General features: G+C 49.2%; 1 protein-coding gene, 2 long non-coding RNA genes and 2 pseudogenes across 8 annotated transcripts; all 5 read left to right on the top strand.

The window, feature by feature from the left end:
* Window positions 1–2,581: 2,581 nt before the first annotated feature.
* Window positions 2,582–26,238, top strand: LOC123349335. The gene is made up of 6 exons (XM_044987313.1): window positions 2,582–2,638; window positions 7,115–7,447; window positions 13,256–13,379; window positions 15,605–15,825; window positions 16,102–16,431; window positions 25,057–26,238. The coding sequence occupies exons 1-6, from the start codon at window positions 2,632–2,634 to the stop codon at window positions 25,077–25,079; spliced, it is 1,038 nt and encodes a 345-aa protein (XP_044843248.1). The 5' UTR covers window positions 2,582–2,631; the 3' UTR covers window positions 25,080–26,238.
* A 10,662-nt stretch (window positions 26,239–36,900) lies between these two features.
* On the top strand, window positions 36,901–40,961 carry LOC123349343. Of its 6 annotated transcripts, none has more exons than XR_006573477.1 (8): window positions 36,984–37,501; window positions 37,857–38,223; window positions 38,324–38,403; window positions 38,792–39,328; window positions 39,539–39,612; window positions 39,848–39,963; window positions 40,252–40,394; window positions 40,618–40,961. It is a non-coding gene; the product is annotated as an uncharacterized LOC123349343 (long non-coding RNA). The 6 variants fall into 6 exon arrangements; XR_006573476.1 differs by having other exon boundaries at window positions 36,985–37,501; window positions 38,324–38,967; window positions 39,239–39,328; XR_006573479.1 differs by lacking the exon at window positions 36,984–37,501 and adding an exon at window positions 36,901–36,956 and having other exon boundaries at window positions 38,324–39,328.
* Window positions 40,962–49,854: 8,893 nt separating this feature from the next.
* Window positions 49,855–67,316, top strand: LOC123349338 (annotated as a pseudogene).
* A 21,728-nt stretch (window positions 67,317–89,044) lies between these two features.
* Window positions 89,045–137,452, top strand: LOC123349517 (annotated as a pseudogene).
* LOC123349353 lies at window positions 121,951–129,528 on the top strand. The gene is made up of 3 exons (XR_006573496.1): window positions 121,951–122,211; window positions 122,324–122,414; window positions 129,508–129,528. It is a non-coding gene; the product is annotated as an uncharacterized LOC123349353 (long non-coding RNA).
* Window positions 137,453–143,139: the final 5,687 nt, after the last annotated feature.

Genomic DNA, 143,139 nt, shown 5'->3' with positions numbered 1-143,139 from the left:
GGGACCCCCCCCCCACTGCCCAGCTCTGAGCTGTCAGGGGACCCCCCCGCACACTGCCCAGCCCTGAGGTGTCAGGGGAGCCCCCCCCACCACCCAGCCCTGAGCTGCCCAGGGAGAGAACCCCTCCCCACCCCCCAGCCCAGCCCTGAGCGGATAAGGGGAGCCCCCACTCCCACTGCTGTGCAATTGGGCTTTCACCCAGTCCCCTGGGCTGGGAGGCTCTCTCCCCCAGGCACCCATGAATATCCCCTGCACATCAGCTCCAGAGCCTGACCTGGGAAGCAGAGCTAAAGGTAAAAAACTGCATGGGGGGGGGCCTCTTCCCCGCTTTCCCCTTCCCTTTCTGCCGTCCCTCCAGAGCTCCTACACTAATGACTTTACTGAATGCTGCCAATGGCTCCCTGGGCCCCCCAATTCCAGCCAGGTGGCTGGGACAGCCGGGCTTTGTGGGGTCACTGGGAAGAGAAGAGCAGCAACCCCAGCATGAGGACTGGTTGGGAAAGTGGAGATGGGCTACCAGAGATGGCCTCACTCAAAGCCTCCCTGCCAGTCAAAAGACAGCATGGAGCCTCTCCAGCCTGGGAGGCTGCCTGGGGAGCCAGCCAGCCACCCCCGGGAAGCTGAGACCCGGCTGAGAGGAGCAGCCAGCACTGCAGCCCTTGCCACACCACCACCCTAGCGTAACCGGTTCAGAGCCCCCCTCCGTTCCCCCAGATCTCTGGGCAAGGCTGGGCTCAGCCCCTGTTGGGAAGATGCCAGAGGGTTCTGCACTGTGTTTTACACCCACGCGCTGCGTCTTACAGCCCCAGTCTATAGACTCAGGTACAGGAACTAATCAGAGATCGTGTCTGTGTCAGCCGGGTGTGTCCAACAGTGTCTGGTTCCGCTCAGTGTGTCCAATATACCTGGAGCTGGCTGCTGGGAAGCACAGAGGGGTTTATGGACATGTTTTTCTGACCCCCAGGGCAGTGCCGGAGGACTCTGCTCCAGTCCAAGGGCTTGGGGATGTGTCTGGAATGGCGTCCGACTCCTGTGCTTTGCCGCCATTAACTGGGGTAAGCCTTCCTGCAGCTCTTTGGTGGCCTGCCGCTGACCCTGCCAGGGGAGAATTCACAGACTATCCCTGGGAAAGCCCTGGGAGGGGAGTGGTGTTGTGGCACCATCAGTTACTCCTGCTCCGCCCAGGCCAGGGGCCGATGAACTCCTCTGCACAGGCATGGTCCAGGCCAGGTCTCTCCTCTGCAAGTGCCTCCCTGGGCCTGCTGACTGCACTGGGAATGTCTGGATCTAGGGGTGAAAGTAACTTAAAGGATTTACCGGTACGCCAGAGTCCTCAGCTGGGGGTGTGGCCTCAACCGGAAGAGGCGGGGCCTTTAAATACCGGGGCCCTTTAAATCAAAATTTAAAGGCCCCGGGGCTCAAGCTGTGGCTGGGAGCCCTGAGTCCTTTATATCACCCCCAGAGCTACCAGCTGCAGAGGCAGTTTCTCTCAAAGTGTTTTGGCTTCAGGGGTTTTAAAGAAAACATTGCACTGAATTTTTGTTTTATCCTGGGAAAAGTGTGTTTCTTCACATTTCTCATCATCAAAACTTAGTTTTGGCTTAATCTTTCCCCAAAATTTCCCCTTTGCACAGATAAGCAATAGCCCAATAAGCAAAAATGTTGGAAAATTCTGAGCAACTGAAAAACCAAGGTTTAGAATGGAAACCTTTCGGCATCCTTAACTGTAGGTGTCCCTGCTCTGACTATTATCAATTTGCCTCCCAGTCGGGCCTAAAGGTTCCAGTTGGGACTCTGTCTAACTGGACAGTCTGGGAAGACCAGGTTAGTGGAATGTGAGTATCCCTGTACCTTACCTGTTACCAGTGTGGAGAACTGTGACAGTGAAGGAAATGTTCCTGTGACTGTTAGAGGTAATGACTTGCCTGTGAAGGGAGCTACCCCAATCTCCAAGCAATGGTCCCTGAACAGCCATGTGTGCTGGGACAAGGGAAAGGCTATCCCAAGCCGTTTGTCTGTTAAAGGGGACTGTTTCTCCAGCTCTTTTCTGTTTGTAGAGCAGACAGAAGAAGTCTTTGAAGTCTGTAAAAAGTCAGTAGTTTGTCTAGTAAGGGCAAAAAGGAATTGTTTCCATGGACTCTTAATGGGCCATTGTTAATAGTAAACAGTCTCTCTTCTGAGGAATGTGTGTTGGTGCCTAGTGGCCAAAGTGTTTCAAATGAAGATAGTATCAGAGGGGTAGCCGTGTTAGTCTGGATCTGTAAAAGCAGCAACGGCGAAGTGGGTATTCACCCACGAAAGCTCATGCTGCAAAACGTCTGTTAGTCCATAAGGTGCCACAGAATTCTTTGCTGCTTTTACGAATGAAGATGAATCCACTGAATTTGCTTTGAAAAAATCCATGGTGGGGTGCTTTGAGGAGATTTCAGGTGGAATAAAAATTGTTAGAGAGTTTAAACAGCCCTATAAGCTTAACCAGCTTGTCGGGGAGACAATGGTGTTGGGACAGGAGTGTCTCCAGGTTGATTCTTTGAGTAGACAGTCTGTATCTCTGGTTCAGAGGGAAGACTGCACAGCTGAATCTGCAGAGCAGGAGGACAATTGTGCAGTGAATCTCTCGAGAATATAGGGATGGCAGGTAAACTCTGAACTCTAGATATTTTGGATATGACTTATAGTCTCTTAGTGGACTTGATATTGATTCCCTGTAGAAGCAGAGGCTGGTAATGGAAGGAGAAAAGAACCTTGAGTCTAACATGCTAGTGAAAATGGATGGTCTCTCTTTAAGACTGTGCACCTGACCGCCCCTTCCCTCCTCCGCCTGCATCTTCTGTCATCACTTGCACCTGTGCAAAGGAAACAAAGCAGAATTGCTGTATTTTACAGACATTTTGCACAGTATAATTGACTGCACAAGGTGCAGCAGAATAATGGCCTGTGTTTCTGGCTTTCATAGATTTTAAGGCCTTGCAGGGATCATTATGAACATCTACACTGACCTTCTGCATAACACAGGACACAGAATCTCGCTTAGTAATTCCTGCATCAAGCCCAGAACTTCTTTGAGCTAAATCACATTAGAAGCAAGAAGATGATCAAGGACAGGGTAGGCCCGTTATTCAATGGGGCCGGTGGGGGGGGGGGGAGGGAGCAGTAACAGAAAGTGTGGAAATGGCAGAAGTGAAATGACTTTTTTGTTTCAGTTTTCACCAAAAAGGTTAGTGTTGATTGGACATCTCACAAAGTGAATGCCAGTGAAAATGAGGAAGGATCTGAGGCTAAAATAGGGAAAGAACAAGTTAAAAATTACTTAGATAAGTTGGATGTCTTCAAGTCACCAGGGTCTGATGAAATACATCCTAGAATACTCAAGGACCTGACTGGGGAGGTACCTGAGCTATTGGTGATTATCTTCAAAAAGTCATGGAAGAGGGGAGGGATTCCAGAGGACTGGAAAAGAGCAAATCTAGTGCCCATCTATAAAAAGGGAAATAAGGACAACTTGGGGAATTACAGGCCAGTCAGCTTAACTTCAGTTCCCAGAAAGATAATGGAGCAAATAATTAAGCAATCAATTTGCAAATACCTAGAAGATAATAAGGTGATAAGTAACAGTCAGTGTGGATTTGTCAAGAACAAATCATGTCAAACCAACCTAATAGCTTTCTTTGACAGGTTAGCAAGACTTGTGAATAGGGGAGAAGCAGTAGATGTGGTATATCTGGGCTTTAGTAAGGCTTTTGATATTGTTTCGCATGACCTTCTCGTAAACAAACTAGGGAAATACAACCTAGATGAAGCTACTAGAAGGCGGGTGCATAACTGATTGGAAATCCATTCCCAGAGAGTAGTTATTATCAGTGGTTCATAGTCAAGGTGCCAGGGCATATCGAGTGGGGTCCCACAGGGATCAGTTCTGTTCAATATCTTCAACAATAATTTAAATAATGGCATAGAGAGTACACTTATACAGTTTGCAGATGATACCAAGCTCGGAAGGGTGGCACATGCTTTGGAGAATAGGATCAAAATTCAAACTGATGTGGACAAACTGGAGAAATAGGATGAAATTCAGTAAGGACATGTAGGAAGGAACAATCAGTTTCACACTTACAAAATGGGAAATGACTGTCTAGGAAGGAGCACTGCAGAAAGGGATCTGGGGGTCATAGTGGACCACAAGCTAAATATGAGTCAACAGAGCAACACTGTTGCAAAAAAAAAAAAGCGCAAATATTCCGGGATGTATTTGCAGGTGTGTTGTAAGCAAGACATGAGAAGTAATTCTTCCGCTCTACTCTGCACTGATTAGGCCTCAACTGGAGTATTGTATCCAGTTCTGAGTGCCACATTTCAGGAAAGATGTGGACAAATTGGAGAAAGTCCAGAGAAGAGCAACAAAAAATGATTAAAGGTTTAGAAAACATGACCTATGAGGGAAGATTGAAAAATATTGGGTTTGTTTAGTTTGGACAAGAGAAGACTGAGGGGGGACATGATAACAGTTTTCAAGTACATACAAGATTGTTACAAGGAGGAGGAAGAAAAATTGTTCTCCTTAACCTCCAAGGGTAGAACAAAAAGCAATGGGCTTAAATTGCAGCAAGGGCAGTTTAGGTTGGATATTAGGAAAAAGTTCCTGTCAGGGTGGTTAAGCACTGGGATAAATTGCCTAGGGAGGTGGTGGAATCTCCATCACTGGGGATTTTTAAGAGCAGGTTGGACAAGCACCTGTCAGAGCTGGTCTGGTTATTACTTAGTCCTGCCTTGAGGGCAGAGCACTGGAGTAGGTGACCTATTCTATTGAAGTCCCTTCCAGTCCTTTGCTTCGATGATTCTATACCATTCAATACAGATGTACTTAGCCCTGCCATGAGGACTGGACTGGGTCCTTTCCAATCCTACAAGTCTATATTCTATGTTGATTAAAAACCAGCACCATACAAAATCAGAATATCAGAGGCCTTACAGAAGTCTAAGGGTTAGTCTACACTAGACATTGCTGCACCAGTGTCGCGTGTGTGGTGAAGATGCTCTATGCCGATGGGAGAGCGCCCTCCCATTGGCACAATAAATACACCTCCATGAGAGGCAGCAGCTGTGTCTGTGGGAGAAGCTCTTCCCCCAACATAGCGCTGTCCACATTGGTGCTTAGGTCGGTGTAACTTGCATCGCTCCAGGGGGTGGCTTAGTCACCTCGAGCAACATAAGTTATACCAATATAAGTGGTAGTGTGTACAAGCCCTAAGTGTATCATGTCAGTTACCTTCATCAACCAAATTCATCATCAAAAATATATCAGGTTTGTTTGTCTGGGATTAAAGTCAGATTTACCAGCTGATAGTTTTCCAGGTCACCCGTTTACCCTTTTAAAATACTGGCACAACATTAGCTTTTGTTCCTGTTCTCTGGAACATCCCCATTGTGCCAAGAGTTATTAAAAACTAAATGGTTCATCAAGCTCCTCAGCCAATTCGTTTATATGCTTTTGGGTGCAACTTATCCTGTCCCGCAGAATAAAAAAAGGTTACCTGTAACATTGCTACTTTACATCCTGCCTATACTGATGGAATAGAAAGTATTTCATCCCCTGCACTCATGGAATAAGATAGGAATACATCGTCCTGCTATTTCTTCTGTAGAGTGTTGTGTTTGTTAGCAGCACTGCTTAATTATAAATAATAATAATATTGGGGGCAGGCAGTGTGGCCTAGTGCACAGGCGGGGGCAGCACTTGCAGGGGCTATAACCATCCCAAAATTTGCCTTACTCCTGTTGTAGCAGCTGCCACTCTCCAGCTGCCCAGCTCTGAAGGCAGAGTGGAGAGAGCAGAGGCTGCTGACTGGGTGCCCAGCTCCAGCAGCTGCAGAGAAATACACCTGGGCAGAGGACTGGGGTGCCCGAGAACAGCCCCTGATCCCTATCCCCACACCCCAGGGCGCAGCACCCAGGGCAGGTGGTAGATCCAGGGCTCCCCAAAGCAGCCCAGATTGACCCACTCCAGCCCAGTCTCCTGGGCCCCACCCCTGTGGTTGCTGCTTCCCGAGGGATCTGCCGGCCCTGGAGCCAGGTTCCCCTGCCAGGGCAGCTCTTACTGGCTGTCAGCAGCCAACACCTTCACTGCCCAGTCCCGGCCTACGGCTTGGCCATGGAGAGGGGCTACAAAGAGGGTTGGAGCCTTGTGGCAATGGGGGGCTCAGCCCCCCAATTTTCTGTCTGGCCCATCTCAGCCCCCCCTAATGGGAAGAGACTGGTGGGGCCCCTGTGCCTAGGGAATAAGGAAACTCCCCCTCTACAGCATCTCTTGTTCTCCTCCCACTCTGAGCCAGTGAGCTCCTCAGGGCAGGGACTGGCTCTGACAGTACGTACCGGGCCTGACACATGGGACTGGACTAGTTGCTGAGGACTGGAGGTGCAATGGGAATAAGTATAAATAACAACAACGATGATCATTGCCTTCCTTTCATCTCAGACTTTCATCACATCTTTTTCATTGTCTATTTTACTTCCCCTTCCTTAGGCCCCTACATCTTTCTATCCCTCTCCCCTGCTCTGCACACAGTCACTTTCTCTCTCCCGGTCTCTCTTTTCCACTCCCAGCTCTCTCTTTCCCTCAGTCTTCTCCCCCCTCCATCTTCCTTTTGTCTCCTGTCTCCCATCTCTGTCTCCCTTCTTTGACCCCCATCCCCAAGTCTTTGGTTGGCCCATTGCTGTTGAGATTTGCCTCCCTGGAGCAGACACTCCACCGTGGGGCCTGCAGGCCCAATTCCCTGCATCTGGGCTTCTCTCTAGCCCCCTAGGAGCCACCCAGTGCTCTCAGGCTGGCACTTAGGGAGAGGCCCCATGGAGCCCGTATGGCAGGCTGGAGCCAGTGGGGCAGGCCGGCTAACAGGGCCAGCAGGGCCTGTGCAAACCGCCTAGTCTGAGCCCTCCCCACTCACCGCTCTGAACTTCATGCCGTGACCTTCAGCAGGGAGTTCCTGCTCGTGCACTTGGCTTCCTTGTAGAGAAATGGAAACATTCTGCAGTGGATCATTTGCAAACAATTTTGTTTGATTTAATTATTCCTCTTTTGCAGTAATGTCAAATACTGACACTGAACTTTGTGTTTCAGGAGCTGCAGAAAATACTGCTGCTGTCATTGTGGTGAATCAGACACCCCCTTCTATCCGTGCAATGGAAGGGTCAGAGTTCACCATCGAGTGTACATTCAACACAAGCAATAATTCAACCAAGTGGTTTGCTGAATGGTATAAAACCAGAAACTATGTAACAGCCAAGGTGAACAATGGAACAGATCGAATCATATTATCAGCAGATAAAGAAAAGAGGTCTCTTTCCCTCACTGTGAAGAAAGCCGACGTCACTGATTCTGGAACCTACGTATGTTGGGTTGGGAGCAAAGATGTGATATATCCTGGGAATGGAACCCAAGTGACCATCAATGGTAAATACCAGCATTTCCTTCTCTGTTCTACAAAACCCTCCGGGGGAGCTCAGGACACTGGCCTGATTCCAGGGAGCTGGGGCAGGTGGTGCTGGGGGAGGTGGAGCAGCACAAAGCGTAAAGGGCAGAGCTGTGGGCAAAACTGGGGGACATTCTGGGGTACGTACAATGGTCCTGATCCTGCATTGCACTGATTTCTGTGGGGGGTTTGGCTGCACAAGGAATGCAGGGTCAAGCCCCAGATATTCTAAAACTGTTTTGAGATGGGGGGAGAGGGGAGGTTTCTAACTGGCTGATCCTGTGAGACCTTCACTCAAATTGATGGCATCTCTCTTTGTCTGTAATGCAATAACTTTTGCATACGACTTGCAATCACTTCCAGAATTTCAGGAAATATCATAGTCATCAGTGGGCAGAACTCTACTGATATTGGGGAAATCTGAAAACCCAAAGGGAAGTAGTGGGGGACACATGGAACCCCTGCTCTCCATTTACCAGACCAACAGCTTCCAGCAAAGCCACCTCTGTAACTGTCTAGATCAAAGAACCAGTTGATGTAGAGTGACCAGATAGCAAGTGTGAAAAATCGGGATGGGAGATAATAGGCACCTGTATAAAAACAAAGCCTGGAAAATTGGGACTGTCCCTATAAAGTCCAGACAACTGGTCACCCTAAATTGATGGTACCAATTAACTCTTTCCAGTAGAAGAACATTCCTGTCTCATCTCTGTTCATCCCCCCCACCCCCATGGAGTATCCTGAATGATTTATCTCCCAGTCAGAAAGAGGAGAAATAATAATGGTGGAGGAAGGTCCGAAGGGCAGTCACAGAGCCCCTGTCATTGGGGTTGGGAATGGGTGACTCTGGAATGGGGGTACGGATGGAATGGGGGTGCACACAAAACTCCTGGCATGGGGGGGGAGAAAGGGGGAACCTGGGAAGGAGGTAAGGGGGGGTGGGGGTGCACACAGAGCACAGTGAACATTTAGTTGAATTGGTAATAGATTCGGTGAAACCTTTTGCTTCAGAGCCTTGGCTTTTCCCAACAAATCTAAGTTGTCCCAGAAAATTTGCCAGCAGCTCCGCTGTACGTAGTGAGAGTCCATGTGCCAAAGAATTTACCATCGAAATAGACAACAGACAAAGGGTGGGAGACATGGGCAGAGGTACTAACAGTAGATTGGGAAGTGAGAGAGATTAAAGGCTACATCCACAAAGGGATTTAGGCCCTAGTCCATCCGTTAGGTGCCACTGTGATCCTCAAAGCTCCTGCTCAGCTGCCAACTAGCCTGGGGGTACTTAGGTTTCCACTGGTAAAATTTGTGCTAAAGAATTGTTGAAACACTCTCACTATCCCAGGGGTTCTCAAACTGGGGGATGGGACCCCTCAGAGGGTCATGAGGTCATTATATGGGGGGGTCACAAGCTGTCAGCCTCCAACCCAAACCCTGCTTGCCTCCAGCATTTATAATGGTGTTTAATATATTAAACAGTCTGTTTAACTTATTGTGGGGGGTTCACACTCAGAGGCTTGTGATGTGAAAGGGGTCACCAGAAAAAAGTTTGAGACCCAATGAGCTATCCTATTAGCAGAGCCCTGCCCAAAACAGCCATTGCGTCGTGATCCTCACCCAGTGTTTCCTACCTGATTTCCATGGACAGACCAGCAGGGTGGGGAAGGACAGAGACTTTGACCTTTAAAATATTAATATAATCAGTGCAGAAACACAGTAAAAACAGGAAAATAAATTACAGATTCAAAACTAACTGCCTATCCCAGACAGTACAAAGTGCATTTCCAATAGCCCGCCAATTAATAAATTGGTCCAAATTGCTAAGAAGTGTATATTATCTAACCTCCCAATAAAGGTATAAAACCACTAAAAATCTAAAAACCCGAAGAATATTGGCAACCCCAGTATCATCATCTACTTTTTAAAATGGCCATCTTTGCTTGACCCAAAATAAAGTTTGCAAGGCATATCACCGATCTACTTGTGAACCTGAACTTAACAGTAAAAATAAATATCGTAGGAGAAAAAAAAATCAATGGCCAATAACTGAAAAATACCCTAATACAGATAATGGCTGCAACCTGGAACAAGAAAGATACATGAGAAACAGTTTCCTCCGTGATACAATAAGGACGTGACACGGATGCCTACAAAGTCTAATGATGCATAAACACATGTATGACAATAGCCCTGTGAGGAATTCTCCATTGGAGGTCACTCATCCTCTTTGCAATTGGAGGCTTGTGGCCAGTTCACCAGGCTGGATGGATACAGTATACAACTAGAAGTTGTCTTCTCCATACCATATTGGGATAAATCAACAAGCATTCGAAAATGACGAATCTTTACCATGGTCATATACGATGACTTATGTCCCGAGCTATTAAAACTAAATTCAGAAGACTTGCTGAAGGTAAGAAAACTCCCAGGCTTGTCAATCCCAACCCACAGCAGGAGCAACACACAAGAAAAGAGGAACATTAGTGTAATGAGGAACGGCTCACTCAAGGAGGCACCTAACAGATGGGCAGTCCCACCCCTAGGAAGGGCTGATTCCACCTCTGACAAAAACTGAGAAACCCAGTGAACTGAATGAAAACTGAGCTCGGCAGCCAAGGTATCCATGAGACCCATCTCAAATTAGCTGCCTGATTGCGTACTTCCGGTTCCAAAGGAGGTATGTGGTTGATGGTCAGTTCATAACTCAGGTGTCCATAACCCTGAGGTTCTACTGTACCTGAATGCAGGAGACAAACGTGGGCCCAAAACCAAAAGCACAAAGGATAGGAAACAAATATCTATGATCTACACGATCAAAAGCCTTCTCTCGATCAAGGGAAATCAACCCAATATGCAAATCATACATTTGAGGCTGAAATTACATCCGGCAATAGGAAAAGGCTATCAAAAATGGACTTGCTGGGGATGCAATAGGTCTGATAAGGGTGCATGACCAAACCAATCATAGTTTTCATTTATTTGTCAAGGGCTTTGAAAAAAGTTTATGGTCTAAGCAAAGCAGGGTCACAGATCCACAATTATTCCACCTCCACAAGGTCCCCCTTCCTAGGCAACAGGGTAAGAACCACGCGATGACAACTGAGTGGCAGTATCTTCTCTTTGATGCTCTCCTGAAACACCTGGAGTAAGTCAGGCCCAAGAAGGGTTCAAAAGGCCTTATAAAATTAAACAAGCAAACCATCAATACAAGGGGTCTTCCCTGGGGCAAAGCCATTTAGGGAAGAAGTCAATTGTGAGAGTGTCAGATTGTGCTCAAGTCTGTCCACATCCAAGATTGAGATCCTAGGAAGAGCCTTAAGGAACCATCAAGTCTCCGATGGACACTGGTTCTGCTGCATATAGGTCTGAGAAAAAATTCACAGCAAAGTCCCTAATCCCCACAGGATCTGAAAGCTCTCTGCCCGTTGATGTCTTGAGGCAGCCAATCATCTTCTGCGCCACATGTTCCTTTTCCAGACTGAAGAAAAACTGAGTAGGTGCATCCACTTGAGAAAGGCCCTGAAATCGGGCTCCTTACCAGTGCGCCCTGAACTTTGCTATCAAACAGGTCCCACAAGAGCTGGTTTTTATGTTTCAAGCTCTCTTGTGACCCAGCATCATTACTGCCACAAAAGACTTTTTTCAATTCCATGATCCCCAACTCAAACTCCTCCATACGCCGGCAAAGGCCCAGGGTTGTCTGCTGCATGTTTTGCTGACAAAAATATTTAAATATTAATTTTACCCACCTCCCGCCATTGTCACAAGGAGGGGAAACATTCTGAGAGGCAAGAGAGAGAGTTTATTGGCTGCGGTTGTTGAAGTTGGGGTGGAAATCTGTGCAGGAGTTTAAGCGTTGCAGTTTGCTGTGATGTTGGAAGTACCTCTCCCAGACCCGAGGACGAGCTCTATAGAGCTCAAATTCTCATCTCTCTCACCAACAGAAGTTGGTCCAATAATAGATATTATCTCACCCCTCTTGTCTCTAATATCCTGGGACTGACATAGCTACAGTGCACTGAACTTGATGGCATTTCTCTTTGTCTGTGACACAATAATTTGGAACACCACAGCCCATCAATTCCAAAATTTCAGGGAGTATTGAAGGCATCACTGGGCAGAACTCTGTTGATATTGGGGAAATCAGAAAACCCAAAGGGGAAAAGTGGGGGAGACATGGAGTGCCTGCTCCCTGTTTAGCAGAGTAACAGCTCGGAGCAAAGCCAGCTCTGCAACTGTCTAAGTCAAAGAACCAGTTTATGGCACCAACTAACGCTTTCCAGTAGGAAAACATTCCTCTCTCATCACTGCTCCTTCCCCCAGTAGAGTGTAACATGCTGACACTCTGGCTGTCCCGGCAGAAAGAGGAGAACTAATAACAGTGGGGAAGGGAGGAGGGGAAGGCTCACAGAGCCCCTGACATGGGGAGGATGGGGGACCTGGTCTGGGGACAATGCTGGAATGAGGGTACAGCCAAAGCCCTGAGCATGCAGGGAGAATGGGGGACCCTGGAATGGTGGAAAGGGAGAGTATTAGGGCACAGAGAACTCCTGGCTTGTGGCAGAATTGGAGACTGAAGCATGGGGTGAGGAGAAATGGGACACACACAGCGCTCCTGGCAGAAGGATTGGGGCTAGAGAGTCCCTGAAATAGAGGGGGGTGGGAGGGTGGCACTCAGGGACCTTGTTGGTGACAGAGGGATGCAAAGAGTCCCTAGGGCATGCAATGTGCTTGGCCTACAGAAGCAAAATAAAGTGGGCATCCCTCTAGTTTAGCCCCCGAAGAGTCCAACCCAAACTCACAACGGGTTGAGCAGAGTCAGGATGAAGTTGTTTGCTCAGTAATAGGTTATTATTGAGTGTTTGCTTTGCAATGCTGCTCAGAGGCCTCAACCAACATGTCAGGCCCACTGCGCTAGGCCCTGTACACTAGAGCTGGTGGTTTCAGCTTGTGAGACGTTTCATTATTTCAGAACTGGCTTCATTCCAAGCCAAGACAGATAAGAACTGCACCAGGGCCAAGGACCCGAGGGCTTCCAGATTCCCAGAGGCCAGTTACCAGTGGCCTGCTCAGGAGCAGAGCAGCCTGGGGAGTCACTGGCCCAGGCCTCTAGGAGCCATGGGATCTCCAGCCTGGGGCAGTCTGCATGGTGGAGCTACCCCAGAGCTGCACCCCCTGGGAGCTGGTCCTGGAACTTCCAGGCTTTCAGCTCCATGGCAGGGACACTGGAAGCGCCGGGAGCCCTGGCTCAGACAGGGAGCCTAGCAGACAGCAAGAGCCCCTAGAGACCTGGCTCTGCCCCGAGACTCGACTCCCGACTCCCCGAGCTGGGGCTCGCGGGACATAAGAACGGCCGCACTGGGTCAGACCAAGGGTCCAGCTAGCCCAGTATCCTGTCTTCTGACAGTGGCCAATGCCAGGTGTCCCAGAGGGAATGAACAGAACAGGCAATCATCCAGTGATCCATCCCAAGTCACCCATTCCCAGCTTCTGGCATCCCCATCCCCGCCCATCCTGGCTAATAGCCATTGATGGACCCATCCTCCAGGCACTTTAGTTCTTTTTTTAACCCTGTGGCTCTTGGAACACCAACAGAAACCTGTGTGTGTTTTGATGAAAGTGGAGTCAAATCTGTAGCAGATTTGGTGAATCAGTTCTCTTCAGCGCATTGGCATTTTCAGTCTAAGCTAAGTTTTGCCAGAACATTTGCAATCAGCTCTGGTGCAGCTTTCATTGCATCCAGAGCACGAACTGATACTTACGTTTAATTTTTAATTTTTTTTTTGCCTTAGGACAACCCAAAGCACCTGTGAAGTGCAAAAAATTATGCACTGAATTTTCACGAAAAGAAATACCCCAGAAACTGTTGAAGACCTATAGGAAGACAGAACCATCATGTCCCAAAGCCGCTATCATGTAAGTGCTTTTCTACCACGTGGTCCTCTTTTCAGAATCGATTAATTTAATTTGCAACTCTGAGAATAAATGGGCCAAAATCCTGCACAGATCCTCGTTTTGGTGCAAAACGCATTCTGGAACCTGCCCACAGGCCCCAGCTGAACTCAGGTCTCCATTGTTCTAGGTGATGTACACACACATAGTGAGCCAGGCCCTGCCCTGAAACAGTTCACAAGCTAAATACACAAGACAGACAATGGGCAGAAGAAAGGAAAGATTATGAGGACTGTTTTACAGATGGGGGACCAACGGAGATGAAGGCCTTGTCCACACGTACAGTGCTGCTGCAACACCACTGGAGCGCTTCGTGAAGATGCTACCTACGCTACGTCGACAGGAGAGCTTCTCCCCGTCCTGGAGAGGTGGTAGCTATGTCGGCGGGAGAAGCCCTCCCATCGACAGTGCTGTCTACACCAGGAGTTAACGTCCGTATCACTGAGTCGCTCAGGGCTGTGGATTTTCCCTGAGCGATGTAGTTATAGTGAGATGAATGGGTAGCGCGTAGACCAAGCCTAAGTGTTTTGGCCAAGGTTCTACAGGAAGCCTGAGGCAGAATCAGGACCTGAAGAATAGGCCTCTGCCGTAAGCACAAGTCCAGCCTTCCACTCTGGGAGCCCCTGGGAACTCATTAATTCATTTTAAACAAACCTGACAATTGCTACATGTGGTTTCAATTTATAAACACTTTACACAGTTACCAGAAATTCAGCCCCGGAGAAAAGGCTGGGGAAATATTTCAACCTTTTTAATAGTTTACTTAGCGTGGGCCAAATTCAGCCCTGGTTTTAAGTGGGTGCAACTCTCCAAATTTGTTACAGATTTGGGGCCAGATCCTCAGCTGATGTGAACTGGCATAGCTCTACTAACATGGGCGAGACCAGAGCATGATTGAGTGGCTCGGGTTCCAGGCTGGGAGTCATGAGTTGAGCTGCTTAGAAAGTATTTTTGCTCTCAGCCCTGATCCCCAGGGAAAATGTGGATTTTTGGATGAAAAATTGAAAATCAGAAATTTTTGGCAAAAACTTTTCAGCTGAAAATATGAAATTCTTGATTTAAAAATGATACCTTGGTGCCTCATGGTAACTGTAGTTTGGGTGCTTCAAGCTCCCATTTTTCTCAATAGCCTGGGCTCCCTGGATGGACTACATCTCCCATGTTGCACTATGGTCTCCCCCTCTTGATGCAACACATCATAGAAGTCCCTGGTAGTAGTGCCTCATGGGAGATGTAGTCTAGCTGGGGAACCCAGTCCCAAAGGGTGGAGAGAGGGGGAATGAGGCAGTCAGGATACAACTCCCATGAGGCACCAAGGCAGAATTTCCAGATCACAGCTTTTCCATTTCGGTTTCCAGCTGAAAAATTTGGGCATTCGTTTTTTTGTTTGATTGTTTTTGTTTTGTTTTTACTGGACAAAAAGTCAAACATTTCCTGGGAATGCAGACACTTTTTCTTAAAAATTGCATTGAGTCAAAAACCTACCAGCTCTAGTCAGGAAAGCTGAGTTCTGTTCCCCGTCTGGCAGTGACCTGTCTCTTTCCCCTCCCACTGTTGATCTCTGTCTATTTAGACTGTAAACGTTTTGGCCAGGGACTTGTCTCTAGTTATGTTCACGTTGCACAACAGAGCCCTGAGCTCAGTAGGGGCCTGTAGGTGCTAAATAATAAATAACAATCTGGCGTCAGAGAGGCACAAACATGGAACCCCATGATGCCATATTTGCAGCCACTTTACAGAGCAGAATTGTACTTTCAGTGTTAGTCTGGCCCTGCTCCCATTGCAGTGGGTGGAAAAATTCCCTTCAGTTTCAGTGGGAACAGGATCCGACCCTATATGTGAGTACACAGTCGGCCCCTCTTAACTTCATTACAGCATCCTCAGGTGAAAATCGGGTCAACTGCCCCATTTCAAAATAGTTACTTTACCAATGAACAGGAAAAAGAAAGTCAGGAAATTATTCATCACATCAGATCCTGACTCAAACACCAGCTGATTATATCTCTATCTCCTGCACACGAAAACATGGCTATATTTAACTTTCAAAAGTCATTGGGAAAATGGAATGTCTCGAGCTTCTGCCAAGGTAGCATGAGCTTCCTTATGGCTGCTTTTATCCAGGCTTTGCATATTTATCAGCTCTTCCGTTCTGTTTCTTGTAATTGTTGCTGTTTCTGGTCTCTCTTCAGATTTGTCACTAAGAAGAATAGAGAGTTCTGTGCAGACCCAGAGGCGAGCTGGGTGAAGGAAGCAGTCCGACAGCTAAACCAAGCAAGTGCCCCTCTGAATCCGCCACTTTCAAGCACCATCACTTCTGCAGTTGTGCAAGAAGGGGCAGGCGTTTTTCACAGAGTAGTTGGCGATGCTGGCTCTAAATGTTTGCTTGCCCATGTTGCATGCACACCCATTGGTACGTTCAATGCCTGCCCGCATGCCCAGACTCAACATTTGTGGTGGGGTGGGGATGGTTTGCTGGTCTTGCCAGGCATCATAAAGCTATGAGTGGAACTAAGTGAAAGCATCACTTTAACCTCTGATAAGCAGGGGATGTTAAATGGCCAGGCTGGGAAAAGAACACAAAATACTGGAGGGGGAGACATTTCTTTTAATACATCCCCAGTCACCAGCCATTGCCACTGAAATTGTCCTGCGTCAAGGTGCAATCGTCTCTGTTTCTCTCCTGCAGAAATTCCCAAGTTGATGGTGAATCAGACCCCAGCCAATATCCAGGAGTCAGAAGGGTCAAATCTCACCATGGAGTGTAGATTCACGGAATTGAAAAACCACAGGACCTTGGATGTGAAATGGTATAAACATAACGGAACTGGGGGAACGAAGAAGGAGCTGATGAGCGAAAGAGGCGGGGGCTCCGCAGCCCTGGATTTGGAAAAGGGTTTTGCTTCGTTCACTCTGAAGAACGTGAATGTAACCGATACAGGAACCTACGTGTGTGAGGTGGGGAGCACAGCTGGGAACTTGTCTGTGTCAGGAGCCGGAACCCAAGTGACCATCACTCGTAAGTACCAGTATTTTCCTATCTGATCTTCATGCTGTGAGAGACAGCGAATGGCAGCCTAAAGGACAGAGAATGAATGACTGTTGCTGGCAAAAGCGAGTCTGAATTCTCAGGTGTGTACAGTATAGAACCCATAGAAATATGGGCTCCAGCCTGTGAGCAACTGAAGGTAACATAGTTCAAAGTACCCACGTGATTTAGGAGCTTTCAAGTTTCAGAGGGGACTTAGGCCCTCAGAGGCAGATTTTTAAAGGCATTTTGGCACCAAAAGTTGTAATTGGGATTTTCAAAGGCATCTCAGCACCTAACTACCATTGAAATCAGTCACTTTTGCCAAGAGGACTTAGGCTCCTAAGTCACACAGCAAGGGCTGGGTATGTGTAGTTTGGAAAAGAGAAGATTAAGATGGGAGACATGACAGTGCTCTTCAAATCCTTGAAAGGCTGCCATAAAAACGATGGAGAAAAGTTGTTCTCTCTTGCCACAGGGGGCAGGACAAGAGGCAATGGGTTCAAACTACAGCACAGCAGATTTAGATTAAATCTGAGGAAAAACTTCTTAACTGTGAGAATGGAACAGACACCTCGGGAGGTTGTGGAAGCTCCTTCACTGGAGGTTTTCCAAAGGAGGCTGGAGAGCATCTGTCTTGGATGGTTTAGTGGTTCTCAAACTGTGGGACGGGACCCCAAAGTGAGTCACAACCCCATTTTAATGGGGTCGCTAGGGCTGGCTAAGACTTGCTGGGATCACCATTCTCCCTACTGGCAATGGGGTAAGCACGTGCTGCTGGGAAAGCGGAGCGGTGATACATATTGCGTGTGTTGTTCTGATGATTTTTGTTGCAAGTGGCAGATGCTCAATTGACACCCTGAGAGTGAGAACAGGAGAGTGTAACATGAGCGGTTCTCAAGCACCAACTTGTGGCCAGAGGTCGCTTTTCAGCACCTTGCCCGTTTCCCCCTCTTCAGGGCCCTTTAACAACTCACTCAGTTTAAAGGTCGTTCAAACCATCACCTCCTGCAGTCCAGTAAATCCAGTCCCCAGGGGCATCTTGGCCCTCCAGGCCCCAGTGCAGCATCTCGCTCCAGATAATCCAAAACAACACGGCCCTACCTCCCCGAGGGTCTGTCTTCCTGCTTCCCAGCACCTCCTACCTGGTGTTTGTCCTCCACAGGCCTTTCCCACTGGGCTTGGCAGTCACTCCCCTGCTTGGCCAGGGCCTCTCCCAGGCCTCCCTGCCTGGAGAGCTTTCCTCACTTTCTCCAGCTTCTTGAGCTTCTCCCCTGCTGGCTCAGAACCCTGCAGGACCCGTCTCACTCTCTGCAGTGTCCACACACACGGCCACAATTTCCTGGGCTTGCCCCCTTCTCAGCAGCTTCCTGCTTCTTTTGTACTGGAAGCACCTGACTCCTCTCCGGTGGGACTTATCCTGTAATCAGGGCAGGAGCGCCGCCAGCTTTTTTACTGCCCTAGGCGACGGAAGGTCCGGCCACCGCGGTTGCTGACCCCCAAATGTTAGCGGCCTAGGCGACCGCCTAGGTCACCTAATGGGTTGCGCCAGCCCTGAATCAGGGTTAGCTTAGCCCAGGCTCTCCAGCCCATGGGGCAGGCACCCTGTGCAGATGGGTACAGCAGAGGCAGTATATGGTAGTGGCTAGAGCAGGAGACTAGGAATTAGGAGGTTTTCATTTTATTTCTGTCTGTCACAGACTGCCTGTATGACCTGAGGCAAGTCATTTAGTCTCCCTGTGCCTCCATCTGTAAAATGGAGATACTATTTCCTCTCCTAGCTTCTGTCTGTCTTATTAGACTTTAAACTCCTCGGGGCAGGGACTGGCTCTCTACGTGTATGTACAGCACCTAGCACAAGATCAGTGTGTGCCTGGTGAATGCTATGATGCCCGGCATGCCAGTATTCACCCATGATAGTTCTGAGTCACAACTGGAAATGCCAGCATAGGGCAGGTTTAATGCATGAACAGAAACGAGATGATTTGTTTGTACATGCAAATTCGAGTTTGTTTCCAGACACATCGGTCTGAGGACAATTTGCCTGCAACTCTAAAACAAGAGAAATGGAGTTGGGGTCTCAATGCGTAGTTCCTTTGTCTCCTCTGTTCTACTGGAGCAGCTGACAGAGTGCGCAAACCTCAAAGATCCAAGGACCCGAATCCCATCCCGCACTCCGGGCTCAGTAACTGTCCTCGAGCATCTTTCCAACGTCAGCCAGTTTTGATTTCCTCATTGCCATCAGGGGCGGCTCTAGGATTTGCGCCGCCCCAAGCAGGGTGGCACACCGCGGGGGGCGCTCTGCCGGTCACCAGTCCCGCGGCTCCGGTGGTCCTCCTGCAGACGTGCCTGCGGAGGGTCCGCTGGTCCCGCAGCTCTGGTGGACCTCCCGCAGGCACCGCGGGACCAGCGGACCCTCCGCAGGCACATCTGCGGGAGGTCCACCGGAGCTGCAGGACCAGCGGACCGTCCGTAGGCACGTCTGCAGGAGGACCACCGGAGCCGCCTGCCGCCCTCCCGCGGGACGCTGCCCCAAGCGCGCGCTTGGCGCGCTGGGGTCTGGAGCCGGCCCTGATTGCCATTCACCCCCTTGTGCTCTAACGCTCCTCAGTGACTATATTGAGCTCAAGTTTCCCTCTCACCCACATCTAAGTGTCTAATGCAGGAATCCACAAATTTATCTGAGCGTCACCATAACCATAGATAACACCATTAATATTATGGTAGGTTTTTCTCTTTTTGAGAGCACGTGAGATGCGAGCTCAGGAGAGAGGGACAAAGCTTGAAAGATTTGGCATATTCCTTCACACTCTGGATGCTCATCTGAGTATTATCCAAACTGATCTGAACTTTTATGAGGTTGCCTTCAGTCTCTGCGGCTTATAGTTCCCCCTCACTGCCCCCCCAACCCCTGCAGGGCCCTAGAGCCTGGACCACAGCTCGAGCCCGAAAGTCTATACAGCAATGAAACCGCCCCGCAGCCGCAGCCCTGAGAGCCCGAGTCGGCTGTCATGGGCCTGCTGCGGGTTTTTCTTTGCTGTGTCACCATACCCTTAGTCCTTTTCCTTCTTCCCTTTCTCCAAGTACACTCAGCTCCCTTGGCTAATCTCTTGGGATGGGTTTGGTGACAGCCCCCCCCCCTTTCTAAATCTCTCCTCCCATCTGGATCCTCACATACACACCTGTCTTTTCCCTCTCTTTCCTCCACATCCCTCCTTTCCCTGCCCTGCCCATGTTCTCATGCTCTGAGGGGCTTTGCCATATCAGTTTGCCATGGGGCACATTACACACCTCTAACTCCAGAAAAATCATGGCGATCGGGGGAGGTCCCGGATGACTGGAAAAAAGCTAATGTAGTGCCCATCTTTAAAAAAGGGAAGAAGGAAGATCCAGGGAACTACAGGCCAGTCAGTCTCACCTCAGTCCCTGGAAAAATCATGGAACAGGTCCTCAAGGAATCAATTCTGAACCACTTAAAGGAGGGGAAAGTGATCAGGAACAGTCAGCATGGATTCACCAAGGGCAAGTCATGCCTGACTAACCTCATTGCCTTCTATGATGAGATAACCGGCTCTGTGGATGAGGGGAAAGCAGTGGATGTGCTATTTCTGGACTTTAGCAAAGCTTTTGATACAGTCTCCCACAGTATTCTTGCCAGCAAGTTAAAGAAGTCTGGGCTGGATGAATGGATGGTAAGGTGGATAGAAAACTGGCTAGATGGTCGGCCTCAACGGGTAGTGATCAATGGTTCCATGTCTAGTTGGCAGCCGGTATCAAGTGGAGTGCCCCAAGGGTCGGTGCTGGGGCCGGTTTTGTTCAATATCTTCATTAACGATCTGGAGGATGGTGTGGACTGCACCCTTAGCAAGTTTGCAGATGACACTAAACTGGGAGGAGTGGTTGATACGCTGGAGGGTAGGGATAGGATACAGAGGGACCTAGACAAATTAGAGGATTGGGCCAAAAGAAATATGATGAGGTTCAACAAGGACAAGTGCAGAGTCCTGCATTTAGGACGGAAGAATCCCATGCACTGCTACAGACTAGGGACCGAATGGCTGGGCAGCAGTTCTGCAGAAAGGGACCTAGGGGTTACGGTGGACGAAAAGCTGAATATGAGTCAACGGTGTGCCCTTGTTGCCAAGAAGGCTAATGGCATTTTGGGTTGTATAAGTAGGGGCATTTCCAGCAGATCGAGGGATGTGATCATTCCCCTCTACTCAGCATTGGTGAGGCCTCTTTTGGAGTACTGTGTCCAGTTTTGGGCCCCACACTACAAGAAGGATGTGGATAAATTGGGGAGAGTCCAGCGGAGGGCCACAAAAATGATTAGGGGGCTGGAGCACATGACTTATGAGGAGAGGCTGAGGGAACTGGGATTGTTTTGTCTGCAGAAGAGAAGAATGAGGGGGGATTTGATAGCTGCTTTCAACTACCTGAAAGGGGGTTCCAAAGGGGATGGATCTAGACTGTTCTCAGTGGTAGAAGATGACAGAACAAGTAGTAATGGTCTCAAGTTGCAGAGGGGGAGGTTTAGGTTGGCTATTAGGAAACACTATTTCACTAGGAGGGTGGTGAAGCACTGGAAGGGGTTACCTAGGGAAGTGGTGGAATCTCCTTCCTTAGAGGTTTTTAAGGTCAGGCTTGACAAAGCCCTGGCTGGGATGATTTAGTTGGGGATTGGTCCTGCTTTGAACAGGGGGTTGGACTAGATGACCTCCTGAGGTCCCTTCCAACCCTGAGATTCTATGATTCTATGATTCAGAGAAACCCCAAGTCAGCAGCTGATCCCAAGACACCAGCAGAGACTGTCAAACTGAATGATGGATTTTGTTGGGTAGCAGGAAAAGTGGGAAGGGCTTCTCAGGAAGAACAGGCCTTAGATCAAGTGTGAAGGTTTCTTGTCTGAACTGATCCAATCCTCCCAAAGGTTCAGGGTAAGCAACTAGAACCAGTTTAGGTCAGGTCTGTTCAGTGCTATGAAGGAGAGACATCATCAGAAGCCTCATCCCAGCAGATGGCTGGAAGAATTCTACAGCACATACAGAGCCTGCTATGGCACTTTGCCTCATCTTCTGTGGGGTCCTGCCTACGGCTCTGTATCAAAAGGCTTCATACGAAGAGATGTTTGAAGATGATGTTTAGGAAGCTGTAATGTTCCTGCTTTTAGTCAATGGCCAGAATTATTTCTGGGAAACACAGAAACCAGAGAGCATCAGTTAACTTCTTAACACCCACTTGGGGATATTTTAATGGCCAAGCTTTACAAAGGGGCCTGAAATGCTGGAAAAAAACCAACTGTTTCTTTAAATACTTCACCTTGCTGCAGAAACATGTCAATCAGCTGAAGTCACTTGTGTTTCTCTCTCTCTCCAGCTGTTGACCTGTTGGTGACTCAGAGCCCTGCCTTTGTCAATGAAGAGGAAGGGAAACAGCTGACCATAGAATGTAGATTCAGGGCCCTGGAGAAACTCAGCACCACATACTCTGTTAAATGGTATAAAAACGGGTCTGATGGACATGAGCAGGAGCTGAAAAATAAAGCAGGCTCAGTCACAACAATTCTAGATTTCTCAGTGGGCCTGGCTTCTCTGACCTTGACTAAAACCAGCATGAATGATTCTGGGTTCTACAGATGTGACTTTGGTAAAAATGGCCGCGGGAATGGAATGAGAGTGACGATCCATGGTAAACAGCAGCATTATCTTTGATCTGCATTGTCAGGATAAAAAGAACAGGAGCACTTGTGGCACCTTAGAGACTAACAAATTTATTTGAGCATAAGCTTTCGTGAGCTACAGCCCACTTCTTCGGATGCATGGAATGGAACATATATTGAGGAGATATATATATATATATATACACATACAGAGAGCACAAAAAGGTGGGAGTTGTCTTACCAATGCTGAGAGGCCAATTAAGTAAGGAAAAAAACTTTTGAAGTGATAATCAAGATAGCCCAGTACAGACAGTTTGATAAGAAGTCTGACAATACTTACAAGGGGAGATAGATTCAATGTTTGTAATGGCTCAGCTATGCCCAGTCCCTATTTAAACCTAAGGTGATTGTATCTAGTTTGCATATCAATTCCAGCTCAGCAGTTTCTCCTTGGAGTCTGTTTTTGAAGCTTTTCTGTGGCAAAATTGCCACCCGCAGGTCTGTCATTGAATGACCAGAAAGGTTAAAGTGTTCTCCTACAGGTTCTTGAATGTTATGATTCCTGATGTCAGACTTGTGTCCATTCATTCTTTTGCGTAGAGACTGTCCAGTTTGGCCAATGTACATGGCAAAGGGGCATTGCTGGCACATGATGGCATATATCACATTGGTAGATGTGCAGGTGAATGAGCCCCTGATGGTATGGCCGATGTGATTAGGTCCTATGATGATGTCACTTGAATAGATATGTGGACAGAGTTGGCATTGGGCTTTGTTGCAATGGTAGGTTTCTGGGTTAGTGTTTTTGTTCAGTGATGTGTGGTTGCTGGTGAGTATTTGCTTCAGGTTGGGGGGTTGTCTGTAAGCGAGGACAGGTCTGCCCCCCAAGATCTGTGAGAGTGAGGGATCATCTTTCAGGATAGGTTGTAGATCTTTGAGGATGCGCTGGAGAGGTTTTAGTTGGGGGCTGAAGGTGACAGCTAGTGGTGTTCTGTTATTTTCTTTGTTGGGCCTGTCTTGTAGGAGGTGACTTCTGGGTACCCTTCTGGCTCTGTCAATCTGTTTTTTCACTTCAGCAGGTGGGTACTGTAGTTTTAAGAATGCTTGATAGATGCTTTATTAATGCTTTATTACCTATCTTGTAGGTGCTTGTCTCTGTCTGAGGGATTGGAGCAAATGCGGTTGTATCTTAGAGCTTGGCTGTAGACAATGGATCGTGTGGTGTGTCCTGGATGGAAGTTGGAGGCATGTAGGTAAGTATAGCGGTCATGGTCACCACTGACTCACACTTCCCACATGGTAACTGAAACCCCACAGCTATTTCCTAGTCTAGGACAGGGAGACGCAGTGTTATCTCAGAGATAGGCTGGCTGTAAATTACGGACTGTTGTTGTAGCCATGTGGGTCCCTGGATATTAGAGAAACAAGGTGGGTGAGTGTGTGTTCCAGGTCACATAAAAGGAGTGGTGAAGGTGGGTCCTTCAAGCTGCCTAGAAAGGCTGCAGGGAAGCAGCCAATCACAGCCCAGCAGGCTCAGTTAAAAGGAACTGCTGGGCCTGAGCAGGTCTTTTCCTGGCAGGGACCAGAGGAGTAAGTAACTTCAGCCCAGAGATAAGCGTGAAGAGGAAGGGACTACCTGGGAAGCAGCCCAGGGAACAGCAGCAGTCAACAGAATTACTGTTTTGTGGAGGAGGTGAAGGTTCTAGTTAGTGCTGCAATCTGGTGCCAGTTCCAAGCATCGGGAAGCAGTGTGGCATCTCAACACTGCTGTATGCTGAGTGAGGTAAATGCTGATTTTATAATGGCGACCACTGGCAAGGAGCTTTAGATCATTTGTACATTCAGAATCCTCCTGTTATTCTATTGTTATGTTAAGAGATACAAACCTTGTAGGGGTTCTGGTTTCCTTCATCCCCTACTGAGCCAGTCCCTGCCCAGTGACAGATCCATCCCCCTAGGCTAAGTATAGAGTCACATTTATCCTTTTGGATTGGCAGGCGCAGGAAACCATAGATAGGGTTGGTTAGGGGAGCGTTACTCTTGGTAAGGGCTCTATCCAGGTCTCTAGTGTCTTGCTCTGCTAGGGATTCCCTACTCCTGGGGCAGAGTCAGCGGGCTGGCTGGCCTCATGGGAAGGTTCCCCTAGGCAGAGGGCTGAACCCAGCCCGATGACCCCACAGCTCCCAGCAGCTGGCATAGGAAGAGGAACCTGCTGGGGAAAAAGGGAGGCCAAGGAAACGGCCTGTGACACAGAAGCGGGTGGAATATTAAGGGGGGGGAAGAAACAGTTTTTCATCTTTAAACTGTCCCTGCCACCTCTTTATTTATCCATCAGTCTCTGTCCCTCCTTTAGAGGCAAATCTGTCCCTCTCGATCCCTGCATCCCACACTGACAGGTTTTTCTTGATTTCATATAAAAGGAGAAATGCCTCCCACGTTGTTTTTTGTCATCCGGATGCTTCTCGGGGCCCTTGTTATAATCTTGGCTGTGATTATTATTACAGAGTGCGTGATTTCAGAAAAGAGGGGTGAGTGAAATGTCTGCAATGCAGTAACTGTGCAGGGTCAGCCACAGAGCTTGAGTTACACACGAGGTCCTTCTGCCTTTTCCTTCTGGGCAACTTCCCAGTCCCAGTGCATTGAAATTGAGAAGCTGCTTCAGACCCGGCTGGGACTGTTTTCTTGGCCTGTCCATTCTAGTTTGTGTCGAACATTAAATCCGGGCATCTCAGAATTAGAAGCACAGAGTTTCAGTTCCTGAAGGCCTTTACCTCTCAGGTCTCCCTTTCACAGCACCAATGATCATTTCCTATCACTGCGTCTGTCCAACGTGCCCTGTTTATTTCTGGCTGGCTGGCATGCACGGAGCTAGTGCAGCACTTGGACAAGTGTGATGCACGTACTGCAGGAGTATTCTTTAGGTTCTAACTTACTGAGTCTGATTTTTTTCCCCACAGCTGCTGTCAGTCGGACAATATGAGGATCAGCTGTTACAGCGTACACCTGGAGATGGAGCTCTCAGACACCTGGTACCCAGGCATCCCCCCAACACCGTGTTGACCATCCTGCCTGCCAGATTCTGCACCTGCAAATAAACCTTGAACTGAATGGAAGGGAGGGGAGGGGATGCTGGATAACTGGAAAGGGAGTTCACGGGTGTTCATATTAAAAAGACTCCTCCCTGACACCCCTCTTTGAGGCAGCAGAACCTGGTGATCGGTGGTGGCTTAGGCAGTCTCAGTGGCATCCGAGCCATAGGAAAATATGAGATGAACATTTCTGTCACCTACAGATTCCCCATTGTGCTACCTAGCAATCACTTTAGAGCAGGGGTGGGCAAACTGGCCTGCGGGCCAGATCCGGCCCATCCGGGCTTTCAATCCAGCCTGCAGGATTGCCAGCCCCATGGCACAGTGGGGCTAAGGCAGGCTTCCTGCCTGCCCTGGCCCCACACCACTCCCAGAAGCAGCCGACACCACATCCCTGTGGCCTTTGGGTGAAGGGGGCATGCGCTGCCCTCGCCTGCAGGCACCACCCTCCCAGCTTCCATTGGCCATGGTTCCCCCATTCCCAGCCAATGGGACCTTTGGGGGTGGTACCCACAGGTGAGAGCAGCGTGTGGCAGAGCTGCCTGCCCCCACCCCACCCCCAGGAGCCAGTGCTGGACATGTTGGCCACTTCTGGGAGCGGCACGGGGCCAGGGCAGGCAGGGAGCCTGCCTTAGCCCTGCTGTGCGCTGCTGCCACACCGGAGCCACTTGAAGTAAGCAGCCAGGCCAGAGCCTGCATCTTGGACCCCTCCTGCACCCCAAATCCCTGCTCTGAGCCTCCTGCTGCACCCTACACTCTTTCCTGCATCCCAACCCCATACCCCAATCCTACATTTATGGCTCTGCATACAATTTCCCCACCCAGATGTGGCCCTTGGGACAAAAAGTTTTCCTACCCCTGCTTTAGAGGCTCGTGGAACCCTTAAAGTTGAAGATGCTCAGAAGACGAGCCAAAACCTCTTCCCTATTGTCATAAATAAACAGATCAGGGTTAAGGTCTCTTTTACCTGGAAAGGGTTAACAAGCTCAGTAACCTGAGAAACACTTGACCAGAGGACCAATCAAGGGACAGGATAATTTCAAATCTCTGTGGAGGGAAGCCTTTGTCTGTGTTCCTTGTCGGCTCTGCGTTCTCTTTTTGGATCTAAGAGAGGCCAGACATGTCTCCAAGTTCTCCTGGAGTAGTTCCTACTATCCAATAGTGAGTATTAATTAGAAAGGCGGATTAGTCTTATAATTTGATTTCTACATTTGCAATTGTGTGTTTGCTATAGAATTTCTTTAATTCTGTACTGTTATTGCTTTTACTGAGAAAGAAAGGAGGGGGGATTCTCTCCAGAGATGGATAAGTTTAGACCCTGTATTTTTGCATCCTGGTAATACAGAGACAGTTACTTTCTTTTTGTTCTTTTAATAAAATCTTTTCTGTTAAGGACTTGGTTGATCTTTCCTTGGGTGAATTCTCAGGGAAAGGGGAGGAGGACGGCATCCCTCTGTAGTGGATCCCGGTGTCTCTCCTAGGAAAAGGGAGGGGGGAGGAAGAAGGGGGGAATGGTTTATTTCTCCTGGGTGTAAGAACTCCATGGATTTGGGGCTCTTGGGATCCCCAAGGATTTTGGGGAAGGACTGTGTCCCAATACACGTACATTATTGGGTGGTGGCAGCTTTTACCAGATCTAAACTAGGATTTTTAGTTTAGAGGAGTCCATGCAGGTCCCCATTTTGGAACCCAACAGCTCTAAGTGGGGGTGAGACCTATGACACCTATAATTGGTTCAGCTGCTTGTCAGTCAAAGAGGAAATGGAAACATCTGCTGGAAATTGCTGTTCCGTGGGTTCAGATGGCCCCCTTGCTGAAGTCAACCAGCGCACAGTTAACCACATGCTTAAGCGTTTGCAGGATTGAAGCCTTTATAAAGGACCATGTTTTTATAACTGGTTTTGTTACTTGTTTTACACATGCTGCTCTAGTAGTTAGATTGTCTTATATCCGAGGCTAAGGCTATGCACTTCCAAAGTGTCTTAATACAGTTCTGATAACTCGGGCTATTTGTGATGTCCCTATAAATACACAGTCCTTTTTTAAATCTTTATGCTCTTGCCTGCACTGATTTCTTGTGACAGTGAGTTCCACCGTTTAATCACACATTAGGTTCCACTGTTTAGAGTGTTTCCTTTTATCAGTTTGAATTTCCCACCTTCTAATTTAGTTGAATCTCCTCTTGTTCTTGTTGCATGACAGGGAGAACAGAACTTTCCAATCTACTTTCTCTAGACCGGTTAGTATTTTACACATCCCCTCCTGTTCAATCACCTTTCTAAGGTGAACAATCCCAGTCTTCTCCATTTCTTTTCCTAGTAGAGTTTAATGACCTTGATCTCCCTCATCGCTATTCTCTGAACCCCACAATATCCTTTTTGAGAACAGATGATCCAGACTGAAAATGATATTCCAGATGAGACTGCACCATGGATGTACATAAAGGCTATATATATATATATATATATAGGTATTATTCACCATCCCATTCTTTCTGCATCCTAACCAGAAAGATTTCTGCTGGTTCAGTGTTTGAACAGTGGCTTCACAGATGTCAGGTCCCATGGCACAAGGATTGTATTAACTTGTACTCTGTACAAATATTGGGCTAGATCCTGCTCCCATTAATCTCAACCCCTCCTGCACCCAGACAAAAAAAAAATCTCCAAGGTTACCACGGCTACGACCAGGTCCCTGTGTATCCCCTGCTTCTATAGTCACAGACTCCAGCTCCTACCCTCGTCTTGCTGCAGAACTGTGCTCCAGCCTCTACATTTCCACTAGAAAGCATCACCCCATTCTCCCTTTCACCCTGAATTCAGTAAAACATGACTGAAGCAGCTGAGGGATTTCCAACCTGCTACCCCTGAGCACTGCAGAATCCAGGGACCCTGTCACAGCGTTTAGATGCATCAGGCCATGGGGTAACAAGGGTCCTGGGTTAGCCTGAGGCTGCTGATCACTTGAGAATATAACCAAATATTTTTCTCCTTTCCCAAGTTTGACTCCTTGCATTCCAGGGGCACTGCCCATCTACCCACGGGGATGCAGTGCTGTGCTTGTTAAATAGAGCAAACTCTTTCCTTTATCCTGAAGGACAATCCCTCACTCTCACAGACCTTGGGAGACAGGCCAGTTCTCACTTACAGACAGCCCCTGAACCTGAAGCAACTACTCACCAGCAACTACACACCACACAGCAAAAACACTAACCCAGAAACTAAACCCTGCAATAAACCCTGGTGCCAACTCTGTCCACATATCTATTCAAGGGATACAATCATAGGACCTAACCACATCAGCCATAGCATCAGGGGCTCATTCACCTGCACATCTACTAACGTGATATATGCCATCATGTGCCAGCAATGCCCCTCTGCCATGTACATTGGCCAAACCGGACAGTCTCTACGCAAAAGAATAAATGGACACAAATCTGACATCAAGCATTATAGCATTCAAAAACCAGTTGGAGAACACTTCAACCTCTCTGGACACTCAGACGTAAGTGGCAATTCTTTAACAAAAAAACTTCAAAAACTGACTCCAACAGGAAACTACAGAACTGGACTTAATTGGCAAACTGGACACCATCAAATGAGACCTGAATAAAGACTGGGAGTGGATGGGTCACTACAAAAACTAATTTCCCCCTGCTGCTACTCACACCTTGTCAACTGTTTGAAATGTGCCACCTTGATTCCATTGAATTCATTATCACTACAAAAGTGATTTTCCTCTCTTCTTGTCAGCTGTTGAGAATAGCCCACTTCCACCTTAATTGAATTCGCTCGTTAGCACTGACCCCTCCCATGGTAAGGCAACTCCCGTCTTTTCATGGGCTGTGTATTTATACCTGCCTCTGTATGTTCCACTCCATGCATCTGATGAAGTGGGTTTTAGCCTACAAAAGCTTATGCCCAAATAAATTGGTTAGTATAAGGCAGGGGTGGGCAAACTTTTTGGCCGAGGGCCACATTGGGGTTGCAAAACTATGTGGAGGGCTGTGTAGGGAAGGCTGTGCCTCTCCGAACAGCCTGCCCCCTGCCCCCTAACTGCCCCCAACCCATCCAATCCCTCGCTCCTTGTCCCCTGACTGCCCCCCCACTCCAACCACCTCCCTGGGACCCCAACCCCTATGCAAACCCTCTGGTCCCTGTCCCCTGACTGCCCCGAACCTTATCCACACACCCCCCGTCCCCTGACAGGCCCTCCAGTACTCCCACACTTATCCAATCCCCTGTCCCCTGACTGCCCCCTGGGCCCCTCTGCCCCTTATCCAACCCCCTGGCCCTGGGCCCCCACTCGGCCGGAGCCAGACACGCTGCCCTGCTAATCCACATGAGCGCTGCCCGCGCAGCAGGCTGAGGCTCCGGGGGCGAGGGGGGGAAGGCAGGGGAGGGGCTGGGGGTTAGCCTCCCCAGACGGGAGCTCAGGGGCTGCTCAGGACGGGCCCGCGGGTCGCAGGTTACCCACCCCTGGTCTGAGGTGCCAGAAGGACTCCTCATTGTCTTTCCTTTACGGGTCAGTCAGCGAATATACAAAACTTAGTCTGTCTGAGGGGGACCAGCTTTGTCTGGGCACCTGTCACTTATTGCCTGGACATCCGGCGGCAGGCAGCTCACTTCAGGGGATCTGTGATCATAACTGCAGATTTCATACTGCTGCGGCCAGCTCCTTCTGGAGAGTGCAGGCAGCACGTCAGCACTGGGGACAGAGAGACCAAACCCAGAGCCAGCACATCCAGCCCCAGCCCCCACGAGCTTTGGGTGGGCAGATAAAATGGGACGAAGAGCCCAGCCAATGCTGAGTTTACAAAACAGACACTAAACTGATGAGAAACTGGAAGTGGGCGCAGGATGCTGTAAAAGGCAACAGGAAACCAAGCTGCAGAAAACAGAATCAGCCTGTAGAAATCCCCAAAGAGAAGAATTAGCAAGACACAGCCCTGCTGGGGGAGTGCGCAGAGAGCGGGGCTCAGTCTGGGGTTACTTTACTCCTGAGAACAACCAACAACATCTGCACAGTCACAGTTTGGGCAACTGCACCTAGACTTCAGTGGCCAGCAAGGGCACCTGTTCCCAGGCTGCCAGCTCCCCAGTGTCACCTCTTGGGTGGAGACTGCAGCCCTCTCCCCTCTGACCAGGGTAGTTCCAGGCTGTGCAATTTCCTGCCTTCGCTATATTTCCCACCACAGACAGGCTGGCCAAGGAGACCTGCTCGCCTCCTTTCCGGGCCGGCTTCAGGCCCCAGCTCAGCAAGCAGGTGCTTGGGGCGGCCAAGGGGAAGGGGCGGCACGTCGGGCTCTTCGGCAGCGGGTCCCTCGGTCCCTCTCCGAGGGAAGGACCTGCCGCCAAATTGCCGCCAAAGAAGAAAGCAGCGCGACTGAGCTGCCGAAGTGCCACTGATTGTGATCGCGGCTTCCCCCACCCCCGCCCCACACACCCCCGCCCCCGCCGCTTGGGGCAGCAAAAAGCCCTGCTCCTTTCAGAGGACGTTAGTAGGTGTAATTGCTGCACTTATAAGGTACCATGCAGCACTGCCTGTGGGTGAGACCCTACACCGCATGTTCACCACTTTTATAGGGTTCTGATATATTTTGTACAAAGTGTGCCTTGTGAGGGATCAGTTGAAAACTCATAATGTGCTGAGCATAATTGTCCTGTTAAAATGTGTGCGTCGGTATTGGCTACGGCATTGTACAACTTGTGCTACATGTTTGTTACTGAAACATGTTGTAATTCTGGGGAACACCCACAGACTAGCTCCCCAGTGTCAACAAAGGGCTGACCATAGATGTTAGAAAATGATGAGCTATTGAAGCAACCATTTGCCAGCAGTAGGGCCTGTAAACAAAAGATTTGCCAATCATCCATCACGTAGAAAGACAGTGTGAACAAAAGATTTACAGTTCACCTGGAAGAGGCTTCAAATCTTCCATAAAGCACAGGCTGATTGCCTTCTCCCCTTGCTGGGGTGCAGGTCATCCTCACCGAAAGGAGGAGGGTATAAAATAAGAAGCAATGGCTTCCCCACATCCTGGCCAACCCATCTCAACACATGGTGGCAAGAGTGTGTGAAAGACAGAACCATCACTGAAGTGTGCGTGGGAGGCTGCGGCGGGAGGAAGGGGTCTTGGCTGCAAAGCCTCCCAGTCAGTACGGCCTGCGGAAAGTTTTGGGGGGAGGAGAGACCTTTTTGCTTTCAAATCTTATTCAGCTTGGTAACGTTTAGGAGTTAGGATACAACCACAATCTTATCTTTTCTAACCAGTGCTGACTTTTATGCCTCTCTCACTTAAAATCTCTCACTGGTTAATAAGCTTGTTTCATTGTTTATCTAGGCCAGTTTGCTTTGGGCTGGTGTGTTCGAGGGATCTGTACTCACGTTAAAGGCTGGGGCATGTTCATCACCCCTTGGTGGAACGACGGATGTTTAATGAGTTGACACCCTTCGGGGGTGTTGGGGTCCTGAGCCGTACACGATGCACAGCTCTGGGGTGCAAGGCTGGGACTGAGGGATATGCGGGTGCCGCCCTGTGTCTATTCATGACTAGCTGGGCGTAGCATTTGTGGATTCAGCTGGGCCTCACGTTGGATGCTGGTGGCTGAGCGTGAACCGAGCCTGGAGGGGTTCACTGTTCACTAGCAAAGCGCTGTCAAAGGTCTCCCGGCTAGTGAGCGACGGGGACACCGCTTGTGCCCTAGGGGGTGTCACACTAGGGGAGTCTATTTCTTCTTACATAAAAACACTCCAGGGAAAAACCCATTAAAAACAAGGAAAGAACCGACACACGTGGTAATGAGCTTCCCAGCGATCCCCCAACCCTACCATGGGCTCTGGCCCCACCCCAGGGATCTCCTTGTTCATCACAGCTTCAGGTCTGGACAAGCCCCCGTCCTTCCAACCCTTCCCCCGGGGCTGGGGCCCTCTGTGGATCCGGGGTCCTGCCCATGGGCTGGAAGAAGGCCCTGAGCCAGTTTAAAACCAGGCTATTTCTCCAAAACCCCTTTGGCTATTAGCCCCTGGAGAATCCAGTTTGAAGTAGTATCTGTGCAGCTCTGCGAGGGGGGAGAGTTCCAAGGGCTGATGACAGAGGGATACATTAACATCCCCTGTCCCTACTGCAGAAGGTACCTGCAATGCCCCAGTAACACACAGAGGGAGAGGGGAGAGTGTGAGGGAGATTGTCACAGAAACAATGGTTTGTCTGCAAGTTTCTAGCACATACCCAGGCTCTCTGAGCCACTCCAGTTCCTGCTCTGGGTCCTGCACAGTGGACTGTGTCACTTTTTCAAAACGCAGAGAGTGTTTCAGTCTGAATGATCCATTTTAGTGTGAGGAAACCAACAACGAACAAAGGTAAAGCATCCCGGAGGGAATCACAAGGTGTGAATCAGTAACTACAGGCATTTGAACTAACGCCCAGGGAAGGCAGCGGCAGAGAGATCAAGGGGGCCACTGCTTTTCTTTTAAGGTGCAAAGGACGGATGACAGCCTTGCAGGTACGTACACCTCAGGCTGCAAGTGACACTGACTAAAACCATTGTTTGAGTTCATCCTGCAGCCAGCTGGGACGGGATGCAGCTCACGGGAGCTAGTGCTGGTCCTCCCCATGAATGGGAAGGAGCTCAAACAGGATGAAGTGAGAGGCCCAGTCCCTAGAGTCACAGGATTACATGCAAATCTCTGCTTTTGTTTACAAAAAATGGTTTCTAGCCCTCATGGTTGCAGAGGAAAGCTTGAAAATGTGACCTCCCCCGCAAAGGGTCAAAAACATGAAGACAAATCTCATGATTTTGGGGAGGTGGATTCGTCATTTTTTTTTAAATCAAGGGTTGGCAATAGTGTGCTTCCCTGTAATGCTCAGATTTCAACCTCTCCTCCTTGAATGGATAGCTCACCTGACCCCACCACCCCACCTTTGGAGAGGGTCTGGTACTTCCCCTCCATCCCAAGGAAGCCTGTTCACCCTTTCCTCTCCTTGCTGTCTCCGTCAGGATTCAGACATTACAGACCTCATGTTAAATCAGAGCCCAGCCAAGGTCAGGGATTCGGAAGGGTCAGATCTCAGCAGGGAGTGGAGATTCAGGACCCTGGAAAACCCAAACACCAGAGACATGGAATGGCACAAACATAATGGAACTGGAGGAAAAGGAGCTGCTCAGTATTTGGAAGAGGGTTTCACATCTCTGAAGAAAGCAAACAACTGACCCAGGAACCTACCTAAAAAAAACAGGAGTACTTGTGGCACCTTAAAGACTAACAAATTTATTTTAGCATGAGCTTTCGTGAGCTAAAGCTCACTTCTTCGGATGCATAGAATGGAACACACAGACAGGAGATATTTATACATACAGAGAACATGAAAAGGTGGAAGTATGCATACCAACAGGCAGAGTCTAATCAATTGAGATGAGCTATCGTTAGCAGGAGGAAAAAAAACTTTTTGAAGTGATAATTAAGATGGCCCATAGAAGGTGTGAGGAGAACTTAACATAGGGAAATAGATTCAATTGGTGTAATGACCCAACCATTCCCAGTCTTTGTTTAGACCACAGTTAATAGTATCTAGTTTGCATATTAATTCAAGTTCAGCAGTCTCTCTTTGGAGTCTGTTTTTGAAGTTTTTTTGTTGCAAAATTGCCACCTTCAAGTCTGTCACAGAGTGGTTAGAAAGATTGAAGTGTTCTCCCACTGGTTTTTGAATGTTATGATTCTTGATGTCAGATTTGTGTCCATTTATTCTTTTGCGTAGAGACTGTCCGGTTTGGCCAATGTACATGGCAGAGGGGCATTGCTGGCACATGATGGCATATATCACGTTGGTAGATGTGCAGGTGTACGAGCCCCTGATGGTGTGTCTGATGTGATTAGGTCCTGTGATGGTGTCACTTGAATGGATATGTGGACAGAGCTGGCATCGGGCTTTATTGCAAGGATAGGTTCCTGGGTTAGTGTTTATGTTGTATGGTGTGCGGTTGCTGGTGAGTATTTGCTTCAGGTTGGGAGGCTGTCTATAAGCGAGGACTGGCCTGTCTCCCAAGATCTGTGAGAGTGAGGGATCATCTTTAAGGATAGGTTGTAAATCTTTGATGATGCGCTGGAGAGGTTTTAGTTGGGGGCTGTAGGTGATGGCTAGTGGTGTTCTGTTATTTTCTTTTTTAGGCCTGTCCTGTAGTAGGTGGCTTCTGGGTACTCTTCTGGCCCTGTCAATCTGTTTTTTCACTTCAGCAGGTGGGTATTGTAGGTTTAAAAATGCTTGATAGAGATCATGTAGGTGTTTATCTCTGTCCGAGGGATTGGAGCAAATACGGTTGTATCTTAGAGCTTGGCTGTAGACAATGGATCGTGTGGTGTGTCCGGGATGGAAGCTGGAGGCATGTAAGTAAGTATAGCGGTCAGTGGGTTTCCGGTATAGGGTGGTATTTATGTGACCATCGTTTATTAGCACAGTAGTGTCTAGGAAATGGACCGCTTGTGTGGATTGGTCTAGGCTGAGGTTGATGGTGGGATGGAAATTGTTAAAATCTCGGTGGAATTCCTCGAGGGCTTCTTTTCCATGAGTCCAGATGATGAAGATGTCATCAATGTAGCGCAAGTAGAGTAGGGGTGTTAGGGAACGAGAGTTAAGGAAGCGTTGTTCTAAGTCAGCCATAAAGATGTTGGATAAAAGAGTTTATTAAAAGAACCTACCTGTGAGAGGTGGGATCACAGCAAGGAACCTGTCTGGGACAGGAACGGGAACCCAAGGGACCATCACTGGTCAATGCCAGCAATTTGCTACCTGCCCAGTGTTGTAAGCCCCAGGTAACAAGGGACTTAGAGCGCGAGTCCACTGAGCACCATGTCAGAGCTCAGCCTCTGCACCTTTCCAGTCTCTCTGAGCTGCAGCCGCCTCTGAGAACGGGAGAAGAGCTAAGATGCTAAGAGCTGCTGGCTGCAGTTCAACCGTTACAGGCTGACACCTGTCACAAGTGCTAGAATCAGAATCTGTTACCGTTCTGAATGTGTTTTATTCTTTTCTTTAAGAGTTTAAACAGAGTTATTTTTATTTTTTCCTCCTTTTATCCACCCCTTCCTTTGTCCAGTCTTCCCTCTTCCTTTCTGGAGTTTGTTCATGCAACAGTCATCAGGTCTTCCAGTGACTCACTGCTTTTCTGCATGAAGGATTTTGGTAACGATATAAATATGCCCCATGCATCAACCTCAGTGTCCAATATTTCCATAAATCAGTCATAAGGAACACTGGGGCACATCCTGAACTGGTATAAGTGGTGTTCTGCTAACTTCTGTCTTCTTTCCTGCTTATGTTTTATGGAATTATGTTTCTGAGTGAGATAATCTGAGACCATTGAGAGATCTGTCTGTCCCTCTCTCTTCCCTTCAGTTCTAGCTCTCATTAACCTCCCCTCTACAACATGGCTAAACAACTATTTCATCTCCACTTCCTGTGGACACGTCTCTACTTCTCACAGACATTGTCCTTACACTGTCACAGACTGAACCCAAACCACCCAGTGAAGTACAAACTGTTGCAGTGGAATTAGTTTGCAGCTCTGACTCTTTGCTCACTGGCAAAATCTATAAACCCAACCTCCTGAAAGCTTCAGGCCAGCAGGGTTGGGGCTTGATGCTAACTCGAGGGCAAGAGTGTCTCCACGTGGGAGTTGCTCCTGCCCTGGGGGTCAGGGTGAACAACAGATCAGGGAGTTCAAGGCAACTCAAGTTACAGGGGTGGGGGGGTCACTCACAAACAAGGCTGGAGAGCCCCTAACACTACAGCAGAACAGAAGGGGAGATGGTTCAGGTCTTGGTTTTGCAAACTCATCTGCTGGGAAAACCAAGGCCAAACCTGGGGTGATTTGGATATGGGGGTTGTAGCAGAAAGAGCCTGAAACACAGAGCCTGGTACCAGATGAGGCCTGAACCAAACATCAGCCAGAGTCAGGCCCTGCTTACAACGCCACTGTTCAGTACATGAACTTGGTAAGGATGGGGCAGGTGTTGCTAAAACAGAGACACTCCTAATAAATACTAGGCACTAGCTAGTCACTAAACACAGTCCAGAAGGGTAGTATGAGAATACCCTGCTACAGAGTTATAAAATAAATACAGTCCCCGAAGATGGTACAGGGACACACTGACCCCTCCTAGGGTTCGAACCAACAGCTCCAGGGTGTAGGGTGGTAACTAAGCACGTGAGAGGGGTGATACACAACTTGTTTGTATCAGGGTATAAGAGGGGTCACAGAAGGTACATCTGGCCAAGGGGGCAGTGGAAAGTCCCGCTGCTGACTGAGCTGGTCCATTCTCACGGGCGTACATGTCCTAGTGCCCATGCTGAGTCTAGGGGGTGCTGGTACAAGTGCTTTGTCAACAACAAACCTGGCCAAGCACCGAATGAGTCTGTTGTCTTTTGGGCAGTTTGACTGAGGGCTGCAGGGCCAGCTACCATGAAATGCAGCCAACAGGGTTAGTCCTGAGAGAGGCTGGGCACCTGCAGCTAGGGTGACCAGACAGCAAGTGACAAAAATCGGGACAGGGTGTGTGTGTGGGGGGGGGGGTAATAGGAGCCAATATAAGAAAAAGACCTAACAATCAGGACTTTCCCTATAAAAATCAGGACATCTGGTCACCCCACCTGCAGCTCCCACTGGTTTCAGAGGGAGATGCAGGAACTCAGCACTGCTGAGAATTGGCCCATTGTGATGGAAGTGGAACATTCCACCGTAGGCGTGGTGACCTAGACAGAGAGGTGGAGACAGGTGAGTAGGGTGACCAGAGAGGAAGTGTGAAGACTCGGACGGGGGGTGGCAGTGGGGGGTAAATAGGAGCCTATATAAGAAAAGACCCCAAAATCAGGATTGTCTCGATTTTATAGGGATATCAGGTCACCCTATAGGTGAGGGCTGTGTAAGAGAAAGGAGCTATTCATGACCCTGGAATTCACTGTCACAAACAGCCCCAGCTGGTGACTCCAGATCTGGAGTGTAATTTGACTCATTTGAGAGTTTAGAGTCAGCCAGAGCCTTCCCCCTACAGCTCCCTTGGAGGGGGAGGGGCATGAGACAGGTCACTTTGCACAAATGACAAGGTGGTGACGACCCGCGACTCTGTTGTGATGCAGTGATTGTTAGGTCAGCCCCCAGGGGCTGCAGCATTTCACACCAGGCTGTCGCCCAGAGCACATGGCTGCTGCCTGTGGGTCTGAGTACAGGGACCAGGGTGATGAAGCAGGGTCTTCTGGGACCAACCTGCTTCCATTGCTAAAGGGAACGTGAGACACAGAAGGATGAAGGAAAGTATTCTTGTAAGGAGGAAGGAAACAAGGCGGGGAGGGAGGGATGAAGTATTGATAAGGAGAGGGTATGTGGGCAGGGAGAAAACCAAAGAAGTTAGTGAGAAACACCAGGGAAGTAAGGGGAATGGGAGAAGAGAGGAAAGAAGAGAAGAGAAAGGAGAAGCACAGAAGTGGATGGAGGTAAGAACCCAGACGGATTTCTTTAGCATCAGGTAGGATCGCAATTGCCTTTGTAAGGATATGCTCAAAGCAGCCAGTTGTAACTACCAGGGGTTAACAATGCAGGTATTTGTACAACTCAAAAAGGAAAGGTTACAGGTGGCCTTAGCTGAGAGCTGGCATCAGCTTGGTTTTTACCTTTCAGGTCCAACTGCAACGTAATCTCTTCTTTCTGTTGATTTGATCACTGCAGCTTGTCTGTCAGAAGTAGTAAGAGAACCTGTTCCTATCAAGAGGTAAGGAATGCACCTTCTCCTAGCAATGGAGTGGAAACTAACCAATCTCAGTGTACTTTCAGGTGAAGGAAGTGAATCTATCCTTTGCTGTCAAAGGCTACAAGCAGTTTCATAACAGTAAAGCAAGATACATAACCAAAGCTTCTGAGAGGTTACAGAAGTATTGACTTGCTCTAGCCAAGAATAAGGAAACCACTTATACCTACCAGATTAACAATACAGCTGATTGTATGGAGAGAAAGAGAGAAACCAATCCAGCAATTCATCACACAGAAGGTGTGCATTTATACTCCCTGTTACAAAATGAATCCAATGACAATTCATGTACATTTGTTGCCTGACAAACATATGGTCTGTCAAATATTGATCTTTGCAGAAGGTCATATTTCAAGATGCAAGGATGACACATGGCTGTAGTTTACAGGAAGGAATTAGCGGATCCATCCTTTTAAGGAGGTAAGAAATATGGGAATGGTGTATTGTAATAGTCAATGGTTCTTGTCATACTTTCAGGTGGAAGGAAGGTAACTGATGAAATCTTCCTCTCTAAAGAGCACAAGAAGTTGCTGTACTGAATAAAGCAATAAAAATGGGAGCTACCTGTTCAGATGAAAGCAAAGTAGTTAGTAATTCTAACCAATGATGATGATCTCTGCTCCTTTTCCCTTCCCAGAGAAGGCCATTGGTTGTTCCTACAAGGATGTAACAGGGAAGTTATTTCAAAGAACAAGTGCAACTAACCAGAGTGTGAAAATGAGCATTGAGCCTGCTCTTGCATTTGCAGAGAGGAGTTGTCCAGCTGATTCTATTTGTGCCTAATTGATCATTGTTGCTTATTTTTCAGATGTCAAGAACTAAGTGGAACTGATCATTTCTATCAAGAGGTAAGGAACGCACCTCCTCACAGCATGGAGGCACAAATTAAAGGCTCTGTTTCTATTTTCAGGTGAAAGGAAGGTCTTACCATTCAAGGGAGGATGAGAGGCTGCTGAATTTAAGAAAAAAGAAGAAGTCAGACAGGTAACAATACTTGGCCAAATGGAAAACCATCTTTTACTTCTAGTTCAGAAAAAGGCAAGCAGCCATTTATAAGCTTCAGGTTTTTAACCAGTGTAGCTGACTTTACCTCTAAGAATCAAAGCCTTGCGGTGGAACATGACTGACAAGTAGATGAGCACTGAAAGGTCTCTAGAAGCCTAATGATCTGGATGCTAAGGAACTTTCTCCATTGATGACTCTTCATAGCTGGCAATGAGTAATAATAAATAAATCTGTCAAACACTGATTGCAGGTTTTGCTCTTCTGAGATATGAAGAGACCAGGTGGTCATTCCTACCAGGGAGAAGTGAGGCTCAGTGGCATGGCTGTCCTGGGCAAGGAGGTAAGAAATACCAGTCTCCAAACATCCATGTATACATGAAGTGGTGTGGATTTTGCTTTCAGGGAGAAAAACTGTGGATGACCTTACTTGTCATGGGGAGAGTGTCAAAAGCAGACACAAGATAAAGCAACATGGACTTGCCAGCTGCTCAATCCATTGAGGACTCCAGTGACAAAATGCTTTTTTTTATTCCCTTGAAATAACACACAGACAAAAAAGCCACTTCAAATAGTTCAGCTAGTCGCAAATCTCAATCAAGTCAGCAGAACATCACAGACATGGAGGTAAGCATTTAAGTTTCCCTAGTTCTAAATGAATCTGGTGCTAAAGCAACACTTGCAGACCAAAAAAATAGTTCACATTGCATCTCCAGATGGAAGGACACCAGAGGGCTGTTGTGTTCTAGAAGGGATTAATGCAAATCCCACTAGCTGAACCAGGCATGTCAGTTGGTAAGAGGAAAAAAAAGCACATTTTTTTAACATTCAAGTGGAAATGAATAGATCCTCGTACTTTCAGATGAGAGAAATGCAGCCGAGTTGAACGTTGAGGGTGTGAAAACTTCAGGAAGTTGCTAGAAGATTTGGGATATCTACAGAAAGGAAACAAGCAAAACTCGTCACTGCTACCAAGAGGTAAGGAACTCACCTCATAATGGAGAAATTGATGGATCTGGTTTCCCTTCAGGTGAAAGAAATGGATCTGATCTGATCTCCTGGGGATTGAGGATTATAAGCAGTCATATTACTGCAGAACAAACAAATGCATGTTGCCAGACCTGCAAAAAGTTGCCTTCCTTGTCTAGAATGGAAAGACAATCACTTATCACCTTCAAGTTTCAAACCCACAATGCAGCAGACCATCACTGACAAGGAGGTGAGCATTTAGGATTCTCTTATTACCAAATGGATTTGTCTTTTCAGGAGGAGAGAGTTACAGATGCTCAGGATTTGACTACAAAGGAACAGGAATGGAGTTGAACAGATCCAACACCTGAAAGGACGATTGGATCTCAAAATGAGAGACCCTTCATTCAATAAAGCAACAGGATTGGCTCTGAGGAGAGGTAAGCAGCATTTGGTAAGTCTAAGAAATGAGCATAGCAATTTTGTAGTGCTGATTGTAACTTATGTTGTGCCAAAGGGTTTGTTAAAGCTGATCACACATCTCAGGAGCTAAGAGGATGTGGGGGGGATGGCAGATGTCAGGGGATTCATCTTTATTAGGAGGTGGTGAACCTGCTTGTCACTTCTGAGTGACATCAGTGGCTTTGGTTTTGCATGATGAAGGCAAGAGCCAGCGTGGACAGTATTCAAAACACAATATTCAAAAGTTGCTGCTGGGATGGAAGCAAAGAAGAAAGCCCTGGAGACAGGTTAGTGCTGGGACACAGACACTATCCTGGAGGGGCCTGGGACAGGGTGTGTAACCATAGCGACCAGTGGGTCCTTTCCCCACTGTGGTCCTGGCTCGCATGCACAGGGTGTAACCGATCGCCATGTTTGGGGTCAGGAAGGAATTTTCCTCCAGGGCAGATTGGCCAGAGATCCTGGAGGTTTTTCGCCTTCCTCTGGGGCATCGAGCAGGGACCAGCCCTTAGGGCCATTTAGGAACAGACATAATAAAATCCATCAGAGAGAACTTGTCTCCCTTTGTTTTTTGAATTTTCTATAAACCCGTCCTGTGCCCCTCGGCCATGCCCGTGCTCCCAACCCCGCAGCGGGGCAGAGTCCCTCCCAGGTGCACTGCTCCCCCCTCCGTGCCAGCATGGCCCCCATGTCACTCTCCCACTCCAGCAGGGACCCAGCACAGGAGAGACCAGCCCACCGTCCCAGAGAGGGAAAAGCCGTGTGCACGGCCCCCAGGGATGGGGAGGGGACATGGCCAGGTGCACCGGTCGAGGGGAGAGCAGGAAGCCCAGCGGCACTGTCACCATGTTCCTCTCCCAGGATGCCCCGAGGGGCCAGGCCAAGGCCTTTGGTCGGCCACATCCAAGCGCTCTGCCCCGCTGCTCTGGTCGTAAGAGCCCCTCAAAGAGCGGCTCTGAAAGGGGAGGTCAATGACCCCTGAGCAACTCTTCCATTGGCATGGTGGGGCCACCGCTCCCTGGGCACCTGAACTGGGCTCACAGGCTAGCAGCGAATAGTCCCCCAGGGCGGGTTCAGCTCTGGCTGCCCCTTGCTCCAGAGGGGCCATTGGGCGTCCAGGAAGCTCTTGCCTGCAGCCAGCCCTTTCCCAGGAGCTGGGGGCCGGAAGCCTGGTGCCCTCCGCAGTCTGCTCCAGCTGTGCCCTCCTCTCTTCTAACCCCCCCTCCAAGTCTGGCACCTCTCAGGGCGGTGCCGGGTTGGCCTGCAAGAGCTCATTCCCCCTGTATTGCCCAGCATGGGGTCCATAGATCTCATTGCAGGCATTCTGGGAAATCCGGTCTCCATGATCTGCCTCAGGGGACTGGGAGCACGACCAGGGGACACAGGACAGGGTCAGTATTAGCAGCACGTGGCTGGAGGGGATGAGAAGAGGGAGAGGGGCCAGCAACATGTTACTTCTGCATCCACTTCCTGCCCCTCCCCAATCAGCTTCCCAGCCGCACGCTGAACCTCAACCACAGGGCAATGCCCAAAACGTTGTGGTGGGGTCTCAAACCTCTATAAACCCAGCCGCCTGAAAGCCACCGGGGCCTGATTCTCCCTGCAGGGAGACAGCATCTCCAAGGTGAAGACAATACAAGTGGCTCGTACCTTGGGAAGACGGTTGGGGGAGAATGCGATATGCTGTGCAAAGATACCACGTGAACTGGTGTCACTCACAAACAGTGGTGCAGGAGGGGACCTAACACCAGAGAAGAGCAAAATGGGGAAGGCCGTGGTCCTGGTTTTGCAACAATCTCCTCATTTCAGCTTCTATTTGGCAAAACAAACCCAAACCAAGGGTAGTGGGGAGGAAGGTCAGATCAAGGTTTTATTTTCTTGTAACCCTTCCCCCCGCCACAAGATGGAGAGGTGGAAGGATGGTTCCGGCCCATCTCAGCCTGGCCTGAACACTGCACCACGGTCTGTACACACCCTGCCTAGGAGGAGCTGGCTGCAGGGGTATAAAACCACCAGTTAAAACCCCAGATCCCAACATGTGACACATTCTGCAGCGCTGGTGATCACAGCCCCACCTACAACAAAGTCTGCTGCCTCCCTTCATGGAGAAGGGCAGAGCTTAACTGTGCATCCGTCTCACACACACCATCCCCAAGCATTAGCCAGGGTCAAACACCACCAGACACCGAGCAGAGTGTGGGGCTGATGGCACAAAGGCACAGGACAGACAGAGGCTGGGCACCTGCAGCTCCCACTGGTTCCAGAGGGAGATGCAGGAACTCAGCGTGTGGCCAGTGACAGAGGGACAGAGTCACAGGAGTAGGGAGAGTGATGAAGAGACCCCGGCAAGGGAGGGGAGATCAGATTGAAGGCAGCATCTGTGACAGCCTAGGTCTACATGAGACTCCTTCCAAAGAAGGAAGCAGGAACCGTTGCACGGCCAGGCTTCTCCCCAGCTTGCCAAGGGCTCACTGCCACACCCAGGCTCTGACACAGGTTAGTCCCAAACTAGAACTAATCAAGCCAGTTTCTCAGCTCGCTTTCTGCATCTCAGGGTACGTCTACACTACGGGATTATTCCGAATGTGCATAAACCGGTTTTGTAAAACAGAATTTATAAAATCGGGTGGAGCGCGGCCATACTAAGCACATTAAATCGGTGGTGTGCGTCCATGGTCCGTGGCTAGCGTCGATTTCTGGAGCGTTGCACTGTGGGTTGCTATTCCGTAGCTATCCCATAGTTCCCGCAGCCTCCCCCGCCCCTTGGAACTTCCGGGTTGAGATCCCAGTGCCTGATGGGGCAAAAATCATTGTCGCGGGTGGTTCTGGGTAAATGTCGTCAGTCACTCCTTCGTCTGGGAAAGCAACGGCAGACAAGCATTTCGCGCCTTTTTCCCCTGGATTGCCCTGGCAGATGCCATAGCATGGCAATCATGGAGCTTGTTTTGCCGTTTGTGACTCTCACCGTATGTGTACTAGATGCCGCTCACAGAGGCGATTCAGCAGCGCTACACAGAAGCATGCTTTTGCTTTTGCATGACAGCAGAGATGGTTACTAGCCATATTGCACCATCCAAATCCTTCCATAAATTGGAACTGAGGATGATCATGGCTACCAGTCCTTTTGTACCATTTGCTGCTAGTGCCCCTGGCCAATCAGCCAGGGGCGCAAAAGCCAAGATTGGTTACTAGCCATATTGCACCTTCCATCGTTTTGTACCATTAGCTGCTGTCATAAGTGCCCCTGGCCGATCAGCCAGGGGCGCAAAAGCAAAAATTGGGAATGACTCCCTGAGTCAATCCCTCCTTTTTGGTATCTAAAAATAGAATCAGTGCTGCCTAATATAGGCAAGTGTGCTAGAGAACCACCGTATCATAGAACCAGAGAGCACAGCTGCTCTGTGTCAGAGCCTGCAGAAATTATTATCTGTATGCTATTCACAGGGGGTGCTCCTGTAACAACCCCACCTGTTGATTCCGTTCTTCCCCCAGCCTTTCTTGGCTACCGTAGCATTGTCCCCCCACTTGTGTGATGAATTAATAAAGAATGCAGGAATAAGACACACTGACTTGTTAGTGAGAAATGAGTGGAAGGCAGCCTCCAGCTGCTATGATAGTCCAGACAGGACATTAAGCAGTGTGTAGGAGAGAAGCCCAGCATCCCACTGCTAGTCCAGGGGTAACTGAATCTTTTCTTTACACATGAAGGGTGGGGGCTGATGGAGCTCAGCCCCCTGTTGCTATGATGAGGATGGTTACCAGCCATATTGCACCATCCATCCACCAGAAAAAATTAGGGCCAATAGGCTGATGACGAGGACGGTTACCAGTCCTTTTGTACCATCAGCTGAGGCTGATGATGAGGATGGATTTCCATCTTTTTGTACGATCAGCTTATGCTGATGATGAGGATGGATTTCCATCGTATTGTACCATCAGCCGCCCATGGCGGGGGGGGGAGCAAGGATGTTGGTGTTGAGTGCTGCACTATCGCGTCTATCTGCAGCATTCAGTAAAGATAGGGTGACATGTAAAAGAGTCAGAGGATTGTTTTACCTTTCGCTTCTGGGGGTGGGTGGGGGGTGGGTGAGTAGATTGCCAAGCTATGCCCTGACCCGCGGACACTGTGTTTGACCCTAGAAGCATTTGGAGCTCAGCCAAGAATGCAAATAATTTTCGGAGGCTGCAGGAACTGTGGGATAGCTTCAGTCCTCCAGTCCATGCGCATCCATTTGATTCTTTGGCTTTCCATTACGCTTGTCACGCCGCAGTGCGCTGAGTCCCTGCTATGGCGTCTGTCTGGAGATTTTTAAAAAAGGATTCTGAATTTCATCTTCTGTAACGGAGCGCTGATAGAACGGATTTGCCTGCCCTTACAGCGATCACATCCGCATGGTCCATGCGGGAGCTCTTTTTTTATTTTGATTTCGGACTGCATCGCCACCCGTGCTGATCGGAGCTCCACGCTGGGCAAACAGGAAATATTCATAAGTTCGCGGGGCTTTTCCTGTTTACCTGACCACTGCATGCGAGTTCAGATTGTGGTCCAGAGCGGTCACTGGTGCACTGTGGGATAGCTCCCGGAGGCCAATACCGTCGATCAGCGTCCACACTAACCCTAATCCGATATGTTAATACCGATACTAGCGTTACTCCTCTCGTTAGGGAGTAGTACAGAAACCGGTTTAAAGAGCCATTAAAATCGATATAAGGTGCCTCCTAGTGTGGACGGTTTTGGCGTTAAATCGGTTTTACGCTCCTAAAACCGATTTAAACGCCTAGTGTAGACCAGGCCTCAGGGGACTCTGGCAGATGCTTCCTGCCATTTCCTACTCCATCCTCCTCACAGCCCCTCCCTCTCGGGAATTGCCCTCTGGCCCTGAGAGCCCCAGGTGCTGCCTGGCCCCCTTCATTCGTCCAACAGGGATGCAGAACCTACTTCAATTCCTGGTGCCAGCCACCGAGTGACATACACCCTCCTTCAGAAAAACCTGCCTTTCCCTTATGTGAGGGGCCCTCTCTGGACTGCTCTCACCACCAACCCAGAACAAACTCCATATATCATAGTCCTATAGCCATGTTCCCCAAGTGCCCCACACTCCTTAATGCCAGTCAGTCTATAGAATTTCATCTTCTCCAGGGTTTCAAGGTCTCTGCACAGTGTCTCTAGCTCTCCCTCAAGCTCCTGATCATCAGGATCTGGCCACCCCTCTCCTCCCCAGTGGCCTGATGTTCTGCCAACAGCTGCTCCTTCTGTCTCTGAACCATCAGTAACTCCATCCTGGAGCCTCCAGTCATTCTGGGGCATCTCCAGTCCTCAGGATGGGAACCATAAAACAGGTGTCCCATTTCCTGTTCTGCAGAAGATCATGGCTTTCACCTTGGCCCTGGAGGTTCCACCTGAGTCCCCATACACCCTCTTCCCTACAGAGCCCTGAGCTCCGCCTGGATCAGGGAACCCCTTTTCATGAGCCCTGAATAAACTTCAAAAGTATTAAGCAGGGTCCTCTGGAGACAGGACAGAACTGGTTTTTCAGAGACATTATTTTGGAAATTCAACTAATAGTCCTCTTTATTGGCTAGTCACTGCTGCTTCCTTAATTTAGCACAGGGAAAGCCCATCACTTCTGCCTCTCCCCCCACAAGAGGTACCACCAGCAGCAGCCACAAATGCCATTTGTGCTGCAGAGTCCTCCAGGGTCTCTGCTCCACAAACCCTGCTTGTTGCTAAAACTCCCCTCCTGCATGGGCTGTGTCAGCGTCCCTTCAATAGCTTCAGGGGGGAGTCACATCACTCTCTGACTGGCCAACCTTAGAGCCCAAGTCAGTTAACCCCTGGCCTGTGATTGCTGCTGGGATGTAACAACCACAGGGGAGGGGAGCAGTTTCCAGGTTCAAAGTGGTGACACTTCAGCCCATAACGTCACTGGACATTTAATAGCCATTGTCTTTGACCACAGGCAGAATTGTTGCTGGCAGATCACTGCCTCCCATGACTAACACTGGAACCAGTCTCCTGCATCTTAAGATACTGATAAGTTACTGGAGATACAATGTCCTTTTCTCCCATCAGCCTTAACATTGTCCATTTCCCAGCCTGTTAACTATGATTAACTGCACTTTCCTACATCACTGGGGCATTGTGAGCTCACTTGAACAGGGAACAGAATAGGGTTTGTGACCTGGGACAAGGTTTTTCTTGCTTGTATTTCACTCTTGAAATAGCAGATTTTTCCTACCCTGGTTTTGGCAGAGCACTTTGGAGAACTGAAGAATCAGAGTGGGACAGTCTTTATCCTCAAGAAGTATTTAGGCCCTGAACTCCTGTGGAAATCCCTGGGAATTAGGAGACTAAATATCTTGGTGGATCTGGTCCAGTGACCTCGCAATAGACCAAGCACCAAGCTGCAAGTGGTCCAGTGCTCAAATGAGGCAGGAGAGAACCCTGATCTCCAGCAGAGCTGGTCAAACTTTGTTCAAAAATTTCCTGATGAAAGTTATTTTGGAAACAATGTCAGTGAGGTTTTGCATTTAAAATGATTTGCAGGAGAGCCAAAAAATTCAGTTTTTGAAAACTGAAAAAGTTTAGGGACTTTAAATAAAAACCCCAAAGAATTCACAGAAACAGTCATTTATTCCTTTAAAAGTTTGTGGAAAATATTAAATATTTTCTGACCAGGTCTAGCGCCAAAGTCCCTGTACAATTTTCTTTCAGGCTGTCTGCACCAATCCAGCCACTGTAACAGAATCTAACTTGCCCAGATCAGGAGCGCTGGGGTAGCTGTGTTGGTCCCAGGAGACGACACAGACAAGATGCGTGAGGTAATATCTTTTACTGGAGCAAGTTCCAATGGTGGAAGAGACAAGCTTTTGAGCTTCTTGTCACCTGAGGAGCTCTGTGGAGCTTGAAAGCCATAAAAGTTGGTTCAGTAAGAGATTACCTGCCTCACCCACCTTGTCTGTGTTTTACGAGTGTCAGTCACCATGGTACTGGAACTCTGGAGCTGGTAGCAGAGCTCACAGCTACCAGCCCAGGCAATGTGTGAGCCTGGCAGCCTGACACGCAGATGTTACGTGGCTCATTGCCACCATCCATTAGTGAAGAGCAGCGGACAGGGGAAGTACAGCTGGAGAACTCATTGCCTAAGCTTTCTACCTGAAACCCTCCATGACCTTTTGGGTCCTCACCAGGACTGTACAGGAGCCTCAAGTTGGTCAGATAATGTCACTGAACGGAGAGAGCAAGACTGAGGGGAACAAGGCTCCTACCTGGAGGCAAGAACTCCGCTCAGGGGTCCTGTCACCCTCTCCACAGAGGGCTTTGCAAAGAGGGGACACTGAGGAGACTTCCCGGCAAGAGGCGGCATTGAGGGGGATCTTGGCTGAAGCTGCAGTGGAGGGAAGTGAACTCTGGTGAGGGGCCCTGACACAGCACCCGTACAGCTGAGATCACTATAGTGGGGATAGGTGGGGGAGGGGCTCACAAGAATTGACAAGGCCCTTCCCTGAGGGAAGCCTGGAAGCTGGAAGTTTCTGCTTTGGTTCTCCCCAAAATCTGAACTTCCTTGAAATCGCTCTCCAGTCTCCAAGGTGCCACAAGTGCTCCTGTTCTCTCCTGGGAAGTTCTCATGTGCAAGGGCCATGCAGTCCACGTATCCCACGTATCCCATTCCTCACAAGTACAAGCCGATAGTTATCCAACCCATCCTTAAAATGAACACCCTGTAATTAGCCCAATACCAGACAGTGCGTTCCATTCTGGGAGAGTAAGACGTGCGTCTGACCAAGTGGGGATTCACCCACGAAAGCTCATGCTCCAATACGTCTGTTAGTCTCTAAGGTGCCACAGGATTCTTTGCTGCTTTTACAGATCCAGAATAACACGCCCCCCCGCCCCTCTGGTACTTGACCCCATTCTGGCAGAGAGCTCTGTTAAGTCAGCATCTGACTAGGCTCCAGTCTCCTAGAGTAATAACACCTGGTTCCTACACAGTGTTTTCCATCAGAAGATCTCCAGGTGCTGTGCAAAGGAGCTCAGTGTCCTTATTCCCATTTCACAGATTCAGCAACTGAAGCACAGGGAGAGGAAGAGACTGTTGGAGGGCTCCCCCTTCCCCCTCTCCCTGGGTTCCAGCTGTTAGAGCACTTTCCCTTCCCCCTCTCCCCGGGTTCCAGCTGTTAGAGCACTTTCCCTTCACCCTCTCCCCGGGTTCTTGTCACGCAGACAGGAAACAGAAGTCCAGAAAGCAGAAGAGCTGGCAACGTGATGTTTACTGGGGTTAGTTCCAAGCAAATATATCCAGAGCTCTACACGCCGGCAGAGTCTGTTCCCCAGTGCTCTGCTCCCAGCTCTGACGCCGCAGAGCCTTTACCCCGCGTCCCCCTTCCCAGCTCCGAGACAACTGCAAACCATCTAAACCAGTTGGCAGTAAAAAAAAGGAACCTTGCAACAGACAAGGGATCATCCTGCCTGGGAATAGAAACAAAAGACGTTTTCAGTGTAACACTGAAGGGGAGAGGCCCCCTGAATCCATTCACTGAGGAAACATCTTGCTCAATGGGGGTGTTTTATGAACGTTTGGAGCCTGGTTCCTGCGACACTAGCGAATTCTGCAACAGACTGAACTTGGGTGGAACGGGGGTGAGGGCATTATTTTGCCAGCTAGGAAAGGGAACTATTGATAAGTGTGGCCCTAGTCTGCATTTTATGATTTTGTTTTGTATTGTAACCACTGGTTTCAACTGCTCTCTTGTTTCTTGTGGACTCTGTATTCTCTCTTAAATAAACCTTCTCGTGTTTCACTATAGGTGCTGTGTGGTTCACAGGAGCAATGATTTAAGGTGAAACTGATAAAGTGGGATATGTTGCTCCTTTGGGGTCAGAGGCTCTGGGTTTTCTGGGAGTAGCAGCATCAGGGGCTGGATATCACAGGGGATTGCTTCAAGGGGATTGGGGTGCACCTGTGAGGCAGACAGGGTCGGCCTAACCCTAGGAGAGTGCTTGAGTGGCTGACAGGCTGGGGGGGTTAGGGAGCTGACCCCAGCCACCACAGCAAGGCTCCCTCTGGCTACAGGGTGACTCACAGTCCTGGGTACCCCAAGAAAATCACAGGCAGCTAAACCCCAGACTTAAGCGCCAGGGTCATTTCCTCCATTTGCTTGCGGGGGAGAAAGGATTTGCACAGGGGTCTCCCACCTCCCAGGACAGGTTTCCTAACCACTGGGCTAAGGGATAGTCTGATGGAGGAGCCCTCGGTTTCAGCTGTCGTATGCTGGATCAATACCAAATCATTGGAGCAGGGGGACTGGGCCCTGGATTTCCCACCTCCCAGGTCAGTCCCTACCCACCAGGCTTCACAGTCACGCTCTCTCTGGTCCAATGACCCCTCAAGCTGTGACTCGGTATGGGGGGAGGAACAGGGAAGGGATGCAGTGAGGTTCTGCACGCTGAGAAGGAAGTGCTGCAAGACACAGCCAAGCAGAGGGACGGTTTAAGTCGTCTCTGGTCCAGAGATTGAGCGAGAGGGGAGGAGAGTGGAGGCTGGCAGCTCGCACTGGAGATGGTAGGTCTAGCACCTTCTTCTACCCGGGGACATGGCTGGCTTCACCTGGGCAGTGTTTAGGGAGGAGTGAGGCAGGCAGAGGAGCTGCTGCTCACAAGGGAGAGCTACAAGCTGGCTCCTTAGCAACAGCCCCCACCCTCCGCCCCAGACACCTCTGAGTGTGGGGACAGGGGACAGTGCCAGGAACAGAGACCCCAAATGGCCCCCAGAGCAGGACCCTTGACGGGCAACAGGACGATGCCCTGACAGTGCCCCACAGACCCCCACAGAAGGAAACTCCAGGTGGTGAGGGGGGTTGAGTTCTCTCCTGTGCTCAACTGACCAAGATTAATTGAAATGAGACCACCCAGCTTCAACCAGCAGAGCCCCACTGCCCAGCGCTGAGCTGTCAGGGGAGCCCCCCCACTGCCCAGCCCTGAGCTGTCAGGGGAGCCCCCCCCCCCACTGCCCAGCCCTGAGATGTCAGGGGAGCCCCCCCCACTGCCCAGCCCTGAGCTGTCAGGGGAGCCCCCACCCCCTCCACTGTCCAGCCATGAGCTGTCGGGAAGCCCCCTCATTCATCCACACCCAGCCCTGAGCTGCCCAGGGAGAACCCCCCACCACACTGCCCAGCACTGAATGGCCAAGGAGAACCCCCCGTTCCCCAGCCCCGAGTGGCCAGGGAGAGAACCCCTCCCCACCCCCCAGCCCAGCCCTGAGCGGATAAGGAGAGCCCCCACTTCCACTCCTGTGCAATTGGGCTTTCACCCAGTCACCTGGGCTGGGAGGCTCTCTCTCCCCCAGGCACCCATGAATATCCCCTGCACATCAGCTCCAGAGCCTGACCTGGGAAGCAGAGCTAAAGGTTAAAAACTGCATGGGGGGGGCTCTTCCCCGCTTTCCCCTTCCCTTCCTTTCTGCCGTCCCTCCAGATCTCCTACACTAATGACTTTACTGAATGCTGCCAATGGCTCCCTGGGCCCCCCAATTCCAGCCAGGTGGCTGGGACAGCCGGGCTTTGTGGGGTCACTGGGAAGAGAAGAGCAGCAACCCCAGCATGAGGACTGGTTGGGAAAGTGGAGATGGGTTACCAGAGACAGCCTCACTCAAAGCCTCCCTGCCAGTCAAAAGACAGCATGGAGCCTCTCCAGCCTGGGAGGCTGCCTGGGGAGCCAGCCAGCCACCGCCGGGAAGCTGAGACCCGGCTGAGAGGAGCAGCCAGCACTGCAGCCCTTGCCACACCACCACCCTAGCGTAACCGGTTCAGAGCCCCCCTCCGTTCCCCCAGATCTCTGGGCAAGGCTGGGCTCAGCCCCTGGTGGGAAGATGCCAGAGGGTTCTGCACTGTGTTTTACACCCACGCGCTGCCTCTCACAGCCCCGGTCTATAGACTCAGGTACAGGAATTAATCAGAGATAGTGTCTGTGTCAGCCGGGTGTGTCCAACAGGGTCTGGTTCAGCTCAGTGTGTCCAATATGCCTGGAGCTGGCTGCTGGGAAGCACAGAGGGGTTTATGGACATGTTTTTCTGACCCCTAGGGCAGCGCCGGAGGACTCTGCTCCAGTCCAAGGGCTTGGGGATGTGGCTGGAATGGCGCCCGACTCCTGTGCTTTGCCGCCATTAACTGGGGTAAGCCTTCCTGCAGCTCTGGTGGCCTGCCGCTGACCCTGCCAGGGGAGAATTCACAGACTATCCCTGGGAAAGCCCTGGGAGGGGAGTGGTGTTGTGGCACCATCAGTTACTCCTGCTCCACCCAGGCCAGGGGCCGATGAACTCCTCTGCACAGGCATGGTCCAGGCCAGGTCTCTCCTCTGCAAGTGCCTCCCTGGGCCTGCTGACTGCACTGAGAATGTCTGGATCTAGGGGTGAAAGTAACTTAAAGGACTTACCGGTACGCCAGAGTCCTCAGCTGGGGGTGTGGCCTCAACCAGAAGAGGCGGGGCCTTTAAATCCCGGGGCCCTTTAAATCAAAATTTAAAGGCCTCAGGGCTCCAGCTGTGGCTGGGAGCCCTGAGTCCTTTATATCACCCCTGGAGCGACCAGCTGCAGAGGCAGTTTATCCCAAAGTGTTTTGGCTGCAGAGGTTTTAAAGAAAACATTGCACTGAATTTTTGTTTTATCCTGGGAAAAGTGTGTTTCTTCACATTTCTCATCATCAAAACTTAGTTTTGGCTTAATCTTTCCCCAAAATTTCCCCTTTGCACAGATAAGCAATAGCCCAATAAGCAAAAATGTTGGAAAATTCTGAGCAACTGAAAAACCAACGGTTAGAATGGAAACCTTTCGGCATCCTTAACTGTAGGTGTCCCTGCTCTGACTGTTATCAATTTGCCTCCCAGTCGGGCCTAAAGGTTCCAGTTGGGACTCTGTCTAACTGGACAGTCTGGGAAGGCCAGGTTAGTGGAATGTGAAATATAACCTGCCTCCATAGGCGGCAGGTTATATACACCTGCGGTGCCCAGGCTCCAGGAATATTCAGGGGCTGGGTGCCCTGCTCCAGCAATATTTGGAGCTGGGTCTCCCCCCTGGCCCTGCCTGGATCGGGCCCCGGCCCCCGCCGGCCTCCCCCCCGCTGCATCCCTGCCTGGAGCAGGTTCCAGCCCCCACCTGCCGCCGCCGCGTCCCTGCCTGCTGGAGCTGTCAGAGATTGGCTCCCGGCAGAACGGCTGTCTGCTGCCCCAGGGTCCTAGTGCCTGCATTCCACTAAAGGCAAGGCAGGCTGCCCTTACCCTGAGCCTCTCCAATGCCCCAAACCCTCAGCCCCAGCCAGAGCCCTCATCCCCCTGCACCCTAATCCTCAGCCCCAGCCAGAGCCCTCATCCCCCCGCATCATGAACCCTTAATCCCCCAGCCCCAGCCAGAACCCTCATCCCCTCGCACCTTAATCCTCTGCCCCAGTCCTGAGCCCCCCCATGCAACATGAATCCCTCACCCCCCTCGCACCCTAATCCTCAGCCCCAGCCAGAGCCCTCATCCCCCAGCACCCTAATCCTCAGCCCCAGCCCTGAGCCCCCCCACAGCATGAACCCCTCATCCTCAGCCCCAACCCTCATCCCTCTGCACCCTAATCCTCTGCCCCAGCCCGAACCCCTCATCCCCAGCCAGAACCCTCATCCCCTCGCACCCTAATCCTCTGCCCCGCCCTGAGCCCCCCCCACATCATGAACCCCTCATCCTCAGCCCCACAGCCCTCACCCCACACCCCAACCCTCTGCCCTGAGCCCCCTCCTGCATCATGAACACCTCAGCACCAGCCAGAGCCCTCATCCCCCCACACCCTAATCCTCTGCCCCAGCCCTGAGCCCCCTCTTGCATCATGAATTCCTCATCCTCAGCCCCACAGCTCTCACCCCTGTACTCCCTCCTATCCCCAAATTCCCTCCCCAGAAGGTGCACCCCCTCCCCCTTCCCACACACCCCTTCCCAACCCCAAACTCCGTCCCAAAGCCTGCACCCTTCACCCCCTCGTGCACACCCACCCTCTGCCCCAGCCCAGAGCCTGCACCCAGCACCCAAACTCCATCCCAAAGCCTGCACCCTGCACCTCTCCTGCACCCTAATCCCCAACGCAGGATCTGCACCCCAGACCTCCCCCGCCGAGCCCCCTCCCAGAGCCTTAGGCAGGTGGGGGTGGAGTTTGGGGGGGCGGAGTTGGGGGCGGGTTCTGGGCACCACCAAAATTTCTACAAACTTGCCACCTTACATGTTACCAGTGTGGAGAACTGTGACAGTGAAGGAAATGTTCCTGTGACTGTTAAGGGTAATGACTTGCCTATGAAGGGAGCTACCCCAGTCTCCAAGCAATGGTCCCTGAACAGCCATGTGTGCTGGGACAAGAGAAAGGCTATCCCAAGCCGTTTGTCTGTTAAAGGGGACTGTTTCTCCAGCTCATTTCTGGTTGTAGAGCAGACAGAAGTCGTCTTTGAAGTCTGTAAAAGGTCAGTAGCTGTGCCTGGTAGGGGCAAAAAGGAATTGTTTCCATTGACTCTTAATGGGCCATTGTTAATAGTAAACAGTCTCTCTTCTGAGGAAAGTGTGTTGGTGCCTAGTGGCCAAAGTGTTTCAAATGAAGATGAATCCACTGAATTTGCTTTGAAAAAATCCGTGGTGCGGAGCTTTGAGGAGATTTCAGATGGAATAAAAATTGTTAGGGAGTTTAAACAGCCCTATAAGCTTAACCAGCTTGTTGGGGAGACAATGGTGTTGGGACAGGACTGCCTCCATGTTGATTCTTTGAGTAAACAAACAGTCTGTATCTCTGGTTCAGAGGGAAGACTGCACAGCTGAATCTGCAGAGCAGGAGGACAGTTGTGCAGTGAATCTCTCGAGAATATAGGGATGGCAGGCAAACTCTGAACTCTAGATATTTTGGATATGACTTATAGTCTCTTAGTGGACGTGACATCTGATTCCCTGTAGAAGCAGAGGCTGGTAATGGAAGGAGAAAAGAACCTTGAGTCTAACATGCTAGTGAAAATGGATGGTCTCTCTTTAAGATTGTGCACCTGACCGCCCCTTCCCTCCTCCGCCTGCATCTTCTGTCATCACTTGCACCTGTGCAAAGGAAAGAAAGCAGAATTGCTTTATTTTACACACACTTTGCACAGTATAATTGACTGCACAAGGTGCAGCAGAATAATGGCCTGTGTTTCTGGCTTTCTTAGATTTTAAGGCCTGGCAGGGATCATTATGAACATCTACACTGACCTTCTACATAACACAGGACACAGAATCTCGCTTAGTAATTCCTGCATCAAGCCCAGAACTTCTTTGAGCTAAATCACATTAGAAGCATGAAGATGACCAAGGACAGGGTAGGCCCGTTATTCAACGGGGCGGGGTGGGGGGGCGGGGAGGGAACAGTAACAGAAAAAGTGTGGAATTGGCAGAAGTGCTAAATGACTTTTTTGTTTCAGTTTTCACCAAAAAGGTTAGTAGTGATTGGACGTCTCACAAAGTGAATGCCAGTGAAAATGAGGAAGGATCTGAGACTAAAATAGGGAAAGAACAAGTTAAAAATTACTTAGAAAAATTAGATGTCTCCAACTCACCAGGGTCTGATGAAACACATCCTAGAATACTCAAGGACCTGACTGGGGAGGTACCTGAGCCATTGGTGATTATCTTCAAAAAGTCATGGAAGAGGGGAGGGAGTCCAGAGGACTGGAAAAGGGCAAATCTAGTGCCCATCTATAAAAAGGGAAATAAGGACAACTCATGGAATTACAGGCCAATCAGCTTAACTTCAGTTCCCAGAAAGATAATGAAGCAAATAATTAAGCAATCAATTTGCAAATACCTAGAAGATAATAAGGTGATAAGTAACAGTCAGCGTGGAATTGTCAAGAACAAATCATGTCAAACCAACCTAATAGCTTTCTTTGACAGGTTAGCAAGACTTGTGAATAGGGGAGAAGCAGTAGATGTGGTATATCTGGACTTTAGTAAGGCTTTTGATATTGTCTCGCATGACCTTCTCATAAACAAACCAGAAAAGTACAACATAGATGAAGCTACTAGGTTGCATCACTGATTGGAAAACAGTTCCGAGAGAGTATCAGAGGGGTAGCCGTGTTAGTCTGGATCTGTAAAAGCAGCAAAGAGTCCTGTGGCACCTGATAGACTAACAGACGTATTGGAGCATGAGCTTATGTGGGTGAATACCCACTTCGTCGGATGCAAGATTCCCAGAGAGTAGTTATTATCAATGGTTCATAGTCAAGGTGCAAGACCATATCGAGTGGGGTCCCACAGGAATCAGTTCTGTTCAACAATGATTTAAATAATGGCATAGAGAGTACACTTATACAGTTTGCAGATGATACCAAGCTCGGAAGGGTTGCACATGCTTTGGAGAATAGGATCAAAATTCAAACTGATGTGGAGAAACTGGAGAAACCAGGATGAAATTCAGCAAGGACACGTAGGAAGAAACAATCAGTTGCACACAAACAAAATGGGAAATGACTGCCTAGGAAGGAGCACTGCAGAAAGGGATCTGGGGGCATTGTGGATTACAAACTAAATTTGAGTCAACAGTGTAACACTGTTGCAAAAAAAAAAAGCGCAAATATTCCAGGATGTATTATCAGGAGTGTTGTAAGCAAGACACGAGAAGTCATTCTTCTGCTCTACTCCGAGCTGATTAGGCCTCAACTGGAACATTGTGTCCTGTTCTGGGTGCCACATTTCAGGAAAGATGTGGACAAATTGAAGAAAGTCCAGAGAAGAGCAACAAAAATGATTAAAGGTCTAGAAAACATGACCTATGAGGGAAGATTGAAAAATATTGGGTTTGTTTAGATTGGACAAGAGAAGACTGAGGGGGGACATGATAACAGTTTTCAAGTACATACAAGATTGTTACAAGGAGGAGGGAGAAAAATTGTTCTCCTTAACCTCTAAGGATAGAACAAGAAGCTATGGGCTTAAATTGCAGCAAGGGTGGTTTAGGTTGGATATTAGGAAAAAGTTCCTAACTGTCAGGGTGGTTAAGCACTGGGATAAATTGCCTAGGGAGGTTGTGGAATCTCCATCACTGGAGATTTTTAAGAGCAGGTTGGACAAGCACCTGCCAGGGCTGGGCTGGTTATTACTTAGTCCTGCCTTGAGGGCAAAGCACTGGAGTAGGTGACCTATTCTATTGAAGTCCCTTCCAGCCCTACGCTTCGATGATTCTATACTGTTCAATACAGATGTACTTAGCCCTGCCATGAGTTCAGGGGACTGGACTAGGTCCTTTCCAGTCCTACAAGTCTATATTCTATGTTGATTAAAAAACAGCACCATACAAAATCAGAATATCAGAGGCCTTAGAGAAGTCTAAGGATTAGTCAACACTAGACGTTACTGCGCCAGTGTAGCATGTGTGGTGAAGATGCTCTATGCCGCTGGGAGAGCACTCTCCCATTGGCACTATAAATACACCTCCATGAGAGGCAACACTGTGTCTGTGCGAGAAGCTCTTCCCCTGACATAGCGCTGTCCACATCGGTGCTTAGGTCAGTGTAACTTGCATCGCTCCAGGGGGTGGCTTAGTTACCTCGAGCAACATACCAATATAAGTGGTAGTGTGTACAAGCCCTAAGTGTATCATGTCAGTTACCTTCATCAACCAAATTCATCATCAAAAAATATATCAGGTTTGTTTGTCTGGGATTAAAATCAGACTAACCAGCTGATAGTTTTCCAGGTCACCCCGTTTACCCTTTTAAAATACTGGCACAACATTAGCTTTTGTTCCTGGTCTCTGGAACATCCCCATTGTGCCAAGAGTTATTAAAAACAAAAAGGTTCTGCAGGCTCCTCAGACAATTCTTTTAATGTTCTTGGGTGCAAGTTATCCAGTCCCACGGAATTAAAAAAAAGTTTACCTGTAACATTGCTAGTTTACATCCTGCCTAGTTACTGATGGAATAGAAGGTATTTCATCAGCTCTGTAAGACAGAAATACATCGTCCTGCTCTTTGTTCTGTAGAGTGTTGTGTGTGTTAGCAGCACTGCTTAATAATAATAATATTGGGGGCAGGCAGTGTGGTCTAGTGCACAGGCGGGGGCAGCGCTTGCAGGGGCTATAACCACCCCAAAATTTGCCTTAGCCCTGTTGTAGCAGCTGCCACTCTCCATCTGCCCAGCTCTGAAGGCAGAGTGGAGAGAGCAGAGGCTGCTGACTGGGCTCCCAGCTCCAGCAGCAGTGGAGAAATACACCTGGGAAGGGGACTGGGGTGCCCGAGAACAGCCCCTGATCCCTATCCCCACGCCCCAGGGTGCAGCACCCAGGGCAGGTGGTAGATCCAGGGCTCCCCACAGCAGCCCAGACTGACCCACTCCAGCCCAGGCTCCTGGGCCCCACCCCTGTGGTTGCTGCTCCCTGAGGGATCTGCCGGCCCTGGAGCCAGGTTCCCCTGCCAGGGCAGCTCTTACTGGCTGTCAGCAGCCAACACCTTCACTGCCCAGTCCCGGCCTACGACTTGGCCATGGAGAGGGGCTACAAAGAGGGGTGGGGCCTTGTGGCAATGGGGGGCTTAGCCCCCCAATTTTCTGTCTGGCCCATCTCAGGCCCCCTACTGGGAAGAGACTGGTGGGGCCCCTGTGCCTAGGGAATAAGGAAACTCCCCCTCTACAACATCTCTTGTTCTCCTCCCACTCTGAGCCAGTGAGCTCCTCAGGGCAGGGACTGGCTCTGACAGTACGTACCAGGCCTGACACAACGGGGCTGGACTAGTGGCTGAGGACTCGAGGTGCAATGGGAATAAGTATCAACAACAACAACGAGGATCATTGTCTTTTCCTTCCATCTCGTACTTTCCTCACATTTTCTTGTCTATTCTACTTCCCCTTCCTTAGACCCCCTACATCTTTCTATCCCTCTCCCCTGCTTTGCACACAGTCACTTTCTCTCTCCCATCCTCTCTTTTCCACTCCCAGCTCTCTCTTTCCCTCAATCTTCTCCCCACTCCATCTTCCTTTTGTCTTGTGTCTCCCATCTCTGTCTCCCTTCTTTGAACCCTCCCCCCAAGTCTTTGGTTGGCCCATTGCTGTTGAGATTTGCCTCCCTGGAGCAGATACTCCACCTTGGGGCCTGCAGGCCCAATACCCTGCATCTGGGCTCCTCTCTAGACCCCTAGGAGTCACCCAGTGCTCTCTGGCTGGCACTTAGGGAGAGGCCCCTGGAGCCCGTACGGCAGGCTGGAGCCAGTCGGGCAGGCCGGCTAACAGTGCCAGCAGGGCCTGTGCAAACTGCCCAGTCTGAGCCCTCCCCACTCACCGCTCTGAACTTCATGCCGTGACCTTCAGCAGGGAGTTCCTGCTCGGGCACTTGGCTTCCTTGTAGAGAAATGGAAACATTCTGCAGTGGATCATTTGCAAACAATTTTGTTTGATTTAATTCTTCCTCCTGTTGCAATAATTTCAAATAGTGACACTGAATTTGTGTTTCAGGAGCCGCCGAAAATACTGCTGCTGTCTTTGTGGTGAATCAGACACCCCCCTCTATCTGTGCAATGGAAGGGTCAGAGTTCACCATCGAGTGTACATTCAACACAAACAATAATTCAATCAAGTGGTTTGCTGAATGGAATAAAACCAGAAACAATGTAACAGCCAAGGTGAATGGAACAGATCGAATCATATTATCAGCAGATCCAGAAAAGAGGTCTCTTTCCCTCACTGTGAAGAAAGCCGACGTCACTGATTCTGGAACCTACGTATGTGGGGTTGGGAGCAAAGATGTGATATATCCTGGGACTGGAACCCAAGTGACCATCAATGGTAAATACCAGCATTTCCTTCTCTGTTCTACAAAACCCTTCGGGGGAGCTCAGGACACTGGCCTGGTTCCAGGGAGCTGGGGCAGGTGGTGCTGGGGGAGGTGGAGCAGCACAAAGCGTAAAGGGCAGAGCTGTGGGCAAAACTGGGGGACATTCTGTGGTACGTACAATGGTCCTGATCCTGCATTGCACTGATTTCTGTGGGGGGTTTGGCTGCACAAGGAATGCAGGGTCAAGCCCCAGATATTCAAAAACTGTTTTGAGATGGGGCGAGAGGGGAGGTTTCTGATTGGCTAAGCCTGTGAGGCCTTATACGCAACTTGAGAGAGCAGGTGGGTGAGGGAATATCTTCAATCTATTGTATCAACTTCTCTTGGTGAGAGACAGAGAGAGAGAAGCTTTCAAGCTTACACAGGGCTCTTCTTCAGCTCCTGGAAACTTAGGTCTGGTCTACACTACAGACCTATGTCACCATAACTACGTTGCTCAGGGGTGTGAAAAATCTACATCATAGTTAGTTATTTACACCAACCTAACCTCCTGTGTAGACAGTGGTGCAGCTGGGCTGATGCAGTGTTTTAAGTATAGATGTGCCCTTACTCTGAGTGTCACCGATAACTACAAGGTAGAATGGCTGATTTAGCATAAGTAGTTAACACCTATTTCAAGGGACCGTTCTAGGCAGAGTGGCCCGTTGACACTTCTGCAGTCACAGGACAAAAAAAGGGAGTTAGTGGGTTACAGATTGTTGTAATAAGCCATAAATGCAGTGTCTCTGTTCAGTCCATGATTTTTAGTGTCTAGCAGAGTTATGAATTTAAGCTCCCAGGCTCGTCTTTTGAAAGTGTTGTGCAGGCTTCCTTTGAGGATGATTCATAGACTCTAGGACTGGAAGGGACCTCGAGAGGTCGAGTCCAGTCCCCTGCCCTCATGGCAGGACAAAATACTGTCTAGACCATCCCTGATAGACATTTATCTAACCTACTCTTAAATATCACCAGAGATGGAGATTCCACAACCTCCCTAGGCAATTTATTCCAGTGTTTTACCACGCTGACAGTTAGGAACTTTTTCCTGATGTCCAGCCTAAACCTCCCTTGCTGCAGTTTAGGCCCATTGCTTCCTGTTCTATCCTTAGAGGCTACAGTGAACAAGTTTTCTCCCTCCTCCTGATGACGCCCTTTTAGATACCTGAAAACTGCTATCATGTCCCCTCTCAGTCTTCCCTTTTCCAAACTAAACAAACCCAATTCTTTCAGCCTTCCTTCGTAGGTCATGTTCTCAAGACCTTTAATCATTCTTGCTGCTCTTCTCTGGACCCTCTCCAATTTCTCCACATCTTTCTTGAAATGCGGTGCCCAGAACTGGACACAATACTCCAGCTGAGGCCTAACCAGTGCAGAGTAGAGCGGAAGAATGACTTCTCATGTCTTGCTCACAACACACCTGTTAATGCTTCCCAGAATCACGTTTGCTTTTTTTTGCAACAGCACCACATTGTTGACTCATATTTAGCTTGTGGTTCACTATAACCCCTAGATCCCTTTCTGCCGTGCTCCTTCCTAGACAGTCTCTTCCCATTCTGTATGTGTGAAACTGATTGAGTGATGAGGACCACTCTGTATCTGACCTGTGAGACATGTTCCCCACAGGAGACAGGGTGGTTTTGTCTTGTATCATTTTCCTGTGTGAATTCATTCAAGAGCATAGTGATTGTCTAGTTTCACCCACATCGTTGTTATTGGGGCATTTAGTGCACTGGGTGAGGTACCCCACAGGTTGTAATAGGCATGTGTAGGTTCCATGGATCTTGAAAGGTGAGTTGTGGGGGGCGTTGATCATTGTAGCAGTGGATCTATATCTGCAGATTTTGCATCTGTTGTTCTGGCAGGATCTGGTGCTGCTTTGAGTTGGTGTGTCCTGGTCTGTGGGGAGCTTGTGTCTCATGATGCCCTTGGAGAGGCTGGGCGGTTGTTTGAAGGTCAGAATTGGGAGATCAGGAAAGACTTGTTTCAGGATGTGGTCCCCATCGAGTATGGGTCATAGTTGTTTGATGATACCCCGTAGGGGTTCCAGTGTAGTGTGGTAGGTAGCAATTGATGTGCGGTCAGAGGAGGTTTTATTTCTGTATTCAAGCATGTTCTCTCAGGGTATTTGGACAACCCATTCCATGATGTAATATACTTCTCTAGTAGGATGCCCTTGTTTGGTGCAGGCGGTTTTGAGTGCATTAAGGTGTGTATCCCAGACTGCCTCCTAGGAGCATATTCTGTGCTATATGAGTGCTGAGCTGTAGATTACAGATTTTTTTGGTTGTTTGGGCTGGTTACTGGGTTTATGACATGAGGTGTGGTGATCTGTGGGTTTCTTGTCTAGGGTTGTCTGTAGGGTTCCATTGTTGAAGCTGATGGTGGTGTCCAGGAAGTTGATGCTAGTGTGGGAGTGTTCCTTAGAGAGTTTAATGGCTGGGTGGTGATTGTCGAAGTTGGGGTGGAAATCCACAAATGTGGAGTCAAGTCTGTAGTCGATTTGGTGAATCGGTGCTCTTCAGCACATTGGCATTTTCAGTCTAAGCTAAGTTTTGCCAGAACATTTGCAATCAGCTCTACTGTACATGGACATAGCGAAAGAATTTACACTCTAAACAGACAAGGCAGACAAAAGTGGGGAGAACAGGCAGACGTACTAACAGTAGATTGGGAAGTGAGACACAGAGAGATTAAAGAACTAAATCCACACAGGAATTTAGGCCCTTCAATCCAACATCTGGGTGCCATGGAGATCCACAAAACCCCTGCTCAGCTGCCGCTTGGCCCTGGAGCTGCTGAAGTTTCCACCAGTAAAACCAGTGCTAAAGACTTGCTGACACTCTCTTGCTACGCTGTAAGCACAGCCCTGCCCAGAGTAACGGTTGCACCCGATCCTCACTCCCCTGCCATTGCCAGCAAAAGTGCATCACTTCTCCGAACTGCCCATTTCACATTCTTCAATGAATTCCATTTTTCTGTAACGGAGAATTGGCCACCCTCTCTCTTGCCCTGCTTTGGGCTGGTGGAGGGAAATAGGTCTCAAGAAGGTTTTGAATGTGAGGAATTTGGCAGACGTGTCAGGCGTACACAAGGTTCAGGTAAGAAGTCACATTGCTGGAGGAGGTTTGTCTAGACTGAAGCTTCTGGGGTTACCTGCTCACTAAACAGAGCAGAAAAGTCTTGACATTCACAATACAGCTTGATATGAGGCCAAACGAAAGAACATCAATTTAAACTCTTAATAAGCAGGGGAAACTAAACAGCAGGACTGGAGAGATTCATTTTGTACATCTGCCCTTGTCTGCTGGCCCATGGAACTGTTTCTCAATGAAGGTGCCATCATCTGTGTTTCTCTTTCTGCAGAAATTACCGACCTGATGGTGAATCAAACCCCAACCAGTGTCAATGATTTATTGCCATTAACTGTACATTCAAGACAGTCAATAACCACAGCCCCATGTATGTGCGATGGTATAACTATGGGACGGAGGGTGAATGAGAGTGATGTGATCACAACCCTGCATTTGGACAATGGGTTTGCCTCTCTGACTTTGAAAAATGTGGATTTATCTAATACAGGAACCTACGTGTGTGAGGTGGGGATCACAGCAAGGAACCTCTCTGGGAATGGAACAGGAACCCAAGTGACCATCGAGAGTAAGTGCCAGAATTTCCTACCTGATCTTCTTGGGGAAATGGGGGTGAGCGAGTGAGAACAAGAGCACATATCTCCTGGAAGGTGTTGAGTGTCGTCAGTGCCACCTTCAATGGGAGCTGAGCGTGCTCCACGCCTGCCCAGAAGCACTAAACTTCCTGCAATATAGAGCCTTGTAGGCCAGTAATAAGGGGGAACAATGTTTGCATTTTAGATCCTTTACAGCCAAATGTTTCACATGGCCTCAAATTAGTCTCTAAACGTTTGCTTGCCCATGTTGCATGCACACCCATTGGTACGTTCAAAGCCTGCCTGCGTGCCTGGAATCTGGAATCTATGAGAGATAGTAGGGTAGTTAGACATGAATTCCTGTCTGATTTGTGGATGGGTGAAACCTGGGGCTGCTTCTTATGTCAGATCCGGTTCACATAAGGATCCATATTGCAGGAGGCAACTTCTCCAGAGTGAACATTTGGGAGGCTGGGGAGATGGTTTGCTGGTCTTGCCAGGCATCATAAAGCTAAGAATGGAACTAACTGAAAGCATCACTTTAACCTCTGAGAAGCAGGGGATGTTAAATGGCCAGGCTGGGAAAAGAACACAAAATACTGGAGGGGGAGACGTTTATTTTAATACCTCCCCAGTCACCAGCCATTTACAGATGTGACTTTGGTAAAAATGGCGGTGGCAATGGAACCAGAGTGACCATCCATGGTAAATAGCAGCATTGTCCTCTCAGATCTTCACTGTATTTCCTAGGGAAGAATAAGGACTAGGAAAGGAAGAGCAGATGCTAATACTTTACATGGGGTGATACTGATGGCACAGGAGTTGCTGGCAAACAGAAGGAGAAGGGAATGTTATGGAGAGATTTGCAGTGAGAAGTCAGTGATTCCCGGTGGCTTTCCAGATCCTGACCATCTTTTTTTTTTTTGGTCATCAAAGTATTTGCAACCCTCTCCCCTTTTCCTGATGTCCCTCGCTCAGCAGCACAGCATTGCTGCCCACCAGAATTCTCTGAGCGGCTTGGCGATGGGTGACTCACAAAGGGTTCAGCGGTTTGGAGAAGCAGCTCCCGGTTCAGAAGCTCTTCTCACCCCTATTGAACAGTCAGTTTCACCATGACAGGCTCTCTCGTAAGAAGATTTCCAGTATTTCCCAGTTTTGAGCGGGATGGAAATGCATCTCGGTATATTGCTGATTCTGCTTTCAGTCTTGGACAAAACCAAGTCGTGTCTAGATGACAGCCCTAACAACCCACTCACGGCAGCACCACTATTGTAAGCTGCAGTGTTTTGGACCGTAACTGTAGAATACTGTCTTTTTTTTAAATGAGGGAAATCTTTTTGAACCTCAGCACAGGTTCCAGTTTGATTCTGGGTGAGGGTGTAAGCTAGTCCTTACTATATACTAACTGATGAGCCCATTGCAAATACCATCTTCTGACAAATGAATCCACCAGGTTGGTGTCGGTTATTCTTCCAGTAGTGGTGGAGCAGCGACCCAGTTTGCTGTTTCTCCGTCGGCTGTTCTGCCGCGGGATTCCTTGAGTGGTGGTGGTCTAGTGACCTCGCTCACAGCATCTTCCCCTGTCCCTATCCAGCAGGACTCCTGCAGAGGTGGTAATGCATGACCCAAACTATGTTGTCTTTCCCTAGAACTAGTGGTGATAGAGGTGCAATAACTCAACTTGCCCTGCCTCGGTAGCCCCTGTCTAGTAGGACAGCAGTGAATTAATGTTTCTTTCAACAGCACATGACCAAAAGCTAATGAGCTCTTACATTGTTCCTGGGGCTGTGGCTGGGACACTTCTCTTCTTTCTGGTGCTCGGTATCCTTTTGTGGAGATGCAGACAGTGCTCCAAAGGTAAGATTTACTTGGACAATAAGTGTAAGCAATTTCTGTAGGAGGAGAGCTCATAGGATGCCAATAGATTCTTCTTTGTGTCCTTCCTTTAGCCGAATAAAGAGTAATTCAGGGAGTTTTTGCCAGTGAACGTACAGCAGTGATGGTGAACTGGCAGCCTTAGTTACTGAAGTCTCATACTAAAGCACAGATACCACCTGAGCAATGATAGGACTATTCCATGTCTCCTCCCTGACCTGAGGAAGCACCTCAAGGTGTGAAAGGTGTATTCAGTCTCCACGTCTATTCCACCTTTGGCTGGATTGCCAACAAAGCCGCCAATTAATGGCAACTACTCGGGTGGGAACGTGTGGGATGTAGATACTGCTCCACTATGAACTAACTAAACTGACAACTAACTCCTTCATTTAAGTGACCCAAAGGTAATCAAAGAATAACCAGCTTAGCCACAACTTCATTTTTTTTCCAGAACCACTTCAAAGCAGGTCAGAGACAGAGATGAATCAGATGGAGATGGTGAGTTGGAGAGCTTATCATAAGAGCCTCATTTAATTTTTCTCTCGAGCGTAGGGGAAATGGGTGTTGAGCATCAACTCCAGGTAATAAAGAAATCAGTTCTCCTTTTACAGACTGCAGCTCCAAGAACTTCAGAGTAACAGAAAATGCAGCACTAGTTCCTGAATAGGATCAGGGGTGGTACGACATTTAAAAAGTTAGAGGGGAATCAAGAATTAATTAGCCTTAGAGCAAAGATAAAGAGGACATAAATTAGTGATTGCACAGGATCTTCAGTGATAATAGAAAATGCAGCATTGGTTCTAGGCAGTGGGACCGGGAGGTTCAAGGCAAGGGGGAATCTTATGAGCTCCAGAAACCTCAAAATACTGGAGAATGCAGCATTTGTTCCATGAACTTTAGAGGTCTTCACTTATTTTCCTCTTGCTTTGCAGTCTTCTCCTCCACCACCTGATGATGCGATTTACGCTAACTTTAACTTCCACGAAAGAGACACACAAGCGGAGGAAGAGGTTTACACGGAAGAGAAGATACGACCAATAGAGACAGATGACGACAACATTTACACAAATATCAACCCTCGTCATCGCTGAAATGACCTGGAACTGCTGACAGTGGGGGGGGCGGGGGGAGAAAGAGAGAGAGAGAGAGGGCAGTGGCTTCAGCAGATGTTACTGAGCATGCTCAGTACAACCAAGCAGCTAATCTGGGTGGCATGTGATCCCATATGCCACCCCCCATACGTCATCAATGACATCAGAACAATTTGTCTAGTGGAGGGGGGAGGCTGAAAGCCATTGAACAAAACTGTAAACCCCATTTGTGATGGAAACCACTTCAAGCCAGGGGGTGCTGCCATGCCCCCTGCGCCCCTAGTCCCAGCACCCCTGCTGTTCACAGGGTATAAAAGGAGCAGGGTGTGGGTAGATAGTCACATCTGAGAACATCCTCATTCCACAGCACGTTAAAGAGGCAGAGACTGTTCAGAGCTGGACTCAGCACTCATTGCCAGTGAAGAACAACACCTTTATTGAAGTGTGTGTAGTATTGATCCTAAACGAGTGTGCCGGGAGGTGGTGCTCTTTGCACTGACTGTCTGCTTCTCCACGTACCGGTGGGTGAGGTCGTATATGGACCAACTTCTGCTGGTGAGAGAGACGAGCTTTCCAGCTGCACCGAGCTCTTCCTCAGGCCTGGGCAAGGTACTGCGAGTGCCACAGCGAAATACAGGATCAAACCGATAGTTTAGCAGGAGCAGTTAGCACAGATTCTAAGGGACCAGTCAATTGTCTTTTATTGGACCAACTTCGACTGCTGAGAGAGCGGGACGGTTCCCCCGGAACATGCGCTGAAGCGGAGCTCTGTGTAGTTCTAAGGCTTGTCTCTCACCAAACAGAATTTAGTCCAATAAAAGATAAGACCTCGCCCGCCTTGTCTCGCTGATATCCTGGGACCCACGTGGCTACAGCAACACTGCGTACGCGTGTGGGCAGAGACATCGTGTTTGTGTAGCACTCCGGTGAAAGGAGAGCATGTAGCTAAGTGTACAACTTGCTGCTGTAGCTGGGTAGGAGGAACTTGGTGGCTGCAGAGCAGCTCTTGCAGTAAGGCAGGCTCAAGATCTCCTGTCCCGTTACACGTGCAGCGCCCTGCACCGGGAGGGCATTAAGCACAGATCCTCAAAGGTATTTAGGCACCTAATGCCCAGAGAAATCAATGGGAGTTAGGCACCTACAAGCTGTGAGGCTCTGGGCCTGAATGCTTGAGAGCAGGCTTTGCCCGTCTGGCACAGGTTCTGCTTTGCAGTGACACCGGTGCAGTGATATTACCGCTGTAATTAAGGCTGGTTGGCCATTCGCGTTCTCTCTCTTACCGACATAGCTTAGGCTGTGACCGTGGAGCCATTTTGTTCCTTATCCAGCAATTTTATGAAACTTGATTGACGTTATTTGTTCAATTGCACTTTTCTTTGTTAGAGAACAGACGTCAACGGGCTCTGAGTGCTAAATTGCTAATATTTCCTGTATGCAAATAAATATTAAAACAACCCTATTGGGTTAATGTTCTGATCAGCAGATACAGTAGTAGAAGTAAAAAGAAGAAATGTTTGTGATTTCCTCTAAAGGCTTCGTTCAAGCAGTAATCTACTGGGAGTAGGAGGATGAGGCTACAGGCCTCAGAGGGGGCTTCAGTGGGATCCACGCCCCCAGGACCATGTTTTGCAAATGCCTAGGGCAAGTTGGCACTAGGGGCAGCAGGTTTGTGTGATTTTTGGTGATGCCCAGAACGGATTCAAGTCCAACCACCTCCACCCCCACCCCTGCCTTGTAAGCCGATATATATTAAACATTAAAATAATGTAAAAATGTGAGGGCTGTGGGGATGAGGGGCTTGGGGTGTGGGAGGGGCTCAGGGTGTGGGGGTGAGGGCTCTGAGGTGGGAATGGGGATGATGGGTTTGGGGTGTGGGAGAGGCTCAGGGGTAGGGCACAGGGTTGGGTGCGTGGGTGAGGGCTGCAGGGTGGGACTGAGGATGAGGGGTTCATGGTGCAGGAGGGAGGTCAGGGCTGGGGCAGAGGGTTGGGGTGTGGGGGGGTGAGAGCTCTGGCAGGGGTGTGGGCTCTGGGATGGGGCAGCGCTAGGGATGAGGAGTTTGGGGTGCAGGCAGGCTGCCCCCAGCTGGGGAAAGAGAGGAGGACACTCACCTCGCACCACTGTCACTGCACGTGTTCCTAGGGCCCCTCTCAGGTCCAGGAAGCCCCCTTGAATCCCCTGCGGTGGGTGTGGGCAGGGGTCTGCCATCATGTGTGTGCCTCCTCCCCTACTGCTGCCCCTCACTGTAGCCTCTCTAGGGGTGGGGGAGGGGGCTGTCCCTTGCCCAGCGTGGGGCAGGAGCGGTGACTGTGGGTGGGGGGCCCTGTGCTGGTGGAGGGTCCCGCCGGAAAAGGGAAGGGTCCGTCTGAGACAGAAGGTCAGGATCAGCCTGGGTCAGCCTGCCCTGGCACCAGCGGTTGGGGGGTGCTAGGACCCTGCAGCGGCAGTTGATGCCAGGAGCCGGCAGAGCAGAGTAGGGGGGCAGGAGCAGCTGCTGATGGAGGGACAAAACTGACTCAGAGGTGATGCTCTGAGTGAAGATGCAGCCAGGGCTGAAGCTTAGATATAGACTTTAGGGCCATGTCTAATTAGCCCTCTGAGCAGCCACCGCTACTTGTCAGGCTCCTGCTCCTGTACCGACGACGGCCCAAAAGGAGATGGAACAAAAGCAGAGCTCAGGGGCAGGGGAAACTGACTCCTGGAGTTTTGGGCACTAAGGTAAATGGATTCAACTATCTGAGCAAACACCCTGGAATTATAGATCTTTCTCCTGTCCCTCCAAGCCTCAGACCTGGATGCACAACGGGTGAAATCCTGACCTCATTGAAGTCTGTTGGGATTTTTGCCTGGCACTCGCTGCACAACATTTGTGAGGGTAAAGTGGGTCCGCACAAGTCAGGCTTATAAACTCTGTACAGACAGCCGGATCCCACCCATGTGCACACTGGCCCTGGTTCCCAGCATGCAAGGGAGATCAGGGATGCCATATCTGGATGCATCTTGGCACAGCAGGGAGGCAAAGGATGACATCTGCCTGTGCCGAGGGGACACCGTCACACCCTGTCCAGCTGCTGGAGGAGCTCCCGAGGAAACATTGGCACATACCCAGGGGCTACAGAGCTTTGGGAGGGTGTTCATTCCTGTGACCATTCACACATTAAAGAGTTTTAACAGGGCAACTCCACTGGGTTAATACCTTTTTAGGCTGTGGATGATAGCGGCTGAGTTGTAGTACAATCATTGTGCGATTCCTTTTTCTTATCTGTCCTCACATCTCTTACCAGCAGTACTCAGTCACTCTTAGCTACATTTGGTTTGGGGAAGTGGGGTTGGGGACATGCACCCATTTTTTTTAACCGTTCTATGTCGGCAGTGCTAACTGCGCTTAGTGACTATTACGGAGCACTAGTCCCTACTAAGTCTGAAACTGGTCAAGGTTGGGAAGTGGGGGCTTGGAAGGGTCTTTTAATCACAGGGTGGTGCCAGCTGCCTGTATTGGTACTTGAATTGTGTTCATATTTTTGCACATCAACCAAGCCGCGAAGACAAGCCACGAAGACAAGCCGCGAAGACATTTATCTTGTTGTGAGTTCTGCTACATTTGGAGGTAGCCGGGGGGTGGTGGTGTCTGTAAGCACATCACACTAGCTACACTTTCCCCATCCTTGGGACTTTGGATACTCCCTAACCCATGTGGGGAGGGGAAGTGGGTGTGGGACAGACAGAAAAGCATTTGCAGTAAGATACAGTATTGCCAACCCCAAATAATCAACAATCATGAGGCCTGCTCACCAAAACTCATGAGATTGGCTTTCAAACGATGAGATTATATAAAAGTTAGTACATATTGTGTTGTTTTTATTTGCCTTCTGCTTTTTGAGTCTTTAGGGTGCACTGGGGTCACATGAGGGCCAGAAACTTATTTTTTCTTTAAGAATCAAGGCCCACACAGGCAATGACAGGTGCCCTTTTATCAGAGCCCCCAGGGATCATGGAAGGGTGGAGTGATGGTTCTGGTATCTGCCCATCTACAGCTAACACTGAAATCCCTGTCTGGATTCCCCTGTACAGGAGGCGCTGGCTGTCAGTCCCTGGGTGGGTCTGCAGCGATCAGCCTAGAACACAAGATGGAGGACAGCAAGGTGCCATGAAATGCAGCCAACAGGGTTAGTCCTGAGAGAGGCTGGGCACCTGCAGCTAGGGTGACCAGACAGCAAGTGAGAAAAATCGGGACAGGGTGTGTGTGTGTGGTGGGGGGGAATAGGAGCCTATATAAGAAAAAGACCTAACAATCAGGACTTTCCCTATAAAACTCAGGACATCTGGTCACCCCACCTGCAGCTCCCGCTGGTTTCAGAGGGAGATGCAGGAACTCAACACTGCTCAGAACTGGCCCATTGTGATGGAAGTGGAACATTCCACCGTAGGCGTGGTGACCTAGACAGAGAGGTGGAGACAGGTGAGTAGGGTGACCAGACAGCAAGTGTGAAGAATCGGACAGGGAGTAGGGGGGAGTAAATAGGAGCCTATATAAGAAAAAGACCCAAAAATCAAGATTGTCCCGATTTTATAGGGATATCAGGTCACCCTATAGGTGAGGGCTGCGTAAGAGAAAGGAGCCGTTCATGACCCTGGAATTCACTGTCACAAACAGAGCCCCAGCTGGTGACTCCAGACCTGGAGTGTAATTTGACTCATTTGAGAGTTTAGAGCCAACCAGAGCCTTCCCCCTACAGCTCCCCTGGGGGGCGGGGGAAGGGCATGAGACATTCATTTGCCCAAGTGACAAGTTGGTGATGACCCGGGACTCTGTTGTGATGCAGTGATTGTTGGGTCAGCCCCCAGGGGCTGCAGCATTTCACACCAGGCTGTCGCCCAGAGCACATGGCTGCTGCCTGTGGGTCTGAGTACAGGGACCAGGGTGATGGAGCAGGGGCTTCTGGGACCAACCTGCTTCCATTGCTAAAGGGAATGTGAGACACAGAAGGATGAAGGAAAGTATTCTTGTAAGGAGGAAGGAAACAAGGTGGGGAGGGAGGGATGAAGTATTGATAAGGAGAGGGTGTGTGGTGGGGGAGAAAACCAAAGAAGTTAGTGAGAAACACCAGGGAACTAAGGGGAATGGGAGAAGAGAGGAAAAAAGAGAGGAGTGGGCAAAGAGGCTAGAAGAGAAGAAAAGAGAAAGGAGAAGCACAGAAGTGGATGGGGGTAAGAACCCAGACGGATTTCTTTAGCATCAGGTAGAATCCCAATTGCCTTTGTCAGGATATGCTCAAAGCAGCCAGTTGTAACTACTAGGGGTTAACAATGCAGGTATTTGTACAATTCAAAAAGGAAAGGTTACAACTGGCCATAGCTGAGAGCTGGCATCAGCTTGGTTTTTACCTTTCAGGTCCAACTGCAACGTAATCTCTTATTCTGTTGATTTGATCACTGCAGCTTGTCTGTCAGAAGTAGTAAGAGAACCTGTTCCTATCAAGAGGTAAGGAATGCACCTTCTCCTAGCAATGGAGTGGAAACTAACCAATCTGAGTGTACTTTCAGGTGAAGGAAGTGAATCTAGCCTTTGCTGTCAAAGGCTACAAGCAGTTTCATAAGAATAAAGCAAGATACATAACCAAAGCTTCTGAGGTTACAGAAGTATTGACTTGTTCCAATCAAGAAAAAGGAAACCACTTATACCTACTAGATTTAACAGTACAGCTGATTGTATGGAGAGAAAGAGAGAAAACAATCCAGCAATTCATCACGCAGAAGGTGTGCATTTGTACTCCGTTACAAAATGAATCCAATGACAATTCATTTACATTTGTTGCCTGACAAAAATATGGTCTGTCAAACATTGATCTTTGCAGGAGGTCATATTTCGAGATGCAAGGATGACACATGGCTGTCGTTTACAGGAAGGAATTAGCGGATCCATCCTTTTAAGGAGGTAAGAAATACAATACACCATTCCCATAATAGTCAATGGTTCTGGTCATCCTTTCAGGTCTAAGGAAGGTAACTGAGGAAATTTCCATCTCTCTAAAAGCATGAGAAGTTGCTGTACTGAATAAAGCACTAAAAATGGGAGCTACCTGTTCAGATGAAAGGAAAGTAGTTGGTAATTCTAACCAATGATGATTATCTCTGCTCCTTTTTCCTTCCCAGAGAAGGCCATTGCTTGTTCCTACAAGGATGGAACAGGGAAGTTTTTTCAAAGAACAAGTGCAACTAACCAGATTGTGAAGATGAGCATTGAGCCTGCTCTTGCATTTGCAGAGAGGAGTTGTCCAGCTGATTCTATTTGTGCCTAATTGATTATTGTTGCTTATTTTTCAGATGTCAAGAACTAAGTGGAACTGATCATTTCTATCAAGAGGTAAGGAACGCACCTCCTCACAGCATGGAGGCAGGAATTAAAGGCTCTGTTTCTATTTTCAGGTGAAAGGAAGGTCTTACCATTCAAGGGAGGATGAGAGGCTGCTGAATTTAAGAAAAAAGAAGTCAGACAGGTAACAATAATTGGCCAGAGGGAAAAGCATCTTTTACTTCTAGTTCAGAAAAAGGCAAGCAGCCATTTATAAGCTTCAGGTTTTAACCAGTGTAGCTGACTGTACCGCTAAGAATCAAAGCCTTGCGGTGGAACATGACTGACAAGTAGGTGAGCACTGAAAGGTCTCTAGAAGCCTGATGATCTGGATGCTAAGGAACCTTCTCCATTGATGACTCTTCATAGCTGGTAATAAGTAATAATAAATAATTCTGTCAAACATTGATTGCAGGTTTTGACCTTCTGAGATATGAACAGACCAGGTGGCCATTCCTACCAGGGAGAAGTGAGGCTCAGTGGCGTGGCTGTCCCGGGCAAGGAGGTAAGAAATACCAGTCTCCAAACATCCATGTGTACATGAAGTGGTGTGGATTTTGCTTTCAGGGAGAAATAAAACTGTGGAAGACCTTACTTGTCATGGGGAGAGTGTCAAAAGCAGACACAAGATAAAGCATAATGGACTTGCCAGCTGCTCAATCCATTGAGGACTCCAGTGACAAAATGCTTTTTTTTTTTAATTCCCTTGAAACAACACAGACAAAAAAAGCCACTTCAAATAGTTCAGCTAGTCGCAAATTTGAATCAAGTCAGCAGAACATCACAGACATGGAGGTAAGCATTTAAGTTTCCCTGGTTCTAAATGAATCTGGTGCTAAAGCAACACTTGCAGACCAAATAAATAGCTCACATTGCATCTCCAGATGGAAGGAGACCAGAGGGCTGTTGTGTTCTAGAAGGGATTAATGCAAATCCCACCAGCTGAACCAGGCATGTCAGTTGGTAAGAAAAAAAAGCACATTTCTTTAACATTCAAGTGGAAATGAATAGATCCTCGTACTTTCAGATGAGAGAAATGCCTCTGAGTTGAACGTTGAGGGTGTGAAAACTTCAGGAAGTTGCTAGAAGATCTGGGATATCTACAGAAAGGAAACAAGCAAAACTCATCACTGCTACCAAGAGGTAAGGAACTCGCCTCATAATGGAGAAATTGATGTATCTGGTTTCCCTTCAGGTGAAAAATGCAGCTGATCTGATCTCCTGGGGATTGAGGATTATAAGCAGTCATATTACTTAAGAACAAACAAACTCATTATGCCAGACCTGCAAAAAGTTGCCTTCCTCGACTAGAATGGGAAGACAATCACTTATCACCATCAAGTTTCAAACCCACAATGCAGCAGACCAGCACTGACAAGGAGGGGAGCATTTAGGATTCTCTTATTGCCAAATGGATTTGTCTTTTCAGGAGGAGAGTTACAGATGCTCAGGATTTGAGTACAAAGGAACAGGGACGGAGCTGAACAGATCCAACACCTGAAAGGACGATTGGATCTCAAAATATGAAAGACCCTTCATTCAATAAAGCAACAGGATTGGCTCTGAGAAGTGGTAAGCAACATTTGGTAAGTCTAAGAAATGAGCATAGCAATTTTGTAGCGCTGATTGTAACTTATGTTGTGCCAAAGGGTTTGTTACAGCTGATCACACATCTCAGGAGCTAAGAGGATGTGAGGGGGATGGCAGATGTCAGGGGATTCATCTTTATTAGGAGGTGGTGAAACTGCTTGTCACTTCTGAGTGACATCAGTGGCTTTGGTTTTCCTTGATGAAGGAAACAGGCAGCGTGGACAGTATTCAAGACACAATGTTCAAAAGTTGCTGCTGGGATGGAAGCAAAGAAGAAATCCCTGGAGACGGGTGAGTGCTGGGACACAGACTATCCTGGAGGGGCCTGGGACAGGGTATGTAACCATAGCGACCAGTGGGTCCTTTCCCCACTGTGGTCCTGGCTCGCATGCACAGGGTGAAACCGATCGCCATGTTTGGGGTCAGGAAGGAATTTTCCTCCAGGGCAGATTGGCCAGAGACCCTGGAGGTTTTTCGCCTTCCTCTGGGGCATCGAGCAGGGACCAGCCCTTAGGGCCATTTAGGAACAGACATAATAAAATCCATCAGAGAGAACTTGTCTCCCTTTGTTTTTTGAATTTTCTATAAACCCGTCCTGTGCCCCTCGGCCATGCCCGTGCTCCCAGCCCCGCAGCAGGGCAGAGTCCCTCCCAGGTGCACTGCTCCCCCATCCGTGCCAGCATGGCCCCCATGTCACTCTCCCACTCCAGCAGGGACCCAGCACAGGAGAGACCAGCCCACCATCCCAGAGAGGGAAAAGCCGTGTGCACGGCCCCCAGGGATGGGGAGGGGACATGGCCAGGTGCACCGGTCGAGGGGAAAGCCGGAAGCCCAGCGGCACTGTCACCATGTTCCTCTTCCAGGATGCCCCCAGGGGCCAGGCCAAGGCCTTTGGTCGGCCACATCCAAGCGCTCTGCCCCGCTGCTCTGGTCGTAAGAGCCCCTCAAAGAGCGGCTCTGAAAGGGGCAGTCAGTGAACCCAGAGCAACTGTTCCACTGGCATGGTGGGGCCACCGCTCCCTGGGCACCTCACAGGCTAGCAGCGAATAGTCCCCCAGGGCAGGTTCAGCTCTGGGGCCCATCGCTCCAGAGGGAGCATCGATCATCCAGGAAGCTCTTGCCTGCAGCCAGCCCTTTCCCAGGAGCTGGTGGCCGGAATCCTGGTGCCCCCCGCAGTCTGCTCCAGCTGTGCCCTCCTCTCTTCTAACCCCCCTCCAAGTCTGGCACCTCTCAGGGCGGTGCTGGGTTGGCCTGCAAGAGCTCATTCCCCCTGTATTTCCCAGCATGGGGTCCGTAGATCTCATGGTAGGCATTCTAGGAAATCAGGTCTCCATGATCTGCCTCAGGGGACTGGGAGCACGACCAGGGGACACAGGACAGGGTCAGTATTAGCAGCACGTGGCTGGAGGGGATGAGAAGAGGGAGAGGGGCCAGCAACATATTACTTCTGCATCCACTTCCTGGCCCTCCCCAATCAGCTTCCCAGCCGCACGCTGAACCTAAACCACAGGGCAATGCCCAAAACGTTGTGGTGGGGTCTCAAATCTCTATAAACCCAGCCGCCTGAAAGCCACCGGGCCCCGATTCTCCCTGCAGGGAGACAGCATCTCCAAGGTGAAGACAATACAAGTGGCTCGTACCTTGGGAAGACGGTTGGGGGAGAATGCGATATCCTGTGCAAAGATACCACGTGAACTGGTGTCACTCACAAACAGTGGTGCAAGAGGGGACCTAACACTAGATAAGAGCAAAATGGGGAAGGTCGTGGTCTTGGTTTTGCAACAATCTCCTCCTTTCAGCTTCTATTTGGCAAAACGAACCCAAACCAAGGGTAGTGGGGAGGAAGGTCAGATCAAGGTTTTATTTTCTTGTAACCCTTCCCCACCCCACCCCTGCCACGAGATCATGGAGAGGTGGAGGGATGGTTCCGGCCCATCTCAGCCTGGCCTGAACAATGCACCACGGTCTGTACACACCCTGCCTAGGAGGAGCTGGCCGCAGGGGTATAAAACCACCAGTTAAATCCCCAGATCCCAACATGTGACACATTCTGCAGTGCTGGTGACCACAGCCCCACCTACAACAAAGTCTTCTCCCTCCCTTCATGGAGAAGGGCAGAGCTTAAGTGTGCATCCGGCTTCCACACACACACACGCACCATCCCCAAGCATTAGCCAGGTCAAACACCACCAGAAACTGAGCAGAGTGTGGGGCTGATGGCACAAAGGCACAGGACAGACAGAGGCTTGGCACCCGCAGCTCCCACTGGTTCCAGAGGGAGATGCAGGAACTCAGCGTGTGGCCAGTGACAGAGGGACAGAGTCACAGGAGTAGGGAGAGTGATGAAGAGACCCCGGCAAGGGAGGGGAGATCGGATTGAAGGCAGCATCTGTCACAGCCTAGGTCTACATGAGACTCCTTCCAGAGAAGGAAGCAGGAACCGTTGCATGGCCGGGCTTCTCCCCAGCTTGCCAAGGGCTCTCTGCCACACCCAGGGTCTGACACAGGTTAGTCCCAAACTAGAACTAAACAAGACAGTTTCTCAGCTCACTTTCTGCATCCGGGGACTCTGGCAGATGCTTCCTGCCATTTCCTTCCCCATCCTCTTCACAGCACCTCCCTCTCAGGAATTGCTCTCTGGCCCTGAGAGCCCCAGGTGCTGCCTGGCCCCCTCCATTCGTCCAACAGGGGTGCAGGACCTACTTCAATTCCTGGTGCCAGCCACCGAGTGACATACACCCCCCTTCAGAAAAACCTGCCTTTCCCTTACGTGTGAGGCCCCCTCTGGACTGCTCTCACCGCCAATCCAGAACAGACTCCATGGTCACATATAGCCATGTTCCCCAAGTGCCCCACACTCCTGAATGCCAGTCAGTCTATAGAATTTTATCTTCTCCAGGGTTTCGAGGTCTCCGCACAGTGTCTCTAGCTCCCCCTAAAGCTCCTGACCATCAGGATCTGGCCACCCCTCTCCTCCCCAGTGGCCTGATGTTCTGCCGACAGCTGCTCCTTCTGTCACTGAACCATCAGTAACCCCATCCTGCAGCCTCCAGTCATTCTGGGGCATCTCCAGTCCTCAGGACGGGAACCATAAAACAGGTGTCCCATTTCCTGTTCTGCAGAGGATCACGGCTTTCACCTTGGCCATGGAGGTTCCACCTGGGTCCCCATACACCCTCCTCCCTACAGAGCCCTGAGCTCCGCCTGGATCAGGGAACCCCTTTTCATGAGCCCTGAATAAACTTCAGAAGTATTAAGCAGGGTCCTCTGGAGACAGGACAGAACTGGTTTTTCAGAGACATTATTTTGGAAATTCAACTAATAGCCCTTTTTATTGGCTAGTCACTGCTCCTTCCTGAATTTAGCACAGGGAAAGCCCATCACTTCCGCCTCTCCCCCCACAAGAGGTACCACCAGCAGCAGCTACAAATGCCATTTGTGCTGCCAAGTCCTCTAGGGTCTCTGCTCCACAGCCTGCTTGTTGCTAAAACTCCTCTTCTGCATGGGCTGTGTCAGCCTCCCTTCAATAGCTTCTGGGGGGAGTCACATCACTCTCTGACTGGCCAACCTTAGAGCCCAAGTCAGTTCACCCCTGGCCTGTGATTGCTGCTGGGATGTAACAACCATACGGGAGGGGAGCAGTTTCCAGGTTCAAAGTGGTGACACTTCAGCCCATAACATCACTGGACATTTAATAGCCATTGTCTTTGACCACAGGGAGAATTGTTGCTGGTAGATCACTGCCTCCCATGATTAACACTGGAACCAGTCTCCTGCATCTTAAGATACTGATAAGTTACTGGAGATACAATGTCCTTTTCTCCCATCAGCCTTAACACTGTCCATTTCCCAGCCTGTTACCTAGGATTAACTGCACTGTCCTACATTGCTGGGGCATTGTGAGCTCACTTGAAAAGGGAACAGAATAGGGTTTGTGACCTGGGACAAGGTTTTTCTTGCTTGTATTTCACTCTTGAAATAGCAGATTTTTCCTACCCTGGTTTTGGCAGAGCACTTTGGAGGACTGAAGAATCAGAGTGGGACAGTCTGTATCCTCAAGAGGTATTTAGGCCCTGAACACCTGTGGAAATCCCTGGGAATTAGGAGACTAAATATCTTGGTGGATCTGGTCCAGTGACCTCGCAATAGACCAAGCACCAAGCTGCAAGTGGTCCAGTGCTCAAATGAGGCAGGAGAGAACCCTGATCTCCAGTCGAGCTGGTCAAACTTTGTTCAAAAATTCTCTGATGAAAGTTATTTTGGAAACAATGTCAGTGAGGTTTTGCATTTAAAATGATTTGCAGGAGAGCCAAAAAATTCAGTTTTTGAAAACTGAAAAAGTTTAGGGACTTTAAATAAAAACCCCAAAGAATTCACAGAAACAGTCATTTATTCCTTTAAAAGTTTGTGGAAAATATTTAATGTTTTCTGACCAGGTGTAGCCCCAAAGTCCCTGTACAATTTTCTTTCAGCCTCTATGCACCAATCCAGCCACTGTAACAGAATCTAACTTGCCCAGTTCAGGAGAGTTGTAGCTGTGTTGGTCCCAGGAGACGACACAGACAAGATGCGTGAGGTAATCTCTTTTACTGGAGCAAGTTCCAATGGTGGAAGAGACAAGCTTTTGAGCTTCTTGTCACCTGAGGAGCCCTGTGGAGCTTGAAAGCCAGAAACGTTGGTTCAGTAAGAGATTACCTGCCTCACCCACCTTGTCTGTGTTTTACGAGTGTCAGTCACCATGGCACTGGAACTCTGGAGCTGGAAGCAGAGCTCACAGCTACCAGCCCAGGCAATGTGTGTGCCTGGCAGCCTGACACGCAGATGTTACGTGGCTCATTGCCACCATCCATTAGTGAAGAGCAGCGGACAGGGGAAGTACAGCTGGAGAACTCACTGCCCAAGCTTTCTACCTGAAACCCTCCATGACCTTTTGGGTCCTCACCAGGACTGTACAGGAGCCTCAAGTTGGTCAGATAATGTCACTGAACGGAGAGAACAAGACTGAGGGGAACAAGGCTCCTACCTGGAGGCAAGAACTCCGCTCAGGGGTCCTGTCACCCTCTCCACAGAGGGCTTTGCAAAGAGGGGGCACTGAGGAGACTTCCTGGCAAGAGGCGGCATTGAGGGGGATCTTGGCTGAAGCTGCAGTGGAGGGAAGTGAACTCTGGTGAGGGACCCTGACACAGCACCCGTACAGCTGAGATCACTCTAGCGGGGATAGGTGGGGGAGGGGCTCACAAGAATTGACAAGGCCCTTCCCTGAGGGAAGCCTGGAAGCTGGAAGTTTCTGCTTTGGTTCTCCCCAAAATCTGAACTTCCTTGAAATCGCTCTCCAGTCTCCAAGGTGCCACAAGTGCTCCTGTTCTCTCCAGGGAAGTTCTCACGTGCAAGGGCCATGCAGCCGAGATCACAGCTTGACCAGCCACTGAAGACTCCTTAAGGCAGCTCGGTGGGTCACTGCTCTTCTCAGCAGGGACTCCAGCTATTGTAGAGAAGCCCTTCCTACTGCAGCTCAGAGATGTGAACTGCTCAGTGCATCTTAACAGAAGTGTTAATTCTGTACCAAATTGAGTATGTCTACATTAACTATTTCATTGCTGAGCATTTTAACAGCCAACCAGTGTTTTTATCTCACAAGTGGGAACTAGTGAGAAAATCCCCCAATTTTAATTTGCATTTTTAGTACTCAACTGTGCTGGACAATCACAATTAAAAAATTGAGAAACAGCATAAAAACAGTAAAATGCAACAGCACAAGGGATACTGTACTGATCTTATTAATCATTGACACAATTAAAGCCATCCCCTGTTAAAACACAGCCATAGCTACTGCAAGCTCCTCAGCTTGCAGCATTTCAAAGCTCACTCCCATTTCCCCATCAAGACATTTCATACAGAACATTGCTTGTTTGAAAAAGTTTCCATTTTGTCAGAGTGTCCATTTAAAAAAGTGTGAAACAGAAAGAACAAAAACAGTTTTCCGCAGAGTTTTTTGTGGGGAAAAATCCCCAGCATCACCAGTGACTGCCTAGTGGGCCAGGGTGACTTTGACCACCACAGGATTTATTTGGGGGGAGCGGGGGGGAACAGGAGGAAGAGAGTGGCACGGAAGCCAGAGAACGGAGCAATTCTTTTAGACAGGACTGCAGTAGTATTTGTTTTTATCATCATCATCACCACCACTCCCTACTTATTGTCCCATTTCCCCATGAGGTCACCAAGCTTCCCCAAAGTCAGTATGTTCTTTTCCAAGGGGTGACTTGGCCAGACACTGATCTGATGCTGTCTTTAGTACAGCTCCTGCCACTCTGCTAGTACCGTCTGTAGCTCTTTAGCACAGCTTTTGCTTCCAGCAGTGGAGTAAGTGGGGTCTGACATAGGCCCCAGACCTCTCCCTCCACCAGCAGCCTCTGAGAAAGTCGGTGGTTAACTGGAGCCACAGGACCATGCCCTACTTCTCATGTTCGGGGTAGTCTATTGTCTACAGCTGCTGGGGATGTTGGTGGGTTTTTTGCTGCCTTGCACTCATACGATGCTCACTCGGTCACATCCAGCCAACTCTCCACAGGGGTCCTGCTGCAATATTCCCTTGTTTATAACTTTCCCATTGGCTGTAAGGAAAGGAAAATCTGGGCAGGAAGACAATGGCGAATTGGTGACACAGAAACAACTAGGAGGAGAATGGGTAGAGGCTGCCTGTGAACCTTTATGGGAACAGGCAGGGAACATTACTGAGCAGGCAGGACAAATGGCAGTGGGATTTGGACATGATCTGACCTACCTCCCACCATGCTACCTCGCCCCTAGATAAGCACCTGACTCAACCTCCCTCTCCACCTCCATAGCTGGTCTCTCCAAGCACCTGCAGTCATGTGATCCTGGCTGACTCCCCCATCCAGTCCCCTAGTCAGACTTTGCCGGCATTCCCAGCTGCAGGTCATTCCAACAGCAGCTCATCTCTTGGTTAACACAAACACCCCCCATGTGCATTGAACTGAGAGGAGTGTCCATGCTTCTGTTTGACCTGTGATCAGCGAGGCTGTGGGTGAAATCCCAGCACTGTGGGAGTCAATGGCAACGTCCCCACTGACTTCAGTGGGGCTAGAACTTTACCCTGTGCTCCTTCCCCATCACAGCTGGGAACATTCACCCAGCTTTCCTCTGAGTGGGTCTGAGGGACAGGGCTGGGTTTTACTGCAGTAGGGTCTGAGGGGGGTGACAGAGACCCAGGGGAAATGCCACCCCTCTGCATTACAGTGCAGGGCACAACTCAGCTTGTGTGTGAGCAGTGGGGAGCTAAACCCTGGTTTGCAAGTTTACCTGCGGCACAGGGCTTGGGCCAGCTCTCTGCACCATGGGGCATTTCATATGGTTGGGAGCTTGTCAATAACCCTTTACTACAGGGGTTTTTAGAAGACTCCTTCATACAGTATCTGAATCAGACTTTGCTTCTTTGTTAACACTTGGAGCTGATTAGAAACAGCCAGGGAGCAGGGCAGGAGATTGGGAAGCTTTGGGCCAGAAGGGGAGGCAACCAGAGACCAGCAAGGGAAAGTATAACAGGGGGGCACCCACCTCTCATGAGCACCCCCTGGTCAAGTGTGTCTGCAGGTTTCAAATAGTATCAGGCCACACCCCCAGGAAGTCCTCCCTCCCTGGAGGGAATCATTTTCACCCACTGGGTCTCTTCTGGCCCCAGCCTGTTCCACTTCTGTGTGTGTGTGTGTGTGTGTGTGTGTGTGTGTGTCAATCACAGTTCAACTGTAAGCCCCGTTCCCCAGTGGCATATGGGAGGGGAGGGGACCCAGGCCCACCAACTACTCCAGGTCCCACCCCAGGGATCCTAACAACAGCCACCACACACCACAGAAACTTCCCTGGGCCACTTCTCCACAGCCCCAGCCTTCACCAGTACTTCACCCTTACCTCAGGGGTCTTCTAGGTTCAGACCCAGTAGCTAGGCAGGAGCTCTTCCTCACTGTCAACCAGCACTGAGTTGTCCATAGTGCAACCATTGACTTTGACCAGTAAAGATTTCCCTCCTCACTCCTCTGACTGCAGCAAGAAACAGACTGACACTGCAGCTGAAACTCCTTTTATATGGCCCTCCTGAGCCCTGATTGGCTGCTTTCTGCTGCCTTTCCCTGATTGGTCACACCCTGTACAGTCTCTCTAGGCTGCTTGGAAGACTTAGCTCCACTGCTCCTTTCCTGGGACAGATGTGGCAGGATGCTAAGGCCTCCAGTAGGAGGACTCTGGCCTAGTCCACCCAGTTGCAGGAAGTAAATGGAGAGAAAAGATAGAAAAGATAGCAGAAAAAAGAAACACAAAAGACAAGAAAAGATCTGATGGAAATAGCCCCAGAAAAGGGGGTTGGAAGAGGAAATAGAATAAATACAGGGAGAGAAACCAAGGGAGACAAGTGGGAAGAGCTGTGATGATTGCAGGGGGTGGGGGAGGGTGACACACTGCTCATGGAGGGAAGGTCCCATGTGCAGAGAGATGGGGAAGGGTCATGTGTACGGGGGAGGGGGAGAACAGCTTTTTTAAAAAGAAACACAGAGTCAATGATGAAAGGTGACAGATTTCACTTTCTATTATTTTGTATTGTTTGTTTCTAAATGGCCCTAACGGCTGGTCCCTCCTTGATGCCCCAGAGGAAGGTGAAAAACCTCCAGGGTCTCTGGCCAATCTGCCCTGGAGGAAAATTCCTTCCTGACCCGAACCATGGCGATCAATTTGGCCCTGTGCATGTGAGCAAGGACCAGGGTGGGAAAGGACCCACTGGTCGCTATGGTTACACACCTGCCCCAGTCACACCCTGAGGTACAGTCTGTGTCCCACTATTTGCCAGTCTCCAGTGCTTTCCTCTGAGAAGGTACAACTCACTTCCTTGCTTCCATCCTGGCAGACGGAACCAGCTGCTCTCCTTCCCCAGCAGGTGAACAGATCCGAATTTGAATCCCCCAACAGCCCTGTCAAGGTGAATGCTATTTCTTCACCAGTTCTGCCAGCAGCAGCATCGTTTCCCTACTGGCTGCTCTGACCAGCTGTACTGCTTTATCCTTGGTGGGTCCAACAGGCTCTTCCTCCATAGACAGGTATCAATCAGCCCCTTCATTAACACCCAGATACAACCAGATAGTGCTGACCTGTGACAGTCACAACCAGCTCCACTGATCAGTCCGGACAGACACAACCTCTTACATAGGGTGACCAGGCAGCAAGTGTGAAAAATCGAGATGGGGGTGGAGGGCAATAGGAGCCTCTATAAGAAAAAGACCCCAAAATCGTGACTGTCCTCATAAAATCAGGACATCTGGACACCCTAATAGCAGATGAAATTCAATGTTGACAAATGCAAAGTAATGCACATTGGAAAATATAATCCCAACTCTAAATACAAAACGATGGGGTCTAAATTAGCTGTTACCACTCAAGAAAGAGATCGTGGAGTCACTGTGGATAGTTCTCTGAAAACATCCATTCAGTGTGCAGCAGCAATCCAAAAAGCTAACATAATATTGGGAATTTTTAAGAAAGGGATAGATAATAAGACAGAAAATATCATATTGCCTCAATCTAAATCCATGGTCTGTCCACATCTTGAATACTGTGTGCATTTGGTCATGCCAGCTCAAAAAAGACATATTAGATTTGGAAAGGGCAACAGAAATGATTAGGGGTATGGAACACCTTCCCTATGAGGAGAGATTAAAAAGACTGGGACTTTTCACCTTGGGGGGTTGAAAATCATGAAATTTGAATAAGGAAATGTTATTTATTTCTTCAGATAACATAGGAACTAGGGGCCACCCAATGAAATTAATAGGCAACAGATTTAAAACAAACAAAAGAAAGTATTGTTTCATAGTCAACCTGTGGAACTCTTTGCTAGAAGATTCTGTGAAGGCCAAAACTATACCAAGGTTCAAAAAAGAACTAGAGAAGTTCCTGGAGGACAAGTCCATCAATGGCTATTAGCCAGGGTGGGCAGGGATGCAACCCCATGTTCTGCATGGCCCTAGCCTCTGTTTGGCAGAAGCTGGGAGTGGGTGACAGGGGTTGGATCACTGGGTCACCTGTTCTGTTCATTCCCTCTGGGGCACCTGGCATTGACCACTGTCAGAGGACATGACACTGGGCTAGATGGAACCTTTGGTTTGACCCAGTGTGGCTGTTTTTATATAGAATCCAGGTGTAGCTGCCCCCACTAGATTCCACTCCCCTCCCAGAGCTGAGATAGAGCCCAGGAGTCCTGACGGGGTTGCTCTCTCCACAGAGTTAATAACAAAATATGAACATACATTAAAATTTTAAACCTAACTTGTCTCCCTTAAGTGACTTGCCACAAGATGTCATAACACGTTAGTATTAGAGCTGAGTGGGTCTAATATTTATTTAATGTCCTTTCTTTTATATAGGAATTAGAGTGCCTAAGTAGCCCCTGGAATCACAATTCAAGTTGCCCCCACCTACCAAAATCTGAAATGGTGCCCCTGGTGGCTAGGTGGAGAGAAGGGCCCTGCAGCATGCAAGGCAGATTTCCTGGGATGACTAATTGAATCTATTTCCCCATGTTAAGTATTGTCACATCTTCTATGGGCCATCTTGATTATCACTTCAAAAGTTTTTTTAGTCCTGCTGATGATAGCTCATCTCAACTGATTGGCCTCTCCCTGGTTAGCCAATGATGTAATGTCAGGCTCAGTTGTCTAGTCTTGCTGCATCCCAAGACTTTCAATGGCAAACCCTCTGAGACAACTGCAAACCACCGAAACCAGTTGGCAGTAAAAAAGAACCTTGCAACAGACAAGGGATCATCCTGCCTGGGAATAGAAACAAAAGACTTTTTCAGTGTAACACTGAAGGGGAGAGGCCCCCTGAATCCATTCATTGAGGAACATCTTGCTGAACGGGGGTGTTTCATGAACGTTTGGAGCCTGCTTCCTGTGACACTAGCAAATTCTGCAACAGACTGAACTTGGGTGGGTGCAGGGGGGTGTTATTTTGCCAGCTAGGAAAGGGAACTATTGATAAGTGTGGCCCTAGTCTGCATTTTATGATTTTGTTTGTATTGTAACCACTGGTTTCAACTGCTCTCTTGTTTCTAGTGGACTCTGTATTCTCTCTTAAATAAACCTTCTCTTGTTTCACTGCAAGTGCTGTGTGGTTTACAGGAGCAATGATTTAAGGTGAAACTGGTAAAGTGGGATATGTTACTCCTTTGGGGTCAGAGGCTCTGGGCTTTCTGGGAGTAGCAGCATCGGGGCTGGATATCACAGGGGATTGCTTCAAGGGGACTGGGGTGCACCTGTGAGGCAGAAGGGCCGGCCTAACCCTAGGAGAGTGCTTGAGTGGCTAACAGGCTGGGGGGTTAGGGAGCTGACCCCAGCCACCACAGCAAGGCTCCCTCTGGCTAGAGGGTGACTCATAGTCCTGGGTACCCCAAGAAAATCACAGGCAGCTAAACCCCAGACTTAAGCGCCAGGTTCAATTCCTCCATTTGCTTGCAGGGGAGAAAGGATTACACAGGGGTCTCCCACCTCCCAGGACAGGTTTCCTAACCACTGGGCTAAGGGATAGTCTGATGGAGGAGCCCTCAGTTTCAGCTCTCGTATGCTGGATCAACACCAAATCATTGGAGCAGGGGGACTGGGCCCTGGATTTCCCACCTCCCAGGTCAGTCCCTACCCACCAGGCTTCACAGTCACGCTCTCTCTGGCCCAATGACCCCTCAAGCTGTGACTCGGTGTGGGGGGAGGAATAGGGAAGGGATGCAGTGAGGTTCTGCACACTTAAAAGGAAGTGCTGCAAGACACAGCCAAGCAGAGGGACAGTTTAAGTCGTCTCCGGTCCAGAGATTGAGCGAGAGGGGAGGAGAGTGGAGGCTGGCAGCTCGCACTGGAGATGGTAGGTCTAGCACCTTCTTCTACCCGGGGACGTGGCTGGCTTCACCTGCGCAGTGTTTAGGGAGGAGTGAGGCAGGCAGAGGAGCTGCTGCTCACAAGGGAGAGCTACAAGCTGGCTCCTTAGCAACAACCCCCACCCTCCGCCCCAGACGCCTCTGAGTGTGGGGACAGGGGACAGTGCCAGGAACAGAGACCCCAAATGGCCCCCAGAGCAGGACCCTGCACGGGCAACAGGGACGATGCCCTGACAGTGCCCCAGAGACCCCTGCAGAAGGAAACTCCAGGTGGTGAGGGGGGTTGAGTTCTCTCCTGTGCTGAACTCTCCAAGATTAATTGATATGAGACCACCCAGCTTCAACCAGCAGAGCCCCACTGCCCAGCCCTGAGCTGTCAGGGGAGCCCCCCCCACTGCCCAGCCCTGAGCTGTCAGGGGAGCCCCCTCCCCCCACTGCCCAGCGCTGAGCTGTCAGGGGAGCCCCCTCCCCCCACTGCCCAGCGCTGAGCTGTCAGGGGACCCCCCCGCACTGCCCAGCCCTGAGCTGTCAGGGGACCCCCCCACACTGCCCAGTCCTGAGGTGTCAGGGAGCCCCCTCCTGCCCCCATCACCCAGCCCTGAGTTGCCAAGGGAGCCCCCCCACTGTCCAACCCTGAGCTGAGGCGAGCCCCCTCATGCACCCACACCCAGCCCTGAGCTGCCCAGGGAGAACCCCCCACCACACTGCCCAGCACTGAATGGACAAGGAGAACCCCACCGTTCCCCAGCTCTGCGTGGCCAGGGAGAGAACCCCTCCCCACCCCCCAGCCCAGCCCTGAGCGGATAAGGAGAGCCCCCACTCCCACTGCTGTGCAATTGGGCTTTCACCCAGTCACCTGGGCTGGGAGGCTCTCTCTCCCCCAGGCACCCATGAATATCCCCTGCACATCAGCTCCAGAGCCTGACCTGGGAAGCAGAGCTAAAGGTTAAAAACTGCATGGGGGGGGGGGGCTCTTCCCCGCTTTCCCTTCCCTTCCTTTCTGCCGTCCCTCCAGAGCTCCTACATTAATGACTTTACTGAATGCTGCCAATGGCTCCCGGGGCCCCCCAATTCCAGCCAGGTGGCTGGGACAGCCGGGCTTTGTGGGGTCACTGGGAAGAGAATAGCAGCAACCCCAGCATGAGGACTGGTTGGGAAAGTGGAGATGGGAGCCAGCCAGCTACCCCCGGGAAGCTGAGACCCAGCTGAGAGGAGCAGCCAGCACTGCAGCCCTTGCCACACCATCACCCTAGCGTAACCGGTTCAGAGCCCCCCTCCGTTCCCCCAGATCTCTGGGCAAGGCTGGGCTCAGCCCCTGTTGGGAAGATGCCAGAGGGTTCTGCACTGTGTTTTACACCCACGCACTGCGTCTCACAGCCCCAGTCTATAGACTCAGGTACAGGAACTAATCAGAGATAATGTCTGGTTCAGCTCAGTGTGTCCAATATGCCTGGCCCTGCCTGCTGGGAAGCACAGAGGGGTTTATGGACATGTTTTTCTGACCCCAGGGCAGCGCCGGAGGACTCTGCTCCAGTCCAAGGGCTTGGGGATGTGGCTGGAATGGCGCCCGACTCCTGTGCTTTGCCGCCATTAGCTGGGGTAAGCCTTCCGGCAGCTCTGGTGGCCTGCCGCTGACCCTGCCAGGGGAGAATTCACAGACGTATCCCTGGGAAAGCCCTGGCAGGTGAGTGGTGTTGTGGCACCATCAGTCACTCCTGGTCTGCCCAGGGACATTTCACTGCCAGGCCCATTGAAACAGAATTCCCACCCGGGGGTGATTATTTAGGGACCTAAATCCTATTCTTCCTAATCCCTTCTCTTGGCTTTTGGCCCCTCCTGTATCTCCGGAACCAGTGGAGTCCCTAGCAAGTACCTGAGAAACAGCCCCCTGAGGCAGAGGGAGCCAGGCACTTCCACCCTAGTTACAATGGAGAGGCCTTCACATGGGCCTGCTCGGCTTCCCAAGGCCGCTCCCGGTTCCCCAGCCGGCCAGGGGCCGATGAACTCCTCTGCACAGGCATGGTCCAGGCCAGGTCTCTCCTCTGCAAGTGCCTCCCTGGGCCTGCTGACTGCACTGAGAATGTCTGGACCCAGGGGTGAAAGTAACTTAAAGGACTTACCGGTACGCCAGAGACCTCAGCAGGGGGTGTGGCCTCAACCAGAAGAGGCGGAGCCTTTAAATACCGGGGCCCTTTAAATCAAAATTTAAAGGCCCTGGGGCTCCAGCTGTGGCTGGGAGCCCTGGGTCCTTTATATCACCCCCGGAGCTACCAGCTGCAGAGGCAGTTTATCCCAAAGTGTTTTGGCTGCAGAGGTTTTAAAGAAAACATTGCACTGAATTTTTGTTTTATCCTGGGAAAAGTGTGTTTCTTCACATTTCTCATCATCAAAACTTAGTTTTGGCTTAATCTTTTCCCAAAATTTCCCCTTTGCACAGATAAGCAATAGCCCAATAAGCAAAAATTTTGGAAAATTCTGAGCAACTGAAAAGCCAAGGGTTAGAATGGAAACCTTTCGGCATCCTTAACTGTAGGTGTCCCTGCTCTGACTGTTATCAATTTGCCTCCCAGTCGGGCCTAAAGGTTCCAGTTGGGACTCTGTCTAACTGGATAGTCTGGGAAGGCCAGGTTAGTGGAATGTGAGTATCCCTACACCTTACCTGTTACCAGTGTGGAGAACTGTGACAGTGAAGGAAATGTTCCTGTGACTGTTAGGGGTAATGACTTGCCTATGAAGGGAGCTCCCCCAATCTCCAAGCAATGGTCCCTGAACAGCCATGTGTGCTGGGACAAGGGAAAGGCTATCCCAAGCCGTTTGTCTGTTAAAGGGGACTGTTTCTCCAGCTCTTTTCTGGTTGTAGAGCAGACAGAAGAAGTCTTTGAAGTCTGTAAAAAGTCAGTAGCTGTGCCTAGGAGGGGCGAAAAGGAATTGTTTCCATGGACTCTTAATGGGCCATTGTTAATAGTAAACAGTCTCTCTTCTGAGGAAAGTGTGTTGGTGCCTAGTGGCCAAAGTGTTTCAAATGAAGATGAATCCACTGAATTTGCTTTGAAAAAATCCATGGTGCGGAGCTTTGAGGAGATTTCAGGTGGAATAAAAATTGTTAGGGAGTTTAAACAGCCCTATAAGCTTAACCAACTTGTCGGGGAGACAATGGTGTTGGGACAGGACTGTCTCCATGTTGATTCTTTGAGTAAACAATCTATATCTCTGGTTCAGAGGGAAGACTGCACAGCTGAATCAGCAGAGCAGGAGGACAGTTGTGCAGTGAATCCCTCGAGAATACGGGGATGGCAGGTAAACTCTGAACTCTAGATATTTTGGATATGACTTATAGTCTCTTAGTGGACTTGACATCTGATTCCCTGTAGAAGCAGAGGCTGGTAATGGAAGGAGAAAAGAACCTTGAGTCTAACATGCTAGAGAAAATGGATGGTCTCTCTTTAAGACTGTGCACCTGACCGCCCCTTCCCTCCTCCGCCTGCATCTTGTCATCACTTGCACCTGTGCAAAGGAAAGAAAGCAGAATTGCTGTATTTTACACACACTTTGCACAGTATAATTGACTGCACAAGGTGCAGCAGAATAATGGCCTGTGTTTCTGGCTTTCATAGATTTTAAGGCCAGGCATAGATCATTATGAACATCTACACTGACCTTCTGCATAACCTCCTGCATCATGCCCAGAACTTCTTTGAGCTAAATCACATTAGAAGCAAGAAGATGACCAAGAACAGGGTAGGCCCGTTATTCAACGGGGCGGGGTGGGGGTGGGTGGGAGGGAACAGTAACAGAAAGTGTGGAAATGGCAGTAGTGCTAAACGACTTTTTTGTTTCAGTTTTCACCAAAAAGGTTAGTAGTGATTGGACGTCTCACAAAGTGAATGCCAGTGAAAATGAGGAAGGATCTGAGGCTAAAATAGGGAAAGAACAAGTTAAAAATTACTTAGATAAGTTAGATGTCTCCAAGTCACCAGGGTCTGATGAAACACATCCTAGAATACTCAAGGACCTGACTGGGGAGGTATCTGAGCCATTGGCGATTCTCTTCAAAAAGTCATGGAAGAGGGGAGAGATTCCAGAGGACTGGAAAAAAGCAAATCTAGTGCCCATCTATAAAAAGGGAAATAAGGACAACTCATGGAATTACAGGCCAATCTGCTTAACTTCAGTTCCCAGAAAGATAATGAAGCAAATAACGAAGCAATCAATTGGCAAATACCTAGAGTCTAATAAGGTGATAAGTAACAGTCAGCATGGATTTGTCAAGAACAAATCATGTCAAACCAACCCAATAGCTTTCTTTGACAGGTTAGCAAGACTTGTGAATAGGGGAGAAGCAGTAGATGTGGTATATCTAGACTTTAGTAAGGCTTTTGATATTGTCTCGCATGACCTTCTCATAAACAAACCAGGGAAATACAACCTAGATGAAGCTACTAGGTTGCATCACTGATTGGAAAACGGTTCCGAGAGAGTATCAGAGGGGTAGTCGTGTTAGTCTGGATCTGTAAAAGCAGCAAAGAGTCCTGTGGCACCTGATAGACTAACAGACGTATTGGAGCATGAGCTTTTGTGGGTGAATACCCACTTCGTCGGATGCAAGATTCCCAGAGAGTAGTTATTATCAGTTGTTCATAGTCAAGGTGCAAGACCATATCGAGTGGGGTCCCACAGGGATCAGTTCTGTTCAATATCTTCAACAATGATTTAAATAGTGGCATAGAGAGTACACTTATACAGTTTGCAGATGATACCAAGCTCGGAAGGGTTGCACATGCTTTGGAGAATAGGATCAAAATTCAAGCTGATGTGGACAAACTGGAGAAACCAGGATGAAATTCAGCAAGGACCCGTAGGAAGAAACAATCAGTTGCACACAAACAAAATGGGAAATGACTGCCTAGGAAGGAGCACTGCAGAAAGGAATCCGGGGGACATAGTGGATTACAAACTAAATTTGAGTCAACAGTGTAACACTGTTGCGAAAAAAAAAAGCGCAAAGATTCCAGGATGTATTATCAGGAGTGTTGTAAGCAAGACACGAGAAGTCATTCTTCTGCTCTACTCCGAGCTGATTAGGCCTCAACTGGAACATTGTGTCCTGTTCTGGGTGCCACATTTCAGGAAAGATGTGGACAAATTGAAGAAAGTCCAGAGAAGAGCAACAAAAATGATTAAAGGTCTAGAAAACATGACCTATGAGGGAAGATTGAAAAATATTGGGTTTGTTTAGATTGGACAAGAGAAGACTGAGGGGGGACATGATAACAGTTTTCAAGTACATACAAGATTGTTACAAGGAGGAGGGAGAAAAATTGTTCTCCTTAACCTCTAAGGATAGAACAAGAAGCTATGGGCTTAAATTGCAGCAAGGGTGGTTTAGGTTGGATATTAGGAAAAAGTTCCTAACTGTCAGGGTGGTTAAGCACTGGGATAAATTGCCTAGGGAGGTTGTGGAATCTCCATCACTGGAGATTTTTAAGAGCAGGTTGGACAAGCACCTGCCAGGGCTGGGCTGGTTATTACTTAGTCCTGCCTTGAGGGCAAAGCACTGGAGTAGGTGACCTATTCTATTGAAGTCCCTTCCAGTCCTACGCTTCGATGATTCTATACTGTTCAATACAGATGTACTTAGCCCTGCCATGAGTTCAGGGGACTGGACTAGGTCCTTTCCAGTCCTACAAGTCTATATTCTATGTTGATTAAAAAACAGCATCATACAAAATCAGAATATCAGAGGCCTTATAGAAGTCTAAGGATTAGTCTACACTAGACGTTGCTGCGCCAGTGTAGCATGTGTGGTGAAGATGCTCTATGCCAACGGGAGAGCACTCTCCCATTGGCACTATAAATACACCTCCATGAGAGGCAACACTGTGTCTGTGCGAGAAGCTCTTCCCCTGACATAGCGCTGTCCACATCGGTGCTTAGGTCGGTGTAACTTGCATCGCTCCAGGGGGTGGCTTAGTTACCTCGAACAACATAAGTTATACCAATATAAGTGGTAGTGTGTACAAGCCCTAAGTGTATCATGTCAGTTACCTTCATCAACCAAATTCATCATCAAAAAATATATCAGGTTTGTTTGTCTGGGATTAAAACCAGACTAACCAGCTGATAGTTTTCCAGGTCACCCCGTTTACCCTTTTAAAATACTGGCACAACATTAGCTTTTGTTCCTGGTCTCTGGAACATCCCCATTGTGCCAAGAGTTATTAAAAACAAAAAGGTTCTGCAGGCTCCTCAGACAATTCTTTTAATGTTCTTGGGTGCAAGTTATCCAGTCCCATGGAATTAAAAAAAAGTTTACCCGAAACATTGCTAGTTTACATCCTGCCTAGTTACTGATGGAAGAGAAAGTATTTCATCAGCTCTGTAAGACAGAAATACATCGTGCTGCTCTTTGTTCTGTAGAGTGTTGTGTGTGTTAGCAGCACTGCTTAATAATAAATAATAATAATATTGGGGGCAGGCAGTGTGGTCTAGTGCACAGGCGGGGGCAGCGCTTGCCAGGGCTATCACCACCCCAAAATTTGCCTTAGCCCTGTTGTAGCAGCTGCCACTCTCCATCTGCCCAGCTCTGAAGGCAGAGTGGAGAGAGCAGAGGCTACTGACTGGGTGCCCAGCTCCGGCAGCAGTGGAGAAATACACCTGGGAAGGGGACTGGGGTGCCCGAGAACAGCCCCTGATCCCTATCCCCACGCCCCAGGGTGCAGCACCCAGGGCAGGTGGTAGATCCAGGGCTCCCCACAGCAGCCCAGACTGACCCACTCCAGCCCAGGCTCCTGGGCCCCACCCCTGTGGTTGCTGCTCCCTGAGGGATCTGCCGGCCCTGGAGCCAGGTTCCCCTGCCAGGGCAGCTCTTACTGGCTGTCAGCAGCCAACACCTTCACTGCCCAGTCCCGGCCTACGACTTGGCCATGGAGAGGGGCTACAAAGAGGGGTGGGGCCTTGTGGCAATGGGGGGCTTAGCCCCCCAATTTTCTGTCTGGCCCATCTCAGGCCCCCTACTGGGAAGAGACTGGTGGGGCCCCTGTGCCTAGGGAATAAGGAAACTCCCCCTCTACAACATCTCTTGTTCTCCTCCCACTCTGAGCCAGTGAGCTCCTCAGGGCAGGGACTGGCTCTGACAGTACGTACCAGGCCTGACACAACGGGGCTGGACTAGTGGCTGAGGACTCGAGGTGCAATGGGAATAAGTATCAACAACAACAACGAGGATCATTGTCTTTTCCTTCCATCTCGTACTTTCCTCACATTTTCTTGTCTATTCTACTTCCCCTTCCTTAGACCCCCTACATCTTTCTATCCCTCTCCCCTGCTTTGCACACAGTCACTTTCTCTCTCCCATCCTCTCTTTTCCACTCCCAGCTCTCTCTTTCCCTCAATCTTCTCCCCACTCCATCTTCCTTTTGTCTTGTGTCTCCCATCTCTGTCTCCCTTCTTTGAACCCCCCCCCAAGTCTTTGGTTGGCCCATTGCTGTTGAGATTTGCCTCCCTGGAGCAGATACTCCACCTTGGGGCCTGCAGGCCCAATACCCTGCATCTGGGCTCCTCTCTAGACCCCTAGGAGTCACCCAGTGCTCTCTGGCTGGCACTTAGGGAGAGGCCCCTGGAGCCCGTACGGCAGGCTGGAGCCAGTCGGGCAGGCCGGCTAACAGTGCCAGCAGGGCCTGTGCAAACTGCCCAGTCTGAGCCCTCCCCACTCACCGCTCTGAACTTCATGCCGTGACCTTCAGCAGGGAGTTCCTGCTCGGGCACTTGGCTTCCTTGTAGAGAAATGGAAACATTCTGCAGTGGATCATTTGCAAACAATTTTGTTTGATTTAATTCTTCCTCCTGTTGCAATAATTTCAAATAGTGACACTGAATTTGTGTTTCAGGAGCCGCCGAAAATACTGCTGCTGTCTTTGTGGTGAATCAGACACCCCCTCTATCTGTGCAATGGAAGGGTCAGAGTTCACCATCGAGTGTACATTCAACACAAACAATAATTCAATCAAGTGGTTTGCTGAATGGAATAAAACCAGAAACAATGTAACAGCCAAGGTGAATGGAACAGATCGAATCATATTATCAGCAGATCCAGAAAAGAGGTCTCTTTCCCTCACTGTGAAGAAAGCCGACGTCACTGATTCTGGAACCTACGTATGTGGGGTTGGGAGCAAAGATGTGATATATCCTGGGACTGGAACCCAAGTGACCATCAATGGTAAATACCAGCATTTCCTTCTCTGTTCTACAAAACCTTCGGGGGAGCTCAGGACACTGGCCTGGTTCCAGAGAGCTGGGGCAGGTGGTGCTGGGGGAGGTGGAGCAGCACAAAGCGTAAAGGGCAGAGCTGTGGGCAAAACTGGGGGACATTCTGTGGTACGTACAATGGTCCTGATCCTGCATTGCACTGATTTCTGTGGGGGGTTTGGCTGCACAAGGAATGCAGGGTCAAGCCCCAGATATTCAAAAAACTGTTTTGAGATGGGGCGAGAGGGGAGGTTTCTGATTGGCTAAGCCTGTGAGGCCTTATACGCAACTTGAGAGAGCAGGTGGGTGAGGGAATATCTTCAATCTATTGTATCAACTTCTCTTGGTGAGAGACAGAGAGAGAGAAGCTTTCAAGCTTACACAGGGCTCTTCTTCAGCTCCTGGAAACTTAGGTCTGGTCTACACTACAGACCTATGTCACCATAACTACGTTGCTCAGGGGTGTGAAAAATCTACATCATAGTTAGTTATTTACACCAACCTAACCTCCTGTGTAGACAGTGGTGCAGCTGGGCTGATGCAGTGTTTTAAGTATAGATGTGCCCTTACTCTGAGTGTCACCGATAACTACAAGGTAGAATGGCTGATTTAGCATAAGTAGTTAACACCTATTTCAAGGGACCGTTCTAGGCAGAGTGGCCCGTTGACACTTCTGCAGTCACAGGACAAAAAAAGGGAGTTAGTGGGTTACAGATTGTTGTAATAAGCCATAAATGCAGTGTCTCTGTTCAGTCCATGATTTTTAGTGTCTAGCAGAGTTATGAATTTAAGCTCCCAGGCTCGTCTTTTGAAAGTGTTGTGCAGGCTTCCTTTGAGGATGATTCATAGACTCTAGGACTGGAAGGGACCTCGAGAGGTCGAGTCCAGTCCCCTGCCCTCATGGCAGGACAAAATACTGTCTAGACCATCCCTGATAGACATTTATCTAACCTACTCTTAAATATCACCAGAGATGGAGATTCCACAACCTCCCTAGGCAATTTATTCCAGTGTTTTACCACGCTGACAGTTAGGAACTTTTTCCTGATGTCCAGCCTAAACCTCCCTTGCTGCAGTTTAGGCCCATTGCTTCCTGTTCTATCCTTAGAGGCTACAGTGAACAAGTTTTCTCCCTCCTCCTGATGACGCCCTTTTAGATACCTGAAAACTGCTATCATGTCCCCTCTCAGTCTTCCCTTTTCCAAACTAAACAAGCCCAATTCTTTCAGCCTTCCTTCGTAGGTCATGTTCTCAAGACCTTTAATCATTCTTGTTGCTCTTCTCTGGACCCTCTCCAATTTCTCCACATCTTTCTTGAAATGCGGTGCCCAGAACTGGACACAATACTCCAGCTGAGGCCTAACCAGTGCAGAGTAGAGTGGAAGAATGACTTCTCATGTCTTGCTCACAACACACCTCTTAATGCATCCCAGAATCACATTTGCTTTTTTTTGCAACAGCATCACACTGTTGACTCATATTTAGCTTGTGGTTCACTATAACCCCTAGATCCTTTTCTGCCGTACTCCTTCCTAGACAGTCTCTTCCCATTCTGTATGTGTGAAACTGATTGAGTGATGAGGACCACTCTGTATCTGACCTGTGAGACATGTTCCCCACAGGAGACAGGGTGGTTTTGTCTTCTATCATTTTCCTGTGTGAATTCATTCAAGAGCACAGTGATTGTCTAGTTTCACCCACATCGTTGTTATTGGGGCATTTAGTGCGCTGGGTGAGGTACCCCACAGGTTGTAATAGGCATGTGTAGGTTCCATGGATCTTGAAAGGTGAGTTGTGGGGGGTGTTGATCATTGTAGCAGTGGATCTATGTCTGCAGATTTTGCATCTGTTGTTCTGGCAGGATCTGGTGCTGCTTTGAGTTGGTGTGTCCTGGTCTGTGGGGAGCTTGTGTCTCATGATGCCCTTGGAGAGGCTGGGCGGTTGTTTGAAGGTCAGAAGTGGGAGATCAGGAAAGACTTGTTTCAGGATGTGGTCCCCATCGAGTATGAGTCATAGTTGTTTGATGATACCCCGTAGGGGTTCCAGTGTAGTGTGGTAGGTAGCAATTGATGTGCGGTCAGAGGAGGTTTTATTTCTGTATTCAAGCATGTTCTCTCAGGGTATTTGGACAACCCATTCCATGATGTAATATACTTCTCTAGTAGGATGCCCTTGTTTGGTGCAGGCGGTTTTGAGTGCATTAAGGTGTGTATCCCAGACTGCCTCCTAGGAGCATATTCTGTGCTATATGAGTGCTGAGCTGTAGATTACAGATTTTTTTGGTTGTTTGGGGTGGTTACTGGGTTTATGACATGAGGTGTGGTGATCTGTGGGTTTCTTGTCTAGGGTTGTCTGTAGGGTTCCATTGCTGAAGCTGATGGTGGTGTCCAGGAAGTTGATGCTAGTGTGGGACTGTTCCTCAGAGAGTTTAATGGCTGGGTGGTGATTGTCGAAGTTGGGGTGGAAATCCACAAATGTGGAGTCAAGTCTGTAGTTGATTTGGTGAATCGGTTCTCTTCAGCGGATTGGCATTTTCAGTCTAAGCTAAGTTTTGCCAGAACATTTGCAATCAGCTCTACTGTACATGGACATAGCGAAAGAATTTACACTCTAAACAGACAAGGCAGACAAAAGTGGGGAGAACAGGCAGACGTACTAACAGTAGATTGGGAAGTGAGACACAGAGAGATTAAAGAACTAAATCCACACAGGAATTTAGGCCCTTCAATCCAACATCTGGGGGCAATGGAGATCCACAAAACCGCTGCTCAGCTGCCGCTTGGCCCTGGAGCTGCTGAAGTTTCCACCAGTAAAACCAGTGCTAAAGACTTGCTGACACTCTCTTGCTACGCTGTAAGCACAGCCCTGCCCAGAGTAACGGTTGCACCCGATCCTCACTCCCCTGCCATTGCCAGCAAAAGTGCATCACTTCTCCGAACTGCCCATTTCACATCCTTCAATGAATTCCATTTTTCTGTAACGGAGAATTGGCCACCCTCTCTCTTGCCCTGCTTTGGGCTGGTGGAGGGAAATAGGTCTCAAGAAGGTTTTGAATGTGAGGAATTTGGCAGACGTGTCAGGCGTACACAAGGTTCAGGTAAGAAGTCACATTGCTGGAGGAGGTTTGTCTAGACTGAAGCTTCTGGGGTTACCTGCTCACTAAACAGAGCAGAAAAGTCTTGACATTCACAATACAGCTCGATATGGGGCCAGACGAAAGAACATCAATTTAAACTCTTAACAAGCAGGGGAAACTAAACAGCAGGACTGGAGAGATTCATTTTGTACATCTGCCCTTGTCTGCTGGCCCATGGAACTGTTTCTCAATGAAGGTGCCATCATCTGTGTTTCTCTTTCTGCAGAAATTACTGACCTGATGGTGAATCAAACCCCAACCAGTGTCAGTGATTTATTGCCATTAACCGTACATTCAAGACAGTCAATAACCACAGCCCCATGTATGTGCGATGGTATAACTATGGGACCGAGGGTGAATGAGAGCGATGTGATCACAGCCCTGCATTTGGACAATGGGTTTGCCTCTCTGACTTTGAAAAATGTGGATTTATCTAATACAGGAACCTACGTGTGTGAGGTGGGGATCACAGCAAGGAACCTCCCTGGGAATGGAACAGGGACCCAAGTGACCATCGAGAGTAAGTGCCAGAATTTCCTACCTGATCTTCTTGGGGAAATGGGGGTGAGCGAGTGAGAACAAGAGCTCACGTCTCCTGGAAGGTGTTGAGTGTCTTCAGTGCCACCTTCAATGGGAGCTGAGGGTGCTCCACGCCTGTCCAGAAGCACTAAACTCTTTGCAAGACAGAGCCCTGTAGGCCAGTATTAAGGGGGAACAATGTTTCCATTTTAGATTCTTTACAGCCAAATGTTTCACATGGCCTCAAATTAGTCTCTAAATGTTTGCTTGCCCATGTTGCATGCACACCCATTGGTACGTTCAAAGCCTGCCTTTGTGCCTGGAATCTGGAATCTGTGAGAGATAGCAGGGTAGTTAGACATGAATTCCTGTCTGATTTGTGGATGGGTGAAACCTGGGTCTGCTTCTTATGTCAGATCCGGTTCACATAAGGATCAATATTGCAGGAGGCAACTTCTCCAGAGTGAACATTCGGGAGGCTGGGGAGATGGTTTGCTGGTCTTGCCAGGCATCATAAAGCTAAGAATGGAACTAACTGAAAGCATCACTTTAACCTCTAAGAAGCAGGGGATGTTAAATGGCCAGGCTGGGAAAAGAACACAAAATACTGGAGGGGGAGACGTTTATTTTAATACCTCCCCAGCCATCAGCCATTTACAGATGTGACTTTGGTAAAAATGGCGGTGGCAATGGAACCAGAGTGACCATCCATGGTAAATAGCAGCATTGTCCTCTCAGATCTTCACTGTATTTCCTAGGGAAGAATAAGGACTAGGAAAGGAAGAGCAGATGCTAATACTTTACATGGGGTGATATTGATGGCACAGGAGTTGCTGGCAAACAGAAGGAGAAGGGAATGTTATGGAGAGATTTACAGTGAGAAGTCAGTGATTCCCCGTGGCTTTCCAGATCCTGACCATCTTTTTTTTTTTGGTCATCAAAGTATTTGCAACCCTCTCCCCTTTTCCTGATGTCCCTCGCTCAGCAGCACAGCATTGCTGCCCACCAGAATTCTCTGAGCGGCTTGGCGATGGGTGACTCACAGAGGGTTCAGCGGTTTGGAGAAGCAGCTCCAGGTTCAGAAGCTCTTCTCACCCCTATTGAACAGTCAGTTTCACCATGACAGGCTCTCTCGTAAGAAGATTTCCAGTATTTCCCAGTTTTGAGCGGGATGGAAATGCCTCTCGGTATATTGCTGATTCTGCTTTCAGTCTTGGACAAAACCAAGTCGTGTCTAGATGACAGCCCTAACAACCCACTCACGGCAGCACCACTATTGTAAGCTGCAGTGTTTGGGACCGTAACTGTAGAATACTGTCTTTTTTTTAAATGAGGGAAATCTTGTTGAACCTCAGCACAGGTTCCAGTTTGATTCTGGGTGAGGGTGTAAGCTAGTCCTTACTATATACTAACTGATTAGCCCATTGCAAATACCATCTTCTGACAAATGAATCCACCAGGTTGGTGTCGGTTATTCTTCCAGTAGTGGTGGAGCAGCGACCCAGTTTGCTGTTTCTCCGTCGGCTGTTCTGCCGCGGGATTCCTTGAGTGGTGGTGGTCTAGTGACCTCGCTCACAGCATCTTCCCCTGTCCCTATCCAGCAGGACTCCTGCAGAGGTGGTAATGCATGACCCAAACTATGTTGTCTTTCCCTAGAACTAGTGGTGATAGAGGTGCAATAACTCAACTTGCCCTGCCTCGGTAGCCCCTGTCTAGTAGGACAGCAGTGAATTAATGTTTCTTTCAACAGCACATGACCAAAAGCTAATGAGCTCTTACATTGTTCCTGGGGCTGTGGCTGGGACACTTCTCTTCTTTCTGGTGCTCGGTATCCTTTTGTGGAGATGCAGACAGTGCTCCAAAGGTAAGATTTACTTGGACAATAAGTGTAAGCAATTTCTGTAGGAGGAGAGCTCATAGGATGCCGATAGATTCTTCTTTGTGTCCTTCCTTTAGCCGAATAAAGAGTAATTCAGGGAGTTTTTGCCAGTGAATGTACAGCAGTGATGGTGAACTGGCAGCCTTAGTTACTGAAGTCTCATACTAAAGCACAGATACCACCTGAGCAATGATAGGACTATTCCATGTCTCCTCCCTGACCTGAGGAAGCACCTCAAGGTGTGAAAGGTGGATTCAGTCTCCACGTCTATTCCACCTTTGGCTGGATTGCCAACAAAGCCACCAATTATTGGCAACTACTCGGGTGGGAACATGTGGGATGTAGATACTGCTCCACTATGAACTAACTAGACTGACAACTAACTCCTTCATTTAAGTGACCCAAAGGTAATCAGAGAATAACCAGCTTAGTCACAACTTCATTTTTTTTCCAGAACCACTTCAAAGCAGGTCAGAGGCAGAGATGAATCAGATGGAGATGGTGAGTTGGAGAGCTTATCATAAGAGCCTCATTTAATTTTTCTCTCGAGCGTAGGGGAACTGGGTGTTGAGCATCAACTCCAGGTAATAAAGAAATCAGTTCTCCTTTTACAGACTGCAGCTCCAAGAACTTCAGAGTAACAGAAAATGCAGCACTAGTTCCTGAACAGGATCAGGGGTGGTACGACATTTAAAAAGTTAGAGGGGAATCAAGAATTAATTAGCCTTAGAGCAAAGATAAAGAGGACATAAATTAGTGATTGCACAGGATCTTCAGTGATAATAGAAAATGCAGCATTGGTTCTAGGCAGTGGGACCGGGAGGTTCAAGGCAAGGGGGAATCTTATGAGCTCCAGAAACCTCAAAATACTGGAGAATGCAGCATTTGTTCCATGAACTTTAGAGGTGTTTCATACTCAGAATACAGCTTCCTAACAAGTCAGCACACTCTTTTATAGTGCCTGTCTCAGTGGAAGATGGTCTAGCATTATAATAGTATGATATGGGCATCACTAACCATTTACTTTAGACCTTGCAAAGCAGAAAGGAACGAGCGGTCTTCACTTATTTTCCTCTTGCTTTGCAGTCTTCTCCTCCACCACCTGATGATGCGATTTACGCTAACTTTAACTTCCACGAAAGAGACGCACAAGCGGAGGAAGAGGTTTACACGGAAGAGAAGATACGACCAATAGAGACAGATGACGACAACCTCTACACAAATATCAACCCTCGTCGTCGCTGAAATGACCTGGAACTGCTGACAGTGGGGGGGGGGGGGGGGGAGAAAGAGAGAGAGAGTGAGGGCAGTGGCTTCAGCAGATGTTACTGAGCATGCTCAGTACAACCAAGCAGCTAATCTGGGGGGCATATGACCCCATATGCCACCCCCCATACGTCATCAGTGACATCAGAACAATTTGTCTAGTGGGTGGGGGGAGGCTGAAAGCCATTGAACAAAACTGTAAACCCCATTTGTGATGGAAACCACTTCAAGCCAGGGGGTGCTGCCATGCCCCCTGTGCCCCTAGTCCCAGCACCCCTGCTGTTCACAGGGTATAAAAGGAGCAGGGTGTGGGTAGATAGTCACATCTGAGAACACCCTCATTCCACAGCACGTTAAAGAGGCAGAGACTGTTCAGAGCTGGACTCAGCACTCATTGCCAGTGAAGAACAAACACCCTTATTGAAGTGTGTGTGGTATTGATCCTAAACGAGTGTGCCAGGAGGTGGTGCTATTTGCATTGACTGTCTGCTTGTCCACGTACCGGTGGGCGAGGTCGTATATGGACCAACTTCTGCTGGTGAGAGAGACGAGCTTTCCAGCTGCACCGAGCTCTTCCTCAGGCCTGGGCAAGGTACTGCGAGTGCCACAGCGAAATACAGGATCAAACCGATAGTTTAGCAGGAGCAGTTAGCACAGATTCTAAGGGATCAGTCAATGGTCTTTTATTGGACCAACTTCGACTGCTGAGAGAGCGGGACGGTTCCCCCGGAACACGCGCTGAAGCAGAGCTCTGTGTAGTTCTAAGGCTTGTCTCTCACCAACAGAATTTAGTCCAATAAAAGATAAGACCTCGCCCGCCTTGTCTCGCTGATATCCTGGGACCCACGTGGCTACAGCAACACTGCGTACACGTGTGGGCAGAGACATCGTGTGTGTGTAGCACTCCGGTGAAAGGAGAGCACATAGCTAAGTGTACAACTTGCTGCTGCTGCTGGGTAGGACGAACTCGGCGGCTGCAGAGCAGCTCTTGCAGTAAGGCAGGCTCAAGATCTCCTGTCCCGTTACACGTGCAGCGCCCTGCACCGGGAGGGCATTAAGCACAGATCCTCAAAGGTATTTAGGCACCTAATGCCCAGAGAAATCAATGGGAGTTAGGCACCTACAACCTGTGAGGCTCTGGGCCTGAACGCTTGAGAGCAGGTTTTGCCCGTCTGGCACAGGTTCTGCTTTGCAGTGACACCGGTGCAGTGATATTACCGCTGTAATTAAGGCTGGTTGGCCATTCACGTTCTCTCTCTTACCGACATAGCTTAGGCTGTGACCGTGGAGCCATTTTGTTCCTTATCCAGCAATTTTATGAAACTTGATTGACGTTATTTGTTCAATTGCGCTTTTCTTTGTTAGAGAACAGACGTCAATGGGCTCTGAGTGCTAAATTGCTAATATTTCCTGCATGCAAATAAATATTAAAACAACCCTATTGGGTTAGTGTTCTGATCAGCAGATACAGTAGTAGAAGTAAAAAGAAGAAATGTTTGTGATTTCCTCTAAAGGCTTCGTTCAAGCAGTAATCTACTGGGAGTAGGAGGATGAGGCTACAGGCCTCAGAGGGGGCTTCAGCGGGATCCAGCCCCCCAGGACCATGTTTTGCAAATGCCTAGGGCAAGTTGGCACTAGGGGCGGCAGGTTTGTGTGATTTTTGGTGATGCCCAGAACGGATTCAAGTCCAACCACCTCCACCCCCACCCCTGCCTTGTAAGCCGATATATATTAAACATTAAAATAATGTAAAAATGTGAGGGCTGTGGGGATGAGGGGCTTGGGGTGTGGGAGAGGCTCAGGGGTAGGGCAGAGGTCCTGGGGTGAGGGCTGCAGGGTGGGACTGAGGATGAGGGGTTCATGGTGCAGGAGGGAGGTCAGGGCTGGGGCAGAGGGTTGGGGTGTGGTGGGGTGAGAGCTCTGGCAGGGGTGCGGGCTCTGGGATGGGGCAGCGCTAGGGATGAGAAGTTTGGGGTGCAGGCAGGCTGCCCCCAGCTGGGGAAAGAGAGGAGGACACTCACCTCGCACCACTGTCACTGCACGTGTTCCTAGGGCCCCTCTCAGGTCCAGGAAGCCCCCTCGAATCCTCTGTGGTGGGTGTGTGGGGGGGCTGCCATCATGTGTGTGCCTCCTCCCCTACTGCTGCCCCTCACTGTAGCCTCTCTAGGGCTGTGGGATGGGGCTGGGGATGAGGGGTTCATGGTGCAGGAGGGGGGTCAGGGCTGGGGCAGAGGGTTGGGGTGTGGTGGGGTGAGAGTTCTGGCAGGGTGCGGGCTCTGGGATGGGGCAGCGCTAGGGATGAGGAGTTTGGGGTGCAGGCAGGCTGCCCCCAGCTGGGGAAAGAGAGGAGGACACTCACCTCGCACCACTGTCACTGCATGTGTTCCTAGAGCCCCTCTCAGGTCCAGGAAGCCCCCTCGAATCCCCTGTGGTGGGTGTGGGCAGGAGTCTGCCATCATGTGTGTGCCTCCTCCCCTGATGCTGCCCCTCACTGTAGCCTCTCTAGGGGTGGGGGAGGGGACTGTCCCTTGCCCAGCGTGTGGCAGGAGCGGTGACTGCGGGTGGGGGGCCCTGTGCTGGTGGAGGGTCCCGCCGGAAAAGGGAAGGGTCCATCTGAGACAGAAGGTCAGTATCAGCCTGGGTCAGCCTGCCCTGGCACCAGCGGTTGGGGGGTGCTAGGACCCTGCAGCGGCAGTTGATGCCAGGAGCCGGCAGAGCAGAGTAGGGGGGCAGGAGCAGCTGCTGATGGAGGGACAAAACTGACTCAGAGGTGATGCTCAGAGTGAAGATGCAGCCAGGGCTGAAGCTTAGATATAGACTTTAGGGCCATGTCTAATTAGCCCTCTCTGAGCAGCCGCCGCTACTTGTCAGGCTCCTGTTCCTGTACCGATAACGGCCCAAAAGGAGATGGAACAAAAGCAGAGCTCAGGGGCAGGAGAAACCGACTCCTGAAGTTTTGGGCACTGAGGTAAATGGATTCAAATATCTGAGCAAACACCCTGGAATTATAGATCTTTCTCCTGTCCCTCCAAGCCTCAGACCTGGATGCACAACGGGTGAAATCCTGACCTCACTGAAGTCTGTTGGGATTTTTGCCTGGCACTCGCTGCACAACATTTGTGAGGGTAAAGTGGGTCCGCACAAGTCAGGCTTATAAACTCTGTACAGACAGCCGGATCCCACCCATGTGCACACTGGCCCTGGTTCCCAGCATGCAAGGGAAATCAGGGATGCCATATCTGGATGCATCTTGGCACAGGAGGGAGGCAAAGGATGATATCTGCCTGTGCCTAGGGGACACCGTCACACCCTGTCCAGCTGCTGGAGGAGCTCCCAAGGAAACATTGGCACATACCCAGGGGCTATAGAGCTTTGGGAGGGTGTTCATTCCTGTGACCATTCACAACTCCACTGGGTTAACACCTTTTTAGGCTGTGGAGGATGGTGGTTGAGTTGTAGTACAATCATTGTGCGATTCCTTTTTCTTATCTGTCCACACATCTCTTATCAGCAGTACTCAGTCACTCTTAGCTACATTTGGTTTGGGGAAGTGGGGGTGGGGACATGCACCCATTTTTTTTAACCGTTCTATGTCGGCAGTGCTAACTGCACTTAGTGACTATTACGGAGCACTAGTCCCTACTAAGTCTGAAACTGGTCAAGGTTGGGAAGTGGGGGCGTGGAAGGGTCTTTTAATCACAGGGTGGTGCCAGCTGCCTGTATTGGTACTTGAATTGTGTTCATATTTTTGCACATCAACCAAGCCGCGAAGACAAGCCACGAAGACAAGCCGCGAAGACATTTATCTTGTTGTGAGTTCTGCTACATTTGGAGGTAGCCGGGGGGTGGTGGTGTCTGTAAGCACATCACACTAGCTACACTTTCCCCATCCTTGGGACTTTGGATACTCCCTAACCCATGTGGGGAGGGGAAGTGGGTGTGGGACAGACAGAAAAGCATTTGCAGTAAGATACAGTATTGCCAACCCCAAATAGTCAACAATCATGAGTCCTGCTCACCAAAACTCATGAGATTGGCTTTAAAACAATGAGATTATGTAAAAGTTAGTACATATTGTGTTGTTTTTATTTGCCTTCTGCTTTTTGAGTCTTTAGGGTGCACTGGGGTCACATGAGGGCCAGAAACATATTTTTTCTTTAAGAATCAAGGCCCACACAGGCAATGACATGTGCCCTTTTATCAGAGCCCCCAGGGATCATGGAAGGGTGGAGTGATGGTTCTGGTATCTGCCCATCTACAGCTAACACTGAAATCCCTGTCTGGATTCCCCTGTACAGGAGGCGCTGGCTGTCAGTCCCTGGGTGGGTCTGCAGCGATCAGCCTAGAACACAAGATGGAGGACAGCAAGGTGCCATGAAATGCAGCCAACAGGGTTAGTCCTGAGACAGGCTGGGCACCTGCAGCTAGGGTGACCAGACAGCAAGTGAGAAAAATCAGGACAGGGTGTGTGTGTGTGGTGGGGGGGAATAGGAGCCTATATAAGAAAGACCCAACAATCAGGACTTTCCCTATAAAAATCAGGACATCTGGTCACCCCATCTGCAGCTCCCGCTGGTTTCAGAGGGAGATGCAGGAACTCAACACTGCTCAGAACTGGCCCATTGTGATGGAAGTGGAACATTCCACCGTAGGCGTGGTGACCTAGACAGAGAGATGGACACAGGTGAGTAGGGTGACCAGACAGCAAGTGTGAAGAATCGGACAGGGAGTAGGGGGGAGTAAATAGGAGCCTATATAAGAAAAAGACCCAATAATCAGGATTGTCTCAATTTTATAGAGATATGGGCTCACCCTATAGGTGAGGGCTGCGTAAGGGAAAGGAGCCATTCATGACCCTGGAATTCACTGTCACAAACAGAGCCCCAGCTGGTGACTCCAGACCTGGAGTGTAATTTGACTCATTTGAGAGTTTAGAACCAACCAGAGCCTTCCCCCTACAGCTCCCCTGGGGGGCGGGGGAAGGGCATGAGACAGGTCATTTGCCCAAGTGACAAGTTGGTGATGACCCACGACTCTGTTGTGATGCAGTGATTGTTGGGTCAGCCCCCAGGGGCTGCAGCTTTTCACACCAGGCTGTCGCCCAGAGCACATGGCTGCTGCCTCTGGGTCTGAGTACAGGGACCAGGGTGATGGAGCAGGGGCTTCTGGGACCAACCTGCTTCCATTGCTAAAGGGAACGTGAGACACAGAAGGATGAAGGAAAGTATTCTTGTAAGGAGGAAGGAAACAAGGCGGGGAGGGAGGGATGAAGTATTGATAAGGAGAGGGTGTGTGGTGGGGGAGAAAACCAAAGAAGTTAGTGAGAAACACCAGGGAACTAAGGGGAATGGGAGAAGAGAGGAAAAAAGAGAGGAGTGGGCAAAGAGGCTAGAAGAGAAGAAAAAAGGAGAAGCACAGAAGTGGACGGGGGTAAGAACCCAGACGGTTTCTTTAGCATCAGGTAGAATCCCAATTGCCTTTGTCAGGATATGCTCAAAGCAGCCAGTTGTAACTACTAGGGGTTAACAATGCAGGTATTTGTACAATTCAAAAAGGAAAGGTTACAACTGGCCATAGCTGAGAGCTGGCATCAGCTTGGTTTTTACCTTTCAGGTCCAACTGCAACGTAATCTCTTATTCTGTTGATTTGATCACTGCAGCTTGTCTGTCAGAAGTAGTAAGAGAACCTGTTCCTATCAAGAGGTAAGGAATGCACCTTCTCCTAGCAATGGACTGGAAACTAACCAATCTGAGTGTACTTTCAGGTGAAGGAAGTGAATCTAGCCTTTGCTGTCAAAGGCTACAAGCAGTTTCATAAGAATAAAGCAAGATACATAACCAAAGCTTCTGAGGTTACAGAAGTATTGACTTGTTCCAATCAAGAAAAAGGAAACCACTTATACCTACTAGATTTAACAGTACAGCTGATTGTATGGAGAGAAAGAGAGAAACCAATCCAGCAATTCATCACGCAGAAGGTGTGCATTTATACTCCGTTACAAAATGAATCCAATGACAATTCATTTACATTTGTTGCCTGACAAAAATATGGTCTGTCAAACATTGATCTTTGCAGGAGGTCATATTTCGAGATGCAAGGATGACACATGGCTGTCGTTTACAGGAAGGAATTAGCGGATCCATCCTTTTAAGGAGGTAAGAAATACAATACACCATTCCCATAATAGTCAATGGTTCTGGTCATCCTTTCAGGTGGAAGGAAGGTAACTGAGGAAATTTCCATCTCTCTAAAAGCATGAGAAGTTGCTGTACTGAATAAAGCACTAAAAATGGGAGCTACCTGTTCAGAGGAAAGGAAAGTAGTTGGTAATTCTAACCAATGATGATTATCTCTGCTCCTTTTTCCTTCCCAGAGAAGGCCATTGCTTGTTCCTACAAGGATGGAACAGGGAAGTTTTTTCAAAGAACAAGTGCAACTAACCAGAGTGTGAAGATGAGCGTTGAGCCTGCTCTTGCATTTGCAGAGAGGAGTTGTCCAGCTGATTCTATTTGTGCCTAATTGATTATTGTTGCTTATTTTTCAGATGTCAAGAACTAAGTGGAACTGATCATTTCTATCAAGAGGTAAGGAACGCACCTCCTCACAGCATGGAGGCAGGAATTAAAGTCTCTGTTTCTATTTTCAGGTGAAAGGAAGGTCTTACCATTCAAGGGAGGATGAGAGGCTGCTGAATTTAAGAAAAAAGAAGAAGTCAGACAGGTAACAATAATTGGCCAGAGGGAAAAGCATCTTTTACTTCTAGTTCAGAAAAAGGCAAGCAGCCATTTATAAGCTTCAGGTTTTAACCAGTGTAGCTGACTGTACCGCTAAGAATCAAAGCCTTGCGGTGGAACATGACTGACAAGTAGGTGAGCACTGAAAGGTCTCTAGAAGCCTGATGATCTGGATGCTAAGGAACCTTCTCCATTGATGACTCTTCATAGCTGGTAATAAGTAATAATAAATAATTCTGTCAAACATTGATTGCAGGTTTTGACCTTCTGAGATATGAACAGACCAGGTGGTCATTCCTAGCAGGGAGAAGTGAGGCTCAGTGTCGTGGCTGTCCCGGGCAAGGAGGTAAGAAATACCAGTCTCCAAACATCCATGTGTACATGAAGTGGTGTGGATTTTGCTTTCAGGGAGAAAAAAAACTGTGGAAGACCTTACTTGTCATGGGGAGAGTGTCAAAAGCAGACAAGATAAAGCATAATGGACTTGCCAGCTGCTCAATCCATTGAGGACTCCAGTGACAAAATGCTTTTTTTTTTTAATTCCCTTGAAACAACACAGACAAAAAAAAGCCACTTCAAATAGTTCAGCTAGTCGCAAATTTGAATCAAGTCAGCAGAACATCACAGACATGGAGGTAAGCATTTAAGTTTCCCTAGTTCTAAATGAATCTGGTGCTAAAGCAACACTTGCAGACCAAATAAATAGCTCACATTGCATCTCCAGATGGAAGGAGACCAGAGGGCTGTTGTGTTCTAGAAGGGATTAATGCAAATCCCACCAGCTGAACCAGGCATGTCAGTTGGTAAGAAAAAAAAGCACATTTCTTTAACATTCAAGTGGAAATAAATAGATCCTCGTACTTTCAGATGAGAGAAATGCCTCTGAGTTGAACATTGAGGGTGTGAAAACTTCAGGAAGTTGCTAGAAGATCTGGGATATCTACAGAAAGGAAACAAGCAAAACTCATCACTGCTACCAAGAGGTAAGGAACTCGCCTCATAATGGAGAAATTGATGGATCTGGTTTCCCTTCAGGTGAAAAATGCAGCTGATCTGATCTCCTGGGGATTGAGGATTATAAGCAGTCATATTACTTAAGAACAAACAAACTCATTATGGCAGACCTGCAAAAAGTTGCCTTCCTTTACTAGAATGGGAAGACAATCACTTATCACCATCAAGTTTCAAACCCACAATGCAGCAGACCAGCACTGACAAGGAGGGGAACATTTAGGATTCTCTTATTGCCAAATGGATTTGTCTTTTCAGGAGGAGAGTTACAGATGCTCAGGATTTGAGTACAAAGGAACAGGGACGGAGCTGAACAGATCCAACACCTGAAAGGACGATTGGATCTCAAAATATGAAAGACCCTTCATTCAATAAAGCAACAGGATTGGCTCTGAGGAGAGGTAAGCAGCATTTGGTAAGTCTAAGAAATGAGCATAGCAATTTTGTAGTGCTGATTGTAACTTATGTTGTGCCAAAGGGTTTGTTACAGCTGATCACACATCTCAGGAGCTAAGAGGATGTGAGGGGGATGGCAGATGTCAGGGGATTCATCTTTATTAGGAGGTGGTGAACCTGCTTGTCACTTCTGAGTGACATCAGTGGCTTTGGTTTTGCTTGATGAAGGAAAGAGCCAGCGTGGACAATATTCAAGACACAATGTTCAAAAGTTGCTGCTGGGATGGAAGCAAAGAAGAAATCCCTGGAGACAGGTTAGTGCTGGGACACAGACTATCCTGGAGGGGCCTGGGACAGGGTATGTAACCATAGCGACCAGTGGGTCCTTTCCCCACTGTGGTCCTGGCTCGCATGCACAGGGTGAAACCGATCGCCATGTTTGGGGTCAGGAAGGAATTTTCCTCCAGGGCAGATTGGCCAGAGACCCTGGAGGTTTTTCGCCTTCCTCTGGGGCATCGAGCAGGGACCAGCCCTTAGGGCCATTTAGGAAGAGACATAATAAAATCCATCAGAGAGAACTTGTCTCCCTTTGTTTTTTGAATTTTCTATAAACCCGTCCTGTGCCCCTCGGCCATGCCCATGCTCCCAGCCCCACAGCAGGGCAGAGTCCCTCCCAGGTGCACTGCTCCCCCCTCCGTGCCAGCATGGCCCCCACGTCGCTCTCCCACTCCAGCAGGGACCCAGCACAGGAGAGACCAGCCCACCGTCCCAGAGAGGGAAAAGCCGTGTGCACGGCCCCCAGGGATGGGGAGGGGACATGGCCAGGTGCACCGGTCGAGGGGAGAGCAGGAAGCCCAGCGGCACTGTCACCATGTTCCTCTCCCAGGATGCCCCCAGGGGCCAGGCCCAGGCCTTTGGTCGGCCACATCCAAGCGCTCTGCCCCGCTGCTCCGGACCTAAGCGCCCCTCAAAGAGCGGCTCTGAAAGGGGAGGTCAATGACCCCAGAGCAACTCTTCCATTGGCATGGTGGGGCCACCGCTCCCTGGGCACCTGAACTGGGCTCACAGGCTAGCAGGGAATAGTCCCCCAGGGCAGGTTCAGCTCTGGGGCCCCTCGCTCCAGAGGGAGCATCGATCATCCAGGAAGCTCTTGCCTTCAGCCAGCCCTTTCCCAGGAGCTGGGGGCCGGAAGCCTGGTGCCCTCCGCAGTCTGCTCCAGCTGTGCCCTCCTCTCTTCTAACCCCCCTCCAAGTCTGGAACCTCTCAGGGCGGTGCCGGGTTGGCCTGCAAGAGCTCATTCCCCCTGTATTGCCCAGCATGGGGTCCATAGATCTCATTGCAGGCATTCTAGGAAATCAGGTCTCCATGATCTGCCTCAGGGGACTGGGAGCACGACCAGGGGACACAGGACAGGGTCAGTATTAGCAGCACGTGGCTGGAGGGGATGAGAAGAGGGAGAGGGGCCAGCAACATGTTACTTCTGCATCCACTTCCTGCCCCTCCCCAATCAGCTTCCCAGCCGCACGCTGAAGCTAAACCACAGGGCAATGCCCAAAACGTTGTGGTGGGGTCTCAAACCTCTATAAACCCAGCCGCCTGAAAGCCACCGGGCCCCGATTCTCCCTGCAGGGAGACAGCATCTCCAAGGTGAAGACAATACAAGTGGCTCGTACCTTGGGAAGACAGTTGGGGGAGAATGCGATATCCTGTGCAAAGATACCACGTGAACTGGTGTCACTCACAAACAGTGGTGCAAGAGGGGACCTAACACTAGAGAAGAGCAAAATGGGGAAGGTCGTGGTCTTGGTTTTGCAACAATCTCCTCCTTTCAGCTTCTATTTGGCAAAACGAACCCAAACCAAGGGTCGGGGGAGGAAGGTCAGATCAAGGTTTTATTTTCTTGTAACGCTTCCCCACCCCACCCCTGCCACGAGATCATGGAGAGGTGGAGGGATGGTTCTGGCCCATCTCAGCCTGGCCTGAACACTGCACCACGGTCTGTACACACCCTGCCTAGGAGGAGCTGGCCGCAGGGGTATAAAACCACCAGTTAAATCCCCAGATCCCAACATGTGACACATTCTGCAGTGCTGGTGACTACAGCCCCACCTACAACAAAGTCTTCTCCCTCCCTTCATGGAGAAGGGCAGAGCTTAACTGTGCATCCGGCTTCCACACATACACACACACCATCCCCAAGCATTAGCCAGGTCAAACACCACCAGAAACTGAGCAGAGTGTGGGGCTGATGGCACAAAGGCACAGGACAGACAGAGGCTTGGCACCCGCAGCTCCCACTGGTTCCAGAGGGAGATGCAGGAACTTAGCGTGTGGCCAGTGACAGAGGGACAGAGTCACAGGAGTAGGGAGAGTGATGAAGAGACCCCGGCAAGGGAGGGGAGATCGGATTGAAGGCAGCATCTGTCACAGCCTAGGTCTACATGAGACTCCTTCCAAAGAAGGAAGCAGGAACCGTTGCATGGCCGGGCTTCTCCCCAGCTTGCCAAGGGCTCACTGCCACACCCAGGCTCTGACACAGGTTAGTCCCAAACTAGAACTAAACAAGACAGTTTCTCAGCTCACTTTCTGCATCCGGGGACTCTGGCAGATGCTTCCTGCCATTTCCTTCCCCATCCTCTTCACAGCACCTCCCTCTCAGGAATTGCCCTCTGGCCCTGAGAGCCCCAGGTGCTGCCTGGCCCCCTCCATTCGTCCAACAGGGGTGCAGGACCTACTTCAATTCCTGGTGCCAGCCACCAAGTGACATACACCCCCCTTCAGAAAAACCTGCCTTTCCCTTACGTGTGAGACCCCCTCTGGACTGCTCTCACCGCCAACCCAGAACAGACTCCATGGTCACATATAGCCATGTTCCCCAAGTGCCCCACACTCCTGAATGCCAGTCAGTCTATAGAATTTCATCTTCTCCAGGGTTTCGAGGTCTCTGCGCAGTGTCTCTAGCTCCCCTTAAAGCTCCTGACCATCAGGATCTGGCCACCCCTCTCCTCCCCAGTGGCCTGATGTTCTGCCGACAGCTGCTCCTTCTGTCACTGAACCATCAGTAACCCCATCCTGCAGCCTCCAGTCATTCTGGGGCATCTCCAGTCCTCAGGATGGGAACCATAAAACAGGTGTCCCATTTCCTGTTCTGCAGAGGATCACGGCTTTCACCTTGGCCCTGGAGGTTCCACCTGGGTCCCCATACACCCTCCTCCCTACAGAGCCCTGAGCTCCGCCTGGATCAGGGAGCCCCTTTTCATGAGCCCTGAATAAACTTCAAAAGTATTAAGCAGGGTCCTCTGGAGACAGGACAGAACTGGTTTTTCAGAGACATTATTTTGGAAATTCAACTAATAGCCCTTTTTATTGGCTAGTCACTGCTCCTTCCTGAATTTAGCATAAGGAAAGCCCATCACTTCCGCCTCTCCCCCCACAAGAGGTACCACCAGCAGCAGCTACAAATGCCATTTGTGCTGCCAAGTCCTCCAGGGTCTCTGCTCCACAGCCTGCTTGTTGCTAAAACTCCCCTCCTGCATAGGCTGTGTCAGCCTCCCTTCAATAGCTTCAGGGGTGAGTCACATCACTCTCTGACTGGCCAACCTTAGAGCCCAAGTCAGTTAACCCCTGGCCTGTGATTGTTGCTGGGATGTAACAACCACAGGGGAGGGGAGCAGTTTCCAGGTTCAAAGTGGTGACACTTCAGCCCATAACATCACTGGACATTTAATAGCCATTGTCTTTGACCACAGGGAGAATTGTTGCTGGCAGATCACTGCCTCCCATGATTAACACTGGAACCAGTCTCCTGCATCTTAAGATACTGATAAGTTACTGGAGATACAATGTCCTTTTCTCCCATCAGCCTTAACACTGTCCATTTCCCAGCCTGTTACCTAGGATTAACTGCACTGTCCTACATCGCTGGGGCATTGTGAGCTCACTTGAACAGGGAACAGAATAGGGTTTGTGACCTGGGACAAGGTTTTTCTTGCTTGTATTTCACTCTTGAAATAGCAGATTTTTCCTACCCTGGTTTTGGCAGAGCACTTTGGAGGACTGAAGAATCCGAGTGGGACAGTCTGTATCCTCAAGAGGTATTTAGGCCCTGAACACCTGTGGAAATCCCTGGGAATTAGGAGACTAAATATCTTGGTGGATCTGGTCCAGTGACCTCGCAATAGACCAAGCACCAAGCTGCAAGTGGTCCAGTGCTCAAATGAGGCAGGAGAGAACCCTGATCTCCAGTCGAGCTGGTCAAACTTTGTTCAAAAATTTCCTGATGAAAGTTATTTTGGAAACAATGTCAGTGAGGTTTTGCATTTAAAATGATTTGCAGGAGAGCCAAAAAATTCAGTTTTTGAAAACTGAAAAAGTTTAGGGACTTTAAATAAAAACCCAAAGAATTCACAGAAACAGTCATTGATTCCTTTAAAAGTTTGTGGAAAATATTTAATATTTTCTGACCAGGTCTAGCCCCAAAGTCCCTGTACAATTTTCTTTCAGCCTCTATGCACCAATCCAGCCACTGTAACAGAATCTAACTTGCCCAGTTCAGGAGAGTTGTAGCTGTGTTGGTCCCAGGAGACGAAACAGACAAGATGCGTGAGGTAATCTCTTTTACTGAACCAAGTTCTGATGGTGGAAGAGACAAGCTTTTGAGCTTCTTGTGACCTGAGGAGCTCTGTGGCACCTGAAAGCAGGAAACCTGGTTCAGTAAGAGATTACCTGCTTCACCCACCTTGTCTGTGTTTTACGAGTGTCAGTCACCATGGTACTGGAACTCTGGAGCTGGTAGCAGAGCTCACAGCTACCAGCCCAGGCAATGTGTGAGCCTGGCAGCCTGACACGCAGATGTTACGTGGCTCATTGCCACCATCCATTAGTGAAGAGCAGCGGACAGGGGAAGTACAGCTGGAGAACTCATTGCCTAAGCTTTCTACCTGAAACCCTCCATGACCTTTTGGGTCCTCACCAGGACTGTACAGGAGCCTCAAGTTGGTCAGATAATGGACTGAACGGAGAGAACAAGACTGAGGGGAACAAGGCTCCTACCTGGTGGCAAGAACTCTGCTCAGGGGTCCTGTCACCCTCTCCACAGAGGGCTTTGCAAAGAGGGGACACTGAGGAGACTTCCCGGCAAGAGGCGGCATTGAGGGGGATCTTGGCTGAAGCTGCAGTGGAGGGAAGTGAACTCTGGTGAGGGACCCTGACACAGCACCCGTACAGCTGAGATCACTCTAGTGGGGATAGGTGGGGGAGGGGCTCACAAGAATTGACAAGGCCCTTCCCTGAGGGAAGCCTGGAAGCTGGAAGTTTCTGCTTGGGTTCTCCCCAAACTGAACTTCCTTGAAATCCCTCTCCAGTCTCCAAGGTCCCACAAGTGCTCCTGTTCTCTCCAGGGAAGTTCTCACGTGCAAGGGCCGGGCAGCCGAGATCACAGCTTGACCAGCCACTGAAGACTCCTTAAGGCAGCTCGGTGGGTCACTGCTCTTTTCAGCAGGGACTCCAGCTATTGTAGAGAAGCCCTTCCTACTGCAGAGCTGTCATCCTGAGCCTGCAGACAGGCAGAAACAGCTCAGAGATGTGAACTGCTCAGTGCATCTTAACAGAAGTGTTAATTCTGTACCAAATTGAGAATGTCTACATTAACTATTTCATTGCTGAGCATTTTAACAGCCAACCAGTGTTTTTATCTCACAAGTGGGAACTAGTGAGAAAATCCCCCAGTTTTAATTTGCATTTTTAGTACTCAACTGTGCTGGACAATCACAATTAAAAAATTGAGAAACAGCATAAAAACAGTAAAATGCAACAGCACAAGGGATACTGTACTGATCTTATTAATCATTGACACAATTAAAGCCATCCCGTGTTAAAACATAGCCATAGCTATTGCAAGCTCCTCAGCTTGCAGCATTTCAAAGCTCACTCCCATTTCCCCATCAAGACATTTCATACAGAACATTGCTTGTTTGAAAAAGTTTCCATTTTGTCAGAGTGTCCATTTAAAAAAAGTGTCAAACAGAAAGAACAAAAACAGTTTTCCGCAGAGTTTTTTGTGGGGAAAAATCCCCAGCATCACCAGTGACTGCCTGGTGGGCCAGGGTGACTTTGACCACCACAGGATTTATTTGGGGGGAGCGGGGGGGAACAGGAGGAAGAGAGTGGCACGGAAGCCAGAGAACGGAGCAATTCTTTTAGACAGGACTGCAGTAGTATTTGTTTTTATCATCATCATCACCACCACTCCCTACTTATTGTCTCATTTCCCCATGAGGTCACCAAGCTTCCCCAAAGTCAGTATGTTCTTTTCCAAGGGGTGACTTGGCCAGACACTGATCTGATGCTGTCTTTAGTACAGCTCCTGCCACTCTGCTAGTACCGTCTGTAGCTCTTTAGCACGGCTTTTGCTTCCAGCAGTGGAGTAAGTGGGGTCTGACATAGGCCCCAGACCTCTCCCTCCACCAGCAGCCTCTGAGAAGGTCAGTGGTTAACTGGAGCCACAGGACCATGCCCTACTTCTCATGTTCGGGGTAGTCTATTGTCTACAGCTGCTGGGGATGTTGGTGGGTTTTTTGCTGCCTTGCACTCATACGATGCTCACTCGGTCACATCCAGCCAACTCTCCACAGGGGTCCTGCTGCAATATTCCCTTGTTTATAACTTTCCCATTGGCTGTAAGGAAAGGAAAATCTGGGCAGGAAGACAATGGCGAATTGGTGACACAGAAACAACTAGGAGGAGAATGGGTAGAGGCTGCCTGTGAACCTTTATGGGAACAGGCAGGGAACATTACTGAGCAGGCAGGACAAATGGCAATGGGATTTGGACATGATCTGACCTACCTCCCACCATGCTACCTCGCCCCTAGATAAGCACCTGACTCAACCTCCCTCTCCACCTCCATAGCTGGTCTCTCCAAGCACCTGCAGTCATGTGATCCTGGCTGACTCCCCATCCAGTCCCCTAGTCAGACTTTGCCGGCGTTCCCAGCTGCAGGTCATTCCAACAGCAGCTCATCTCTTGGTTAACACAAACACCCCCCAGGTGCATTGGGCTGAGAGGAGTGTCCATGCTTCTGTCTGACCTGTGATCAGCGAGGCTGTGGGTGAAATCCCAGCACTGTGGGAGTCAATGGCAACGTCCCCACTGACTTCAGTGGGGCTAGAACTTTACCCTGTGCTCCTTCCCCATCACAGCTGGGCACAGTCACCCAGCTTTCCTCTGAGTGGGTCTGAGGGGCAGGGCTGGGTTTGACTGCAGTAGGGTCTGAGGGGGGTGACAGAGACCCAGGGGAAATGCCACCCCTCTGCATTACAGTGCAGGGCACAACTCAGCCTGTGTGTGAGCAGTGGGGAGCTAAACCCTGGTTTGCAAGTTTACCTGCGGCACAGGGCTTGGCCCAGCTCTCTGCACCATGGGGCATTTCACATGGTGGGGAGCTTGTCAATAACCCTTTACTACAGGTGTTTTTAGAAGACTCCTTCATACAGTATCTGAATCAGACTTTGCTTCTTTGTTAACACTTGGAGCTGATTAGAAACAGCCAGGGAGCAGGGCAGGAGATTGGGAAGCTTTGGGCCAGAAGGGGAGGCAACCAGAGACCAGCAAGGGAAAGTATAACAGGGGGGCACCCACTTCTCATGAGCACCCCCTGGTCAAGTGTGTCTGCAGGCTTCAAATAGTATCAGGCCACACCCCCAGGAAGTCCTCCCTCCCTGGAGGGAATCATTTTCACCCACTGGGTCTCTTCTGGCCCCAGCCTGTTCCACTTCTGTGTGTGTGTGTGTGTGTGTGTCAATCACAGTTCAACTGTAAGCCCCGTTCCCCAGTGGCCTATGGGAAGGGAGGGGACCCAGGCCCACCAACTACTCCAGGTCCCACCCCAGGGATCCTAACAGCAGCCACCACACACCACAGAAACTTCCCTGGGCCATTTCTCCACAGCCCCAGCCTTCACCAGTACTTCACCCTTACCTCAGGGGTCTTCTAGGTTCAGACCCAGTAGCTAGGCAGGAGCTCTTCCTCACTGTCAACCAGCACTGAGTTGTCCATAGTGCAACCATTGACTTTGACCAGTAAAGATTTCCCTCCGCACTCCTCTGACTGCAGCAACAAACAGACTGACACTGCAGCTGAAACTCCTTTTATATGGCCCTCCTGAGCCCTGATTGGCTGCTTTCTGCTGCCTTTCCCTGATTGGTCACACCCTGTACAGTCTCTCTAGGCTGCTTGGAAGACATAGCTCCACTGCTCCTTTCCTGGGATGGATGTGGCAGGATGCTAAGGCCTCCAATAGGAGGACTCTGGCCTAGTCCACCCAGTTGCAGGAAGTAAATGGAGAGAAAAGATAGAAAAGATAGCAGAAAAAAGAAACACAAAAGACAAGAAAAGATCTGATGGAAATAGCCCCAGAAAAGGGGGTTGGAAGAGGAAATAGAATAAATACAGGGAGAGAAACCAAGGGAAACAAATGGAGAGAGCTGTGATGATTGCAGGGGGTGGGGGAGGGTGACGCACTGCTCATGGAGGGAAGGTCCCATGTGCAGAGAGATGGGGAAGGGTCATGTGTACGGGGGAGGGGAGAACAGCTTTTTTAAAAAGAAACACAGAGTCAATGATGAAAGGTGACAGATTTCACTTTCTATTATTTTGTATTGTTTGTTTCTAAATGGCCCTAACGGCTGGTCCCTCCTTGATGCCCCAGAGGAAGGTGAAAAACCTCCAGGGTCTCTGGCCAATCTGCCCTGGAGGAAAATTCCTTCCTGACCCGAACCATGGCGATCAATTTGGCCCTGTGCATGCGAACAAGGACCAGAGTGGGAAAGGACCCACTGGTCGCTATGGTTACACACCTGCCCCAGTCACACCCTGAGGTACAGTCTGTGTCCCACTATTTGCCAGTCTCCAGTGCTTTCCTCTGAGAAGGTACAACTCACTTCCTTGCTTCCATCCTGGCAGACGGAACCAGCTGCTCTCCTTCCCTAGCAGGTGAACAGATCCGAATTTGAATCCCCCAACAGCCCTGTCAAGGTGAATGCTATTTCTTCACCAGTTCTGCCAGCAGCAGCATCGTTTCCCTACTGGCTGCTCTGACCAGCTGCACTGCTTTATCCTTGGTGGGTCCAACAGGCTCTTCCTCCATAGACAGGTATCAATCAGCCCCTTCATTAACACACAGACACAACCAGATAGTGCTGACCTGTGACAGTCACAACCAGCTCCACTGGTCAGTCCGGCCAGACACAACCTCTTACATAGGGTGACCAGGCAGCAAGTGTGAAAAATCGAGATGGGGGTGGAGGGCAATAGGAGCCTCTATAAGAAAAAGACCCCAAAAATCGGGACTGTCCTTATAAAATCAGGACATCTGGTCACCCTAATAGCAGATGAAATTCAATGTTGACAAATGCAAAGTAATGCACATTGGAAAATATAATCCCAACTCTAAATACAAAACGATGGGGTCTAAATTAGCTGTTACCACTCAAGAAAGAGATTGTGGAGTCATTGTGGATAGTTCTCTGAAAACATCCATTCAGTGTGCAGCAGCAATCCAAAAAGCTAACATAATATTGGGAATTTTTAAGAAAGGGATAGATAATAAGACAGAAAATATCATATTGCCTCAATCTAAATCGATGGTCTGTCCACATCTTGAATACTGTGTGCATTTGGTCATGCCAGCTCAAAAAAGACCTATTAGATTTGGAAAGGGCAACAGAAATGATTAGGGGTATGGAACACCTTCCCTATGAGGAGAGATTAAAAAGACTGGGACTTTTCACCTTGGGGGGTTGAAAATCATGAACTTTGAATAAGGAAATGTTATGTATTTCTTCAGATAACATAGGAACTAGGGGCCACCCAATGAAATTAATAGGCAGCAGATTTAAAACAAACAAAAGAAAGTATTGCTTCATAGTCAACCTGTGGAACTCTTTGCCAGAAGATTCTGTGAAGGCCAAAACTATACCAAGGTTCAAAAAAGAACTAGAGAAGTTCCTGGAGGACAAGTCCATCAATGGCTATTAGCCAGGGTGGGCAGGGATGCAACCCCATGTTCTGCATGGCCCTAGCCTCTGTTTGGCAGAAGCTGGGAGTGGGTGACAGGGGTTGGATCACTGGGTCACCTGTTCTGTTCATTCCCTCTGGGGCACCTGGCCTTGACCACTGTCAGAGGACATGACACTGGGCTAGATGGAACCTTTGGTCTGACCCAGTGTGGCCGTTTTTATATAGAATCCAGGTGTAGCTGCCCCCACTAGATTCCACTCCCCTCCCAGAGCTGAGATAGAGCCCAGGAGTCCTGACGGGGTTGCTCACTCCACAGAGTTAATAACAAAGTATGAACATACATTAAAATTTTAAACCTAACTTGTCTCCCTTAAGTGACTTGCCACAAGATGTCATAACACGTTAGTATTAGAGCTGAGTGGGTCTAATATTTATTTAATGTCCTTTCTTTTATATAGGAATTAGAGTGCCTAAGTAGCCCCTGGAATCACAATTCAAGTTGCCCCCACCTACCAAAATCTGAAATGGTGCCCCTGGTGGCTAGGTGGAGAGAAGGGCCCTGAAGCATGCAAGGCAGGTTTCCTGGGATGACTCATTGAATCTATTTCCCCATGTTAAGTATTGTCACAGCTTCTATGGGCCATCTTGATTATCACTTCAAAAGTTTTGTTAGTCCTGCTGATGATAGCTCATCTCAACTGATTGGCCTCTCCCTGGTTAGCCAATGATGTAATGACAGGCTCAGTTGTCTAGTCTTGCTGCATCCCAAGACTTTCAATGGCAAACCCTCTGAGACAACTGCAAACCACCGAAACCAGTTGGCAGTAAAAAAGGAACCTTGCAACAGACAAGGGATCATCCTGCCTGGGAATAGAAACAAAAGACTTTTTCAGTGTAACACTGAAGGGGAGAGGCCCCCTGAATCCATTCACTGAGGAAACATCTTGCTGAACGGGGGTGTTTCATGAACGTTTGGAGCCTGCTTCCTGTGACACTAGCAAATTCTGCAACAGACTGAACTTGGGGGGGCGCAGGGGGGTGTTATTTTGCCAGCTAGGAAAGGGAACTATTGATAAGTGTGGCCCTAGTCTGCATTTTATGATTTTGTTTGTATTGTAACCACTGGTTTCAACTGCTCTCTTGTTTCTTGTGGACTCTGTATTCTCTCTTAAACAAACCTTCTCTTGTTTCACTACAAGTGCTGTGTGGTTTACAGGAGCAATGATTTAAGGTGAAACTGGTAAAGTGGGATATGTTGCTCCTTTGGGGTCAGAGGCTCTGGGCTTTCTGGGAGTAGCAGCATCGGGGGCTGGATATCACAGGGGATTGCTTCAAGGGGACTAGGGTGCAGCTGTGAGGCAGAAGGGCCGGCCTAACCCTAGGAGAGTGCTTGAGTGGCTGACGGGCTGGGGGGGTTAGGGAGCTGACCCCAGCCACAGCAGCAAGGCTCCCTCTGGCTAGAGGGTGACTCATAGTCCTGGGTACCCCAAGAAAATCACAGGCAGCTAAACCCCAGACTTAAGCGCCAGGTTCAATTCCTCCATTTGCTTGCAGGGCAGAAAGGATTACACAGGGGTCTCCCACCTCCCAGGACAGGTTTCCTAACCACTGGGTTAAGGGATAGTCTGACGGAGGAGCCCTCAGTTTCAGCTGTCGTATGCTGGATCAACACCAAATCATTGGAGTAGGGGGACTGGGCCCTGGATTTCCCACCTCCCAGGTCAGTCCCTACCCACCAGGCTTCACAGTCACGCTCTCTCTGGCCCAATGACCCCTCAAGCTGTGACTCGGTGTGGGGGGAGGAATAGGGAAGGGACGCAGTGAGGTTCTGCACGCTGAGAAGGAAGTGCTGCAAGACACAGCCAAGCAGAGGGACGGTTTAAGTCGTCTCCGGTCCAGAGATTGAGCGAGAGGGGAGGAGAGTGGAGGCTGGCAGGTCGCACTGGAGATGGTAGGTCTAGAACCTTCTTCTACCCGGGGACGTGGCTGGCTTCACCTGGGCAGTGTTTAGGGAGGAGTGAGGCAGGCAGAGGAGCTGCTGCTCACAAGGGAGAGCTACAAGCTGGCTCCTTAGCAACAACCCCCACCCTCCGCCCCAGACGCCTCTGAGTGTGGGGACAGGGGACAGTGCCAGGAACAGAGACCCCAAATGGCCCCCAGAGCAGGACCCTTGACGGGCAACAGGGACGATGCCCTGACAGTGCCCCACAGACCCCCACAGAAGGAAACTCCAGGTGGTGAGGGGGGTTGAGTTCTCTCCTGTGCTCAACTGACCAAGATTAATTGATATGAGACCACCCAGATTCAACCAGCAGAGCCCCACTGCCCAGCGCTGAGCTGTCAGGAGAGCCCCCTCACCCCACTGCCCAGCCCTGGGCTGTCAGGGGACCCCCCCACACACTGCCCAGTCCTGAGGTGTCGGGGAGCCCCCTCCTGCCCCCATCATCCAGCCCTGAGTTGCCAAGGGAGCCCCCCCACTGTCCAGCCCTGAGCTGAGGCGAGCCCCCTCATGCACCCACACCCAGCCCTGAGCTGCTCAGGGAGAACCCCCCACCACACTGCCCAGCACTGAATGGACAAGGAGAACCCCACCATTCCCCAGCTCTGCGTGGCCAGGGAGAGAACCCCTCCCCACCCCCCAGCCCAGCCCTGAGCGGATAAGGAGAGCCCCCCCTCCCTCTGCTGTGCAATTGGGCTTTCACCCAGTCACCTGGGCTGGGAGGCTCTCTCTCCCCCAGCACACCCATGAATATCACCTGCACATCAGCTCCAGAGCCTGACCTGGGAAGCAGAGCTAAAGGTTAAAAACTGCATGGGGGGTGGGGTGGTTCTTCCCCGCTTTCCCCTTCCCTTCCTTTCTGCCGTCCCTCCAGAGCTCCTACACTAATGACTTTACTGAATGCTGCCAATGGCTCCCTGGGCCCCCCAATTCCAGCCAGGTGGCTGGGACAGCCGGGCTTTGTGAGGTCACTGGGAAGAGAATAGCAGCAACCCCAGCATGAGGACTGGTTGGGAAAGTGGAGATGGGAGCCAGCCAGCCACCCCCGGGAAGCTGAGACCCGGCTGAGAGGAGCAGCCAGCACTGCAGCCTTTGCCACACCACCACCCTAGCGTAACCGGTTCAGAGCCCCCCTCCGTTCTCCCAGATCTCTGGGCAAGGCTGGGCTCAGCCCCTGTTGGGAAATTGCCAGAGGGTTCTGCACTGTGTTTTACACCCACGCGCTGCCTCTCAGAGCCCCAGTCTATAGACTCAGGTACAGGAACTAATCAGAGATAGTGTCTGGTTCAGCTCAGTGTGTCAAATATGCCTGGAGCTGCCTGCTGGGAAGCACAGAGGGGTTTATGGACATGTTTTTCTGACCCCAGGGCAGTGCCGGAGGACTCTGCTACAGACCAAGGGCTTGGGGATGTGGCTGGAATGGCGCCCGACTCCTGTGCTTTGCCGCCATTAGCTGGGGTAAGCCTTCCTGCAGCTCTGGTGGCCTGCCGCTGACCCTGCCAGGGGAGAATTCACAGACTATCCCTGGGAAAGCCCTGGGAGGGGAGTGGTGTTGTGGCACCATCAGTCACTCCTGGTCTGCCCAGGGACATTTCACTGCCAGGCCCATTGAAACAGAATTCCCACCCGGGGGTGATTATTTAGGGACCTAAATCCTATTCCTCCTAATCCCTTCTCTTGGCTTTTGGCCCCTCCTGTATCTCCGGAACCAGTGGAGTCCCTAGCAAGTACCTGAGAAACAGCCCCCTGAGGCAGAGGGAGCCAGGCACTTCCACCCTAGTTACAATGGAGAGGCCTTCACATGGGCCTGCTCAGCTTCCCAAGGCAGCTCCCAGTTCCCCAGCCGGCCAGGGGCCGATGAACTCCTCTGCACAGGCATGGTCCAGGCCAGGTCTCTCCTCTGCAAGTGCCTCCCTGGGCCTGCTGACTGCACTGAGAATGTCTGAACCCAGGGGTGAAAGTAACTTAAAGGACTTACCGGTACGCCAGAGTCCTCAGCAGGGGGTGTGGCCTCAACCAGAAGAGGCGGGGCCTTTAAATCCCGGGGCCCTTTAAATCAAAATTTAAAGGCCCTGGGGCTCCAGCTGTGGCTGGGAGCCCTGGGTCCTTTATATCACCCCCGGAGCTACCAGCTGCAGAGGCAGTTTATCCCAAAGTGTTTTGGCTGCAGAGGTTTTAAAGAAAACATTGCACTGAATTTTTGTTTTATCCTGGGAAAAGTGTGTTTCTTCACATTTCTCATCATCAAAACTTAGTTTTGGCTTAATCTTTCCCCCAAATTTCCCCTTTGCACAGATAAGCAATAGCCCAATAAGCAAAAATTTTGGAAAATTCTGAGCAACTGAAAAGCCAAGGGTTAGAATGGAAACCTTTCGGCATCCTTAACTGTAGGTGTCCCTGCTCTGACTATTATCAATTTGCCTCCCAGTCGGGCCTAAAGGTTCCAGTTGGGACTCTGTCTAACTGGACAGTCTGGGAAGGCCAGGTTAGTGGAATGTGAGTATCCCTGGACCTTACCTGTTACCAGTGTGGAGAACTGTGACAGTGAAGGAAATGTTCCTGTGACTGTTAGGGGTAATGACTTGCCTATGAAGGGAGCTACCTCAATCTCCAAGCAATGGTCCCTGAAGAGCCATGTGTGCTAGGACAAGGGAAAGGCTATCCCAAGCCATTTGTCTGTTAAAGGGGACTGTTTCTCCAGCTCATTTCTGTTTGTGGAGCAGACAGAAGAAGTCTTTGAAGTCTGTAAAAAGTCAGTAGCTGTGCCTAGGAGGGGCGAAAAGGAATTGTTTCCATGGACTGTTAATGGGCCATTGTTAATAGTAAACAGTCTCTCTTCTGAGGAAAGTGTGTTGGTGCCTAGTGGCCAAAGTCTTTCAAATGAAGATGAATCCACTGAATTTGCTTTGAAAAAATCCGTGGTGAGGAGCTTTGAGGAGATTTCAGGTGGAATAAAAATTGTTAGGGAGTTTAAACAGCCCTATAAGCTTAACCAACTTGTCGGGGAGACAATGGTGTTGGGACAGGACTGCCTCCATGTTGATTCTTTGAGTAAACAGTCTGTATCTCTGGTTCAGAGGGAAGACTGCACAGCTGAATCAGCAGAGCAGGAGGACAGTTGTGCAGTGAATCCCTCGAGAATACGGGGATGGCAGGTAAACTCTGAACTCTAGATATTTTGGATATGACTTACAGTCTCTTAGTGGACTTGACATCTGATTCCCTGTAGAAGCAGAGGCTGGTAATGGAAGGAGAAAAGAACCTTGAGTCTAACATGCTAGAGAAAATGGATGGTCTCTCTTTAAGACTGTGCACCTGACCGCCCCTTCCCTCCTCCGCCTGTATCTTGTCATCACTTGCACCTGTGCAAAGGAAAGAAAGCAGAATTGCTGTATTTTACACACACTTTGCACAGTATAATTGACTGCACAAGGTGCAGCGGAATAATGGCCTGTGTTTCTGGCTTTCATAGATTTTAAGGCCAGGCATAGATCATTATGAACATCTACACTGACCTTCTGCATAACCTCCTGCATCAAGCCCAGAACTTCTTTGAGCTAAATCACATTAAAAGCAAGAAGATGACCAAGGACAGGGTAGGCCCGTTATTCAACAGGGCCGGGGGCGGGGAGGGAACAGTAACAGAAAAAGTGTGGAAACGGCAGAAGTGCTAAACGACTTTTTTGTTTCAGTTTTCACCAAAAAGGTTAGTAGTGATTGGACGTCTCACAAAGTGAATGCCAGTGAAAATGAGGAAGGATCTGAGGCTAAAATAGGGAAAGAACAAGTTAAAAATTACTTAGATAAGTTAGATGTCTTCAAGTCACCAGGGTCTGATGAAACACATCCTAGAATACTCAAGGACCTGACTGGGGAGGTAGCTGAGCCATTGGCGATTCTCTTCAAAAAGTCATGGAAGAGGGGAGGGATTCCAGAGGACTGGAAAAAAGCAAATCTAGTGCCCATCTATAAAAAGGGAAATAAGGACAACTCATGGAATTACAGGCCAATCTGCTTAACTTCAGTTCCCAGAAAGATAATGAAGCAAATAACGAAGCAATCAATTGGCAAATACCTAGAATCTAATAAGGTGATAAGTAACAGTCAGCATGGATTTGTCAAGAACAAATCATGTCAAACCAACCTAATAGCTTTCTTTGACAGGTTAGCGAGACTTGTGAATAGGGGAGAAGCAGTAGATGTGGTATATCTAGACTTTAGTAAGGCTTTTGATATTGCCTCGCATGACCTTCTCATAAACAAACCAGGGAAATACAACCTAGATGAAGCTACTAGGTTGCATCACTGATTGGAAAACGGTTCCGAGAGAGTATCAGAGGGGTAGTCGTGTTAGTCTGGATCTGTAAAAGCAGCAAAGAATCCTGTGGCACCTGATAGACTAACAGACGTATTGGAGCATGAGCTTTTGTGGGTGAATACCCACTTCGTCGGATGCAAGATTCCCAGAGAGTAGTTATTATCAGTTGTTCATAGTCAAGGTGCAAGACCATATCGAGTGGGGTCCCACAGGGATCAGTTCTGTTCAATATCTTCAACAATGATTTAAATAGTGGCATAGAGAGTACACTTATACAGTTTGCAGATGATACCAAGCTCGGAAGGGTTGCACATGCTTTGGAGAATAGGATCAAAATTCAAGCTGATGTGGACAAACTGGAGAAACCAGGATGAAATTCAGCAAGGACCCGTAGGAAGAAACAATCAGTTGCACACAAACAAAATGGGAAATGACTGCCTAGGAAGGAGCACTGCAGAAAGGAATCCGGGGGACATAGTGGATTACAAACTAAATTTGAGTCAACAGTGTAACACTGTTGCGAAAAAAAAAAGCGCAAAGATTCCAGGATGTATTATCAGGAGTGTTGTAAGCAAGACACGAGAAGTCATTCTTCTGCTCTACTCCGAGCTGATTAGGCCTCAACTGGAACATTGTGCCACATTTCTGGAAAGATGTGAACAAATTGAAGAAAGTCCAGAGAAGAGCAACAAAAAATGATTAAAGGTCTAGAAAACATGACCTATGAGGGAAGATTGAAAAATATTGGCTTTGTTTAGTTTGGACAAGAGAAGACTGAGAGGGGACATGATAACAGTTTTCAAGTACTGTCATAGGTTTATTCCCCACTTTGAACTTTAGCGTTCACAAGATGGGGACCTGCATGGACTCCTCTAAACTAAAATCCTAGTTTAGATCTGGTTCTCGCTGCCACCAGTCAAGTTTTAAGTGTCTGACACACTCCCTGTTCCCCCAAAAACTTCCCCTGGGGAACACAGATTCAAACTTGAATCTCAACACAAAGGGAAATAATCCATTTCCCTCCTCCCCTCTCCTAGTACTTAGGAGAGAGACCTTGATTCAAACTCCTTGAATCAAACAAAGAGGGATTCACTTTTTCCCCTCCCCTTCCCCTGAAAATCCAAACAAGGGAAGAAATCAATCAAGTTCTAAAAAAGAAAAGATTTTATTAAAAGAAAGAAAGAAAGAAAGTACACTATCTCTGTAATACCAGGATGCAAAAATACAGGGTCCAACTTATAAACCTGGAGAGGATCTTCCCCCACCCCTCCTTTCTCAGAATAATCAAAGTAACAGCAAACAGAAATAAAGATATTTCTCCAGCAAACACACAATTGCAAATGTAGAAATCAAATTATAAGACTAATTTGCCTTTCTAATACTCACTCTACTGGATAGTAGGAAATACTCCAGGAGAACTTGGAGACATGTCTGGCCTCTCTTAGATCCAAAGAGAGCACACAACTCAAACAAAGAACACGGACAAAGCCTTCGCTCCACAGGGATTTGAAATTATCCTGTCCCTTGATTGGTCCTCTGGTCAGGTGTTCATCAGGTTACTGAGCTTGTTAACCCTTTACAGGTAAAAGAGACTTTAACCCTTAACTATCTGTTTATGACAAGTACATACAAGATTGTTACAAGGAGGAGGGAGAAAAATTGTTCTCCTTAACCTCCAAGGATAGAACAAAAAGCAATGGGCTTAAATTGTGGCAAGGGCGGTTTAGGTTGGATATTAGGAAAAAGTTCCTAACTGTCAGGGTGGTTAAGCACTGGGATAAATTGCCCAGGGAGGTTGTGGAATCTCCATCATTGGAGATTTTTAAGAGCAGTTTGGACAAGCACCTGCCAGGGCTGGTCTGGTTATTACTTAGTCCTGCCTTGAGGGCAGAGCACTGGAGTAGGTGACCTATTCTATTGAAGTCCCTTCCAGCCCTACGCTTCGATGATTCTATACTGTTCAATACAGATGTACTTAGCCCTGCCATGAGAGCAGGGGACTGGACTAGGTCCTTTCCAGTCCTACAAGTCTATATTCTAGGTTGATTAAAAAACAGCACCATACAAAATCAGAATATCAGAGGCCTTAGAGAAGTCTAAGGATTAGTCTACACTAGACGTTGCTGCGCCAGTGGAGCGTGTGTGGTGAAGATGCTCTATGCCGCTGGGAGAGCGCTCTCCCATTGGCACTATAAATACACCTCCATGAGAGGCAGCAGCTGTGTCTGTGCGAGAAGCTCTTCCCCCGACATAGCACTGTCCAAATCGGTTCTTAGGTCGGTGTAACTTTCATCGCTCCAGGGGGTGGCTTAGTCACCTCGAGCAACATAAGTTATACCAATATAAGTGGTAGTGTGTACAAGCCCTAAGTGTATCATGTCGATAGTTACCTTCATCAACCAAATTCATCATCAAAAAATATATCAAGTTTGTTTGTCTGGGATTAAAATCAGACTAACCAGCTGATAGTTTTCCAGGTCACTCCGCTTACCCTTTTAAAATACTGGCACAACATTAGCTTTTGTTCCTGATCTCTGGAACATCCCCATTGTACCAAGAGTTGTTAAAAACAAAATGGTTCTGCAGGCTCCTCAGACAATTCTTTTAATGTTCTTGGGTGCAAGTTATCCAGTCCCGCGGAATTAAAAAAAAGTTTACCCGAAACATTGCTAGTTTACATCCTGCCTAGTTACTGATGGAAGAGAAAGTATTTCATCAGCTCTGTAAGACAGAAATACATCGTCCTGCTCTTTGTTCTGTAGAGTGTTGTGCTTGTTAGCAGCACTGCATAATAATAAATAATAATAATATTGGGGGCAGGCAGTGTGGTCTAGTGCACAGGCAGGGGCAGCACTTGCAGGGGCTCTAACTACCCCAAAATTTGCCTTAGCCCTGTTGTAGCAGCTGCCACTCTCCAGCTGCCCAGCTCTGAAGGCAGAGTGGAGAGAGCAGAGGCTGCTGGGAGGCCCCCAGCTCCAGCAGCTGCAGAGAAATACACCTGGGCAGAGGACTGGGGTGCCCAAGAACAGCCCCTGATCCCTATCCCCACACACCAGGGCGCAGCACCCAGGGCAGGTGGTAGCTCCAGGGCTCCCCACAGCAGCCCAGACTGACCCACTCCAGGCCAGGCTCCTGGGCCCCACCCCTGTGGTTGCTGCTCCCCGAGGGATCTGCCGGCCCTGGAGCCAGGTTCCCCTGCCAGGGCAGCTCTTACTGGCTGTCAGCAGCCAACACCTTCACTGCCCGGTACCGGCCTCCGACTTGGCCACGGAGAGGGCATACAAAGAGGGGGGGGGGCTTGTGGCAATGTGGGGCTCAGTCCCCCAATTTTCTGTCTGGCCCATCTCAGCCCCCCCTACTGGGAAGAGACTGGTGGGGCCCCTGTGCCTAGGGAATAAGGAAACTCCCCCTCTACAGCATCTCTTGTTCTTCTCCCACTCTGAGCCAGTGAGCTCCTCAGGGCAGGGACTGGCTCTGACAGTACGTACCGGGCCTGACACACGGGGCTGGACTAGTGGCTGAGGACTCTAGGTGCTGCGGGAATAACTATAAATAATAACGAGGATCATTGTCTTCCTTTCATCTCAGATTTTCATCACATCATTTTCCTTTTTGTCTATTTTACTTCCCCTTCCTTAGGCCCCTACATCTTTCTATCCCTCTCCCCTGCTTTGCACACAGTCACTTTCTCTCTCCCGTCCTCTCTTTTCCACTCCCAGCTCTCTCTTTCCCTCAGTCTTCTCCCCCTCCATCTTCCTTTTGTCTTGTGTCTCCCATCTCTGTCTCCCTTCTTTGAACCCTCCCCCCAAGTCTTTGGTTGGCCCATTGCTGTTGAGATTTGCCTCCCTGGAGCAGACACTCCACCTTGGGGCCTGCAGGCCCAATTCCCTGCATCTGGGCTCCTCTCTAGACCCCTAGGAGCCACCCAGTGCTCCCTGGCTGGCACTTAGGGAGAGGCCCCATGGAGCCCGTACGGCAGGCTGGAGCCAGTGGGGCAGGCCGGCTAACAGGGCCAGCAGGGCCTGTACAAACTGCCCAGTCTGAGCCCTCCCCACTCACCGCTCTGAACTTCATGCTGTGACCTTCAGCAGGGAGTTCCTGCTCGTGCACTTGGCTTCCTTGTAGAGAAATGGAAACATTCTGCAGTGGATCATTTGCAAACAATTTTGTTTGATTTAATTCTTCCTCCTGTTGCAAGAATTTCAAATAGTGACATGGAACTTTGTGTTTCAGGAGCCGCAGAAAATATTGCTGCTGTCATTGTGGTGAATCAGACACCCCCCTCTATCTGTGCAATGGAAGGGTCAGAGTTCACCATCGAGTGTACATTCAACACAAGCAATAATACAATCAAGTGGTTTGCTGCATGGAATAAAACCAGAAACAATGTAACAGCCAAGGTGAATGGAACAGATCGAATCATATTATCAGCAGATACAGAAAAGAGGTCTCTTTCCCTCACTGTGAAGAAAGCTGATGTCACCGATTCTGGAACCTACGTATGTGGGGTTGGGAGCAAAGATGTGATATATCCTGGGACTGGAACCCAAGTGACCATCGATGGTAAATACCAGCATTTCCTTCTCTGTTCTACAAAACCCTTCGGGGGAGCTCAGGACACTGGCCTGGTTCCAGGGAGCTGGGGCAGGTGGTGCTGGGGGAGATGGAGCAGCACAAAGTGTAAAGGGCAGAGCTGTGGGCAAAACTGGGGGACATTCTGTGGTACGCACAATGGTCCTGATCCTGCACTGCACTGATTTCTGTGGGGGGTTTGGCTGCACAAGGAATGCAGGGTCAAGCCCCAGATATTCAAAAACTGTTTTGAGGTGGGGGGAGAGGGGAGGTTTCTGATTGGCTAAACTTGTGAGCCCTTATACGCAACTTGAGAGAGCAGGTGGGTGAGGGAATATCTTCAATCTATTGTATCAACTTCTGTCGGCGAGAGAGACAAGCTTTCAAGCTTACACAGGGCTCTTCTTCAGCTCTTGGAAACTCAGGTCTGGTCTACACTACAGACCTATGTCGCCATAACTACATTGCTCAGGGGTGTGAAAAATCTACATCATAGTTAGTTATGATCACTATATCAGTGGTGCAGCTGGGCTGATGCAGTGTTTTAAGTATAGATGTGCCCTTACACTGAGTGTCACCGGTAACTACAAGGTAGAATGGCTGATTTAGCACAAGTAGTCAACACCTATTTCAAGGGACCATTCAAGGCAGGGTGGCCCGTTAACACTTCTGCAGTCACAGGACAAAAAGAGGGGGTTAGGGGGTTACAGATTGTTGTAATAAGCCATAAATGCAGTGTCTCTGTTCAGTCCATGATTTTTAGTGTCTAGCAGAGTTATGAATTTAAGCTCCCAGTCTCGTCTTTAGAAAGTGTTGTGCAGGCTTCCTTTGAGGATGATTCATAGACTCTAGGACTGGAAGGGACCTCGAGAGGTCGAGTCCAATCCCCTGCCCTCATGGCAGGACAGAATACTGTCTAGACCAGCCCTGATAGACATTTATCTAACCTACTCTTAAATATTTCCAGAGATGGAGATTCCACAACCTCCCTAGGCAATTTATTCCAGTGTTTTACCACGCTGACAGTTAGGAACTTTTTCCTAATGTCCAACCTAAACCTCCCTTGCTGCAGTTTAAGCCCATTGCTTCCTGTTCTATCCTTAGAGGCTACAGTGAACAAGTTTTCTCCCTCCTCCTGATGACGCCCTTTTAGATACCTGAAAACTGCTATCATGTCCCCTCTCAGTCTTCTCTTTTCCAAACTAAACAAACCCAATTCTCTCAGCCTTCCTTCATAGGTCATGTTCTCAAGACCTTTAATCATTCTTGTTGCTCTTCTCTGGACCCTCTCCAATTTCTCCACATCGTTCTTGAAATGCGGTGCCCAGAACTGGACACAATACTCCAGCTGAGGCCTAACCAGTGCAGAGTAGAGAAGAAGAATGACTTCTCGTGTCTTGCTCACAACACACCTGTTAATGCATCCCAGAATCACGTTTGCTTTTTTTTGCAACAGCATCACACTGTTGATTTATATTTAGCTTGTGGTCCACGATAACCCCTAGATCCCTTTCTGCCGTACTCCTTCCTAGACAGTCTCTTCCCATTCTGTATGTGTGAAACTGATTGAGTGATGAGGTCCACTCTGTATCTGACCTGTGAGACATGTTCCCCCCAGGAGACAGGGTGGTTATGTCTTGTATCATTTTCCTGTGTGAGTTCATTCAAGAGCATAGTGATTGTCTAGTTTCACCCACATCGTTGTTATTGGGGCATTTAGTGCACTGGATGAAGTACCCCACAGGTTGTGATAGGCTTGTATAGGATCCGTGGATCTTGAAAGGTGAGATGTGCGGGGTGTTGATCATTGTAGCAGTGGATCTATATCTACAGATTTTGCATCTGTTGTTCTGGCAGGATCTGGGGCTGCTTTGAGTTGGTGTGTCCTGGTCTGTGGGGAGCTTGCTTCTGATGATGCCCTTGTAGAGGCTGCGGGATTGTTTGAAGGTCAGAAGTGGGGGATCAGGAAAGACTTGTTTCAGGATGTGGTCCCCATCGAGTATGGGTCATAGCTGTTTGATGATACCCCGTAGGGGTTCCAGTGTAGTGTGGTAGGTAGCAATTGATGTGCGGTCAGAGGAGGTTTTATTTCTGTATTCAAGCATGTTCTCTCAGGGTATTTGGACAACCCATTCCATGATGTAATATATTTCTCTAGTAGGATGTCCCTGTTTGGTGCAGGCGGTTTTGAGTCCATTAAGGTGTGTATCCCAGACTTTCTCCTAGGAGCATATTCTGTGCTATATGAGTGCTGGGCTGTAGATTAGATTTTTTTGGTTGTTTGGGGTGGTTACTGGATTTATGACATGAGGTGTGGTGATCTGTGGGTTTCTTATCTAGAGCTGTCTGTAGGGTTCCATTGTTGAAGCAGATGGTGGTGTCCAGGAAGTTGATGCTAGTGTGGGAGTGTTCCACAGACAGTTTAATGGCTGGGTGGTGGTTGTCGAAGTTGGGGTGGAAATCCACTAATGTGGAGTCAAATCTGTAGTAGATTTGGTGAATCAGTTCTCTTCAGTGCATTGGCATTTTCAGTCTAAGCTAAGTTTTGCCAGAACATTTGCAATCAGCTCTACTGTACATGGACATAGTGTAAGAGCCCCTGAGCCAAAGAATTTACACTCTAAACAGACAAGACAGATAAAACTGGGGAGAACAGGCAGATGTACTAACAGTAGATTGGGAAGTGAGACACAGAGAGATTAAAGAACTAAATCCACACAGGGATTTAGGCCCTTCAATCCAACATCTGGGTGCCATGGAGATCCTCAAGACCCCTGCTCAGCTGCCGCCTGGCCCTGGAGCTGCTGAAGTTTCCACCAGTAAAACCAGTGCTAAAGACTTGCTGACACTCTCTCGCTATGCTGTAAGCACAGCCCTGCACAGAACAATGGTTGCACCCAATCCTCGCTCCCCTGCCATTGCCAGCAAAAGTGCATCACTTCTCAGAACTGCCCAATTCACGTCCTTCAATGAATCCCATTTTTCTGTAATGAAGGAGAATTGGCCACCCTCTCTCTTGCCCTCCATTGGGCTGGTGGAGTGAAATAGGTCTCAAGAAGGGTCTGAATGTGAGGAATTTGGCATGTGTGTCAGGCGTACACAAGGTTCGGGTAAGAAGTCACATTGCTGGAGGGGGTTTGTCTAGACTGAAGCTTCTGGGGTTACCTGCTCACTAAACACAGCAGAAAAGTCTTGACATGCACAATACAGCTCAATATGGGGCCAAACGAAAGAACATCAGTTTAAACTCTTAATAAGCAGGGGAAACTAAACGGCAGGACTGGAGAGATTCATTTTGTACATCTGCCCTTGTCTGCTGGCACATTGAACTATTTCTCAATGAAGGTGCCATCATCTGTGTTTCTCTTTCTGCAGAAATTACCGACCTGATGGTGAATCAAACCCCAACCAGTGTCAGTGATTTAGAAGGCTCACAACTTACCATTAATTGTACGTTCAAGACAGTCAATAACCACAGCACCATGTATGTGCGATGGTATAACTATGGGACCGAGGGACTAAAGAAAGAGCTGGTGAATGAGAGCGATGTGATCACAGCCCTGCATTTGGACAATGGGTTTGCCTCTCTCACTTTGAAAAATGTGAATTTATCTAATACAGGAACCTACGTGTGTGAGGTGGGGACCACAGCAAGGAACCCCTCTGGGAATGGAACAGGAACCCAAGTGACCATCGAGAGTAAGTGCCAGTATTCCCTTCCTGATCTTCTTGGGGAAAGGGGGGGTGAGCGAGTGAGAACAAGAGCTCACATCTCTTGGAAGATGTTGAGTGTCTTCAGTGCCACCTTCAATGGGAGCTGAGGGTGCTCCACGCCTGCCCAGAAGCACTAAACTCCTTGCAAGATAGAGCCCTGTAGGCTGGTATTAAAGGGGAACAATGTTTCCATTTTAGATCCTTTACAGCCAAATGTTTCACATTGCCTCAAATTAGTCTCTAAACGTTTGCTTGCCCATGTTGCACACACACCCATTGGTACATTCAATGCCTGCCTGCGTGCCTGGAATCTGGAATCTGTGAGCGATAACAGGGTAGTTAGACATGAATTCACGTCTGATTTGTGGATGGGTGAAACCTGGGGCTGCTTCTTATGTCAGATCCGGTTCACATAAGGATCCGTATTGCAGGAGGCAACTTCTCCAGACTGAATGTTCGGGAGGCTGGGGGGATGGTTTGCAGATCTTGCCAGGCATCATAAAGCTATGAATGGAACTAAGTGAAAGCATCACTTTAACCTCTGAGAAGCAGGGGATGTTAAATGGCCAGGCTGGGAAAAGAACACAAAATACTGGAGGGGGAGACTTTTATTTTAATACTTCCCCAGTCACCAGCCATTTACAGATGTGACTTTGGTAAAAATGGCGGTGGCAATGGAACCAGAGTGACCATCCATGGTAAATAGCAGCATTGTCCTCTCAGATCTTCACTGTATTTCCTAGGGAAGAATAAGGACGAGGAAAGGAAGAGCTAAGGCCAATACTTTGCATGGGGTGATATTGATGGGACAGGAGTTGCGGGCAAACAGAAGGAGAAGGCAAAGCTAAGAAGAGATTTGCAGTGAGAAGTCAGTGATTCCCGGTGGCTTTCCAGATCCTGACCATCTTCTTTTTTTTTTTGTCATCCAAGTACTTGCCCCCCTCCCCTTTCCCTGATGTCCCTCGCTCAGCAGCACAGCATTGCTGCCCACCAGAATTCTCTGAGCCGCTTGGTGATGAGTGACTCACAAAGGGTTCAGAGAAGCAGCTCCCGGTTCAGAAACTCTTCTCACCTCTATTGAACAGTCAGTTTCACCATGACAGGCTCTCTCGTAAGAAGATTTCCAATATTTCCCAGTTTTGAGCGGGATAGAAATGCCTCTCGGTATATTGCTGATTCTGCTTTCAGTCTTGGACAAAAACAAGTTGTTAGGGCTGTCATCTAGACACAACCCACTCATGGTAGCACCACTATTGTAAGCTGCAGTGTTTGGGACCGTAACTGTAGAATACTGTCTTTTTTTAAATGAGGGAAATATTTTTGAACCTCAGCACAGGTTCCAGTTTGATTCTGGGTGAGGGTGTAAGCTAGTCCTTACTTATCCTAACTGATGAGCCCATTGCAAATACAATCTTCTGACAAATGAATCCACCAAGTTGGTGTCGGTTATTCTTCCAGTTGCGGTGGAGCAGCGACCCAGTTTGCCTTTTCTCCTTCGGCTGTTCTGCCACAGGACTCCTTGGGTGGTGGTGGTGGTCTAGTGACCTCGCTCACAGCATCTTCCCCTGCCCCTATCCAGCAGGACTCCTGCAGAGGTGGTAATGCATGACCCAAACTATGTTGTCTTTCCCTAGAACTAGTGGTGATAGGGGTGCAATAACTCAACTTGCCCTGCCTCGGTAGCCCCTGTGTAGTGGGACAGCAGCGAATTAATGTTTCTTTCAACAGCACATGACCAAAAGCTGATGAGCTCTTACATTGTTCCTGGGGCTGTGGCTGGGACACTTCTCTTCTTGCTGGTACTCGGTATCCTTTTGTGGAGATGGAGACAGTGCTCCAAAGGTAAGATTTACTTGGACAATAAATGTAAGCAATTTCTGTAGGAGGAGAGCTCGTAGGATGCCGATAGATTCTTCTTTGTGTCCTTCCTTTAGCCAAATAAAGAGTAATTCAGGGAATTTTTGCCAGTGAACGTACAGCAGTGATGGTGAACTGGCATCCTTAGTTACTGAAGTCTCATACCTAAGCACAGATACTGCCTGGGCAATGGTAGGACTATTCCATGTCTCCTCCCTGACCTGAGGAAGCACCTCAAGGTGTGAAAGGTGGATTCACTCTCCACATCTATTCCACCTTTGGCTGGATTGCCAACAAAGCCGCCAATTATTGGCAATTGCTCAGGTGGGAACGTTTGGGATGTAGATACTGCTCTGCTATGAACTAACTAGACTGACAACTAACTCCTTCATTTAAGTGACCCAAAGGTAATCAGAGAATAACCAGCTTAGCCACAACTTCATTTTTTTCCAGAACCACTTCAAAGCACGTCAGAGGCAGAGATGAATCAGATGGAGATGGTGAGTTGGAGAGCTTATCATAAGAGCCTCATTTAATTTTTCTCTCGAGCATAGCGGAACTGGGTGTTGAGCATCAACTCCAGGAACACCAGGTAATAAAGAAATTGGTTCTCCTTTCACAGACTGCAGCTCCAAGAACTTCAGAGTAACAGAAAATGCAGCACTAGTCCTGAATAGGATCAGGGTGGTATGACATTTAAAAAGTTAGAGGGGAATCAAGAATTAATTAGCCTTAGAACAAAGATAAAGAGGACATAAATTAATGATTGCACAGGATCTTCAGTGATAACAGAGAATGCAGCATTGGTTCTAGGCAGTGGGACTGGGAGGTTCAAGGCAAGAGGGAATCTTATGCAGCTCCAGAAACCTCAAAATACTGGAGAATGCAGCATTTGTTCCATGAACTTTAGAGGTGTTTCATACTCAGAATAAAGCTGCCTAAAAAGTCAGCACACTTTTATAGTGCCTGTCTCAGTGGAAGATGGTCTAGCATTATAATAGTATGATATGGGCATCACTAACCATGTACTTTAGACCTTGCAAAGCAGAAAGGAACGAGCAGTCTTCACTCATTTTCCTCTTGCTTTGCAGTCTTCTCCTCCACCAGCTAATGAGGTGACTTACGTTGACTTGAACTTCCACAAAAAGGATGCAAAAGCGGAGGAAGAGGTTGTTTACACGGAAGTGAAGATACGGCCAAAACAGAGAGATGACAATGACATCTACGCAAAAGTGAAACGTCATCAGCGCTAGGGGAAGAGCTAGTGGGAATTAACAGAGGGGTGACCAGCATTTCACATGTCCATTAAATGCAAGTCTCCATGAAAAAATCAATTAGCTGTTAGTGAAAGATGTCCTTGGAGATCAAAGTCCTCTAGTTATGAACAGAACAGGTAGCAGTGCAAGATTTCCTCGTTTCCTGCTCCATCAACATGTCTCAACTCTGGTCTGGAGAGACCAATTCTGAGGGCAAACAGAGAGTTCTGCTAACCCAGCTACGCTTGGCCTATGAGCTGCAATTGCAGCCAGGAAACAGGTTGTGCTGTGGACAGTGGTTCACTAGGAACGGAGTCGAGACCAGAAATTCATTGAATTTTTAGTTGCTATTTACCAGCACTGTATTAGAACAGCAACCAAGAGCCAAGCCCTTGAGCCACCCAAGTATGGAAAATGTTGCCATCTTGTTGTGGGAAGTGCTGTCCTCCACTGAAGATGCCAACTGTGCTGAACGAGGAAGGAAAAGCCTCCAAAGAGCCATGCTCCCTACCCTGGAGGATGTACAATAATGCTGATAAGGCTCAAGAGCAATTTCTCATACTTTCATGAATGAGACTGACATGATTGTTTAATCTTTCTAAGCACAAAGCAGGCTTCTCTGTTGGGAGGGAATTAAGCTTCCCTGGATTCCACCCACTTAAGAGCCAAACAACAACAATATGAATTGCTTCGCCAGCAGATTTTAAAAATTAACTAAAGCTTTTACAGCCAGTTTAGCCCAGGATTAAGCGTGTACAATTGCACTGATTTAAATGGAGTTGTACCTACTTACACCAGGAATGGATTTGTCCCCTTGTGTTTGTGAGAATTTACTGTAAATTTTAAAAGGAAATGTGTAATTTAAAAAAAGCCATCATTTCTAGTGGTTCAAGTAGATTGTGCTTTCAGATAATTAATAATAATAATAATTTTATATAAACCCTCAGAAAAAATAACCCAAAGGGTCTGTTGGGCTCCCCAAAATGGAGAGACCTCAAAAAATCAACACGAGTTCCTTTGAAAGTCTCCCCATAACACATTGATTTTTATGACTACTGCAGATGCATGAGATATAACCTGTGCAGACCACAACTCATGGATTTCCATAACGATACGACCAGAAGAGACAACACAGCAACCGTGTGAACACCTGCAAAATGTTCTGCTGATTATTAATACCTGCATCCATTCATGAGTAACTAATACATGGCATCAGCCATTTTCAAGACTGAACTCCCAAAAGGAAAGGCAGCTATCGAATTGCACTGTGGTTGCACCAATACTGGGTTTGGTCCCCTTATGTGGGGTAGGTCTTTAGCCACATCAGTTTCATGAATGCAAATGATGGGTTATTCAGTGGTAACTGTTGTTCATTGGGTATATTGCCCCTGCAGATCCACCCAGGGCAAATCTGCAGAGGCAGTCCTTCCAGAAGAAGAATTGGGTGACTAAATACCCACCATGAACACCACATATGCTGGGTGGAGACCAAATTCAAGCCTGGCTGAAGTCATAAAGGTTTTCACTCATGTACACCAAGACTGTACATGTGCCTTAAGATATAGATAAGACTGGCCATGCTGGGTCAGATCAATGGTCCATCTAGCCCAGTATCCTGTCTTTGACCAATGCCAGATGCTTCAGAGGGAATGAACAGTACAGGGCAATTTCAAGTGATCCATCCCCTGTTGTCTAATCCCCCCGTTATGACAGTTGGAGGTTGAGAGACACCACACTGAATGACACAGCTGTGTACAAAATATACAGCAGTTGGCCTAAACACTACAGCTTGCAGCAGAATTACTGCTAGTGGTTTAGGCCATTACTGTACAGCAGGGGTAGGCAATCTATGGCACGCGTGCCGAAGGCGGCACACGAGCTGATTTTCAGTGGCACTCATGCCACCCGGGTCCTGGGCACCGGTCCGGGGGGCTCTGCATTTTAATTTAATTTTAATTGAAACTTCTTAAACATTTTACAAACCTTATTTACTTTACATACAACAATAGTTTAGTTATATATTATAGACTTATAGAAAGAGACCTTCTAAAAACTTTAAAATGTGTGACTGGCACGCGAAACCTTAAATTAGAGTGACTAAATGAAGACTCGGCACATCACTTCTGAAAAGTTGCCAAACTCTGCTATACAGTGCTGCAGATACTTCTTACCACACCAAATACTTCCACTTAAAGGCTTCTTAAAATGCCTCAAATGCCACAAGATTGGAAATAGCCAACTTTGGTTATTGACAGGACAGTGCATTATTATTATTTTTGCCATTAGCAAAAGCCAGATCCTCCCCAGCAAAAACTACTGCTGCTTGCTGTGGGAAAGTGAAGTTTATGAGTCACCGTGAAAAGAGGAAGTAAAGACAAAGGGTAAATCCTTGCTGCTGCTGTACCAGGGTTTTTTTGTGTGTAACTGAACCGGTGTCTGTATCAGCCAATCTGAAGAGGGAGAGTTTGGCAGGAAATCAGCAGTTCATCAACGCTGATGAAAACTACTAATTACCAAATATATATTTCCAAAAGCTCCAGTGCGAGTTTTAGACACAACAACTCTCAGTGAAAGCCAAGGGAGCTGGGCACCTCGCTACATTATATCCCTTTGCCACCCTCAGTCTAAGGCCCCAGGTCTGTACATTGACTGTACATTGGGTCAGAGCCTCCACGGGGTCAGAACTGGTGAGGATCTGGGTCCATAACATTTAAACAGGATTCTGTAAACAAGACACTTTCTAAATGCTCTCGGTCAGAGGTGCCCGTAAGCATCATCTTGGACCTACTGGTGTGGCAGGATTTTTTGGCTTCCAAGGTCTCACATGAGCTATGATCTGCCAACCTTTAGAAGTAACACAGAGTCAAATGCAAATGAACACGCTGCAAGTGTGTGGAGACCTTGCTGCAGATCCAGCTGATTGTCTAAAACAGGGGTGGGCAAACTAGGGCCATGTCTGGCCTGTCAGAACTTTTAATCCAGCCCTCGATCCTAGCCTGGAGCACCCTCCTGCACCCCAAACCCCTCATCAGCAACTCCACCACAGAGCCTGCACCCCCAGGCAGAGCCCTCAACCACCCCTGCACTCTGGCCATAGGTGCCAACTCTGTGGGTGCTCCGGGGATGCAGCACCCACGGAAAAAAAATGGTGGGTGCTCAGCACCCACCGGCAGCTCCCCATGGCCCCGCCCCCCTGTTCCAGCTCACCTCTGCCTCCTGCTTCTCCCCCCTCCCTCGCAGTGCTGCGCCGTGAAACAGCTGATTTGCGGGGCAGGGAGGGGGGGGGGAAGAGGCACGCTGGGGGCAAGACGGGGCTGGGGCAGGGATTTGGGGCAGGGATCCAATAGGGGCAGGGAGGGGGCAGAGTTAGGGTGGGGCCAGGGGTGGGGATGGGGTTGGGGTTGGAATGGTGGCGGGGCCAGGGGTGGGGAAAGGGGTAGGGGGTTCAGGCACCCACCGGCGCTGAAGAAAGTTGGTGCCTCTGACTCTGGCCCCAGCCCCGATCCCCCTCCCACCCTCCAAACCCCTCAGTCCCAGCCCAGAGCACGCCCCTGCAACCAACCCCCAATTTCATGAGCATTCATGGCTCTCCATACAATTTCTATACCCACTGGCACCTTCAGGCTAAAAAGTTTGCCCACCCCACTCTAAAAGAAAGTCCCCTTTCCAGCATGAGCCCTCACCTTTAGTACCCACCTTACGCTCACTCCAGTCCTGCTTTAAATCCTTCCTAGGATTATAATTCTAAGAGGCCCCCAGCACCCCTAGTCCCAGCACCCCTGCACATGGCCTCTGTTCATAAAAGGAGCAGGGTGTGGGCAGACAGTCACGCCTGAGAACACCCTCATTCCACAGCACGTTAATGAGGCAGAGACTGTTCAGAGCTGGACTCAGCACTCATTGCCAGCGAAGAACAAACACCCTTATTGAAGTGTGTGTAGTATTGATCCTAAACGAGTGTGCCAGGAGGTGGTGCTCTTTGCACTGACTGTCTGCTTCTCCACGTACCGGTGGGCGAGGTCGTATATGGACCAACTTCTGCTGGTGAGAGAGACGAGCTTTCCAGCTGCACCGAGCTCTTCCTCAGGCCTGGGCAAGGTACTGCGAGTGCCACAGCGAAATACAGGATCAAACCGATAGTTTAGCAGGAGCAGTTAGCACAGATTCTAAGGGATCAGTCAATTGTCTTTTATTGGACCAACTTCGACTGCTGAGAGAGCGGGACGGTTCCCCCGGAACACGCGCTGAAGCGGAGCTCTGTGTAGTTCTAAGGCTTGTCTCTCACCAACAGAATTTAGTCCAATAAAAGATAAGACCTCGCCCGCCTTGTCTCGCTGATATCCTGGGACCCACGTGGCTACAGCAACACTGCGTACGCGTGTGGGCAGAGACATCGTGTGTGTGTAGCACTCCGGTGAAAGGAGAGCACGTAGCTAAGTGTACAACTTGCTGCTGCAGCTGGGTAGGAGGAACTCGGCGGCTGCAGCGCAGCTCTTGCAGTAAGGCAGGCTCAAGATCTCCTGTCCCGTTACACGTGCAGCGCCCTGCACCGGGAGGGCATTAAGCACAGATCCTCAAAGGTATTTAGGCACCTAATGCCCAGAGAAATCAATGGGGAGTTAGGCACCTACATCCTGTGAGGCTCTGGGCCTGAAGGCTTGAGAGCAGGCTTTGCCCGTCTGGCGCAGGTTCTGATTTGCACTGACACTGGTGCAGTGATATTACCACTGTAATTAAGGCTGGTTGGCTATTCGCGTTCTCTCTCTTACTGACATAGCTTAAGCTGTGTCCGTGGAGCCATTTTGTTCCTTATCCAGCAATTTTATGAAACTTGATTGACGTTATTTGTTCAATTGCACTTTTCTTAGTTAGAGAACAGACGTCAACGGGCTCTGAGTGCTAAATTGCTAATATTTCCTGTATGCAAATAAACATTAAAACAACTCTATTGGGTTAGTGTTCTGATCAGCAAATACAGTAGTAGACGTAAAAGAAGAAATGTTTGTGATGTCCCCTATCTAATCTATTGGGAGTAGGAGGATGAAGCTACAGGCCTCAGAGGGGACTTCAGCGGGATCCAGCCCCCCAGGACCATGTTTTGCAAATGCCTAGGGCAAGTTGGCACCAGGGACGGCAGGTTTGTGTGATTTTTGGTGGTGCCCAGAACGGATTGAAGTCCCACCCCCTCCACCCCCACCCCTGCCTTGTAAGCTGATATATATTAAACATTAAAATAATGTAAAAATGTGAGGGCTGTGGGGATGAGGGGCTTGGGGTGTGGGAGAGGCTCAGGGTGTGGGGGGTGAGGGCTCTGAGGTGGGAATGGGGATGATGGGTTTGGGGTGTGGGAGAGGCTCAGGGGTAGGGCAGAGGTGCTGGGGTGAGGGCTGTGGGGTGGGGCTGAGGATGAGGGGTTCATGGTGCAGGAGGGGGGTCAGGGCTGGGGCAGAGGGTTGGGGTGTGTGTGGGGGGGTGAGAGCTCTGGAAGGGGTGCGGGCTCTGGGATGGGGCAGCGCTAGGCATGAGGAGTTTGGGGTGCAGGCAGGCTGCCCCCAGCTGGGGAAAGAGAGGAGGACACTCACCTCGCACCACTGTCACTGCACATGTTCCTAGGGCCCCTCTCAGGTCCAGGAAGCCCCCTCGAATCCCCTGCGGTGGGTGTGGGCAGGAGTTTGCCATCATGTGTGTGCCTCCTCCCCTACTGCTGCCCCTCACTGTAGCCTCACTGGGGGTGGGGGAGGGGGCTGTCCCTTGCCCAGCGTGGGGCAGGAGCAGTGACTGCGGGTGGGGGGCCCTGTGCTGGTGGAGGGTCCCGCCGGGAAAGGGAAGGGTCCGTCTGAGGTGGAAGGTCAGGATTAGCCTGGGTCAGCCTGCCCTGGCACCAGCGGTTGGGGGGGGGGGCGCGCTAGGACCCTGCAGCGGCAGTTGATGCCGGGTGCTGTCTAATTAGCCCTCTCTGAGCAGTCCCCGCTACTTGTCAGTCTCCTGTTCGTGTACCGACGAGGGCCCAAAAGGAGATGGAACAAAAGCAGAGCTCGGGGCAGGGGAAACCGACGCCTGGAGTTTTGGGCACTGAGGTAAATGGATTCAAATATCTGAGCAAACACCCTGGAATTATAGCTCTTCCTCCTGTCCCTCCAAGCCTCAGACCTGGATGCACAACGGGTGAAATCCTGACCTCACTGAAGTCTGTTGGAATTTTGAGGGTAAAGTGGCTTCGGACAAGTCAGGCTTATAAACTCTGTACAGACAGCTGGATCCCACCCATGTGCACACTGGCCCTGGTTCCCAGCATGCAAGGGAGATCAGGGATGCCATATCTGGATGCATCTTGGCACAGCAGGGAGGCAAACAATGACATCTGCCTGTACCAAGGGGACACCGTCACCCCCGTCCAGCTGCTGGAGGAGCTCCCGAGGGAACATGGGCCCATACCCGGGGGCTACAGAGCTTCAGGAGGGTGTTC

This window comes from Mauremys mutica, chromosome 14, assembly GCF_020497125.1.
Source record: "Mauremys mutica isolate MM-2020 ecotype Southern chromosome 14, ASM2049712v1, whole genome shotgun sequence".
NCBI lineage: Eukaryota > Metazoa > Chordata > Testudines > Geoemydidae > Mauremys > Mauremys mutica.
Note: the sequence above shows the minus strand (reverse complement) of the source record. Positions and strands in the feature narration are given on the sequence as shown.

Coding starts and splice junctions, on each gene's coding strand:
- LOC123349335 (XM_044987313.1), top strand. Junction 7,448..13,255: donor AACCCAAGTGACCATCAATG/GTAAATACCAGC, acceptor TTTTTGCCTTAG/GACAACCCAAAGCACCTGTG. Junction 16,432..25,056: donor AACCCAAGTGACCATCACTC/GTAAGTACCAGT, acceptor TTTTCCCCACAG/CTGCTGTCAGTCGGACAATA.